Consider the following 122,325-nt stretch of genomic DNA (forward strand, 5'->3'; position numbering starts at 1 on the left):
CCTGCTGAGAGCTGTCTGTCCCCAGAATGCTGGGGGAAGAGGTCAGACTACAGGATCCAGGGGGGCTGAGGAATCAGACAGAGTATGTCTGGTTTCTTTTTAGAGGAAGTCTATCGAGGAATGGGAAAGAGAGAACCAGGGTGTGGCCTGAGGGCAGGGCAGGGCAGGATCAGGTAAAGGGCTTCTTAAAAAGGGGGCATCCTTCAGGTTTGTAGGTATGAAACAGACAGAAGGGGAGAAAGAAAGACCTGGTGGAGTCTCCTGGAGCAGGAGGGTTGGGCTTGAAAGTGCAGGGACATCTCATCCTCTGAGATGAGCTTAGACTCATTCTGCCTGACCCAGGGCAGAAGCTGGGGAATAAGATAGTCAATAGAATGTAGGTCAAAGGAAACTGAGGACTGAGGTTTCCAGCTGCCAAGCCAGAGGAAGAGGAGCAGGCTTGGTGAGGGAAGAGCTCTGAGCTGGATTCCAGACTCCTCCTTGTGAGATGTCCAGGGGACCTGAAGGCCTGGCCTGGGAACCCTGGGGAACTCACAGCTCAGAGGCAGTGGCGGGAGTGAGGGAGTTTACCCAAGGGGCTTGTGAGTGGCGGGGGAGGGGACTGAGGAAAAGTTTCCAGGAAGACAGCCCTGAACAGAAGAGTAGGTTAGCAATGCCCAAAAAGTGGCCTTCAAGGAAGAACATCCATTCAAGTGACTGGTTTCATTTGATGACTCTATTAATAATACATTAAAAGATTTTATGGATACGCAGAGGGGAATGCAAAGAGGGGTATCTCCAAGTTTGCCCATGCATTTTGCAGGCTCTGAAATGCCAAGGTGACAGGGAGGAACTGCAGAAGGATCCCGCAAGTAAGCAGAAAAGGGGCAGATGAACTGTGCGGTGGGCGGGAGTGAGGTAACACCTGCAATGACTTGATCTAGAAGACTGGCAAGAAGGGTCAGCCCCAAGCCCCCAGTCACAACTTCAGGACCGCAGCCAGGAATCAGCATAGAGGCATGAATCAGTCTGTCTAGATTAAGGATCTTTAACCTGGGGTCTAGGGACTACCTCCTGGGGTTTCAAGGCCCCACCCCCGAAATCAATGTATCTCCAAGTGAAGGAGCATGAGAAGAGTGTGGGAGGAGACTGGAGATCCTCAGAGGGTCTGGGAACCTAGTTCTAGAGCTGTGCGCATCAGGTAACCTGATGTGGAACCTCCCCAGGGAGGGTGTGGCTGAGGTTTCCCCCCACTCCCAGGTTCCCAACTCGCTAAAGAAACTTTCCCTTGACATGCAAATGATGGAAACACACGGTGACTGGGGCACTTTGGTTTGTGGTTTTTACCATCAGATGTCTTTGCGGCTGAGCAAGCTGATCTGTCTCCGCAGAGCTAGGAGACGGCAAGCCCTCAAGAGAAGGGGGGGGGTATTCCCTGGAGTCTGGGCCCAGATGGGAAGTGGGCCTCTAAGGCCCGCTTGTCTCAGAGGAGGGTGCAGACCCGGAACTGTACCTCTTCAGAGCTCCCAGGGAGGGCCTCTTCAGTGCAGGCCGCTGGGCTGTCCCCACCTGCCCCACCCTTCCTACCCTCAAATTGGGAGTCTGAAAGCAAACCACGTGGAAAAAGAATAAAGTTGATTTCCCATTTATTGAACAAGTTTTTCTGTGGAAAATCTCGGGGCTCAGGAGCCCCCGAAGTAACCGGGGATGCCAGGAGGAGCTTGGGACATAGCAGGAGGGATCTGATGGTGTGTGATGGGTAACACCTTCGGTCTCCTGATCCCCTCCTCACCATCTCCTCTGACCTCCGCGTTGGGTTTCCTTTCCGGAACCCTGACTCCCAGGGGCTGCCCCTCCCCCACACCCCAGCCGTCCTGGGCCCAAAGGTGCGACTGCACTTCGCACCGGGGGGGGGGGGGGGGGGGGGGGGGGGGAGCGGCCCAGCTCTTAGGTTCCTCTCCGAGTCGAGGGCTCGGGTCCCCGCTCCCCATCTCCGGGGTCGCCTTCCCGGCGCCGGTCCCCAAGCAAGGAGGGAGGGAGAGGCAGGACGCCCCGCAATCCGCCCTGTGCGGGGAGACCGAGGCTCCTCTCTCACTCGCTCCGGCCCGCCAGCGGGGACTCACGGCGGCCGGCGCGGAGGGGAACACGGTGAGGGGGGAACCTTTCTAACTCTCCCCTGGTGTGCCCCCCCCGCCCCGGGCCCGCTTCCTCCGGCTTCCTCCACCCCATTCCCGCTCCCCTCCTCTCTCGGAGGGGGTCGGGCCTCGGAGCGGGTCTGGGGGCGCCGCGGCCCGGCCCGCGCCCCGCCCGCGGCCCCGCTCCTCCCCGCGCGGCCCCACTTGTGGCCCCGCCGGCGGCCGCGCAGGGACAGCTGCATTTCTCGCCGCCCGCCGCTAGGAAGCTGGCCTCGCCTCGCATTCTCCGCCTCCCGCGCCCCAGCCGCGCCGCCGCGCCGGGCCCGCCGCCGCCACCGCCGCCACCACCGCCGGATCGCGGCCCCTCCCCCGCCCGCCGGCCCCTCGAGCCCGCGGGGAGCGGACGCGCGTGGCGGCTACTCGGTAAGACCCTCCCTTCGCTCCCCAGCGCGAGCCGCCTCCGGCCCGGCCCGGCCCGGCGGCCCCACCTTCTCGGGAGCAGATCGCCGCGGCGCCGCCGGGAGGGCCGGGCGGGCGCGAGTTTGATTCCCGGCGCTGCCGCCGCGGCTCCCACGGAGCCCGCACCGCCCCGGGCGCACCCGCGGCGGGGTCCCGGCCCTCGCCCCCTCCCCTCGACTCCCACCCTCTTCGCCCAGGCCGTGGGTGCGCGAGCCGGGCGGGCACGGGGGGTGGGGTGGGGAGCCCGGCTCGGAGGTAGGGGGGTGGTCGCAGGCCGGCGGGCGGCGCGGGGAAGGGTAGCAAGGCCTCCCCCGGCCGGCGCCGCCCTGAGCCCCCGCCCCGGCCGCTCCCCCTTTTGTGTGGGCGCCCCTCGCAGCGCTGCTCCGGCCTGGGGGCGCTGGCTGGTGGGGGGCGCCTGCCGGGGGCAGAGCTCCTTCTAGGAGGAGGGGAGGCTGGCTTCCTGTCCCCGCCGGTGTCACAGGTTGGTTCAGCCCTTTCTGGTCCCACCCGGTCCCCTGGGAGCTGCATCTCCCGGTGGCTCGCTAGGGAAAGTTCAGAACGCGCTGTCCCCGCCCCTGTTCCCCCGCCCCTCCGGCTCGGTGTGCCCGGGGCTCTAAGCTCCAGGGGGCTGGTGATGGCGTTTATTCATTCGTTCCTCTTCAGTTTCTCCTTGCATTGTTGCCTTACACCCAGCCCAGTCTTGGCCATTTCTTTTCCCCTTAAAAGAAGTTTGGGCTGCAGGAAATTTATATGGAAAATAAATTCCCGGAGAGGAATTTGTTTTAGGGGGAAGGAGGTTTTAGAGTTTCCCTTAATATTGATTGATTGATTGATTGATTGGGTGAGAGTGGAGGGTGAGGGGAATGACTGGGAGTTTAGAAATAAGATGTCACAGAGGTGGCACTGGATGCAAGGAGACTACCTCACTCCCCACCTGGCCCCTGAGCAGGAGTGCCACTGAGCGTGGGAAATCACCCTTCCTGTTGGTTATCCTGCAGCACCCTGAGCCACCTGGTCCAGGAGAAAGGATTCAGGGAGATGTTCTGGCCTCTCATCCCTTTTCTTTGGCAGGCATTCTCATCTTTACAGCCTGGGTCGGGCTGGCCACCTGAAGGAGGTGAGGGACACAGGCTTCTCTCATAGAGGAGTCCTCTTACCATAAGATTTGGTCCCCTCGTGGGATCAAGTGGGACCTCTATTCTGAACAGAGGGTGGCCTCTCTGGAAGAGAGAGAGAAACCTGGCTCAGGTCACCCGGAGGCTGAAGGGTGTGTGCAGGACGGTTGGGTCAGAGACACTCGTGTCCCCTTTCTGCACCTGGAAGGAGCAGAGGACAAGGGAACAGGAGTGGTGCCTCAGGCCTGGGCACATCCTTAAACAGGAGAGAGACCTTGGCCAGCTAGGATGGCCTAGGAGCGATGCTATGACAAGGTGGGACCTTGGGGCTACAGGCTGGGGTCGTGGGCCCCTTTGAGAATCTGGTGAAAGCGCCAACTGCTCCTGCCTCAAGCACACATGCGTGCAGGGACACATTCTGTAGGCACTCTCAGAATGTTACCGTACCCTGTGGAACTGGAACCCCTTTCAAGACCCCGATCCACAGTCTGGTCCGGCATAGGCCGTTCAGAACAGTTCCTTCCTTTGTGGCCGGTCAGTGAAGAACCCAGGGTGCGATGAGCAGACCTCCCAAGAGGTCTTTTCTCATGACCTTCTCATGCAACTTTGGGCGTGTGGCCATAGAGACCCGGGAACCTCTGGACCAGACCCCAGATCCCTACAGTTAGCCAGAGGATGGAGGCAGATGTGTGGGGTGGGGGGCTTTTCCAGGGGCTGATTTTGCTATGTGGTGGGAAGGGCCAGGGCTGGGGCCACAGTGCTACTGAATTAGAGGCAAATATGAGGATTAGGGTATGGGATGAATATTCTGGTGTTTCTACTGGGTGTAGGAGCCAGGCACTTTAAGAGCCCCGGCTTATCTTGGGGAAGTGGGGGTGAGGTGGGAGAAAGAGCTGCAGTAGGGAGTGTAAGTGTGAGAACACTCCTCCTCTTGCTGAGGTTTTGGGGCAGAGTTGTTCAAGGCCGGGAGCTGGTTACTGCAGCTTCCTTAGATCCGCTGGACTTTAATTTAAAAGGCAAGTGGGAGCAGAGAAGATGGTTGTCACCAATCCCAGTGCACCCCCAGGAAGTGTGGCCTGCCTTGTCTTTCTTAGCCGGAGCTCCTGAGTTTGGCTGCTCAGGTTTGTGGTGTCTGCATTTGCTGGGGACATGGGAGAGCCTTTGGTAAGATCTGCCATCTCTGACTTCTCTGCTTCAGTGTTGGGAAGCCCTTCCTAGGCTCAAGTACCCCCATACAGAAGTAGCTCATGGGAATTTTGCTTTGTTTAACTCTCCTGCATAGTATTCAGTATATAGTAGTGCTCACACTTGTGTCCTCCTTGAGAGCTTCCTCCCTTTACTCTGCCTTGATTGACAATCCCCCCGCCCGCCACCCTGCAGCAATAAGCGACAAAAGTCTTGGGGACAGGAAGCTGGGAGTCAGACAGGGATCACCCCTCACTATACAAGATGGCCTGGAGGAGGAGAGGCCTCCGTTTTTGTTGGCTTCTAGGCCTACTGGAAGTAAGAGCCATAGAGGGCCTTGGAGAGGCAGTGGTCCAAGTCCCTGAACTTGGGACTTGGAGGTTGTCTTGGTGAGATGTAAGGGCCCTGTGGCAGCAACTAAAAATTCACATTCCTCCGTGGCCAGGACTTGCCTGTCCGCTGCTGCAATGGACAGCACCTGTTGGTGAAGTTGGGATTCTGGCTGTGGTGGCTGACTCCGTGCCTCTCTGATAGCTCTGCTTGCAGCCTCCCGGGGAGCACCTCCCGTGTGTCAGAGCAGAATAACGCACTCCTAATCATGCGGTGAGGACTCTTATTTTTAAAACCAGTCATAAATGATAAATGCTAGAACAGGGCCTGCAAACATAAACTCCCTTGTAAAATATGACCTTTTCATTTCTGTGACGGTGGCACCCAGTGTCTTTGAGGAATGATGGGTGGGAGAAAAAAGTTCCAGCTCCCTCTAACCTCCTCCCCCAGGAGGCCATTGGGGCTCCTTTGAGCCCTTCCCCATTGAAGCCCAGTAGTTTAGAGTGTAGGATCTACAGTGAAAGTCCCAGCCCTTCATCTTCCATTCTGATTTTGTAAATGCTTCAGTCTCTCAGCTTTAGAAAGTGTGGAAGGAGATCTAACCTGTATACCAAAGAGTGTAGTGTACGTCCTTAGTGCAGAAGCGATTATTAATTATTAATATTCCAGCACATGGGTGCTAATGTTCTGAAACTTCTTATTGTTAAGGAAAATCTTTGGTAAAGACTGTAGAGGCGGAGGCTGGCTTTAGAAGGGGTCGATGGAGTGGGGTGAGGGTTTTGAATTATGAGCAAAGGGGACTGCGTGATGGGGAGACGGGGAGCCTGAAATGTCAAGGGTGACAAGAAAGCAGCACAGCTGGGTGCAGAATGACTCAGCATCATCTGTAACCCTGCTGTGGAACCAACTCTTCTCCCTTCTCTTTGGAGACTTTGCCCTGTAAACTGGTGGGGGTTGGGGGTGGGGGAGAGGCTCGTAACAAGTTAGAAGAGTTGCACAGCTTTTATGTTGATGCTAACGTTGAGCATCAACGTTCTGGAGGAATAGGGGAAAGTGGGCCTGGAGGAAGGGAGTCTAATGGGGTTGGGGACAGGCCCAAGATGCAGTCAGGAGTGGAAGCTGCAGTGCGGAGGAGGGTTCCGGAAGGAAGGAATTGGGGAAATGGTCATTTTAACACTCACCGAGCACTGACTATGGGTCAGCCCCTGTTTCAAGTGCTTCTCATGGATCAGCTAATTTCATTCTCACAAGACTCTATGAGATGTGATATCTATTTTTGCAGTCAAGAAACAGATGTAAAGAGGTGAAATGACTTGCCCAAGATCACATGGCTAGAAGGTGGGAGAGCCAGGATTTGAATCCAAGAGGCCTGGCTGCAGAGCTTCCATCCTTAGAGAAATTATTAGAGGGACTGCTCCTGGGCTAGGGGTGGAGAGAGGTGAGAAGGATAGAGGGGTGGGGATGGGAGGGAGGTTGAAGGGGTTCATGCTATGCTTGAAGAGCTGCCCATGCAACGTTCAGACATCATTGGAACATGCTTGGAATGTTTAGTCTGCTGAGAACCACTGGTCAAGGGCCAGGCACTCTATTGGGGCCTGACCCCGAGTACAGAGGTCATGAAGACACAGCCCCTGCCCGCAGGATGCCTGTGGTCTAGTAGGGGACACAGATATGTTAGCCTAGAACTCCAGTTGCCATGACAAGTACTGTAGTGAGACGAAGCTCTGCAGAGGGGACGCTCTGCCAGCCAGAAGATTTGGGGAAGGGAAGGTTTCTGCAAGAGGGGGCACTGGAAATGAGTGAGGACAAGATGGCTCCTGTCTCCAGGGCTTTTGATCTGGCCATGGAGGACATCACTTTACGAACTCTGATTAGAACCGAAGGCCGAATGTTCTGGATCCAGCTACATGCTGGCCAGGATGAGTCAGGAACCGGGAAATGCAGTTGGCTTCTTCCATGTCTTGTGGTTTTTAAGAGTCACCCCTTATAATGTGTGCAGTGATGTTGCTGAAGAAGAAATAAAAATCTCCTAAGAGTTACTGCTCAGTACGCCTGGCTGGCTCGGTCCGTAGAGCCTGCAACGCTTGAGCTCAGTGTAGTAAGTTCGAGCCCCAGGTTGGGTGTAGAGATTACTTAAAAAACATTTTCAAAAAAGTTACTGCTCAGAGCTCTGTGATTCACTCTTGTCTCTCCGAACCGAGAAGCAGAACCAGAGGCAAATGTATGCAAGCAGCAGAAGGACCCAAGTAAGGTATGAGGAAAATGTTCCTTGCCGATCGGACGTGAGATGTGAGAACAAGTGACTCAGAGGAGCGGAGGGGAATGGCCTCCCCCAAAGGTCTTTAGAAATGGGAACAAGTTTCATTTATCTTGGTGGTTTAAGATGTTTCATCTGGAGACAGGAAGATGAAGTAGAGGCCCCTGGAGGTCTGTGTCAGCTCAGCAATAGGAGGGAAAGAGGAGCTGGAATTTTTGAACTAGAAGATTGCTCAAGTGTGGCCTAACTCCTTATTTTACCAAGGAAGTGACTGAAGAATGCCCCGTAACACGGAGTGGCTTATCCATTAGCTGGTGAGCCAAGCCCAGCAGCTTGGGTCTTGCCCTGCACTGATCCGGGTCAAAGGGGCTGCTTCCTGGGCGGGCCGCAGAGTGGGGGCCAAGCCTTGTGAGGAGGGCTGCTGGAAACCCGCAAGTGGTTGACCTTTGGGCTGTTGGTGCTGGAGAGCGCCAGCTTCGCTCAGATGTTTCTGAGAATGATGTTCCTGATGGAGCTAATGGGTTGTCTTCGTCACCCTGCTGGTCTGGCCCCTAGAAGGGCTTTGGGGACGCATCTGGGGCCCTCGGGAAACTTTGCCGAATGAAAAGTAAATTGCAGACAATCCAAAAGTTACTACTCTTTCACCATACGCTTGCTGGGCCAGTGCCCTTGTCCCTCCAGTTGTGTGTTTTGCTTAAGCCAGCAGCAGAATCATCTAATGCCCCCAGCCACAGAGAAGGGGGTCCCAAAGCGTGCGGGGGCAACAGGGCGAATGAATATAACACAGTTTAAGACCCTCCTCAAAACGTACAATTCTGGGGCACCTGGGTGGCTCAGTGGGTTAAGCCTCTGCCTTCGGCTTGGGTCATGGTCTCGGGGTCCTGGGATCAAGCCCCGTGTCAGGCTCTCTGCTCAGTGGAGAGCCTGCTTCCCCCTCTTTCTCTGCCTGCCTCTCTGCCTGCTTGTGGTCTCTCTCTCCCTGTCAAATAAATTAAAAAAACAAACAAACAAACAAAAAAAAACCGTACAATTCTTTGAAAGATCGTCAAGGGCTGACGTTATGTTCATTTATAATGTTCCTTTTTAATGTTTGAGGTTTGTTGTTGTGGTTCCTAGCACTAAAGTAAAGGCTGTGTTTTTCAGATTTAGGGAAAGCGTATGATAGAGTGATCTAAACTGCCTTCGGCTAGAGGGCTACAGAGATCTCTGAAGAGAACAAGGCTGGCTCTCCGAAGAGAACCTGATTAAGAAAGAGCCAAGCATGAACTCTTGTTGAACATTGAACATACCGGGTGGTGGGCTTTGCTTGCTGGGGTCAATTTAAGTGGACTCGTGCCAATGAAAGCAAAGCAGAGGGAGAAAACACTCCGCTTCCTCCTCTGACTCCCTTGTCCCTTGTTTGTTAAGGAAGCACTAGGTTCTAGGGGGACCTGACAGAGCTCTGGTTTGGCGCTCTGTCGGGGAGAAGATTCTCTGTGGTCATGTAGGGCGATCACGCATAGGAAATGATTTCATTTTGTTCAGGTCTGAGATTAGTTTCGGTTTCAGGCTGTGCCAGGAGCCGAGGGAGCCCGAGCTAAGACCCGTGTTGCGGGGAGGGGTGGGGGTTGGTTGGTTGGAGGGGTGGCGAGCTGGGCCAGAGTCTCCCCATCGGGCCGTGGGGGCTAGTGGCCAGGTGGCCGGGCAGGGAACTCCTGTGAGGAGCAGGGAAGCAAAGAGGATGAATCAGAGGAGTGGGGCAAGGAAGCTGTGGAGTGTCTGTGGGCCTGGAAACTGGGATGGGTGATGAGGGAGGGAGTGTGTGAAGGTATCAGCGAGTGTGCGTAGGACACAAGCGAGCACAGTTATTTGCTGAGCCACAGGGCTGGGAGGTCAAGGGGAAGTTGGAGAACATACATTACCTGCATGAGGTGGGTTCTCTGTGAGCGGGTGTAGACCTGAGAGGAAGGCAAGGTGTAAGGATGCCACAGGGCCCGCATACACTGGACTGGTGTCCTTCAAGCCAGCCTGCACTGTGCACGTTTCCTTGCAACTGACTTTCCTTGAAAAAAAAAAAAAAAAAAAAGAAGAAGAAGTCGCATTAAATTCTGCGAGCTGACAGTTGAGAACTTGCAGACTCTTGCAAGTTGGGGCATCCTGTAAGAACTTTAAGCTCATTTTTCCAGAGACGGTTTGTGGCCAGTCTGGTTATTCCCCGGGCATCGTGATCCTAGAAAACCAGTAGTTCTCCTCCCGCGACTGGATCTGGGGGAGGCGCACACAGAGGTTTCATCGCTCTTAGTGGTCCCAGCGCGTCACTGCATTTTATTCTCCAAGTCATAAATTCATTTTATCTCTAAAAGAGAGAACCACTGGGGTGCCCAGTTGGCTCAGTCAGTAGAGCATGTGACTCTTGATCTCGGAGTTGTGAGTTTGAGCCCCATGTTGGGTGTAGAGATTACTTTTTTGTTTTCTTTAAAGATTCTATTTATTTGACAGAGAGAGTGAGCAAGAGAGAGAACACAAGCAGGGAGAGTGGGAGAGGCAAAGGGAGAAGCAGGCTCTCTGCTGAGCAAGGACCCCGATGGGGGCTCCATCCCAGGACCTTGGGATCATGACCCAAGCTGAAGGCAGACGCTTAACTGACTGAGCCACCTAGGTGCTCCTAGAGATTACCTTAAAATATAAAATCTTAAATAAATAAATAAATAAATAAATAAATAAGGGGAGCCTGGGTGGCTCAGTCGGTTGAGCAACTGACTGTTGATTTTTGGCTCAGGCTGTGATCTCAGGGCCATGAGACTGAGCCCCAGGTGTGGAGCCTGCTTGGGATGCTCTCTCTCCCTTTCCCTTTGCTCCCCTCCTTTGCCTTTTCCCCCGCCCTCCTCTGCTCTCTTGAGTGCTCTCTCGCTCTAAAAAAAAATCTAAATAAATTTTAAAAAATGATAAATAAAAGAAAGAATCACTGAATTTTAAAGCCAGAAAGGATTTTGAAGCTCACCCAGCCTGCTCCTAGAGGAATTTGTAATCCTGGGTCATCCAGGCACCTCAAAAAGCCCCATGGTTTGTGGGTAAGCACCTGAGTTTGAATGCGGCCTTTGCTACTCGCTGTCGTGGTCTTGGGACAGTCACTCAGTCTCTCTGAGTCTTGGTTTCCTGACCCACACAGTGAGAGTATTGATATTCCCTAATGATGGCTAACGAGTATCAAATACTTACAAAGTCCTTAGCACAGTGCTTGGCGTATCTGTAAGTTCTCCATAAACGTTCGCCACCCGTTGCTGCTGCCATTTGTCGTTGTTTTCATGATGGGTTCGTGAAATCACGTGGTAGCCAGTGGTCAGGCCAGGGCTCCGATGCTGAACGCTCTTCCCTCCTCGCTTGCTCTCCAGCGTGGCCAGAAGGTGACTTCATCAGGCTAGATCTACGATGTGAAGAGCATTTGTGGAAGCATGTGTGTAGATGCCTTGTGATGAATGTTCACAGCAGAGCTGGAAGAGATGGGCTTAATCCATTTATTAGGTATAATTAGACTATGGGCAGGAGTGTATGTTTACCAAATAATTTGTTCCCACAAATATCATTTACTCATGCTTAGAGGTTCCCTAAATACCAGGTTGGTTACCTCTGCTGGAAAGGTTGGGGTGTTTCTCGATGTTTTTATGGAAGAGCTCTCCTCAAACTGGAAACACCCATTTTGATGAGTTGTGGTGGCAAACGGGCTTTTGTGTGTAATGGAAATGTTTCTGGAGCCTGGCTTCTGTTTATCAAGGGTGAAGACAGTGCACGTTTTAAAAAACTATAGGCTTGGCAGAAGTCCACATGGCCTAGGCCAGGCCTGCATAAATGTGCTCCAAGACGATTTGCACTGACCTTTTTTGCAAATTGCTGACAGCCTAGGAGCCTCCCAAGGGAGCCCTTTTAGTCTGAAACATTGTTGAGGCTGGGATAAGCCTCGGCCTTGAGCGGGGGTCTTTTGACACTTTTGGTGGGGTGGTACCTTCTGTGAGGTTGCTTTGGTGTGTTTCCTTAGACTACGAAAACAAGTGGAAATTAACTTTATGTGACATATCCTGCAATGGTCCCCTGAGATGATGCTGCTCTCTGGGGGTTACAGAGTTGAAATCTGTTTTTGATGCTGATCCATGGCACTTCTCAATTTCCCCGCTTAAGGGAGGGAGCGTGTGAAAGTGTGAAATTTGTGCGGGTGTGACCTGGAGTCCAAGATCAGAGATCGAGTCTCACCCCTGCCACGTACGGACTGTGTCATTCTGAGCAGATCACCTAACTGGAGCCCGGTGTGGAGCTTGAACTCACGACCCTGAGGTCAAGACCCAGGTGCCCCAGATCACCTAACTTTTTAAGGTATACTTTTCCTAACTTTGAGCTATTATATTTTACCCATAACAATAAATGGCTATAGAACACATCTGCCAAACAGAGCTGGTAATAATACCCGCTACCGCAGAGGATCGTTGCGATGGTCTAGTGATAATAGCAAACATTTATTACATGGCTTGTTGGTGCCAGGCACCTTCTTCTTCCTTTTTTTTTTTTTTTTAAAAGATTATTTATTTATTTATTTCAGAAAGAGAGAGAGTGCACAAGTGGGGGTGGGAGGGGTGTGGAGAAGCAGGCTTTCTGCTGAGCAGGGAGCCCAAGGCGGGGCTCGATCCCGAGAACCCGGGATCATAACCTGAGCGGAAGGCAGACGCTTAATCGACTGAGCCACCCAGGTGCCCCTGCCGGTCACCTTCTTAAGCACATTAATTTATTTGCTCAGCCCTATGTGGGTATAGTATTATCACCACTTTACTGAAGCACAGAGGGTTGAGTCCACTTGCCCAAGGTCACACAGCGAGTTGAGGAGCCGGGATCCCAACTCAGAAAGCCAGGTTGCTGAGTCTGTAGATGGTGTTTACAAGAGGGCTTTGTACCGTGGTAGTGTTGAGCTTCTGGTTCTTTGACTGCTCCTCTTCGTATTTGAGGAGCTGAGGGCTGGATAAGCTGAGCCTGGAGGTAGATTAAGTGTACAGATCACGGTGTTGGAAAGAATGAGGAGATGGAGCATATGAGAGCTTTTTTTGGAGTTACAGGGAAACAGCTGTTTCTAAGTTTGGGACAGAGCTGAGGAGAGCCGGCAGGGACAGAGAAGGACATTTTCTGGGTGGATTGTTACTATCTGCCATGAGGGAGAGCACCGTCTGTGGATTTAAGAGCCACGTGCTTCTTCCCTCTTCTTATCATATTTTATCTGGAAGCCTGTCTTTAAATCCCAGCTCGGCCCTCACGCTGTGACAGCTTTAGAAACTTAGAAAACTTGCCAAGGATAGTGAATTCTTGCGACGTGAAGGGAAAGGTGAAGAATGGGTTTCTTCGTGGAATTTCTTCCTTGTTACCTTATTTCTATGAAGTGCTTATGGGGATGCCCCACGGAGTGGCTTGAGTTCAGTGAAGAGAGGACTGGAAACTTGCGTGACTTTTTTTTTCTCATGAATTGACTTAATAAGAGAGTGAATCATCCTCTTAGCTAGCATCCTGGAAAAGAAGAAAGGAGAGAGCAAGAGAGTGGGATGGCATTTGACTGAAACCAGAAGCTTTCTGTGGCGGTCTCCCAGGGCAGGGGCCAGGCTGCCACTGAGGTCCCTCAGGGCCTCTCAGCTTCCCCCTCACGGCCACCCTCAGCCCTCACCATCCCTGTGAGGCTCTGGGGAATGAATAGGCCTTAATGGGAAATGAATAGGGGGTGTAAGTGTCCTTTTTAAATGACAGACCACTGGTGAAATTCACACGCAGCAGTGATAATTTTGAAGACATTCACATAAAAATTCATTACATAAAACTAGACAATTCAAAAATAGCTTTTGACCTTCAGGGATGTGAATGGCTACTTATACCCCCTTCCTGGGAAGGTGGCTGGGGCCCTCCCTGTGCCAATGCTTGATCCCTTGGGTCATCCTAGTCACCCTTCAGGGATCTCTTGTTCTCTTCTGGGACTCCAGATAGGAGTCTTGGTTGGGTGGGGTCGGGGGAACCACTCTCTGCCTGGCCAGCCCCACCTACAAGTTACCTGTTCTCTGAGTTTGCTCGGACGCTGGGGAACATCTCCTTTTCTGAGACATTCTTTGTGACCTTTCTGTGGACCTTAATTTAAAGTCTGAGCTGAGGCTGGGGTCCCCAGGGGAATGTGAAGGCTGACGGGGATCAGGAGGGGTTTGCAAGGAAACTCCTCACACCAGCCCCCTGGAATGTGAAAAGGCTGGTTGTGCTTTCAGACTCTCTCTGGCTTCATGGCATACATTTCCCAGAGCGTTGGCTTTTCTCAACAATGCCTCTCTGCCTCGTTTTCCTTCCTGCCCTGGCCATCGGCAGCCGCTACCATTAATAGCTCCCATTTGAAAGAGGACTTATTCTGTGTCAAGCATTTCACTTTAAGTAATCCAATTTAGTACCTATATCAACCCTATGAACCAGGGATTATTGTCTTTTTAGATGTGGGAACTGAGGCTGAGGGCTAAGGGGTAACATCACTTGTCCGAGTAACACAGCCATTTACCGGGAGAGATAGTTTTGGGTTTTATACTTTTATTGTGAAAATTTTCAAATATACACAGAAGTGGAGAGACCAGTGCATGCCCATGCACTCATATCAGGCTTCTTCACTCTATCTGGAAGTGCTGGCCCCAGGTTTTCTGTGGCTTCAGCATACAGCAGGATACCTGTGTGTGAATTTGGAGAAGGGACACTTTCTCCAAGCTACAGAGGTGGGTAAGCAGAGGGCAGGCTAGATTCCAGCCCCATTTGCCCCCTTGGACAGGAACCTTGCGAAGTGAACAGCTCACACAACTGTGTATGGCGACCCTGCCAGCTAACTTCTCATCTAGCTTTCAGCATGAAGAAAGGAGACTGTAGCCAGTCACCAGGCCCTGACAGTGATGATGTCTCTGGCTGGTCCTCAGCTATGCGGCGTCAGGGGAGAAGAGCTCAGTCGCTGGGGACGTCTTGGGCTAAAACAGATTAAGCTGGGGGTGGGGGTGGGGGTGGGGATTCCCAGAGGAGAGACTTCTGCTGCAGAGGAGGGTGAAGGCCGATGAGTCGTGTCTTTTGCTGCTCCTGTTTTCAGCCGGCCACCGCTGTCCTGATGACTCCTGCCTGGTGCCTTCTGTCCTGTGTTCTGTACCCAGGGCTTGGGAAGCACTTGTGTGTGGCCATGAGGCAGGCGGGAGGGGAGCTGGTTGCCCGCAGGGTGTGAAAACCTGGTGTGAATTCCCTCTTGGCTGCCACCCTCCTAGAGTCTCTGGGACAAGCTGCCTTTGCCTCCTGGAGGCACACCTTTCCTCAGCACTCAGTTCAGCCAGTGGCTGCCTGGGAGGGCCCGCTCTCCCACCTGCAGAACTATTCCTTTTAGTCCCAGAGCAGGCCCTGTGGGTCACCAGATGAGGAGCTTCTTGAGGAGAGGGACAGGGCCGTTTTTCCAATGGTGCTCTTGGTTCTCCCCACAGCAGCATCTGGCGCTGGTGCTCTGGAAATATTTCTTTTCTTTTCTTTCTTTCTTTTTTTTTTTTTTTAAGATTTTATTTATTTATTTGACAGAGATCACAAGTAGGCAGAGAGGGAAGCAGAAGGGGGTGGGGGAAGCAGGCTCCCTGCTGAGCAGAGAGCCAGATGTGGGGTTCGATCCCAGGACCCTCGGATCATGACCTGCGCCAAAGGCAGAGGCTTTAACCCACTGAGCCACCCAGGTGCCCCACTGGAAATATTTCTTAAACCACCAGAGGCAGCATCCAGCCGACTGGGAAACTGTGCTGAGGGGTTCAGGTTGATTAACTTGTGAGCCTCAGTCAGGAGGCTAGACTGTGCCGCAGTGATGATGGAACCCTGATCCCCCAGTGGCCTGACACAATCTAGGCTTAGTGGGTGCTTGAGGAAAGTCCAGTGCAGTTAGGCAGTCCTCCCCCATCTGTAGCCACACCTCTGGACTATGGGGTGTGACTTCAGAGTCACCACAGGAGCAGAAGACAGAGATAGAGGCACCCCCTGGCTTAGCTGCATTGCAAGGAACTGACACCCCTTACTTCCATTCACATTTCATTGGCCAGAACTAGTCCCATGGGTTCAACCTAACTGCTAGTCACACAGTCACAGTTGCTCACAGTCACACAGCCGGCTGGGACATAGGGAAATATAGGGGGTTGGGAAATATAGGGGAGCAAGGGGCTGCCTTCATGCTTTCAAAGATGAGTACTTTGTATTTCTTGTCCGTGGCTTTAGCCCATTGGAGTGCCTCTGGCCTAATCACTTGTCCTCAGTTGCCGTTTTCTTTTTACACTGACAGGAAGGGAACACCTGCCACTTCCTTTAATCCTTGAAGAGAAGGAGGCATGAGATGGCACTGAAGGAGACCCACAGCAGCGATTTTAACCTCTCCTTTTTTTTTTTTTTAAGATTTTATTTATTTATTTATTTGACAGGCAGAGATCACAAGCAGGCAGAGAGGCAGGCAGAGAGAGAGAGAGAGAGGGAAGCAGGTTCCCCGATGAGCAGAGAACCCGATGCGGGACTCGATCCCAGGACCCCGAGATCATGACCTGAGCCGAAGGCAGCGGCTTAACCCACTGAGTCACCCAGGCGCCCCCCCCCCCTTTTTTTAAAGATTTATTTTATTTAAGTAATCTCTATGCCCAAGGCAGGGCTGGAACTCAGCACCTGGAGATCCGGAGTCGCATGCTGCACTGACTGAGCCAGCCAGGCTCCCCTTAACCTCTCTTTTATTACACGTGGGCCCTGTAACTTTCATTGAGTCACCTCACCTCTGTGAGTCTGTGAGCCTCTTTCCTCATTTGTAAAAGGAGGATAATAACCCAGCCCATCTCTTAGTTCTGATTCTACTGATTGCAAGTAACAGAAACCAGCCTGAGCTGTTTGAAGTCTCAGGGGAATGGAAGAATTGAGGCTAGGAAATAAGGCTGGCCTCCCAAGTGTCTACAAGGGCAGGATACCATTGCTTCTGTGGATGTGTGCCAGATGTCATGTCCCCTCAGCTTCCACCTAGACCGGCTCTGGTTCCAGGAACCATCAGGCTGAAGGGTAGCTCAAAACCTTGATTCAAATTCCTGGGGAAAGAATCTGATTGGCCCATTTGTGTCAGCTGTCTCCCGTTGGTCCAACCAGCTATAGCTGGAAGCACAGGGTCTATAAGGTATTGACAAGGCTTGGGGGCTTTCCTCTATCCATGGGGGTGGGGACAGTCCTCAGAATGGGGCCTGTGCTTACCTGGTTCAATAACTGTGGAGTAGTAACATCTGGAAGAAAACTGTGAGAACTGTAAAGTGCTGCATTAATGGGAGCTGGCATGTTGGTGTGCGATTTCTCGTTAGGAATCTGGGAGATTGTACCGCCTTGCAGGGGGATGAGAGAGAGGCAATGCTGTGAGAGAGGAGCCTACTTTATTTTAAAAAGAGATTGTATTTACTTATTTGAGAGAGAGAGATTGAGAGAATGAGTGGAAGGAAGGGCAGAGGGAGTAGACTCTGCAGGGAGCAGAAACAGGAATTGATCCCAGGACCCTGGGATCATGACCTGAGCCCAAGGCAGCTGCTTAACTGACTGAGCCACCCAGGTGCCTGGAGGAGCCTGCTTTATAAAAAAAAAAAAATAAAAAAAAATATATATATATATATATATATATACACATATACACACACACACACACACACACTCACTCTCACTCTCTCCTAGAGGCAGAGGAGGTGTTTGTTAGAAGATCACACAGAGCCTGGACCAGAGGAAATGGACAAGACTAGCTTGGGGTGTTGTCGGGAGGTCAAGTTAAGTTTACAGGCTATTAGACCATAACGCTGTAAAAGAGAGAGTACTTCACATGTGCTCTCATCTGTGTAAGTATGGATGCTTCCGTAGTTAAAACTGTGATGTGGAAAGGATCTTAGCCCAAGCTATGGCAATTCGTTCCTTGTCTGATACTGTCCCAGCCGGCTGTGTGACTGTGAGCAAGTCACTTCACCTCTCTGGGCTTAGCTCTCTGAAGACTGTGGTGCAGTGTATGCATGTGTCTGTGTACCGTGGGGTTAAGACATAGAGTCTGGAATTAAGACAGCTGGGAGTGAACCCTTTTTTTCACTTTGCTAGCTATATGACCTGGGGAAATTTCTTCACCTCCTTGAGTCGGGGTTTCCTTGCTTGTGACATGGGGATATTTGTAGTATTTTCCTCATATGGTTATGGTGGGGATTACATGATATAGTATCAGCTAGTATTATTAATAGAAGCCAAAGCTGGCCAATTGCAGGGACAGGGACCCTATGACATGGTGATTCTGCATGCCCAGGCCCTTTGATTAGAAAGAACACAAGAGCTGTGTAGCCTCCTGGTGCAGGGGGTGCAAGAGGAACCCCGGGAAGCTAGGGAGCTGGAGGGAGCACGGGAAGACTGCTGGCAGAGGCAGGCAGGGCTAGCCCGCGGCTCTGGTCCTTCTATGAATTCAGTTCTGCCAGCACTGCCAGGTGCAAGGTGAAGCTTACAGCCCCAGGAGCGCGCGCCCGCCCACCTCTCCTCCCACACCCCATCTGCTTCCAGCAATTCGTTGAATTTGGGGTGGCTCCTTCTTTTCCGTCCTGGGCCCGGGGTGGAGAGGTGAGGCTGGGGAGGCTGTGGGTCCGACAGCCTGCCCAGGTTTGGGATCGCAGTGCTTCCCGCTGTGAAACTGCTGATCCCGGAGAGCTACGGAAGAGATGAAGGAACCCTTATGAGCAGAGCAGTTTGAGGGCTGAATTATTTGGAGGCTGCGCTCCCTCCGGCGGGTCCCGGCGAGGGGGCGGGGAGGGGGGGAGCGGGGGAGCGGGGAGGGAGGAATGTGGGACCGCGGACGGCCGCTGGGCAGCTAGGCAGCTCTCAGGGCCCGGCCTCCAGGCCCGGGCTGCGCCTTTGTCCTGGGGGCCGCGCCGCGGTGGCCTTCCTCAGACTGGGGCTCCAGTTGCTGCCCGGCCGCGGCCTCCGGGGCTGGTCCTCCTCGGCTCCCGGGGCGCGGCGATCATGAGTGGCAGAAAGAAGTCACCCCACTAGCTGCCGGAGTGCAGTGTCGCCCCGAGCGAGGGCGGGTCTGGAAGCCCCTGCGGGGGGCGGCCGCTGGGCTGCTGGGGGATGGGGGGAGCCCTAATCCTCTTTCGGTTCGTTCAGGATTATGTTTTGAGCCGAAGACTTATGGAAAATCAGCGCCTCCAGTAGCTGCGGGGCCCTGGAGAGGGTGCTTGGGGCCCGGCCGGTGTCCCGGCGCTGGGGCCTGCGGGGTCCTGCCAAGGTGGACCGTGGCCATGGCAACCCCTGCCCGGGACTGCGGTAAACACGCGCTTTCAAAGGGGGCCTTGTTCCCTGCGGGAGCCCTTCAGTTCCAGCCCACTGGGGCTTTTCAGTCCTGGGGAGGAAAGGGAGGGCAGTGGGGAGGGGCCGGCCTATTAGTGAGGAAGTGTCACTCAGGTCCCTGTCTCCCCGCCCCAGGCATGTTTCCTGGAGGCCCCAGTTTCCAAAGCTCCTGCTTCTGGGGAATGAAAAGAAGTGTAAGCATCAGGAATGCATTCAGTCTCCAGGCAACAGGGTGTGTGTGTAATTGAGGGGAGGGAAGGAAGCTTGGAAAAAAAAAAAAAATCACCATCCCGTGGGCCACCTCAGAGTGGAAGGCCTTGGTGCTCCAGACTGATTTCAGCAAGCTAGCGGGGGCCACGGGAAGCAGATCTTTAAGACTTACTCATCCTTTCTGGCCCTGAATAGCAAATGACTATAATCTCCCAGAAAACATTAAATCATTCATTTAATGTAATGTAATCTCATTGGCAATTTGTATTCTTATGTATGAGCCAGTGAATCTTTGTGAGAAGGCTGATCTTGGGAGCTTGATAGCCTTCGCTGTCTTGGGGGGAGCCTGGCCGCTGGATTCCCCTCCCATCATTTTGTGTTTCAGCTAACCCAAGTGTAAAAACCGGGAAGGATGCTTGGCTGCTCACTAAGCACCTACATCATTTATGAGGTCTCCTCTGTGTGTGTGTGTTACCAAATGAGTGAGTGATGAGTCCATTTCCATTTAGGGAAGGTTGGGGTTGTAACCAGATCTTTTCCCCTGACGCTGCTTTCCTCTCTGGCTTTGTCTGAAGAGGGGGCTGGCAGGGGCAGCCTCAGGTATAGGGAGAGGAGACAGAGGACGTAGATCTAGGTCTGTTAGCTGTGAATGATGGCCAGCCCTCTGTCTGTCAGCTCTCCCAATCCTCCTGGGATCCTTGAGGGATGTGTGAGGAAAGATCCTAGTCGTTCAGCCTCAGAACACAGCTGATTCTGGGCCTGCTGACATTATTTTCAAGTCCCTGTCAGTCCAAGGACCACAGCATCTGGTCTGGTGGACTAGAGAGTCCAGTACTGCTACTGACCTCCAGCGTCACCCCTTCATTCTGGCTGAGAGCGGTGGGAATCCACAAAGTTGAGAATACGGAGGCGGGCGTCCTGGCTGCTCAGCCAAGTTTCCTTATACCCAAGGGAGAGCAGGAAGGGTTCTCATTCACAGGTTGGACACTGGGAGCAAAATCTGGTGCCTAGATTTTCACACACCCTCATGCCTTCTGTCCCCTCTTCCTTCTGAAGTTTGAGAGGTTGTAAATTCTTCGTGTCATATGCCATTGAATTTGGGGGAGATGGCACTATTTGAAAGGTTTCTTCATCTGAAGGTGGAGCGGAGGGAGCTCAAGAACTTTCCAAATTTTTCTGATCAGCCCAGAATAGGGGGAATTTACTTTGAGCTTTGTGGAAGGAGGGAAAAAAGAAGATATCGCTCATGTGTCTAGAGAGATCCAGTTCTAATGGATGCACCAACCAGCACAGTACAAGAACATTAAGGGCTTGTAAAGTGACTGCCATTCTTGTCTCCTTGTGGAATCTGAAACCAGAACCAGGGTGTGTGCAGGGTGGGGCTCAGGCATGGGTGAGTTCTATAAGCTCCCCAGGGGTCCCTCCTGTACCACCAGGGTTATGGGCCATCCCTCCAGTTCAGTGTCCACAAAATGGTGATGATTTTGTGCCCCAGGAGACACTGGGTGTGTGCGGAGACATTTTTGGTTGGCACAACTGGGGGTGGGGGTGCTCCTGGCATTTGTGGCTAGAGGCCAGGGATGCCACTTAACATCTACCAATATACAGGACAGACCCGACCCCCCCCCCACCGACCCCGCAGTGGAGAATGATCTGGTCCCAAATGTCAGGAGTGCCCAAGGTTAAGGCGTCATGCTCTTGTGCCTGCACCAGACCTTCTGGAGATTTGTGCTGAGGCAGGATTCTGAGAGAAGGAAGGACGGGTGGCTGGGGGGGAAAGGAGCCAGGTGGAAGCATTGTGCAGGGAAACAGCACGTGGATGGAAGGGTCTGGAGGCAGGAGAATGTGATTCGGTTTTTGCAAAGGGGGAAAGAGCCTTGTGGTTTCGCAAGAGTCATCTGAGATGTAGAGGATGTTTTCAGTGTGATGACCCTGGAGGTGGGCTTGCATTTTGCCCAGCGACTTCTGGTTAGGACCTCAGGCCCTCTCTCTGGCTGCTGACTGTCAGTGTCAGTAACCCTTGGGCTTCTCTCTGCTCTGTGGGAGTGAAGGAGCCCCTCTCAGGTACCGTTGGCTTCAAATGCCCAGTCCCACTGTGGGGCTGGCTTTCCCGAAGCTTATGCATATCAGAAAGCTGCTCACTTTCCCTCCGGCGCCAAAGCAGGCAGTGCCCTTTGCTTTCGTTAACGGCTTGGTGCGTGGGGCCCATTCTTTCATGAGTTTCTGTTCCTTAGAGAAGGGGAGGGAAGACCCTAGTCTGCTGAGTCCACGCTGTATGCCCACTTTCTGATGGTCCTGACACATGGCAGTTGGTCTTTTTTTTTTTTTTTTTTTTTTTAAGATTTATCTATTTGAGTGGGGAGGGGCAGAGGGAGAGAATCTTCGAGCAGACTCCCCTCTGAGCACAGAGTCTGATGTGAGGCTCGATCCCATGACCCTGAGATCCCAACCTGCGCCAAAACCAAGAGTCAGATGGTTAATGGACTGAGCCAGCCAGGTGCCCTGGGCCATAATGTCTTTTGAATAAATGAGTAAATCCTTCAATGAATGGAAGATCTGGACCGCCTTCTGCAAATTGCCCCTTTCAGAAGCACATAGTCCTTTAGTCCTTGTGCCTTAAGTTGAATTAGGAGAGACTGAGATTGGCCATAAGGAGGAAGGTCTCTATTGTAAGAATTTTCAGGGAGTGGGACACATAATCTGAGGGTGACCTGAGGGAAGTGGAGACCATTCCTATTTGGAAGGGAGCTGCTTGTGGCCCTTTCTGGCTGCCACTGAGCGGACATTTTTGCCCTGCTGGGGTGACTCACATTACACTCCTTCCTCTGAGGCTTCCAGCTCTTAATTAGATTTCTTAGCTCTCACAGTAGACTTGAATATCCTTTGATAAGGAGTAAAAAGTGTGGTCGAACACAGGAGTGTAGTACTTCTCCCGGGGCCTGCCTGCTGGACGTCACTGGCCAGCTGTCTGGCCCACGCAGAGCGAGGCCGTGAGCAGTTTCCCCAGGATGCCTCCTCTCCTCGACATGCTCAGAGGGAGTAGTCCTCCGAATGTTTGCACATGCTTCTGAGCTGCTTTGTTCCACCTTCAGTCAAGCCCTTGGGACAGAAGGTCTTCTGTTTCTGCGACTCAGGAGAAAAGGGCCCCTGGATGTCCCAGGCTCAGGCTGGAGTGGAAAAAGGTGTGTTGCAAGAGCTGCATCTGAGCGAGCCCAGACCCACCAAGGCCTTCTGCCTCCCTCAGGCCAGGCCCCAGTGGTGAGCCTTTTCCTCAGCCCTTTGTTGGACTCTGGGCCTGGTCAGGCCAAATTTACGACCCTAGCCTCATCTCTCCAGGCGCTTGTGCCATTAGAACCTTGCTCCTCGAAGTCCAGACTCCAGACTGGGAGCCCTCACGTTACCTGCTCGAAATGGGGTCTCGGGCCCCACCCCCCAGACTTCTGGAGTTCGTCTGTATTTTACCAAGATCCCAGTGGTTTATGTGCACGGTCAGGTGTGAGAAGCACTGTGCTAGAGGACTTTGCTTGCTGAGGGGACAGTTGAGGGGATGGCTGGAGGCTCGTTTGAGTATGACCTATGGCCCTGTCTTTGCATAGTACCTTTAGAACAGGGCTCCTTTACTAGCCAAGGTGAGGGATGGGTTGTGTTGTTCACTCGTTCAGGGATGGGTGTGTGATCCCAATGAGTATGACTGGTCTGTGCAAGTCCGACGGTGTCCGAAGAGGCAAGCCCACAACTATGTGCTGGGAGACTGGGGCAATGTCACATTGCCCGGGGTGGGGACCAGAGAGAGAATCCCAAGCAGATCCCTGCTGAGCACGGAGCCCAACACTGCAGGATTCCATCCCACGACTCAGATCTTGACCTGAGCTGAAATCAAGAGTTGAACACTTAACTGACTGAGCCACCCAGGTGCCCCTAGAAATGTCTTTAAATCCTTACCTATTTTCTTTTCCTGTACGTATCCTGCCAGGGACCCATAACTAACAGTTTGTGGATAGTCTGTGAGCATGGTTTTAGTGGCCCTGGTCTAGAGCCCCGTGTTTAGGATCAGACCCTGGTGTGAACCCTGCCTCTGTCACTTATTTGCTGTGTGTTCTTTGGCTGCTTTTTAGCCTCTCTGAACCTCAGTTTTGTCATCTGTAAATCAGAGATGATAATGCCCCCACCTCATAGGATGGGAATGAGGAATCAATGAGATAAGCACGGGTAAGGCACAGAGCCTGGTGCGCAGAAGGCACCCTTGATAATACCGGCTAATCAAATGGCACCATCATCCTTGTTTAATGTCTTGGAACATCTGACATGAAGACAGTAGCCCTTGTAAAAGCATGCCCTTGTTTTTGGATAGACAGTGGTCTTTAAAACTAGCAAACTTGTTCGGAACAGAAACTTTTTTCCCCTGCTAATTTCTGATAGTTTAGGGCTACTGATCATGAACTTGTGTCTGTGTAGACCCAAACAAAATCCAGAATCAGAATTGGGACAATGTTGGAACTTGTTTTTAAGTGATGGAAAGAAGTAATAAACACTGTAGGAAATCCATGTCATCCCATACCGCCTTGCTGTTACCACTGTCCCCCACCTCCTGCGCAATGTATCTCGGGCTCACCCTCTCCCAGGCGGGCTGTGTGGAGTTTCCTTGCCAAGTTCCCTGATTCTGCATCCTCCCTTTCTGGAGAAATTTAGGCTACCCTCTTGGCTATTTCTTCAGAGCAAGGAGGTGAAGTGAAGTAGAGGACTCAAGTCAAAAGATCTGTGTTCTAGAGGCAAGTTAGCAAGGCATCACCTCATTGGCCCACAGTTCTTAGCTCTTTTTGTGTCCCAGATCCTTTCAATGATCTAAAGAGAACTTGGACCCTCCCTTCCACCCTGGAAAGTGAATGCACACACAAACCCATGAATAGTGTGTTTTTAATTTTGGGGGAGGTAAGGTTGGGGGGCAGTCCGTGGACTTTGTCAAACCCTCAAGAATTCTTTGCTGAGAATCTCCTACCAGGTTGTAAGCTCCACAAGGCTTGTTTCTCGTGGACTAGACTAAGTAACCTGCAGAATGGGACAAAGGGGCAAAAGCATGGGCTTGGGGCTCCGAGTTCTGGGGTCTGAATCATTCTTCTGCTACTTGGTAGCTTGTTGACCTTGGATGAGCTGCTTATCTCCTCCAAGCCTCAGTTTTCCCATCTATAAAGTGGGGATAAGACAGTACCTACCTCAGTAGGGTAGTTTTGAGATTGGACTAGGTAACATTGATCAGATGCTCCCGTCCCATTCTTGTGTAGTCTACAGAATGTCCTGTTGCTTCCTGGAGGAGTCCCACCTCAGTGGTAAGAACCCACACGAGCCCTGTTTTAGGGCATCCATATTTGGACTGAGAGTGTGAGGCTTTCCTTTGAGTGAGTGGGGAGCAGACCCCTTGCCGTACCTCTGGGAAATCTGAAGGGCTGGAGAGTTGTGGAGCCAAGCTCCTAGATGCTACCTGACCTAGCTGCCCCTGGTCAGTCGTTCCCCTGTGCTGTTGGACGAAGCTCTGCGTGTGGAGATCGCTGCCTCAGGAGCTTCCCTGAAACCCAGAAGGTTGGGGAGGAGCCGAAATGAAGAATGGAGCAGCAGACTCGTTTTTTCTCCCCTTAATTAACTCTGTCTCTTTTGCTCCCCAGGCTCTCTGCTGCCCCAGCAATTAGTGGGAGTGTTAACTGGGGTCAGGGCAGTGGTGGGGCTTCCGGGAGCTCCTGGGGACAGTGCTGAGGAAATGCCTCTCAGGCCGAGAATGAGGGCTTTGCCTCCTGCCGCCCAGGCCCACCTACCCCTTGCTGCCCCCTTTTAGCTGAGCTGCCCCAAAGCCAGGGCCGCCCCCGTGACAGCCGCCCCTCCCCCGCTCTGGCTCAGCTGTTGTGAGAGAATGGCGAGGAGTTAAAGGACTCCAAACATTGGCCCCCACTGGGCCCTTAATGACATTAGCTCACAAAGCCGCGGTGCGGGCGGCTGCTCCGGGTGCATCGCCTGGCCTGGCCCCGAACAATTGCCCTTCTGTTCTCATGGCCTGTTTTCCCCCAGCTGCGCCTCCTTTCATCTGGGCCTCTTTCCCAGGGGCTCCGGGCGGATTCCCAGGCGAGTGGAATCTCAGTGCTAACCTTCTTACTTCTTCCCTAGCTTCCTTGGTTTTGTTTCCTCCCTCGCCCCTCCTCCCCAGCCGTTCCTGCTGCTCCCGACCCCGCTCCCAGGCTGTGCACACGGGCCCGTGGGCTCCGGGGTTAGAGCATGTGGGTGAATGATCTGGGGGGAGACTCGTTAGTGTGCTCATCTGTGTTCGCAGCTGCTTTGCATGTTGTCGTGAAAGGGGAGTAAAATGCCCCCACTTTATCATGACACCCCACTAATCATAATGATAACCGTCATTTGTTTAGAATTTGACAATTTTTAGAAGTGCTGCCCCAAGGGAGCCTGGGGGGCTCAGTCCATTGAGCGTCTGCCTTTGGCTCAGGTCGTGATCTCAGGGTCTGGGGATAGAGCCCCACATGGGGCTCCCTGCTCAGTGGGGAGTCTCCTTGTCCCTCTCCCTCTGCCTCTCGCCCCTGCTCATGCTGTTTCTCTCGCAAAAATAAATAAATAAAATCTTAAAAAATAAAGGAAAAAAAGGAAGTGCGGGCCCATACATTTCTCACTGCCATGAGAACAGCTGTTTATGGTGGCCAGGCTGGGCATCCCTAACGCCTCATTCTGGGCAGTGCGGGGACTAGGGAGCTGCAGAGCAAGGGTGGGACTCAGGGCTGCTGCCCAGGCGCTCCCGCCTCCTTGGCTTCATCCTTTTTCAGCACCCCTCGCCTGTGTCTTCAGCAGAAATGCTGGCCATGGGCGGCCCTCCAGGAGGGGCACCATTTGTGATGCGTGACCTGTGCTTCTTGCCATGAGCTGCAAGTGAGGGACAGCTGAGAACTTGCCTTCCTCCTCGCTCTACTTGACTCTGCCCATTCCCCAGCTTCCAGGGATAAGGCCGTCACTTTGCTTTTTTTTTTTTTTTTTAATTTCCATTTTAGCATTGAGCTGTTCCAGATGCTTAGGTCTTTCAAATCTCCAGAGAAGGAAATTCTCTAGCCCTCTCCACATTCCAGTGTCACCCGGCCTTGACACTCAGCACCAGCCTCCTGACCCTGTGATGGGAACTTCCCAGGAAGTGGGACCTGCAGAACCTGCTTTTTGGCCCCAGGCAGGCCTGCCCAGTGCCCTAGCCAGATGCCGTCTCTGCCCTCCGCAGGCCAGCCACCAGGCAGTGGAGCTCAGGCGGCAGCGGGGTGACTGCACTGGGGGACCTCCCGGGAGGATCTCTGCCTGCAAAACCAGGCCTGGTTCCGGCAGCACAGCCCCTGTAATTAGTGTTCTTTAGGAGACAGCTGGTGCAGTTTTTTCGCTTTAAACCCCCTTCCTTCACATTTGCACACGGCTTAGGGACCTGCCATTCTCACTCCCACCGACATTCCCACGAGGCTCCTGAGCCCCATATGGTGAAGCTTGTCTCTTTTATATCCTTGCGCTGGGGCGGGGAGCAGGAATCCGTGTCTGCTGGGGGTCTCCGAGGGACCTGGGAGCCCTGCGGTGGCAGCTGTCTTCTGCCTTTCTGCCTCGGGCGGAGCGCCTGACGGGTCCTGACTGAGTCTCACCACAAGCCTGTAGAGCACTTTCAGGGCTAATGGGCTTTTTGTTCTGTTCCCTGGAGAATTTCAGCCCCTTGGGAACGTCCCCACCACCCCACTTGCTTGTGCAGGTGTCACCACGACAGCCCTGTGGACCTCTGGAGGCGCTGTGGCTGTCCCGTCTCATTGCTGGGGGCTGCCTTCGGTTTAGTTCCCCCTCCCCAGGCAGGGCTTCACCCCGACTCTCAGATGCCCGGATTGTGGTTAGAATGTGCTCCCCTTCTCCCTGCACAGTTTATGTGCTCACTAAAGAAAAACTGGAAAATGTTTTGTCTCTAACACAGGAATGATCATCCCGAACGTTTAAAAATTGCCACCGAGGGGGCGCCTGGGTGGCTCAGTGGGTTAAAGCCTCTGCCTTCAGCTCAGGTCATGATCTCAGGGTCCTGGGATCGAGCCCCGCATCGGGCTCTCTGCTCAGCAGGTTGCCTGTTGCCCCTCTCTCTCTCTGCCTAGCTCTCTGCCTACTTGTGATCTCTCTCTCTCTCTGTCAAAAAAATAAATAAAAATCTTAAAAAAAAAAATTGCCACCGATAAAATTCGGTTGTATTTCCTTCTGTTCTTTTTTTAATGTGCATTGATTAAAAAAAAAAAATCCTTGTCATCTTACTGATTACCAACTTTTGTATGTAGCTTTTTCATGTAACTGCACAAAGGAGGGTTTTTGAATGAAATGGCATGATTTCAAAACATTATTTCAAATGGCTGTGTAATATTTCATCACAAGGCCATAGTGCCGCTCCCTCGCACGTCCCCCTGTTGTTGACTTCCCCCTCCCCAACTTGTCTTTGTTTTAATCCTCAGAACTTTATGGAACATGCAGGCAGGAGCCGTTTGTTTGGGTTGTATTGGTGTAATATTAATCCAGAGCTGGGGCCTCTGCCAAGGCCTCTTCTTGCCAAGGCACAAGGAGGGGCCTGACCAGGGGGTAGGTCTGGAGGGGACAGAGGTTCCTAGCACCGTCTCTTCAGTGCTTGGCTTCCTAGTCCTTAAAGTGGGGCACTTGTTTGAGTGGCCTTTGGCGGCTTCAGGAAGCTTCTGCACCTTATGCAGGGGTAAGGCGAGGGGACACAAGTTCAGGTTGGCTCTCAGAGCCCATCAGGGAATTGGTTGAGTCTCATTTCCAGTCTTGGGCCCGACACGGTGGCCCAGGTGCCAGGAGCACGCTGCTGTGACCCAGCCCGGTCTCCTTCCTTGAGCTGTTTTGGACTCCTGCCCTGTTCCACAAGCGGAGCCTTCCCTCCGAGCCTCCAGGGTATTCCCCTGCAGTCATCAGGTGCTGCTCACCAACCCCATTCTCGAGGGACCAGGGATGGCAGCAGCCTGGACGCTATCTAGGGCCAGTGCCTTGTTCAGTCACTCCAAATGGGAGGGTAGACACCAGCCTTTTCTCCCAGTGCCTCTTAATGACACATCTGATGGTGGTAATGGTTAATAATAGCAGATGCAAAGACAGCAAGCATTCTCCTTTGTGCTTGAGACCCAAAGCTACTTCCAGTTCTCTTGATCTACACCCTTTCCCTTTCTTCCTGCCCCAGTGAAGGGATCAACTGAGGAGTTGAGAGATTTGAGTTTGGAACAGCAGTGTAAAGAGGCAGGGAGGATTAGCCAGGCTTAGGTTCCAATCCGGCTCTGACCTCTGCGTGTCCCGTTGTTGCTGACCCACTGAGCCCGTTGCCTCACCCATGCCGCCAATGAAGACAGTGACGTTGGACTTGCAAAGTTGACAGGAGGATCATATGAGAATGTTTTTGTCAAATTCCCTGTGACGCGGTAGGTGCCCAGTCAGTGTTGTTTTGTGGATGTTGGTCAGGGTCACAGAATGCACCTACCTCAAAGCCGGAGGGACCTGCCCGATCAGCTCCCTCCCTGCTCACGTTTTCCTGGCGTTTCTTCCATTGTGCGCATACGTAACCAGCCCTAGGCAGGAAGCATTCCTGTTTGGCTGATCAGAGAAGTATGGCAGACCAGAGCTGACATTGTTTTCAGCTCCTGGCTGGGACATCCTGCCAAGTCAGGCCCTCTTGTTCTCCTCCTCTCTCATCCCAGTGAAAGTAACAAGAGCCCTTTCCTTTTGGCTTTTCCTGTGGCGGGGCTGGAGAAGGCAACTCCATGTGAATGCAGGGTGTGGCGTCATGATTAATTTGCAAGTACGTCTTTGTGGCCACACTTGTCTGCAGGCTCTTGTTAGAACCTAAAAAAGCCAACAGGAAACCAAAGAGAGAGTCATCTGGGGACAGGCTTTGGTGCTGGGTCCTGGTGCCCCAGTCTAAGGTCACAGAGTTGACCACTTCCAGGAGGCAGTGAACTAGACAGGGCTAGCCCTTGAGACTGTCCAGAAAAGAATCTTACGAACTTTCCAGCCATCTTCCTAAGACCTTGAGTTTTGGGTGTTGTTCCTCCAGAGGCCATCACCTGGGAGCTAATTGGAAATGCAGAATCTCAGGGCTCAGATAAAACCTGTTGAGTCAGGAGCTGGATTTTAGCAAGATCCCCAGGAGGTTTGTGTGCCTGTTAAATGGCGCAGGTTTAGATCCGTTCTCAGCCAGGGGCGATGAGAATCGGCTATAAAATAAAAAAAAAAGTACCTATTTCCTAGGTCCCACCCCAGACCGTGAATCAGGATCACTGTAGGTAAGATCTGGGCGCTGGTATTAAAACAGGAAAAAATTCTAGGTGATTCTAACGTGCAGCTGGAGTAGAGAATTGACTTGGATCCCTGTCTTCGAGGTGAACGCCCCAAATGATGGTGATGATGATGGTAAGAGTTGCTGCTTCCTGAACTTCTAGTCTGCAGCAAGGTCACACCCTTCTCCAGAATCCTGCGTGAAGGTCTTTATGTTTGTCTAGAATCTCCGTTTAAGCCTGAAGGTGGTAGCCGTGTCACCATCTCGTATTTGAAAAGCACCGAGGCTCACACAAAGGTGAAGCAAGCCACTGAAGGCCACAGAAGTAGTAGGGCTCGACTGCCTGCCCAGAAGCCTCTTCAGCCATCGCTGGAACCGAAGCTCATAATGGTTTAGATGGCTCTCGTTCTCCTTAGAAAATCTGGCAGGGGACTTTTTTCTGGCATGGTTTCAAGGATGCTTTCAGACCGTGTGGTTTCAAGATCGTTTAGTTTGAGGAAAAGCACAGCGGCCTTGAATCCCGAGATTCATGTGTCCCCTAGAAAGAGGGGACAGAGGGGCAAGGTGAGTGAGGGACAGACAAGTTGCAAACGGCTGATAGAGAAACCTTAAGGAATTTTCAAAGGTCGGAGAGCCCCAGCCCAGCTCTGTTTGAAGCTAGACAGTGGGTTGGAGCCAGTCACTTTATCCCTCTGTGCCCAAACCCCATGCTCCCCCAGATGAGCAACGACAGAACTCCCGCTGCTCTCTCCAGTTATGCAAAATCTAAGATAACAGTGGGGAAACTGAGGCACTGACCAAAGGCAAGCCAAACCGCAGACCCCCAAGCCGTTTGCTTGGGGAGTAGCCTGGAGGCCATGGTGCCAGGGCTGGTTGCCACGGGGAGTCAGAGTAAGCCCGGGAGACGGGGAGGACTCAGAACCCGAAGCAGAACCTCCCCAGGACTTGGGAGCCTGCGAAGAAAGCAGGCGAGAAGTGCAAAGAAAACGGGCCAGACATTGAGAAATAGCCCTTTCTTCCGTGTTTTGAACCACGTCCAGACCCAACTTCTAAGTTCGAATAAGGATTTGAAAATCAGCCTGGGGCTCCCACGGAATCTAAATCCAGGTTACTGTGTGCGTCTCCCTTATAAAGTCATGGAATAGCTGCATTTAGGGAATGGGACAAGTGCGGGTGGATGTTTCACTGCTTTTTCTTTCATTGCTTTTCTTTTCAAGAAAACTCCCCACCCTGGCGTTCTGTGGCAGCCTGCAGTCCTCAGGGGCCTTTAGGCATGTCCCGGCTTGGCTGCGCCCTGCACCAGCGCTATGGGGCGAGGCGCGTAGGGGTGGGTGGGGAGGGGGACACTCATTATATCGCAGAGGATATGTAGGCCCACAGATGCTAAGTGGGAGCCTGGAGGTCCCCAAGCAAACTGGGGCCGGGCCTGGTCTTGAATCCAGATCCTCGGACTCCAAGCACAACTCTCCCTGTTTCCGTCCCATCAATGCTTCTGTGCGGATGCCCTCCTTGGCCCTTCCAGAGTGCGGTAGATGTAGCTCATAAAATACAGTCAATTTCAGTAATCTATGCTTGTGTTATTTATTTATTTATTTATTTATTTGGCTCCACGCCCAGCATAGAGCCCAATACAGGGCTTGATCTCACCACCGTGAGATGGAGACCTGAGCTGAGATCAAGAGTCAGATGTTTAACCAACTGAGCCACCCTGGTGCCCCGTGCTTATGTTTTCTTCTATTTTTTTCAAGATTTATTTATTTATTTTGAGAGAGAGAGAGAGAGCATGCACAGGCAGGAGGGGCAGAGGGAGAGGGAGAGAGACTCTCAAGCAGACTCCATGCTGAGAGCAGAGCCCAGTATGGGGCCTGATCTCAGGACCCTGAGGTCACAACCTGAGCCAAAATCAAGGTCTGACACTTAACCGACTGTGCCCCCCCAGGTCCCCCTCTGTGCTTGTGTTTTAAAACATGCTTTCCTCTTTAAAAAAAAAATGTTATAAAAGGGGCGCCTGGGTGGCTTAGTTGTTGAGCAGCTGCCTTCGGCTTGGGTCATGATCCCGGGGTCCTGGGATCGAGCCCCACATCAGGCTCCCTGCTTGGTGGGAAGCCTGCTTCTTCCTCTCCCGCTCCCCTGTTTGTGTTCCCCTCTCTCGCTGTGTCTCTTTCTGTCAAATAAAATCTTGAAAAAAAAAAAAAGTTGTAAAACAGCTTTCCTTTTAAACCAATACACAAACACATGATTTTTATTAAAAATCTCAAATAGTATTGGGGCGCCTGGGTGGCTCAGTGGGTGGAGGCCTCTGTCTTCGGCTCAGGTCGTGATCCCAGGGTCCTGGGATCGAGCCCTTCATCAGGCGTGGAGCCTGCTTCCTCGTCTCTCTCTGCCTCTCTCTCTCCCTGTCTCTCTGCCTACTTGTGATCTCTGTCTGTCAAATAAATAAATAAAAATCTTTAAAAATTTTTTTCAAATAATATAAGTCAAAATTCTCCCTTGACTACCTTCCCGGGCCCACTCTTCAGAGGTAACCGCCAATGACAGTTTGATGTGACTTTGCCTAGTCCTTTTCAAACAAGCATTTTGCATATGTTACTGATGGATTATTATAATCCCTAACCATCTTGCTTGCTTTAATTGCCAGCTGTGCATATGTGTGTAGAGAAAGCAAACATTCTATTATTACCTCCAGCAAGATAAAACCAGGATGGTACACCAGGATGAAAAAGGGTCTGGTGATTGAGAGCAGTGATTCTCCAACTTGGATGTGTGTATGAATCGCCCATAGATTTTTCTAAAATGCAGATTCTGGTTCAGTGGGTTTGGGGGAGGTGCTAGGATCCTGCCTTTCTAATAGGCCCCAGTGCATACAGATCCTGCTAGTTGTAGGCCACACTTTGAGCACGAAGGGTTTGGAGCACCCGCTCTGGAATCAAACACACCTGCTGGGCCTTTCACTGTGAGCTGACAGAGCCAGGCAAGGGTGTAAGCCTTCCGTGCTTGTAAATCAGGGATAAGAAGGATGCCTGATCCATAGGACTGTTGTGAAAACAAAATGATCTGGGGCCCGTGAAGCCCGGGACACGGTGAGCGCTCCATAAATATAAGTTATTCGTGTGATCTAGAGATGAATACCATCAAGTCATCTGAACCGAGCAGGAAACGCTGGCTGGTTGGCTGCTCTTCGGGGCTGCCTGTGCTGACGCACTTCTCCGCTGTTCGTTCAGTGCCATTGTCATAAGGATATTTAATATGCTTTATGTGCTTCATTTCCATTCGGTTATGAGGAAACAGGCTCAGGGTGTTTGCAGGACTTAATCAGATCCACGCAGCTGAGAAGTAGTAGAAGCAAACTTACAACCCGGGGTCCAGGTCTGGCACTTGCTGTATACACCATAGCTGACGTCTCTGGTGGGTGGTGCAGACGCTAGTGCATCTCAGCATGGTTCCAGGGAAGGAAAGCGACAGGCTTCACACTTTTTTTGCTCTCACATCTGTGAAAAGAATTTTGAAAAACTGTATCCTCTGACACATTTTAAAATTCACTTATGAAAACTTCTATCACGGGGCGCCTGGGAGGCTCAGTGGGTTAAGCCTCTGCCTTCGGCTCAGGTCATGATCTCAGGGTCCTGGGATCGAGCCCCGCATCGGGCTCTCTGCTCAGCGGGGAGCCTGTTTCCCTCTCTCTCTCTGCCTGCCTCTCTGCCTACTTGTGATCTCTGTCAAATAAATAAATAAAATCTTAAAAAAAAAAAAAAGAAAACTTCTATCACAATTTTGGAGCACCTGGGTGGCACAGTCTGTTGAGTGTCCAACTCTTGGTTTCTGCCTGGGTGGTGATCTTGGGGTTGTGAGATCGAGTCCAATGTCAGGCTCTGTGCTCAGCCTGGAACCTGCTGGAGATTTTCCCTCTGCCCCTCCCCCTGCTTGCATACACACACTCACTCTGTGTAGGATAAATAAACAAATCTTTAAAAAGAAAAAACTAACTTTTAACATAACTTTAAGTACAGTGAATTTCCAGGCTGATTGTATATCATATATTTCATTTCAAATATATTTTTGTCAAAGCCTTAAACCAGCAAACTCGGCCCATGCAATTACGGAAAATCTGTCATAATTCCTAATTGGCAAAGCTGGACCTCGTCGTTTGAGCCGTCAGCCAAATCATACTTTGTGTCAGAAAAAGTCAGACTCCGTGTTGCCATTTGAGTAAATGTGTCCAACAGGTGTCCCTGTGTCAGCATCCTTGTTCCCTGATTGTAACCTGAAAACAAAGATGAGGCCTCGGTAAAATAAAGCCAGCCCCGTTCTCTCTTTTTAAAAAGATTTTATTTATTTGTGAGAGAGAACGCACAAGCAGGGGGAATGGCAGAGGGCGAGGGAGAAGCAGAATCCCTGCTGAGCAGGGAGCCCAGTGCAGTACTCAATCCCAGGAGCCTGGGAGCATGACCTGAGCCGCAGGCCGATGATTAACAACTGAGCCACCCAGGCATCCTATGGCTAGCCCCTTCTCTGTGCCCCATTCTCCTGGGCCTCCCCCAGGAATGCTACATTCTCCAGCTGCCCCTTTGTCCGGGGGCGTTCACACCCCAAGGGAGAGCATCAGGGTACAGTTAGCATCTGGCCGGGGGTAGGCCTTTCTTTGGGGAAATGGTGAGGAGGGACCACTGTGTAAAAAGAACTGTAGACCCAGACAGCTGCCAGTCCAGCCATTTAAGAAAGGACTCCCCATGTGATGGAGGTTTGGGAAACTGATTCCCTGAAAGCCAGCCGGGTCCAAGCAGCCCCCTGGACATGCCCGCATTTCCCACACTTGTGCTGACAGGAAGAATACTGGACCAGGGGCCCACTGGAGATGCCTCCCGGGTTTTGCTTTATGAACATGACATTGCTCACTTTAGAGCTTGTGGGCCTTTGGGAATCTTTTGCTGGAGCTGGGACTGGGTCTGCCTCCCATGGGCTCCCCAGCCACACCTGGACGCACGTCCCATGTTTCTTCCCAGCTCGTCCTTTCCCAGTGAGTTGGCAGGAGCTCACACTATCAGGATGTCTCCTTGTTACAGTTAAACGGAGGCCCAGAACAAGAGAGTAACTTCACGGCCACAGGTCAGTCCACGTGCCCCACCAAGAAAGCCTCTGGCCTTCCCAGGGTAGGCATCACAAGGCAAAAAAGCCTTGAAGGAGTCAGAAGGGCTTGTCTTCAGACCCCATCCCCTGCCTCAGTGCAAGTCGATTAGACTCATGCTCAGCTTGTCTGTTAAATGGGCTGATGTGGCAGGCACTTAACCTAGTGTGCGCAGGCTTTGACGTGGGGGCAGACCTGACTTTGCTGTTTACTAGTTGCGTGACCTCGAGCCAGTTACTTGCCTCTCTGTGCCTGTCTCCCCATCAGTAAGCATGGATGAGGACAGTGTCTCCCTCTCAGGCTGGGTGAGAGGGTGAATGAAACAATGACTATATAGTGTCGGGCCCACACAGCATGCTCAGTAAATATTATTGTTGCTGTTATGCTTGTTTTTTGTTCTCTGTAGGAATTATAGTCCAGGAAAAGCTGAGTGGAGTGAAGTCCTGCCTGAGACGCTCCAAGAGCAGGGCTGGGCTGGTGTGTGGCATTGTGTCCTTCCCAGGATGGTAATGTGTTCTGAGGGGCGCTTAATACCTGTCACCCGATGAGTGACGAGAGCAAGCGCCCAGGCTTTTGTTACTGCCCTGAGCCCCGGCCATCTGCAGAGCCTACTGTCAGCATCTTCCTCTGGCCTTCACCCAGGAGCATTCTAGCTTCTGGCCTTCTTGTTGTCCTGGGGGAATGAGGACTGACCACTTACGCTCCCCACATCTCCCCTCAGCTAATGGCTTTGAGAGTGACCTGCTTTTGGGGTCCACCCCACCAGGCCCTGTCAGAGACCTCTTGTTGCCCAGCTTCTGCCACTGTAGGCTCCTGTGCTCTCCCATGGTGGACGGGCCACAGATCCCCAACTAACTCACCTTTCTGTTTTAAAGCTGTCCTGTCTCAATTTCGTGTGGGCCTCTCCCAGTAGATTTGATTTGATTATTTTATTTATTAAAGATTTTATTTATTTATTTGAGAGAGAGGGAGAGAACACGAGCAGGGGTGAGGGGCAGAGGGAGAGAGGGAAGCAGCCTCCCCGCCAGGCCCAACACAGGGCTCAATCCCAAGGACCCTGAGGTCATGACCTGAGCCAAAGGCAGATTCTTAACTGACTGAGCCACCCAGGCACCCCCTCAGCAGATTTTTTTTTTTTAAGATTTTATTTATTTATTTGACAGACGGAGATCACAGAGAAGCAGGCAGAGAGAGAGGAGGAAGCAGGCTCCCTGCTGAGCAGAGCCCGATGCAGGGCTCTATCCCAGGACCCTGGGATCATGACCCGAGCTGAAGGCAGAGGCTTTAACCCACTGAGCCACCCAGGCGCCCCTCCAACAGATATTTTTATGAAGAGTCTTGTCGCCACCCCTCCATCCCTTCCACTTGGGAATTTTGTCATCTTTTCTTGCAAACTTTCACCTGGAAACTAGTCCCTTGTCCTTGTCCTCAGTCTCAGAAACGTAAATAATGAAAGAAAACAGACACTCCAATCCACCATGGGATTTGCTGTTTCAAGGAATACCTTTGTCAAGCAGAGAATCCTTTTGTAAAGTGAATAATTGCTCACTTTGGATTTCTGTCCAGGATTTTTTCATTCAGGAGTTTTCTCAGGAGTGGGGCCAGGCTGGTCTGTAGGCCTGGGGACTGGGTAGGCTCCTGGCCTCCCACTCTACCAACTGAAAGGGCTCGGGCTATGGCTTCTAGATCTTCTGATTACCTTTAATCCTTCCGCTGTCTTCCTGTCAGGGCGCTGGCCCGCCCACATCCATCATTCCGCCCCGGAAGGTGGTGACTGGTTTGTGTTTCTCACTCTGTTTTGTTCCTTTGCTTCGCCAGTCGTGTTTCCATGGAAACAGGTGCAGCCTTTGTGTTGCCTTTGCTTTGGGCAAATCGATGCCTACTGGGGATTTTTCTTTGCTGTCTACGCCCCCCCCCCCAATTTGGCATCAAAGGGAGAGGGGGCAGCAGCGCAGGGATTGACAGGAGCCCTCTGGGGGCCTGGAGCACCTGGGGTAGGGGAGTCAACTGTGAGTCCTCTGGCCTGGGACTTCGAGGCGTGGGGCCTGGCCTGGCCTCCCCTTCGGGGTTGCGACACGTGCACTGTGAGGCAGTCAGATGGAGGGGAGCGCACAGTGGTCTATAGACACTCTGCCCTCCCGGGCCCTTTGTGTTCCCAGAGGCAGCTGCTGGCCCCTGGGGCCGGTGGGCCGGGTGGGTGAGCAGGCGTCTGTGCTGATCCTTTGGCAGGACCTTGAGGGAGAGGATTCTGACCTTTCTGGGCCCTGGTTTCTCCTGAGAGCATGGGGGGTTTTAAACCTCTTTGGTAATGTGACGCCTTTGACCTTCAGGAAACCCCACGTTTGGGTAAACTCGGCTAAGTTATTGTCACAAGCTTGTACACCCTGCATCCGATCCCAACCAGTGGGTTACCTGCTTTGAGATAAATCCTCAGATTGAGGATCCTCTCTTTGGACTGAGCATCTTACTCCTGTTCCGGGCGCCCCCACCCCCCCGCAGACGCCCCCTCCTCTGGTCTTGGGGAGCCTTCTGTTCCAGGCCAAAGCACAAGTGTTGGTCTGAGCAGCCTGGGGCAATAGCAGATGTTCTTGGTGGCCTGCAGCACTGCCAGAGACTAGTTCACTGGTGAGTGGGCGAGGGCGCCCCCAGGGACAGGGCTTCTGGGGGCGAAGCAGCAGCGTTTGAAAAATACAGTCACCTCGGTCACTGTTACTGCGGCTTTGACCATCTCCATTATCCAAGTGGCGATCCAGTAGGTTTCTAGCAATACTGCACTCCTGCTAATTTTAATGCAGTCACTTTAGCCTCGTTGATTAAATCAGCAAAGTCTAAACATCATTTTAATATCTGAACTCTCTCCCCATCTGCCTGTTAAATGCAGCCAAGTATGTCTTTAACCTCAGATTTGCATTATCTGGGAGCCTCCCTCGGGATAGGACCGGGGGCGACCAGTGGGTCAGGTGATACACTAATGGTGGCAAAAGGGGTCAAAGGTCAAGTTGTCCAGTCTCCTGCCTGCAGAATGGGTACCTGATGGGGCTGCAGCTTCTGGGGCTCTAGCCCGGGAAATGAACTCTCCCATGCTTCTTTATAGTCCACGAGTTCCTTCTGGAATCTAACTGAAATCCCATCTCATTTTGTCCTGACCTTAAGAAAGATAGAGAACAGAGAGCGAGTATCCTTAATGATTGCTCAAAGACCCTTCAGTCTTTGCTCGGCCTTGGCCAGACACACCCCATTTTTGAGGGTTGTCTTCTCGCTCTCCTTCAGCAGAACACTGCCCAAGTTTTCTGTTGGTAAGACAAGGGGAAAGGGGGCCGTCTCCCTGGCTTAGTGTGAAAATCAGATGAAGGCTCTGGGGACACACCTCACCACGTGCCTGTATGTGGCTCCCTTTCAGTCACCCCGGTTGACCCTGAATTCACTTTGTTCCCTGCGTTCTGTGCTGCCACTCAGAGTTCCTGCTTCTTCACAGCGTCTCTCCAGGAAAGCCCCGGGACCGGTGGACCATCCTCCTCATTGTCCCTGGGCCCAGACAGGCCAGGTGGGGTGGGTGCAGGCCCCCTCCCCCACCGCTGCTCCCGGCCAGTAGGCCAGGAGACAAGGGCGTGGGGGAGAAGGCCTTGGATGGCACTGTCCCTGTCACGTTTCTCAACGGCCCTCCGCCCCGCAGTGGGGACCTCTGACTCCTGGGCTCCCCCGGATGGCTGCAGCAGTGTCCACCGTATCTGACTGCGAGGGGCCTTCAGCAGGGACAAATGGCTGCTGCTCTGTGGACAGCAACCTGGACCTGGGCTTTGTCTGAAGTGTGATGCTTGGAGCCGTGGGGACCCCTAAACCACAGGGAGCGAGGGCTCCAAAGGGGGCTAATTGTTTATCTTTCTCCCTTTGCATGGACTACCTTACCTGTAGCCAACTGGCGGAGAACAAGGACTGGCACCCACTGCCTGGGTGCCTGTCTGTCTCTGCCTCTGTTGGTCTTGGGGTTCTCTGTGGCACACAGGAAGTGCCACAAAAAACAATTGCTCTAATGTCTCTAGAGTTTTGACAAAACTTGCCTAGTGGAGCTGTCTGATATAAAATTTCCTTTCCTCCCTTTCTCCTGGTTGGCATATATATCTATATTGCTTACTCGCTTTATGCTGGGCACTGACCTGGGTGCTGGGGTCGAAGAACTGAATGAGACCAAAACAATCCACTGCCCGAAGGGGCCACCAACTGCACATGGGTCATTGTGATGGGTGACTAGAGCTGCCACCTTGATGGTGCAGCAAGAATCTAACCGGCCAAGGCTGTGCGGGGGTGCGCCTTAGAATGCCTCTGGGAAGGCTTCTTGGAGGAGGAGGACTGTGATCTGAATCCTGAACTAAAGAGTCGCAGCTGATCAGTGTGAAGCTGCTGGGGCCAAGGCATGGAGAGCATGAGGAAATGTGCCGGGATCAGTGGTGGTCAGAGGGAGGAGCGGCCCAGGACTCAGACGTGCGTTGGCTAAAACAGCAGGTCCCTAGAGGACTGGCGGTCCTAAACTGGGAGGGAGGTATCCCTTCTCTAGAATCAGAGCTCTGTGGGGGGGCCAGAAACAAAGGGCACCTCAGTGTTGACATTCCTTCTCCTCTCCAGCTGGTCTCTAGGTCCCTTGATGTTTTCCCTGCGGCCACTGTCCCTCCCTCCTCCTCTCTCAGATAGTAATTTGCTTCTCACCTCTGGGGTGGTGTCTCAGGCCTAGAAGCCCCCGGAATACCTGAGGCTCTTTGACTTGCTGTGGGGGATGGAGAATGGGAATTGCATGTTCCTTGTACCTCAAGGGACTCTGATTCAGTAGGGGGCCCTGGACCTTTGTCTTTCAGAAGCTCTCCAGAGCTCCTGCTGCACCCCTCCACCCTGCTCCAGGGAGCCTGAATGCACGCAATGTTTCCCCACTGAGGCACTGAAGGATTTTCCCTGTTGGCTCTCCTTGCAGTTTCTTTCTTTTACTTTTACAGACGGTGTTATTGTTGCTCGTCTGTTTGTTTGCTTTGTTTTGTTTTTAAGTAGGTTCCACCCTGAGCACGGAGCCCAATGCAAAGTCTGAACTCATGACCCTGAGATCAAGACCTGAGTCCTTTTTTCCTTTTTTAAAAAAATTTTTAGGGGCGCCTGGGTGGCTCAGTGGGTTAAAGCCTCTGCCTTCAGCTCAGGTCATGATCCCGGGCTCCTGGGATCAAGCCCTGCATCGGGCTCTCTGCTTAGTGGGGAGCCTGCTTCCTCCTCGCTCTCTCTCTCTGCCTGCCTCTCTGCCTACTTGTGATCTCTGTCTGCCAAATAAATAAATAAAATCTTAAAAAAATTTATTTTTAGTTTATTTGAGAGAGAGAGCAAGCGAGAGCACAAGCAGAGGGAGCAGCAGGCAGAGGGAGAAGCAGGCTCCTTGCTGAGCAAGGATACCGATGCAGGACTTGATCCCAGGACCTTAGCATCATGACCTGTGCCAAAGGCAGGTGCTTAACAGACTGAGCCGTCCAGGCATCACAAGACCTGAGTCTTGGTCAAGAGTGGGACACTTGAGGCGCCTGGGTGGCTCAGTCGGTTAAGGGTCTGCCTTGGGCTCAGGTTGATCCTGGGGTTCTGGGATCTTAGGTCTCCCTGCTCAGTGGGAAGTCTGCTTCTCCCTCCCCCTCTGCTGCTCCCCCTGCTTTTGCTCTCTCTCCCCTTCCCCCATCAAATAAATAAATAAAATCTTAAAAAAAAAAAAAAAAAGTCAGACACTTAACAGACTGAGCCGCCCAGAACCCCTGCTACTTGTTTTTAAATCTCTCCCTTTATTCTTCCAATGGGAACCTCTATCATCTTGTTTTGGGCTTTCCTACCTTTTTAAAAGATATTGTTAGATAGTGCAATGGGGGCATGAAGAGGTAAAAGTTGCCCAAGGTCACAGAGAAGCCAACACCCCTGTGAAGAATCCATGGTGTCTTCATCCTGCTCAGAATATCTTGCTGGGGCAGAAGGCCCAAGTGTGCAGAGCCCCAGATGTTTGCAGAAATGGGACAAGGGTCAGCTCTTTAGACATCTGCTGCCTTTTTATTAGGAGATGGTGTCTTTTTGCCTCCCTCCAGTGGGTTCCAGGCCTGTACCATCACAGCTGGCATAGTCAGGCAGGTCTAAGGACCCAGAGGGGGCCCCACAGGACTAGCCAAGAGGGTCCTTGGCTTTGTGCAGGATAAAAAGCAAATGCAAGCCAGGAGGAAATGAAAGCAGAGTTTACTGAATAGCATAAGTGATAGAATACAGCAGACAAAGTGCCTGAAAGACTCAGAAAGGAAAGGAGGCTTTGTCTCATTGTCTCTGGAGTTAGGGGTTCACACAGGAAAAGGGTCCGAGGTGTCCCTCCAGGAATCCGGGGAGGGATCAATCAAAGGGAGTATCAGGTGAACAACAGGTGTTCTCCCATAAGTCACCGAAGGCAGGGGTATGGATGCCAGTATGGGCCGAGGTTTGTTCAAAGTTAATGTCCTGGAACACATTTGGGACCCGGTTCTTCTTAGATGTTATCAGGTGTTTTGGGATGAGGATGAAACTCAGAGAACACTAGGGTGCTTGGGTAGCTCAGGAGTTAAGCAACTGCCTTTAGCTGACTAAGTTCATGATCCCAGGGTCCTGGGATTGAGCCCTGCGTTGGGGTCCCTGCTGGGCGGGAAGCCTGCTTCTCCCTCTCCCACTCCCCATTTGTGTTCCCTCCCTCCTTGTCTCTCTCACTGTCAAATAAATAAATAAAATCTTGAAACGAAGGAAGGGAGGAAGGAAGGAAAGAAGGAAGGAAAGAACTCAGAACTGTTCAGTTCCTTGCTTCCCCCTGGGAATGGGAAAGTAGCTTCTTTGGTTTACCCATATGCAAGGTGAACTATAGTGCATGAAGGGCACCTGGATAGGTCATTCAGCTAAGCGTCGAACTCTTGATTTCAGCTCAGGTCATGATCTCAGGGTCCTGGGATGGAGCCCCATGTTGGCTCCGAGCTCAGCGGGGTGTCTGCTTCTCTCTCTCTCTCTCTGTCCCTCCCCCAGCTTGTGCTCTCTTTCCAATAAATAATTAAAATCTTAAAAAAAAAAAAAGAAATATAGAGTGTGAGTAAATGGGGCCTTTCTGAAAACGGAGTCCCCTTCAGCTTCCCTGTCTCACAAGCATTATCCGCATTTGCTCAACCCGCTTACTTGGACATCTGTTCTCCTAACAGTATCTGTCCATAAATCTTGCCTCGGAGTCCTGGGTGGCTTAGCCGAGGACAAATGAAGCCTGCAATCCACGACCAGACCTTCACTGTGGCTACACGTGGGCGTGACCACAGCTGGGCGTGACCATAGCTGCGAGTGCTCGCTGGCGGGCACCAGCACCTGCCTCTCAGGCCGAGGCTGCGTGTGTGTAGTGGTCCCCGGGGCTGCAGGGCTGGGCTGTTGGGCTGCCTTTGGAAGGATCCCCTTCTGCAGGCTTCTGTGGTAGCTTAATGCTACTGTAATTCTTGGTTTCTGTGAAGAAAAGAAATTTTCGTTTTGTGCATCCAGACGTACAGTAGGTGCTCACTGAGTATTTTTTTGAGTGGCAGTGAATGCACACAGAATAATTAGAAGTTTGTGTGGGAAGGAAAAGATTCCATTTCCCTGGGACTTTTAGAAGACCTCCTGGATAACGTGGGGCCACCGAAGGAGTGCTCCTCCCAGGCTCTGCCCAGAAGAGCCGCTACTAGGGGGAGGGGGGGTACCTTGTCCCATTGCCCACCCTCACAGCCCCTCAGCGCTCCCTCCCCTTTCCCAGATGAGCAGAACACCTTCAGTGCTGGGGGTGGCCTGGAAGAACAGAGGGAGACCAGTCCTGGGTGTTGGAGGAGCCTGCCTCATGGACAGGGGAGCTCGAACTAGCTCTTGAAGGCTGGACAGGGCTTGCTTAGGAGGACAGTGGTGAGGATTCTAGAGTGCAGTCTTGGAACCAGTGGCATCACCATTGCCCGAGGGCTCATTAGGCACACAACTTCTTGGTCCTGAGGGACCTAGGGAGCAGGAGCTCTGGGGCTGGGGACTAGCAGCGTGTGTTCAGCCCACACTGGGGGTGAACGTGGGGAGTGCTAATGCAGACAAGGGAAGGGGTCTGAGCCTCCTAAGAGTGACAGGGAGCCGGGAAGCCAACTTCCATTGTTTTAGATGAGTTCTTCTGTTGGTGGCACAAACAGAAGACAGGACAGGGACAGGAAGGGCAGCTGGGAGGCATCAGAGGAGCAGATGCGGCGTGAGCTTGAGGTTTGCGGATCTCAGCCGCACTGTTGGTGGCCTTGGGGACAGACAGCAAAGCCAAATGGCCCTGTGACGGGATAGTGGACAGGCCTGGTGGCACATTTGGTCTCGTGCACCCTTTTCTTTAAAATGTTTAAAATGACGTGTGTCCTGTCGTATTGCTATAGGCTGGTCATGGAAAAAGGTAAGAAAGAAGCAAAGGAAGAGAAACAAATATACCATCCAAGACAAGCATTGATAGAAGGCGTGTTTCCTGCTGTCCCTTTTTCCCATGCACGTTTCCTTGGTGGATCTGAAAGCATAGCATTCTGTATTCATTTGCATCCTGCATTCTTTGCTTGACAAAATAGCATAAGCATTTCCTGATGTGCTTTCAGGCTATCTCTTCTTATGGTCACAGGAGCTCCCGTAAGTTGGCCAGGGCGGTGCTGGTAAGGGAGGAGTAAGCGAGGCCCTGAGAGAAAAGGAAACTTGGTCCATGACCTTCAGACAGTAGAGAAGGCAATAGTCACACAGTCTGGGTGTGTCAGCTCACAAATTACAAGGAAAAAAAGGAGATGATGGGGCGAGCCATAGATTAAGATAGACTTAAAGGACAAATGACATTCATGACTAATCATATCGCAGTGTCCAGGGATGTACATTTGGAGAGTAAAGGAATGCAAGGAAGTGATGACTACAGAAGTCAGCGTGTGACATGGGGAGGGGTCAGGCAGTGTCTGGCAACGTCTCCTTTCTTGACAGGGATATTTACAAGGTGTTGTCTTATGATAATTCATTAAGCTTACATTTGGTTAGGGCGGTTTTCTTTGTTCTTTTTATTATTATTATTATTATTATTATTATTATTATTTTAGGATTTATTTATTTGAGAAAGAGAGAACACCAGTCAGGGGAGGGGTGGAGGGAGATGGAAAAGCAGGCTCCCTGCTTGAACAGGGAGTCTGATGTGAGGCTCGATCCCAGGACCCTGGAATCATGACCTGAGCTGAAGGCGGATGCCCAACCAACTGAGCCACCCCAACAACTGCAGATTTATGGGTTCCGTTTTGGTTGACTTTGAGGGCCAGCTGAGATGTGCTGTGGGGACGACGGTGATGGATGCCCCTTGCCTGAAATGGGGAAGCTCTGAAGGAGATTGGTCAGGTCAGGAGTGCACGTGTGTCAGCCATGAAATGTGTGTGGCGTGTGCAGAGCTGCAGGGTGCCCTGACCAGTCTTGCTCTCTGTGGTTGGTTCAAAGACACAGACCCAGGGGTGCCTGGATGGCTCAGTGGGTTAAGCCTCTGTCTTTGGCTCAGGTCATGATCCCAGGGTCCTGGGATCTAGCCCCGCATCAGGCTCTTTGCTCTGCAGGGAGCCTGCTTCCCCCTCTCTCTCTGCCTGCTTGTGATCTCTGTCTGTCAAATAAATAAATAAATAAATACTCTTAAAAAAAAAAAAAAAAAAGACACAGACCCAAACACTCAACATTACTCACTTCTCAGAATCCCCTTCCTTAGCCTGGTCCATCTGTTTCTGTAAAGTACTGGTTCTTTTCTTTCTAAGCCCTTAGCCTCCCCACCCACTCCCACACATGGCCCCTCTTTCCTCCGACTCCTTCCCATTGCTCTAGACAAGCCCAGGGAGGTGGTGCCAGGGCCATCATGGGGTGTACCTAGGAAAGGGGACAGTGGAGGAGCCCTGTGACCTAAGCACACCCTTTCTCCAGGCAGACATACTAGAGGGCTTTTTCTGACCCTGGACTTCCGAGGCCCAGAAGTGTGGTTTGGAACTGGGACTTGGGTTTCTAGCTGGTCTCTGCCTCTCTCTGCCTGGACTGGCAGGTTTCTTAGAAGCAGGCCAAGACTCTGAGCTTGGCAGAGGCTGAGGACATCAGTGAGGAGAGACTAGTGCTCACCCCTGCTCAGGAAAAAGGGGTCTTTGCCCTTACCCACCCTTCCCAGAAGGGTGTGGAGGGACTCCTCTTTTGGGGATCAGTGGCCCGCAGTCCTTGGTCTCCCCCAGACAGTTGTCACAAAGGGCTCCAGGGCTTCATACTGCCAAGGAGGAGGGGCTCCCCTTTAGGTTCCAGAATAGCACTGTCTGATAGTCCTTCCAGCAGTGTTGGTAACGTTCCAAAACATCCTGCTCAACGTGATGACCATTAGCCTGGATGGCCAGTAAACAACTGAAATGTGGTGGTAATGACGGAGGAACTGAATGTTAAATCCCATTTCATTTCAGTCAATTACAATTGAAACTTAGACTGGCCCAGGTGATGAGTGGCTCCTTATTGGACAGCACAGTTCTAGAAGGAGTGGGTCTCTGAGAAAGACACAATGGCTAAGTCGAGATGTTTCAGAACCGCCTGCCACCCTCTTTCCTCCGCGCCCACACGTACACACATTACACATTTCAGGAAGGCCCTGGATACAATGTCCTTTTTTAAGAAAGTACACTGTTTAAATGTTCTTATCTTGAGCGAGGCAGAGCTGCTGCTGACCTCAAATGCGCCCCCACGCATGGCTTCTCTTTGTCCTTGTGCCATCGGAGCTGAGCGGGGTAGGACCTCCGGAAACGCTGCACCTGGGCAGTCCGAGTCCAGCAGTCACAGGCCTCAAAGCCCGGGGTCCCGCCCTGGCATGCCTTTGCGGCTCCCGGCTTCTCCCCTCCAGCAGGAAAGAATCTGGTCCCTGTGGATGCCTGGTAGCTGACCAGTGGGCGCACTGGCCGTGACTGCGGTGCAGTTACCGGGCTAACCAGCCCACACGGGCGGTTTTGATCTTACTTCCTAGTTGAACAGCTTGGCCTCAAGTAAGAAACATTTTTACTTTCCAGAAAAAGGTGGAGGCCTAGGGGTAGTTTTGGGTTTCTTGGCTTTATATAGGTATATATTTTTGAGCAAGGTGGGCGGTGGTGCTGAAGGGGCACTAGGTATTCATCAGATGAGATGGTTCCCTTACCCCCTTGCCCTGGCCTCCGTTTCCCCAGCACCCAGGGCCTGGAAACGCCCTGTGATGTTTGCTGGATGAATGAAGGAGTCACTTCTGCCGGCAGAGCACCCCCTTCTTCTACTCTGTCTCTAGTCTCCTTCTGTTCACTCCTCCTCTCTCCCTGCAGGCCTTGCAAGCCCTTTCTCCTCTCTGCTCTCTTTCTAGCCCAAGCTCTCAGAGGCCTGCTTCATTTTCCAGCACGCTAACCGTTCCCTAGTGTGTCATGACCCACCACTTCCAAACATTCCAGAAAGTACCCCTGCACTGCTGTCTCCCTGTGGCCCCATGGCCTGTGGGACTCTCTGCAGGTCACATGAACAGTCCTCATCAACAGTCCTCATTGTCTCCTGGCCTGCTCCATGCGGATCTGGACAGAGGCCCTCTGTGCCGGCAGGATTTCCTGTGTGCTGGTTGCCCTCTGTGTGGCGAGCCCGAGGAGCGCCCCCTTCTGTCTGGTGACTCTGGTGATTCTACCCCTCAGCGCCTCCTCCTGCCTGACTTTAAGTCTTCAGTTCTTTTTCTTTCTCTCTCTCTGTCTCTCTTTCCTTTTTTTCCTTCCTTCCTTCTTTCCTTCCTTCCTTCATAGAGAGAGAGAGAGAGTCCCTTGCAGGCTCCATGCCCAGCTCGGAGCCCGACACAGCCTGCAAGGTTCTATTTCCCAACCCTGAGATCACGACCTGAGCCAAAATCAAGTCTGATGCTTAACTGACTGAGCCACCCAGGAGCCCCTTTAGTTCTTTTTCTTGTGCTTCTGCCTCTGCCTGCTACTCCCCCTGCTTGTGCTCTCTCTCTCTCTCTGACAAATAAATAAAACACACACACACACACACACACACACACACACACGTATCATGAAATTTACCATTTTAACCATTTTTAGGGGGCGATTCAGTGGCATTAAGTCTGTTCACTGTATAGACATCCATCACCACCATCCATTTCCAGAACTTGTTTGTCATCCCCAACAGAAACTATTCATCGAACAAAGACTTCCTTCCCCCATTCCCTCAGCCTTTGGTAGCCTCTATTCTAGTTTCTGTCTCTAGGAATCTGTCAGTTCTAGGTAACTCATCGAAGTGGAATCATACAGCTTTTGTCCTCTTGTGTCTGGCTTTTAGCCTGTTTTCGAGCATCTGTCAGAACTTCATTCCCTTTTATGGCTGAGGAATACTCCCCTTTTTCCCTTATGTGTACACTGCATTTTGCTTATCCGTTCATCTGTGGATGGACACTGGGTGGTTTCTGCCTTTGGGACAGTGTGAATAATGTTCTTCTGAACATGGTTGTGTCTACACGTATCCGTTTGACTCGCTGCTTCCAGGTCTTCTGGGTTTACGCCTTAGGAGTGTAATCGCTAGCTCATAGGGTAATTTTGTGTTCACCTTTGTAAGGAGCTACCAAACTGTTTTCGCCCATGAGTGCCCATCCACCTGGCAGTGCACCTTATTATTTTTTAAATTCTTAATTTCAAACTACATAGATAATGCCTGTTTGTGGAAAAACTTCAAAGGACGCAGAGCCGCGGGAAGTACACAGAAGCGAACCCCTCCCGCAGCCCCACCTCTAAGATAACCGCTACTTAGGGTCTGCTGTGCGCGCCTGTCGCGAGACACAAGTACACACCAGACGCCTCCACAAAACCAGCGCAGTGGGCACAAGGCCCACTCATTTGGCTTTTTCGTGTCATTCTGTGTTGGCCTCCGAAGGTCTCGGCCGCATGCTTTTCCATTTTGGGCATGTGTCTCATGTTATTTATTGGTTAGTGTGTCCTGAGAGACGAGTGGGGGTGCTCCCCCTTGTCCCCTTGTCGCTCTTGCCAACTGCTCTGTGCCTGCTGCCTTGCCCAGCTTGCCCACATGGGCCACCGTCTCACGGGATCACAGCCTGTTTGGGGGAAAATGAGAGCTGAGCTTGGTACTGGGGAGGCCCTGCTGTCCAGAACCCCCTTCCCCACCGGGCTCAGGTATTCCCAACTCACTCTCTACTCCCGGGGTGGCCACGCTAGGCTAAGCTGAGCTGAGCTGTGAGCGGCTTTGGAAGGGAGGGCCACCCACCTTCTGGAAGGGGCCGCTTTGGCCAGGCACGCCCTCCCCTCTGGGAATTCCGGGGAGTCAAGTAACTTAGAGCTGGGTGGAGAGGTGAGCAGTGGGCTGGTGAGAGAGAGAGAGAGAGAGTCTGGGCTCTGGTGGTGTATGGCACTGAGAAGGTGTTTGTGGGGACGGGCAAGACATCCAGTGCCCACCTCCCCCCATTAGGAAAGACCCAGTTTAGACCTGGCAGAAGTCCACCTTTCAAGCCAAGGACCGGCCTGTCTTTTGCCAGCACCTTTTTCTGCAGAGCCCCAGGCAGCTGGTGGGAGAGTACAAAGCGGCCTGGAAAATCCATAAACTGCATAATCAGCCCCTGCATCTTGGCCGCTTGACTCTGTTTATTGCTTCCTGTCCCTGAAAGCCCTTTACAAACAGAGCGGCTTTGAGGGGGGTGAGCTGGACCTGGTGGGTGGCCTGCCCCTGCCAGCGGGCCCTGAACCCGCGCATTCTCTTAACTCCTCGCCGCCCCAGCAGAGCTCAGGGAGGGTGGGAGCCCCCGGTCGCCCGAGAGTGGGAGAGGACCCCTCCTGGCCAAGGAGGGCAAACCCCCAGAGAGCTGTTTACTTTGTAGCTGACAAAGGACAAGGATCCCATTTCTACCAGTTTCCTTGAGGGTCTGGAGGTGAAGCTGTGAGGAGGCGCAGGAGGGGAGAAGGTGAAAACCTTCGCCTCTGAACTGTGCAAGGTGGGGAGGGGAACGGGACCATTCCCGTGGATCTCAGGACAGCCCTTTTTCCAAGGGCTATGGGACTTGCTCAAAACCTGGTTTATTCTTGTATTACTTTTTAAAAAGCTTTTCCTTTGACTGACTTTTCTCCCATCCCTCCCACCACCGCCTCCTGGAGGAGGGAGCAAGAGGTGACTCTTTGAGGGAAGAGCTGCCCCCAGACAAAGTTGCTCTAGGCACTGCTGTGGGCTGTTTGCTGTCCCTCCCCTTCCCTAGGGGAGGGCCGGGGCCATAAGGCACCTGCGTGGCACCTGTGTGGTTAGGGGGGATGCTGTGCTCTTGAAAGGGCAGGAGGCATAGGTAGGCGGTTTTCCCAGTGCTGGGGCTGCCCCTCCCAGGCAGATGTGGCCAAGTGGTCCCTCGCTCAGACCCAAGGCTCCCCCCGCACACCCTCTGCCCGGGGTGGTTGGAGGCCTCAGTTCTCATCCTGCCTCTGCTACCTTACTCTTCCTTCTTTTATTTGGCTTGCTGAGATGACTGACCACAAGGCCTTGATTAAAAAAGCAGGGGGACATGGGTACTTGGGTGGCTCGGTCCTTAAGCATCTGTCTTCGGCTCAGACCATGACCCTGGAGTCCTGGGAGCCAGCCCCACATCAGGCTCCCTGCTCAGCGGGAAGCCTGCTTCTCCCTCTCCCACGACCCCTGCTTGTGTTCCCTCTCTCACTGTCTCTCTTTCTGTCAAATAAATAAATAAAATCTTTTTACAAATATTTAAAAAATAAATAAAAAGCAGGAGAATGGCTTGGCCTGTGTCCGGTCTCTGTGCAGACCTGCCATGGGGGAGAGGCCGTGGGTCTGCTAGTACTTTCCCGCTTGTCTAAGCAGACTTCCACAGTGGACCCGTGTGTGTCTGAGCCTGTCTTGGTTGTGCAATGCTGAGCGGCCCCACCCTCCCGGCCCCTTCCTGAAAGTGAAATGTGACTGCCCTTGCTCAAGAACAAAAGCCCCAAGTTCAGCCCCGCATGGCAATGATTTTCAAGTGTGGCCACTTCCTCCTGTGGGGCCCGCCGCTGAGTGTTGAGGACAGACCAGGCCCCGGACAGGGAGGTCCTGCTGGGGGTGGGAGAGGGAGCCTGGTGCTGGTCCCTCTGGGCCTGGGGCGGCTGTGGCAGAGGAGGCCTGTGGCGGGACGACTCAGTCTTCCCACCTCCGCTCTGCTTCCCTGCTCTGGGGCCACCTCCACACAGTGCTTCTGCTCTTGCTCCAGGATACCCAGGGGCAGGGGGAGGGGGGACCATTGGAGCCTGTTTCTCCCCTTGCCCACGCAGAATCAGAGGCCCACCAGTGTAAGTTCAGTGTCAGTGCGGTAAGTGGTTGGCAGTGTGGGCTTTGGGGAAGAATCCTTACTCGCCACTTCCTGACTGTGAGACCGCAGGCGAGTTAATTCCTCTGTGTCTGTCTCAGTCTCTTCATCTACCAGATAATCTGCTTCCTACCCTGCGGGGTTGTTCCGAGGATCCCATGTAGGTGAAGTGCCTCACACAGGGCCAGAGTGGGTCCCTGCCACATGGGATGTGCCCAGCCTGGAGCCTGGCAGAATGGGAAAGGGCTGGTGGACTCCTCCTCCCTGCGGCTCGCCCCCCTCACCCCCCCCAGCCCCCTGTACTGTAGTGCAAACTGTACTGTACTGTAACTGTGCTGTAAACTGTAAAGTACGGTGCACACTTAAAGCACCACCATTTGGGTCAGTTGGCGTGCTCAGAGTGAGAAAATAATCCATTTCAGTATCCTTAAATGAGGAGGGTCAGCAGACCGTAGCTGGAACTCCCGGCTGTGTCCCACTGTAGAAGCTGGGCTTCCGTTCTCTCCTTGCCTGCTCATCCTTCCCCCTTGGTTAATTTGGCGGGAGCACACATAGCTTCACTGTCTGCAAAGGTGGCAGGAATCTGAATTCACCCTGTGTCTGTGGGCCTGATAATCCCCACAGCTCCACTGTTATGTATACATAGCCCTTGAAGGACGAAATCAAGCCTATGTTTACTGCCAGGAGGCAATGCTTGAGCACTTGCTAGATACATTGTGAGTTAAGGGGTGACCAACAAGGAACCCAGGGACTAAGGAACAGCCAGCTGCTTTTCCAGCGTCCCAGAGATTGCTGGCTGCTTCCCAGACTGTTGCCTCACAGCTCTTAAGTCTGGATAAACCTTGCAATCCACCATAGGCTGGGGCTGTTCTGGCCATGCCTTTTGTCCGAGCCAGCCCCTCATGCCCACTCTGTGATGGAGGAAGGGCATGCAGGGTCCGCACATCCCAGGCTGGGTTCTTCCCCTTGAGAGACAGAGCGGGTGCGAGTCTGGGCTTGTGGGGTGATTTGACAGAGCCTTTGTTTGCTGACTGTTGACTAAGCCCAGGTGTGCAGACCCAGTGTTTATAGAATCCTGGTTGTCTCCGGCTGGAATGAAGCAAGTAGGTGCTCAGGAGAGGGGGAGGTGTCATGGACAATCCAAAAGTCATTTGTTTAGGGCCTGGTGCCAGAGAGAAGGTATTTTTGCAGATCTCCCTAAATCAGTCTGACTGGAACTCTCTTTAATGCGTGCCTACAGTATACGGGCCATAAAATTCAGTCCAGACACCTGGGAACCATCTGGGGACTTAGGGCACACACAGAGGCTGTCAGTGGGGAGAGGGGCCTGGAGATCATCTCAGTCCTCCTTGCCCATTTTTCAGATGGGAAGCCGGAGGCCCCAGAGGTAAAGTGATCTGCCCAAGGTCAGCCGGCTGGTTTGTCATGGCGCTAAAACTAGAATCCAGAGCTTTATATTGCATCACCCTGTGAGCCGGGGGTCCTCACACTTTACTGGGCATCAGAATGATCCGAAGAGCTTGTTAAAAAGCAGATTCCCAGCACCCCCTCCCCCGAGATTCCGATTTAATAGTGGGGTGGAGAATATGTGTTTTTAGAAAACACCTCAGGGGAGTCTGATGAAGTCTCACCCCCCTCTGAGATACAGGGCTTTAATGCAAAGAGTGTTTGCTTCTGAGACTGATAGAAAAGCACATTAACATTTCCCAAGAGCAGGCTGGAAGCAGGAGGGGAAATAGGCAGAGCTGCAAACAGCTCAGGAGACAAGAGCGCGGGGGCTGAACCCCAGGCTTTAAAACCCTGGAGAGGAACCAGTATGTCGGAAGATTTGACAGGCATGCTGGCTCTGCCATGTAAGGCCACACGAGCTGGATGTGGCCCAGCCCTGGACAACCTCTGGGTCACACATAACTCAGTAAAATGGCTCTGACACTGGTAGAAGGCCGTGATGGACAGTGCTAGATGCTCGTGGACGATTAACCCGCACTCTGTAAATGACAGGTTCTCTGATTATGTGTAACATCTGGGGGAGGGGAGGGGCTGAGAGACTTAGTGTCCTTATAGAACAGACTTTTGCTGAGGGTCTCATGTGAGGAAAGGGGTGGGAAGGGGTTCTGGTTCTATAGCTAAGAAAGGGTACAAGTCCTTCCAGCCCTGGGGGACTGGAATACAGCCACTTCCTTCTGCAGACCTCGTGGTTTGTACCTAGTACAGTGGTACCTTTCTCTGGCCCTAATCCACCCCCAACCCCTCCATGTCCTTGCATCCCTGGGAGGTTTCAGTGGTGGGAGAGGTGAGACTCATTAGGGGCTCTTCCTGTTTTCTAGAGGTGGAGACTGAGACCCCTGGAGGCAAAGAGAGCTGGTTATGGGGCCCCCAAGTGTTCCCACCCCCTTCCTCTGACTGTCCGATTTGAGGGCCAGGGCTGGCAAGCCCCACTGGCCCGATGCCCTTCCCCGGGCTACATTCCAGGGGCTGATCCTGCCAGCGACTGGGAAGGCGGTGCCTCTGGTTCTGGCCCGCACTGGGGTGGGTCAGGTCAACCTGAACTCACCTTTGCTGCCCCAGACACTGTAAAAGCCACTCTGGGCACAGGTGGCCGCCTCCCGCCGCCCTGCCATCAGCCTAGTGAAGGGAGTGGCTCGCACAGGGGCCCTTAGGGTGATGGAGGAGAGTGTGGCTGTAATTTTAATTCGGAGTCGGGTGAAGAGAGGAATGACTGAGCACCTGGGGGCAGAGGGGAGTGTTCAGGAAAAACCTAATGAAGGTTGTCGCTGTCCCGTGGCCTCGTGAGCGAAGGGGTCTGCGGGAGCTGGTGTATGCCGCATGCGAGCTACTTTGGCGTCCGTGCACCACACAGACAGGGAGCACTGGCCCAGGAGTCTGGGTTCAAATCCCAGCTGGGATCAAATCGCAGGCCCAGGAGCTCTGCCACCTTTGGCAACAGGTGCCCTCTGGGAGTGAGAACATGCGATTTCTTCCCACTGTCCTCTCCAGGCCTCTCCCGAGGGCACGGGTGGGCATGTGTCTGTGTGGAGGTGAGGCGGTGTGGACAAGGGAGGGCCTCAGGTCTGGAGTGGATGCCCAGCGGCTGGCTTCTGTGCGCCGCAGGCCTTGGGAAGGGAGCTCGGCTGCTGTGCAGACTGAGAAGGAGCTGCGGCGAGGAGGGGGAGCAGCCCGTGGTCGGGGAAAGTAGCTGGCCTGGTAAGTGGCTCTAAGCAATCCCATCTGCTGTCTGGGCCGGCCCTTCTTGCTGGGGTGGAATTTCTGATGGTGTCTTGGCTGCCAGAGGGGGAGGGCCGAGGCCCTCCCAGCCACAGCTGCTGCCTGTTCCTTTGAAGCTCAGAGCCAACCACCTCCTCCCCAAGGCTCTGCTCCCCAGCCCTGGGCCTGCATTCCTCAACTGCCAGAGGCTCTTCTGAGAAGGCCAGTCAGCTTGTGTGCCTGCGTTCCTTCACCCCTGGGGATGGCCTGGAGCCCCTCCCCTAGAGGGCAGGCCCCCAGGAGTACTGGGAGGTCTGGGCCACCCAGGCCCCAGTATATTCCAGTCCCTTCTCCCCTAGGATGCATAGCAGAGTATGGGCAGGAATGGGGCTGTTGGCTAGCTCCGTGCTCCACTCAGGGGCCCCAGAGCCCCCCAAGTTGAGGTCCTGGAGGCCCCTGCTGGGAGACCTTTGTGCTGCATACTGTCCCCCCTCCATAACCCCAGCCAGGCCTGACTCCTGCACCAGGCTCTAGACTCAGCCCCAGAGAAGTGTGTGGCCTTGGGGACTTACTAACAGCTTCTCCAGGCTGAGAGCATCTGTGTGGAGCCTGTGTGTGCCCATCGCAAGAATCCCCCTGGAGGGGAACCCGTCCTCAGAGGAACAGGTGTCCCGTTCTACAGATGAGGAAACTCAGTCAGAGAAGCTCCACTCACCCAAGCAGTGGTGATCAGAATGAAAGCTGAGGTTGGCCCAGAGCTAAAGCTCCTCTGTGACGCCATGCTCTGCACTCTGCAGCCTCTTACCCCAGACTCCGCAGTGTTCACAACCAACATGCGGCTTCCCCTCTGCAGGGAGCTGCCTGGCCAGACCTGGCCCTGCCCTGCCCCGGAGGACCCCCTCACGCTGTGGTGTGACCTCTGGAACAGCGGTGGCATCGGCCACCGCCTTACCCACCGCCCTTCATTCTCCCCTGCGAGGCCACCAGGAGGTGGACGGGCCCCTGAGCAGGAGGGAGCCCTGGGGGGAGGAGTGGTGCCCAGCTTCCACTGAGGCAGGACTGGCGAAGGCCTGCTGGGCAAGTGGAGGCAGGAAGGATGGAGTTGGGACTCAAAGGATTACAAAAGTTCTAAAGTCCTACAGGCTTTGTGGTTTGCTTTTTCTTAAGATTTTTTTTCTTGTCATCATTCAGTTTTTGTTTTGTTTTGTTTTAATTAGAGAGACAGTGTAAGGAGGAGGTTAAGAAGAGCATGGACTCTGGAGCTCTGCCGTTTGGATTCAAATTCTGGCTCCGTCACTGACTGTGTGATCCCACGTAAGTGATATCAACTCTCTGGGCCTTAGTTTCCTTATCTGTTAAGTGGGTCTTATAATTCCTTTACTTGGAGGCTTAGAAAGTATATGGCACATGGTTAGCCCTCATAGACATTTGCTGTAATGATTTTTAAAAACTGAATCATGTCTGTTGTAGATAATATACATAGGCAAAAAGATGAAAAAATCACTGGCATTGCTGTCCTCTTGCTCTTCTTTACAGGTGATCTGCTTATTTTATTTTTAAATCAATGAATGAACATGAATCAAAATGTAAAAGATATACAAAGATTTACAGAGAAAAGTTTCCCCAATCTGTCCCTTATGACCTAATTCCTCCCAGCAGAAACCTATAGGATCAGTTTCTTGTGAATGTCCTCTCCATACATACGCATATTATAATATACTGTAGTCCAGTACTGCCTTGCCTTGTTCCCCTTAGCCATGGGTCTTGGGCAGGGACACGTATAGAGATGCCTCATTTTTTGTTCACTGTTGTAAACAAAAAATGTATCCTTCCATGATACATAGTATATGAATTCCATAGAATTGGGATTCATGGATCAGTGGGTGAGTGCACAGTGTGTATTAGTGTGGGGGCAAGGGGGCAGGAGTCGGACTTCTGTTCCCAGGATGCTCCCCTGCTCACCCTGAGCACCCCTCCCTAATCTTGGTTCCTTGGCCTGGATTCCCTGGGCACTCTCAGATACTCAGTTGTGTGGCATCCTTGCCTGACCACCTGTCCCAGGGGCTCAGAGACATCTGGGACTGTTCAGACTTGAGAGCTCAGCCCCAGACTATGCAGGCCCTGCTCCTGGAGGGACCTGCAGCCCAACTGCCGGAAGGAGAGGCCCAGGGAGGGGCCACTGGCCCCTCTTTCCCAAGAAGATGGACCTGGGCCAGCATGAGCTCATGCCTGGAACTAGCCCAGCTTCTCTGGCCTGCACCTGAGCTGCCAGTGGCTCCCTTCTCTGAGTCTGGGCTACTGACCTGGTCCCAGGTGCACAGACATTGCTGTCAACCCAGAGGGGTTCCTCCGGGGTGCGGCCCCTGAGTAGGGCAGTGGGGAGCAGCACCCCTTCTGTTCATGGATGTTTGATCTCCTCGCAGCCTCCTGGGTTGAGTGTCTTGGCTAAGCTGATAGAATTTGTTGATGGAGAGAGGGATTGTTGTGGAAATAGTTTTTAAGAAGCTCAGGTCGAAGTGGAAAACAGTTGGTCTTCTCGGCAACTAAACAACCTTGGTGGAGTGCGAAAAGGTTTTTGTAAGGAAACGGTCCTTCCTTCAGGATAAGGCTTTGCCTGCAAACTGCAAACTTCTCCTTTCTCTTCCCTTGCTCTCCCAACACGGGCCCTAGGCACCCCCAGCCTCCCCCAGGGCAGCTTTGCTGCCCCGTTGAGGACTCAGTTCTGGTTTACTTGAGTTCTTGCCACATGCCTGGCTCTGTGCTCAACTCTAGGAATACGGGACGGTGGGGGGGCGGGGGTGGTGGATGGATTTACAGCGTGATTCTGGAGCCAGACCTCCCAGACTCAAATGTCGTCTTGGCCACTTAGCTGTGTGACCTGAACAAGTCCCTGGACCTTTCTGTGCTTCATTTTTCTGTCCATAAAGTAGAAATCACAGGGATAGTATGCACCTTGCAGAGCTGCAGAGAGAGGATGGTAAGAGTGAACATGCAGAAGACACCTGGAATAGGGTTGGCTTGGAAGGAAGCCAGCAATAGTGTTAGAGTATCATTCCTACTATGACCATTATCCGACCAAGATGAGTCAAACACCACGTTACTCATGCCTGAGGAGCTTCATCTTGGACTTTTCAGCTGGAATGCAGAAGGGGCTTCTTGATGGTGCCTTTTATGGCAGCCTAGCTCTGTACTGGGGCCTCAGGAGCCCCAGGGAGGGACGAAGGTGTCCTTGGGATTGAGGCTTCAGGACCAGTCCTTCCCTAGGGGAGGACCTTATTAATTTCCTTTGAAACCTCTTGCCCTAGGCCCTACCTTAGCTCCCCTTGCCTATACACCTACACAAATGGAAATTGAGACAAGAGAGAGAAAAATTAGGAAAGCAACTGTGTTTCTTTTCCTTCTTTTTTCTTCTATGGATTTTTAAAAGATTTTTTTCTGGAAAGGGGGACTTTTGTTCTGCCCCAGGCTTAGATTGGACTAAATGATAGGGCATGGCCCAGAGAGGTTAAGTGGGCAACCCAAGGTCACAAAGCAGGGTGAGGTATTGCTGAGTCTGTCTCTCCTCCTCTTCCTCTTGCTCCTCTCAGGTCCAACCAGGCCTCCTTTCCCCTCGCACTGTGCTCATTGTGCCCCCAGAGGTGGGCACAGGTGTGGCTGCCCCACGGCCCGGTCCCCTCAGAATGAGACTGGCTTTGTCGCCGTCACCCCAGCAGCTGTGGCCGGTTGCGTTTTCCATTAAGCCTTTACCACGCCTTGGGCAGGAGCAGGAGGCTCGGCATTTAAAGGTCACCCGGCTTTTGAAGCTGCAGCGACATTAATAGCTTGGGAAGAAAACAAGCCTGTGCAGGGGCAGGAGGACAAGGCGCCTCTGTCAGCACCACCCCTCCCCCTGCCGGCGCGGGCTCGAGTGCGCGCGCGCGCGCACACACACACACACACACACACACACACACAATGACACCCTCGAGCGCCCGCACTCACACGCAGACCCTAAGAGCCTCTCTTCGTCTCTCGGGCCCCCACCTTCCTTTCTGCCCCCTTTGGGGGCCTCTCCAGCTCAGAAGCCCAGATGCTGAGCTGTCTTCCCTGTGCCCTGCCCCCATGGCGACTGGGGTGACAATTGGACAAGGAGGCAGCTGCCCTTCGGCTGCCCGGCAGCCTCTCCATTAGCGCTGCCATTACCCACTTGAGGTTTCCCCGGGGCTTAACCATGGTTACACAAGCGTCCCAGGGGTCATATGACCTCATTCTGGCCCCGCTGGCTTTTGCAGCCCGGATTCCTGATGAGACAAAGTAAGCCGGGACCTTGTCTTCTCGTCCGGGAAAGAAAGGGCTGGCAAGCAGGGTGCATCTCGCTTGCCAATTCTAATCACTTGATGAAGGGCTCTGTGGGCTCCACAGGACAATAGCAATACCTGGATAGATTCGTGATGTCTGCCAAGGACGGGGGCGCGAAATTGGTGGCATGTGTGTGCCTCGTGTTTCCCACTTGGAGAATAAACTATCCTGAAGCTCTTCCAGTGTTGGGTTCTGAGACCCTGGGGCTTGTTGGGTTCCTCTCTTTTTTAGTCCGAGGTGGGGGTGGGGCAGATTTTTGGGTTCTGGGAGAGAAGCTGCTCTGTCTGCCCTTTCCCCGGGAGCAGCTGGAGCCTGGGCCCTGGGACACCACCTAGTGGCCTGGCATGGCGGTGCCACTGGGCTGGGCCCAGACCTGAGGCGAGTCCGGCCAGTGAGTTCCCTTCTGCAGGGCGGGATCACAGCAATTACAGATGGATCACAAGATCTGGTGTGTCCCTTGTCCCTGGGGGATTTTCAGAGGAGGGAACCAGAAGTGTGCGGAGACAGAGCTGGCCCCTGGCAGTCCCTCCTCCTTGGAGGAGACAGGGTGGGGGTGGGGGAAGGAAAGTACTGGCAATTGGGAGCTCTGGCCTCCTAATCCCACATCTCTTCCTGAGGCCTCCTGTTCTCCCCCTACCTTTCAGGGCTGGGTCCTCCCCAGGGGCAATGGAATGTTAAGTCAGATCTTGAGGGGGTTGACTTCCTGTCCCCAGGAGCTGACACTGGCTTGGCAAAGGGACCATCCTGTCATCAGCCTCCTGTGCCTTGTAAGGGAAGAGGCCCTCAGGTCAGGCAGTAGGAGGCTTCTGGGACCTTAACCATGGTACTGACTGCCTTGGCCTCAGTTGTTTCATCTGTGAAGTGGGATAATAATCCATACACACACACACCCCCCCCATAGAAATGATAGCTTTTTCATGAGGACTAAATGAGAACATAGAGGAGAAAGGGGTTGGGAAACTAAGAAGTCCTCCGAGTGGCGGAGATGCTCATTGATAAGGAAATATATAATCTCTCAGGTGGTCTGTCGCATGAGGAGAACAAAGCAGGGCAAACAGTGAGGGAACGTGGCAGATAGGGCTGGTGCTTGGTACAATGATGCTTGAATAGGGTCCCGAAGGAAGGGAAGGAGGGAGCATGTTGATATCTGTGAGGAGATGGAGGCCCCTGGAACACGTGGCTTGCAGGTGGCTGTGGGAAGGCAGTGGGGAACACCGATAGGCACGGTGGTAGCAGCAGAGGTGGTGAGCTGCAGCCGGGTCCTGGGATGGTCTTGAAGATAGGAAAGATGGGGTTTGCTGCCACCGGGTGTGGGGTGGAAGAGAATTCGAGCACTTAAGGAGTCGCCTGAGCTTTGTGCCTGAGTCACATGGAGCTGCCGTTCAGAGATGAGGAAGGTGGGAGGGGCAGGTCAGGTCTGGAAGGAACCTTGAAGTCGGACGACCCATTATGTCAGCTGCTGTGGGACATCCAAGTGGGGGCAGCAGGTCAGCTGTGCGGTGTTGAGTTGAAGGGCGTGTTCCCAGGAGGCCTCCGGGCAAGAGAAATTTGGGAGCCTGTATTCAGCCTGTAGGTGGTATTTAAAGCCACGGGACTGGATAAGATTGTTCAGTCTGTGAGTGTAGTCAAGGGCCACGGTCTGTGCCTGAGGCCATGCCAACTTGTCTCCTTGGGTGCTTACTAGCTCCGGACCCCCACAGAAGTTCCATCACAACATTCCTTCCAGGTGGTATTTACACCTGTTCTTACAAATGAGGACACTGGAGGTCGAAGAAGTGAAGTCATTTCTCCAAGTCACACAGCTCTACTGACCCCAGTCAGAGTGGGAGCCCAGGACTCTGGCTCCCGGGCTCTCACAGGTCCATGTGGACCCTACCTGGTCCTCCAGGAGACTGGCTGGACTGACCTTGGGCAAGGTCAGGAGAACAGCACTTGGGCAGCTGGCCCACCTCCCTGGGCCAGGCCAGGAGTGACTCAGGCCTTGGCTGTCTCCTCCCACTTGGAGTGAGGATTGGCAGGCTGCTATCCCCCTCCTCCTGGGCCCGGATTCCTTCATGGGGAAGTGGAAGGCCTGGCTCCCTGGGACCTGGGGGAGGACAGGTGTGGGATTTCTGCTTCCCAGTCCCCGGTCACTCAGAGCCCTGAGTTTAGGAGAGCTGAGGAGTTGGCCTCCAAGACCAAGACATCTAACAGGCTCAACGGGTTTCATTCACTTCCACTTTTCAGAAGTGGGTCAGGGGTTATCTCCCTCTGTTGTCCTGCTAGCACCTGGCAGCTGGGGTTCAGAGAGGTGGAGCAGTTTCCCCAAGGTCACAGAGCGAGCTCTGGGGCCAGGCCAACAGACACCCCACCCCCAGTGCTGTCTAGGTCACATCTCCTCTGCTGGAATGTCAGCCAGGCCGTGCCCAGTCTTCTGAGCCTGAGCCACACGTGGCTGCATTTCTGAGGTTCCTTGGCTCCTAGCCCTCTAAGCCTGACTGGGCACTTTTGGCCCCTAGGAGGTGGGTTTCTAATTCTGGCCTCTCTCTGTACTGGCTGTGTGACTTTGTGCAGGTTGCCTGACTTCTCTGAACTGGTTTCCACAGCTGTGGAATGGGGACTATTATGTCTATCTCTGAAGTTATAATAAAGATGAAATGTGAAAGCGCCTGGCACAGGCCTGTAAACCAAAGTCGCCTGCCTTAATTCTTCCATGTGTTTTAAATTGCTTTTCATTTGAGCCATGCTGGTTGCAAAAGAGAGCCAGGCCTGGATGAGACTGACCCCGATGACAGCCCTTCTCCCCACTCCCAGCCATGCTAGCCTACCTCAGCCCTGGCTTCACACTCTGCACTTGAGCTCAGTGAGGGAGGGCCCTCACAGGGTGAGGGGGCTGGCATCGCCCCACCTGGTGGTAATTATAGGCAGCTTGGCTTTGGGGTTTGTGCATTCTGGCAGAGCCCTGTGGAGATGGTATTTCTGAACAACGAATCCCGTTTCCACACACTTCCCGTTAGCGTTTCTGAGCCACTTTCTCATCTGCAGGACGACCTGTGATGGGAAAGTCTAGGTTTTGCCACTACCGGCCACATGGCTTTGAGCCACTCTGACAAGTCTTGGGGGTCAGGGTCTTCATCTGACATGTGGAGCAGGCTGTGGGGCTGGCCCAGGGTTGTCAGCCATGCCATATCATGGCGCACACAGGAAGGGCTGCTTTTCCAGGCTTCGAACCCGGGGTAAATGGAAGAGGAGGTGGCTTGACCTTTGGTGTCTCCAGCTGCCTAGGCCAGCCAGCCTTCCCTGGGGCTTCGAGGAGCAGTACTTCTAAGGCCTGAAGGACTTGCCCACCCCATCCACTCTGGGGAAGAGTTTGGCCGGTGTCCCGACTGCTCCTGGCTCTTTGCCAGGCTTCTGGGGCAGTGGCAACACCAGTCAGGAAGCTCGCTCTGTTCCAGGCACTACTTGGGTGATGATCTTGTTTCATTCTCATCGACGTCCCATAAGTACAGGTGAAGGCCCTGGGCATAGAGAGGAGAGGACACTCTGAGGTCCCACAGCAGGGGAGTGGCAGAGGAGGGATGGCAGCCTGACTCTGAACCACTGTGCTTCCTGTAAACGGCAGGGGCGTGGGAATGCCTCTCGGGATCTTCCTGAGGATCACAGCCCAAGGGGCCGATCCAGGGGGCTGCTCATGGGGGAAGTGTGGCCCCCATCATCTTCCTTCCTCTTCCACCAGGGCTGGGTCAGGTCCTGACTTCTTTCTCCACGGGTTTGCCCTTGGCCAAGTGAGAGTCAAGTCCCTCTATCTCTTAATAAATTACTTGCAGGGCAGCGAGAAGGTGGCTTTACTCCAGAGAGGGTGTTAACACAAGGCACTGACCTGTATGTGTGATGGCGTCAGCATAGCAGATGGCAGGCCGAGGTCTTTTTTTTTTTTAAGATTTTTATTTATTTATTTGACAGATCACAAGTAGGCAGAGAGGCAGGCAGAGAGAGAAGAGGAAGCAGGCACCCACTGAGCAGAGAGCCCGATGTGGGGCTGGATCCCAGGACTCTGGGATCATGACCTGAGCTGAAGGCAGAGGCTTTAACCCTCTGAGCCACCCAGGTACCCCTTCCCGAGGTCTTTGTTAGAGGCCTCAGTGCAGGTTTCCAGAGCCCAGGACAAAGGTGGTGGCTCTAGGGTAGCATTCTGGAAGAGTCAGAACAGCATCCTCTGACCTTCTGATGTGGCAGAGGTGGTGGAGACATGTGGACATGGGGGTAGACATGTAGTATCTAAAGCTGGCTGTGGGACGCCATGTCATACTTGGCTACCTTCCTGTGCTCATTTTCATCCCAGTTCTCAGACTGACCATTTGAGGTCACCCCTCTGTGTTTCCTTCTAAAATAGCTTTGGCCTCTCTGGGCTCCGAGTTGCTCGTTTGGGAAGACAAGCCGGTGAAAGAAGTTGGGTAATAAATCATGCTTCACCCCGTGAACAGAATACTATTCGGGCATTAAAAATGATGCAGGAGATCTATACGCTCTGACATGAGAAGATGGCTACATAAATTATTAAGTGGAAAAAGAAGTTGTGTAGAATTTATGGTTTGATCACGTTTCCATAAAATAAATGCATACATACGGTAGTGGAGGCATAGAGAAAGTCTCTGGATGTAGATACACCAGAGTGTTAGAATAGGTGTTTTCCAGAAGCTGGGAGGGATTATAGTTCCGTGACATCAGTGTCCAGAGGCTGTGTGGGGCCCAAGTGCTTCTAGTTTTCCATAATTTTTTAAACTATTTTATCTATTTATTTATTTGAGAGAGAGAGCAAGCTGGGGGAGGGGCACTCCCCTGTGGAGCCGAGGACATGACCCAGCTTGGCACAGAGTCTGCTTCTCCCTGCCCAGAGCCCAGTAGAGCTCAATCACAGGACCCTGAGATCATGACCTGAGCCACCCAGGTGCCCCTAGTTTTCCATTCTTCAATACAGCCCACCTCTCTGGGACGGGGCAGATACACACCCAACAAGCCCCAGAACAAGAGCCCTGGACAATTTCCACATTCCTCTAAGGAGTCAGAGGTTTGAAGGAGATTAGCATGTCAGCATGGTGCCCCTGGGGAACAATATGCAGTCTCATTCAACCTACGCATGGGGCAGACCCAAAGGGACAGAAGGAATCAATGGTAGCGCTAGATCTTCTGACCTTGGGGTGAGTGAGAGCCCATCTCCTACACCTTCCACACTCCTCTGTTCTGGTCCTTCTTACCACCCACCAGCTGTTTGACAGCTGAGATCATGGCAGGCAAGAGCATCATGTTGATTTGGTCACACGAATGTTTCTATGTCAGCTGTTAAGATGATGACCCCAACTCCTAGAAAAGGAAATCTAGCTTTGCACCTGTTGTGTCAAACTTAAGAAATATTCTTTGATGGAACAGTCCCTTAAGGCTGCCACTTTTCTACAATTAACAAAATGACTATAAATCCTGGTATAAGCATGAGAAAGTCAGAATTTGAGGGTTTTAGATATATTCAACTCTCGGCTGATTGCACTAACAAAAATGTGACCTTGGCAGTGATGTACGTGCCTGGTTGTGAGGGGGGCTGGACAGTTTTCTGATGCAGATTTGATGGCACTCTCCACAATTTGGAGGCCGTGATGGTGGGATCATCAAGTTGGGACCATGATGTGGGAAGCAGAGACTGGGTGGGCTGGAGACCAGAGGGCAGGATGGGGCCCGTACAGATCCCCTCCTGCCTGGGATCCTCAGGGCTACTCCGCAGTAGGAGTAGTGGTTGAGACCAGTGGCCATGGTCCTGGGTTCAAATCCTAATTCCTCCACTTCCTCAGCATTTGTGCCTAATTTTCCTATCTGCGAAATGGGGGATACTAGCACCTACCTCGTTCGAGTGTCAGGAGTCAGCCCACCCAGAACATTTAGGATGGTGTCCGGCCCAGAGTTAGCCCTTGCTAAGAGGTAGCAGTCCTGTGGTAGAACCCTGGCTGTTTTGACTGTTGCCGCTGGAGAGAAAGCACAAAGAAGCTGTTCTCCAGTGGGAAAGGCACATGTTTTCCGGTGCGAAAGGGATCATGGCCTCTGACTCTGCCTCCCTCTGTTTCAGGTGGGACCCTCGGCTTCAGGATGCCCCGGGGGTGTGGATGACCAGCGGCCCCGGCCCGGATGCCGCCGCCCCGCGAGGGCCGCTCCCCGAGGGCCGCCGGTGGCCCTGCGCCCTAGCCTCCCCACCCGAGGACCCCGCGCGCCCCGCCCCCGCCTGGCCGCCCAGGGTAGCGGGAGCCGCGGGAGGGAGCCCCCCGAGCGCACCGAGCGAGCGGCCACGGCGCAGGGATCCGGGGGCAGGGGCTCGGCGCCGGCCGCAAACATTTTCCCCCCGCGGCTCGGCAAAATGACCAGCCTGTTCCGCCGGAGCAGCAGCGGCGGCGGCGGCGGCGGCGGGGGCGGCTCGGCGGGGGCGCGCGGGGCCGGGGCCGGGGCCGGAGCAGCTGCCTCGCAGGAGCTCAACAACAGCCGGCCGGCCCGTCAGGTGCGCCGCCTCGAGTTCAACCAGGCCATGGACGACTTCAAAACCATGTTCCCCAACATGGATTACGACATCATCGAGTGCGTGCTGCGCGCCAACAGCGGCGCAGTGGACGCCACCATCGACCAGCTCCTTCAGATGAACCTGGAGGGCGGTGGCGGCAGCGTCTACGAGGACAGCTCCGACTCGGAGGACAGCATTCCCCCGGAGGTAGGGGCGTGGCCCTGATCATTCACCGCGAGGCCTGAGGCTGTCCGAACCTCTTAGTGGACGTGGGTTGTTAGCCCTGAGTTGTAACGCGCGAGTAGCAGCTTTCTCGCAGGAACCCCGTACCCGAGCCGGTCAGTGGCCTTTTATGGTCAGATAGCACGCAGTCAACAAACATGGCACACCTAGTCGGTGGTGTGCCAGGCACAGTACCAGACCCCACTAACGGGTCATCAGAATTGAGGAGCTTGTTAAAAAAGCAGACTCTCGGGCCCTACCCCACCATACTGAAGTCCAATTCCAGGCTGGGGCCGTCTAGCCTGTATTTTCCAAGAAAGGCTCTTTTTTGCCCTTCTGGGTGTCCACCTTGGCCAAGGCAGACTGAGTTTCTGCCGGCACCGAGCTCGCAAGACTTGGGCCATAGTAGCTGGGAGCAGCCAGTGCTTTTGGTGGGAGAAGTGAGAGCAGGAGAGGAGGATGGCTTCCCAGAGGAAAGGATAACCAAGCTGAGGCCCAAAGAAAGAGTTGGGAGTGAGGGACAGGGTGTGCAAGGCAGAGGGAAGTACTTGTGCAAAGGCTCAGAGGTGAAACAGAGCGAGAGTCACGAGGGATCTGGCAGCAGGACCATCTGTCAGGACCTCTGGAGCCCGCAGAGACCCGGAACTTGAGAAGTCCAGGCAGTGGAGAAAGAGCCTAGGGAACAACCAAAGAGGAGTGACCTCAGACGTACTAGTTAAATTCCTCTGAGCAAGGCATGATGGCGGTGGCAGTGGGCAGTTTCTGAGCAGTTCCTTCCTTTATCAGCGAAGTCGCCGGGGGAGAGGGGACCATCTTGGTGCCTCAGGGTCCACCCGGCCCCATTGAGTCCCGTAAATGTGACCCCCTGGTCTCTGGAGGGCCTGCTGTGCTGGGTGCAGAAGGGGCACACAGAGCCTTCCCGTGATCGGGTCGCTGCCTGCGGGGGCATCTGGGACACGCGGCCCTGGACAAGATGGAAGGGCCCAGCAGATGGCATTTAACTCTGCTCTTTGCTGAGTCCCAGCTGGTACCGGGCACCATCCCACAGGCTTTAGATGTCTCTGTCCTTGCAGTCCTCTTACACTTTGTGAGGCGGTGTTAGTATTATTATCCTCGTTGACAGAGAAAACCTAGACTCAGATATGGCTTCAGATTCCTGGTCAACACAGCCCCGCAGGCATCCAGGACTCTCTTGTCAGCCAGAGCCCTCCTGCAGGCCGAGGCCACTGGCCCTTGTTCCCTTAGTTGGTGCGGCCTGGGATTTCTCCCTCCAGGTGGAGGAGAAGCACTGTGGGCAATGACATTTGCTTCATTCCCGTGTCACCTACAGCATCCAGGACGGTCCTGGCAGATAACAGGCACCCAGGGAATGCCTGTTGAGTGAATAAATGTTGCTCCTGTCTTTGCACAGGTTTCTTTAGTCTCTTTCCTTGGGAGACCACTCCTTTGAACTGCCTGGATTAGCCAGTGGAAGCAGTCTCAGAAAACCCAGATCCTCTTTGTGGAAAGGAGGGGTGAGTGTGTGTGTGTTTGCAAATACATCCTTTAAGTGTGAGCTGGAAGGAGAGTATTCTGCATCCTCTGACCCTTTCCGCAGTCTCATTGATTCTGCGGTCGGCAGGTAGGGTAGCATAATCTTTCCTCCTTTGTCCATGGCCCCCAAGAGCCTGTGAATCTCCAGCGGTCTTCACCATCCCCTCGGTAGGCCTGCACTGTGTGTGCTTCTGTTTTTCTAAGACTCTTGCTTTCCAAATTGAGCCCCTTCTCAGCACCCCTCCTTGGCTGTTGCCCCAAACCCCCACCTTTGGAGCTCCGCCCGGCCCATCGGCAGGCAGTGCCCCAGCTAGCGGAAAGTGCTTCAGAAAATTTATGAGCAGCAGCTGGAATGACACTAACTGCTGACTGGAAAAAGGCCCCTCGCTGGGGGCTGATGGATGGTTGGCTGGCCCGGGGGGGTATCCTTGCCACAGAGAAATATCTCCTGTCAGATCAATGGCCCAGACCCTAGCCCCCAGAGCACCTGGCAGGCATCCATCACCCACACTGAGTGAAGCCAAGGGGCCCCAGAGCTGAAAACTTCAGCACCTTTAGAGCCAGAAGAACAACCTCACTGTAGCTGGTGGGGTGGTGGGGAGAGAGGCTGAGGGAGGCCAGGAACATGGCTGGGGTTACTCTCTCCAGAGACTCGGGATCAGCCTTTCTGGAGCGTGCCTGGCCTGCCGCTTGCCTCCTTGGCGGTTCCTCATTCTGTTCCAGGAGCCTCTGATGAGCGTCTGGTCTTGCAGCCCCCAGAGGCTGCTCTGAGGAACAGGCGCGGCTGTAAGGGGAGGGGGCCTCCTGGGGCCCCTGCGGAGGCCTGATCTCCCTGAGTCTGGAGGCGGGCTGCTACAGGCCTTGGTCTAGGAAGCCCCAAGCAGCTTCCTTCAGGAAACAGCTCTCCCCTCCTCACGTCTCCCTCAAACCAGCCTCAGTGGGGCCAGCCTGGCCGGCCACTGAGGAAGTTAGCCTCAAGGCTCTGGTCTGGATCCCTGTCCTCTCCCCAAGCAGTAGGGTCCGACGGGCAGGGAGTGAGGGATGGGGACAGAAGCAACACTGTTCTCTGGGTGCGCTGGCTAGGTGCTGAGCCACTGTCCTATGCCAGGCCCCTGAGGTTCCCCCGTGAACTGGACTGGAGCTTGCAGTGTTCTCTATCTTTCTCTTTCTCTTTCTCTGTCTCCTTCTCTCTCTCTCTCTCTCTTTCTTCTGGTGGAAATTTGGGGCTAAGGAGAGCAGTGGCCCACAAAACAGCTACATTCTTCTTTTTCAGCAAAAGCATCTGTTTAAATACTTTCCGCCTGAAAAGAAAGAACGTTAGTGCATTCCAGGGCGGGAGGCCTCCTTGGGTCAGGCTGGCCGTGTCTGCACAGTGTGGCGCAGTGTGTGAGAGCGTGTGCTCACTTGTGCGTGTGCCCGCCCACCAGCCCACCGGCCAGGGTGTCCCTGCAAGACTCTGTCTTCCCCGGGCAGGAGTGGGCTCAGGGCGGGCAGGTGCCCTTGCAGCCCGGCCCCACCCAGGCTTTTAGAAGCAGTTCAGCATGATTTCTGCAAGCTCACTCGGAATTAAAATGCAGGGCCTCTGAGCCAACTGACAGCCTCTGAGCCCTTCTCATATTCTTTGGAGGAGATGAGAACGAAAGTGGGGAGCAGAGGACAGGGAGCTGGAAGCTAAGGTGTAGGCCAGCTGGGGTGTATCTGATCTGGGGTCTCCTGGTGGAACGTTGCTTCCTGCTTTCTGCTTCCTGCCCCAAACTCCTCTGTGGATCTCTGGGGAAGGATCCAGGTCAATCCATGGAACAGGAACGCTGGGCCTTGCTGCACCCTTTGCTTTTCCCTGCCCCTCTATCTATCCAGGAGGGAGAGGCATCCTGGGTATTCCCCTTCCTACCCTCTGCCCTAAGAATCCAACCAGGGCGTGTGGGGATTGTGCTTGAAGGATGGATCCTTGCTCTGGAGACCGTGTCCAAGTTGAAGACTCACCTCTGAAAAGAGCATATGGCTTTGCCATGTCACTTAGCCTGGGTCTCAGTTTCCTTATGTATAAAATGGGGTAACTATCCCTATCCTACCTTGCCAAGTTGTTTGAGGTTCAAGCGAGATAACCGATGTCGAGTTACTCTGAGAGCATGTACAAATGATGTTAATGTTATTTATCAGAAGTAACCCATGTACCGGAAAGTACAGGAACCATACGTGTGCGGCTCGATGAAGTTGCCCCAGACCCAGGTCAGGAAACATCCACAGAGCCTGGAATCCTTCTGGTGTCCCTCCCAGCCTGCTGCACCCCCACAGAGGTCCTACTGCTCCGACTTCTGGCCCTGTGATTTGTTTGGCCTGTTTTTAAACCTTGCTTGGATGGATAATGCCGCTCTGAACATTCTTCTGGGGACGTGTGCTTTCATGCCCATGGAGTAGGTTGGAATTGTAGGGTCAGAGTTAGCCATGCATTCAGCTTTATAGAAAACGAAGCAGTTTGGCAAAGCAGTGGTCCTATCTGTTTACCCTCCCCCAGCGGCATGGAGCTCCCTTAGATACATCCTTGGCCGCCCTGGGTTTTGTCTGAATGTTATTCAAATTCAGAGAACAGTCGGTCGTTAACATGTCTTTTTGTTGTTGTTTCCGATCTAGATCTTGGAAAGGACTTTGGAGCCTGACAGTTCTGATGAAGAGCCCCCGCCTGTCTACTCCCCGCCAGCCTATCACATGCACATGTTCGACAGGCCTTACCCTCTGGCGCCCCCCACACCACCTCCCCGGTGAGAACCCAACTCCCCTTGGAGCCCAGGGCGGTGGGGAAAGGGATCAGTCGCTGGGGTTGAGTAACAAACGCCATGGGAAACTAGGGTGGACCCCTCGGGGTATTATTCCACCAAGAACAGGCTTCCACTGCAGCAAGAGACACTGCAGTTAGATACCAAGGAGAACTTCCACACGGGAAGGAGCGCAAGCACAAACATTCACTGAATGGCTACTCTAGGCTAGGTGCTACGCTGAACATGAAATGGGACAGAGTTACATGGGGCTTGGCGCTGCCTTCCGGAATCTCACAGTCAAGGCCCCTGCAAGTGGGAGAAGCAAACACAGGGAATGTGTATGGACACTTGCCCCACCGAGATCATGGCCCACTTCGCTAATTGACCACTGGGCTCTCTCCCGCTCAGTGGAGACAGAATGTCAGAATCCCCTTCCACACAGCACCTCCCAGGCAGTCGGCGGTAACTGATGGGATGGATACCTATTTGGATCCCTGGTCCAGGGATGTCGTGGGGATTTTTAGGCAGTGGGACCAAGTGAGTCTTTTTTCCTGGAATAGTTTGGTAAGGGGAGGCAGAGGAATAGTAGACTGCTGGGTCCTGGAAGACTTCTTCCAGGTGAGGGGCTCAGTAACCTGGAGGGTTAACATGAAGCCAGTAGCCCATGACCTCTGAGGAGCTTGTTTTCTGTGCCATGTATCGGTAGCAGAGCTGCTGGAGTCTGGCTGCCTCTTTGTCCTAGAACTGCAGTTCCTTTGAAGGGCTCAGCGCTGGGGTGCTGAGGAGCTGGGGGGATACGATGGGACAGGGGACCAGTCCCAGTGGATCTTTCCTTCTGGGGATCTTGGGCACCTCAGGACATGGTCATGGAGACCTTTGCTGTGCAGGGAGGGGTCATGATGACAGCCACCAGCTCCCAAGTGCTGGGAACCAGCAAGGACCTCTGTATACACTGTCACGTTCTAATCCTCGAAAGACTTATGAGCACTCTGTTAGTGTCCCCCTTTCACAGATGAGGAAACTAAGCCAAAGAGAGTTTTCATGACTTTCCCAAGACCACAGAGCTGAGCTGTGAACTCAGGCCATTCTGATTCCAAAACCAATGTCATCGTTGCTGTGTCTGTCGCCTCCCTGATGAGAAAAGTCTCTGCACTTGCAGTTCAGGGAGCTGATGGAGGCCTGGAAGGTCACAGGACAGAGGGAACAATGTTTTGCATTGGGGACAGGAGCAGAGCTGGGGTCTTCCCTTTACTGCAAGTGGCACCAGGAGGCTCCAGTGGGCTGGAAGGCAGGGAGTGCATGGATTGGTCTGGGTGAGGCCTTGGCAGGACTTGTGGCCTGGCATGGGTCACGGAGCCCGGTGCTAAGTGATTTCCCTTTGACATATTATTAATTTTTCAAAATATCCCGAGATGCTTTTGCAAAACATCGAGCTTCTACTAGGCAAAGTGGTTCTGCCTGTTTGTCAGAAGGGAAAACCAAGGCCATAAGAGGCAGAATCCCACGGTGAACCTGATGTGCATACCCGGGCCCCATCCAGCTGGGCATGCAGCTGCTGTGAGGACCGGGGTGGTGCCACTCAGGATGGAAGCCACTGTTGGGGGCAAGGGGACCTCAGCACTAACTCAAGGCTTAAGAGGACTGAGATTCAGGGCCCTGACCTGGAAACAAAGGCTTCACTGGGCCTGGGGAGGATACAGGGCAGAGAACTTGAGTCAGGAAAGAAAAAAAAAGGGGGCTCTCCTACCCCCTTCTTTCAGCTGCCCAGCTTCTGAGGCTTTAGGTGCTTCGGCTGTGTGGCTTCTGGCTCACTACTTAACCTCTCTGAGCTTCGCTCCCCTCACCTGTGGATGGGAATACTAATCCCCAGCTCAGCACTGCTGCGAGGATAGAAAGATACTGCACGTGGAGCACTTAGCACAGTCCCAGGCAGGGATCAGACCTGTCACCTCTGCTTGACTGCTCCTTCCCACCCGGGCTGCCCAGCTGGCCTCTGAGCTCCAAATGGAATATTGAGACTGGTGGTGAGGCTTCCCGCAGAGGCCAATGTTCAGAAGAAACAGGGCCAGTCTCTGCCCCAGGATGGCCCTGCTCAGCCAGGTCCACTGGCAGGCTGTTTCCAGGGTCTCGTTCAGTCTCTCTCTCCCAAACATTCATTCCAGCCTTTACTGAGTCTTGCACAGTATGCAGGTGCTGAACCATCTGTGTGATACTGAGATGAATACAGTACTGCCTTGCCCCCCTGAGGAGATTAGAGATTGGGGGAGGCAAAGACTGGGGGTGGGGAGGCAAGAAAGTCTGTCTAGAGGAATTCATGTCCACACTGTGTCCTGATGAAGCAGAGGACAGGAGGGTGTTTCAGGCAAGGGAAATAGCATGTGCAAAGGCCAGGAGGCAGGAGAGGGGGAACCATCCGGGAGCTTTGGGGAACTCCAGGAAATGGAATGGCCATGAGGCTGGAGAGGTGCGCTGATCATGGGGGCTCTGTGGGTCCTCTGAAGAGTTTGGCCTTATCCTACAGCTAGCAGGCTTGAGTTGGAGAGTGACGGGATATGGTTAGTGTTTTAGAATCTCTGGCTGCTGGGGTTGGAGGTAGGAGGCATAGCAGGAGGCCCCTTTGGCGCCTCCAGTCACCTGAGGGGCTTCAGGTGGGGCAGGGTTTGGGAACTTGCCCTGCTGAGACAACAGAGAGGCAGGGTGACCCCAGTGATGAGTGCCTGCAAAGTGAGGACCCCTGGGCCCAGGTTTTACCTACACGGTCTGTGTGTCCCTGGACAGGGCCTGACTCTCTCTGGTCCTCAGTGTCCGTTCTTTTTTTTTTTTTGTCTATTTCGAGAGAGAGAGCTAGAGTACAAGCAGACAGAACAGCAGGCAGAGGGAGAAGCAGGCTCCCTGCTGAGCCAGGAACCCAATGTGGACTTGACCCAAGATGCTGGGATCATGACCCAGGCTGAAGGCAGCTGCTTAACCCACGGAGCCCCCCAGGCGTCCCTCAGTGTCCACTCTACCAAGAATCCTGCCTGGAAGGTTCATATCTGAAATCCTTCTAGGGTCTGATGGTCCATGGGTAAACCTGGGGGTCTGATGGGAAAATTTTAGTTTTGGGGTCCTGGGACAGAGGCTCTGGGCCAGGAGAGCCTCGCAGCCTTCTCTCTCCTTCCCCTCCTCCAGCCTGCCCTTGCCGCTATCTCCGGAATGAGGAATGAAGGTCTCTGAGACCCAGAGCTACCCCTCCGCACAGGCCACCTGCCGTTTTCCCGTTGAAATTACAGCCTTGGAAGTTTTTTATTTGCCTCTCAGCTCATTTCTGACATTCCTTTCCGACCACAATGGATTTGACTGGGCCGCCTGGCCTCAGGGCCCCCCTGGCTCTTGCAGCTGCGGCTGACCTCATCTTTGCCTTTGCCAGGGCCCATGGCCCCAGACAGGCTGGGCCCGACCTTTCTCGGGACCACGGGCCCAGCAGCCAGGGAAACTGGGCTGAGGAGGGTCTCCTGCTCCTTGTCCCCGTCCCCTCTTGGGCTCAGTAACAAAGGGCTAGAGGGGTCTCAGTGCACCATTGGGGTTCTCCCTCCTCACTTTCCTGGGTGGCTCGGATATGGTTGAGTTGGAGTGGGTACCCGTGACCTAGGGGAAGACCCTGGAGAGGAATTCTCTGTGCTGAGGCCAACCACAGGTGGTCCGCACGTCCCTGGGAGAGGGGGCATCCTTTCCCCTGCCTCAGGCCCTTGGGAGAAGTGAAGCCTCCAACAGGGACAGAAGGCGGCAGAGTGATACGGGGAGAGATCTGCCTCGGACTCAGAGTCCTGGGTTGGGTTACAACGCAGGCTCTTCTGGGGCCTTCCCTCACCTGTGCGGTGGCGAGAGGGTGGATGAGGCGGGCGGGCGGGTTCCCTTGGCTCCCACAGCGCACTTAGCAGCTTGTTATCCCCGTCTGCCGCCGCCCCCTTCGCCCTGCCAGGCCACCCGCCCAAAATAGAAAAGGAAAGGAAGTTATTTCCACAGTCAGCGGCAGCCCGGAAAAGCTCTCCTCCAGTGAGGGGGCGGGCGGGATTCCTGGAGCTGGAGACAAATCAAAGCCAGGCGAGAGTGGCCGGCCCCACCGCCCCCGGCCCGCTGCCTTCTGTGTGTGTCATTTCCCTGATTCAGCAGAACACGTGTCCTGCGGTTGCCACGCTGCAGGCTGCTGAGGAGGGGTGGGGAGCTCCTGGCCTGGCCCCGGGCTGCCCTCAGGCTCTGAGGGCAGTGCGGTTGGGGGGGCCTGGTGGTCAGGGAGGGCCCTGCCACTGCTTTTCTTCCTGTCCCCACCGCACCCCCCTTGCTGATGGCCTCTGCCATGGCACACGGACCTCTGGCAGGGCACCTTGCTTATGAAGAGCTACCCCTGGGCACCCCTTGCAGCAGGACCCCTTCCATCCCCGCCTTCAGTGTGCCTCTTCCCAACACTGCCCAAGACACAGCCTCACGAGGGGCTCCTGCCCACCTCGGCAGGGAGACAGGTTTTTCCATGAGGAAGCTCAGCCCAGAGGGGAGCAGGGTCTTGCCCAGGACCACCCTGCTGACTGTGACTGAGCCAGAACTTGAGCCCGCCATCCCCATGTCCCCCACCCCAGCCAAACAGCATTGGGGCAGCTGGGCTGGCTTCTGGGTCTGGTCACTGGGAGCACACCTGTTCCTCAGCGGCCGTGAGCTCGCACTGTGCTGTGTGCTCGGGCCATGCCTGCCATCTTTAGAGGACATTCGTAAACATCTGCATATAAACCCATGACACCCAGCTTGAGTGCCAAGAACACTGAGGACTCCAGGCCTAGGGACCTTGAGTGCACAGAGTGGCTGGAAAACGGGGACTATCTTGCACGGGCCAGGGCCTGAGATGGAGGTTAGCAGAGGCCTGATTGGAAAGATGAGATAGAGCACTGGGCCTTTGTCCTGGAGGCCGTGGGAAGCTTCAGAGCAGAAATGCCATTCTGAGCAGGATCGCTGGTGTGATGGGCCGGGACTCCTGTGTTTGGGCCTGACTTTTCCTTCTTGTTGTTACCTCTCATCCTCCAGCATCGATGTGCTGGGCTCCGGACCTGCATCGAGCCATAGGCGCTACCGTAACTGGAACCCACCCCTGCTGGGCAACCTCCCAGATGACTTTCTCCGCATCCTGCCCCAGCAGCTGGACAGCATACAGGTAATGGGGGGGGGGCAGGGGCAGTGGCCTTGCAGCATCTCCCCTTGCCCCTGGTTTGTGCCAACCCATTTCACTTCCTGATGTTTAAGCCCGGGCTGAGCTATTTCTGTTGGCCTCGGTTCACAGGGAAAGAATGCTGAACCAAAAGCCTCGTTTCCTGTCTGGGCCTGGAGGTTTCCTGTTCCACCCAGGGAAGGTGACAGCCCGGAGGAGTCTGTGGCTACAGCCATTACCCCAGGCTGGAGGGAGGTGGGCATGGGAGCAGCCAATGGCAGAGGGTCCAGGCACCTCCCCGCCCTGATCTGGGATAGGGCCAGGGGCAGCATTTCCTCCTGATGTGGGCACAGCCTCAGGGGCCCTTGCAGGAAGGGGGCCTCACCCTGAGGCAGCCAGGACAGGGAGAGTTTTGAGCCTGGGCCTCCATGGGGAGCTAGCCAAGCTATCGCGTGGCTTGCAGATCACTTTTCAGGACTGTTCAGATTGTAGATGAGGGCTGGGGTGGCTCAAGGGGGAGGAAACATCGTTTTTAAGTCCTTGCTGCTTCCGCAGCAGAGTTTCTGGCCTGCTAAGTTGGGTTTCGGCTGACCACTAGGGTCTGATAGCAGGTGCAGGCCCCAGGACGCGGCTGGAGGAAGCTGGGAAAGGACACGTGTGCCCCCAGATACACATGGATGTTTCTGCAGCACGTGTCCTGGTGAGCAGCCATTCAAAGCCCTTACTCCCCTCCTCAGGGTAACCCCAGCGGCTCTAAGCCCAGGAACAGCGAGGGAGGCCTACCCTCTGTGGCTGGGCCCGGGGCACGGGACCAGGAGAACCGCTGGAAGCAGTACCTGGAGGACGAGAGGATTGCGCTTTTCCTGCAGAATGAGGAGTTCATGAAGGAGCTGCAGCGCAACCGGGACTTCCTGCTGGCCCTGGAGAGAGGTGGTGCCCCGGAGCCGGGGGTGGGGCACTGCAGCCACTGCTTTGTGGCTGGGGAGGGGAGCTGGAGCGGCTTCAGCCTTGGGGCTCAGAGGCGGCACTGAGCTGGAGGCCGAGGTGGTCTTGGGCCTGTTGATATATGGCCCTCACCTTATGAGAACCCCAGAATTCTGCCAACAGGGACACAAGTCCCCAGCCAACTCTTCTCCCTTCCCGGGACTCAGGAAGACAGGTGTGCCTTTGTAGGCCCTCTTCTTTCCCCGGCACATCACTGGGTGCCAGGCACTGGCCTTGGTACCACGTGTCTGGAGTGGGGTCTGGGGGTGCCTCCCTGAACAGAGGCTGGCAGAGCAGGAGCTCTCAAATTTTCTGGCAGTTTGGGTTGTCTTTGGCTGGAGACCTTACTCTGCAACCTGGCAGCCTTTCCCCTGCAGGGTGGGAGTGTGTTTTGAGTGGGGTATAGTGAGGGGCCTGTGGGGGGCCTGTCTTATGAGGGTCCCAGAGGGAGTGTGTACATGTGTGTATGTGATGGGTAGTTGGGAAGAATCAGGTGTGCAGGGAGAAGGCGCCCCAGCTCTGCAGTACAGGTGCTGGGGGGCGTCAGGGCCTGGTCTCGCCTGCCTTTAATTTAACTAACTATTTGAGAGAGAGAGAGAGCAGGAGAAGGGGGTGCGGCAGAGGGACAGGGAGAAGCAGGCTCCCCGCTGAGCAGGAAGCTCCACTTGGAGCTCGATCCCGGAACCCTGAGATCATGACCTGAGCTGAAGGCAGACGCTCAACTGACCAAGCCACCCAGGCACCCCTTATTTTACTTTTTTAAAAGATTTATCTATTTATTTGAGAGATAGAGCACATGCAGGGGCAGGAACAAAGGGAAAGGGAGAAAGAATACCAAGCAGACTCCCCACCGAGCATGGAGCCCAGATGGACGTGGGGCTTGATCCCACAACCCTGAGATCCTGAGCCAAGTGGAAAAAGTCAGACAACCCACTGAGCCACCCGGCCGCCCCAGGGCCTTTCCTTATCAGCAACGAGTCAGACTGTGTGATGTCTCAGGGTCCACCTAAGTGTGGTCTCCTGCCATTCCAGGTGCTTGTGAGGGCCGGAGTTTCCGTGGCACAGCTGGTTCTTGGAGAGCCGGAAAACATGTGTGCACATATTTTGTGTGTGTCCTGTGAGATCTGAGGGCTCGGTCTCCAGCAGCCTTCTTGTACCTCGGCCTAGGGTGCCGCTGGGAGAGAGATCACTGTCCTGACAGCAATGTGGTCCTTTTCCAGATCGTTTGAAATATGAGTCCCAGAAATCCAAATCCAGCAGCAGCTTGGCTGTGGGAAACGACTTTGGCTTTCCGTCTTCTGCCCCAGGTAACCTTGGCTTCCTGGGAGAGAGGTCTAAAGGGCAGAGAGGCTCAACTCCCCGGTTTCGGTTGCACTTTGCAGATTTGGAGTTTGGGGGTAGGGTGGGGAAAGAGGCTGGAGGGGCAGGTTCTGAGCCCACCACCGAGCCCACCAGCACACTCACCCAGAGTGACGTGGCCCCTCTACTTGGCAGACCTGGACTCTTGCCAACCCAGTGGCTGCTGGAGCCCCCCTGGGATTGGCTCACGTCCGGCTGAACTGCTCAGAAGGTTCGTGGAGCATGGGCAAGAAGGGACACACCACAGCATAGCTGTCCCATGGTGGGTGGGCTCAGGAAGGACACAGAGACTTCCAACACTTCATCTCTGCCCTGGGGGAGCTTATGGTCTCATGAGGAATGCAAGAGAAACATCCAAGAGAGGGCTGAAGCCAGCAGAGCTGAGGACACACTGCTAAGAGCAACTGCTCATGGTGAGGAGGGCATGGTTTTTTCCTTCACGGGCCGAGGCTATATCGGCCCTGGCCGGGCCCCACCCTCATGCTGGAGGAAGAGAATCTTGAGCTTCATGTACAAGATGGTGAGAGGGAAGAATTGCTTCAGTGGAGGGCCAGGCCCCTCTGGGAGCCCTAGCCCACTGAAGGAGGGCCCGGATTGGACAGCAGGCTATTGGGATGCACGAACAGGAGTCAGGCTGGAGCTGGGAACATGGGCAGAGAGGGCCAGAAGGTCTGGGTTCCATACTGGACACCTGGACCCCACCCACGTGTCCCTGTGTGGTGCCTCGCGGCCCTTAGCCACACATAGGCTGCCCCCCGCAGAGAGAGCAGCAGCAGCTTCTGCCTGAGGCAGACCTTACATCGCACCGAGGAGTGGGGTGGAGGGGCAGAGGGATGGGGAGCTCTGCTGATCCCGGCTCAAAAAGAGAAAATCCCGTGGAACCGATTCATAAGCAACAGGCTCGGAGCTTAGGCCCCACCAGATGTGCATCTGGGAGTTTTAACGACAGTCTCTCGTCCTTGATCCTGAATGAGCTCGACACACGAGGGCTGCTGAGATGGATCAGAATGACTCACAGGGGACTTAGCAGGCAAGGTGACTTGGGATTAGCTGAGCTGCAGGGTGGAGAGCAGGAGCTTTAGAAGGGCAGCGAGAGACGCACGTGGGTGCTGGGTGAGCGGGGAGGCTCTAGGTGGCAGCTGGGTTTATCTTCATTCCTATGTCTAATGAGTCCAGAACTTCATGTCTGGAGGGGCCAACCCCGGGCAGGGAGGAGAAGGGAATCATCGCAGCCAAAGGCCTGCTTTGTGCCCGCCCCTCCCTTCCATTCCCGTAGTAGCTCTCACACCCGGTAGGGATGCAGGCCAGCGGCAGCCGCTGCGCATTGGTGACTATCTTCCAGCCAGTTCAGGGTGCAGGGGAAACCCCAGTGCTTAGCGTCGGGTGACTCCCGTGATGTAAATACTCCCACCAACTTACCAGCGTGACTTCACGGAACGCGGAGTTGGTCAGAGAAGCTGGGAGCTGGAAGGCTGTGGGAGCGGCTCTCCACGCATACAGCGGACCATACCATGGTCCATGGTCCTGCTTTGTTGTTGTTTTTTTTTAAACAACATTTTAATTTTTTTATTTATTTTTTTAAGATTTTATTTATTTATTTGACAGACAGATCAAAAGTAGGCAGAGAGGCAGGTAGGGGGGGCGGCGGGGGGAGTGAGGAAGCAGGCTCCCCACTGAGCAGAGAGCCCAATGCGGGGCTGGATCCCGGGACCCTGGGATCATGACCTGAGCTGAACGCAGAGGCTTTAACCCACTGAGCCACCCAGGCACCCCAGCCATGGTCCTGCTTTGTACACAAAGAAGCCAAGCAAGGAAGGCTCTGTGGAGAAAGAAGTGTTCCTCAGATCCCTAGTGTCTTTAGGGAAGAAGCCTGATCTTTTGCCCCTTTCCTCAGATGGAAGGGTTGGGCCGAACCCCTGACTTGTGGGGCCGGCCCTGACCCACTCCCCCCTGACCCGGGGGCGTTGGGCAGCTCCTGTCCCTCTCCAGCCAGCCCTCAGAGATGCCTTCCCCTTTCAGGAACCAGTGACGCCAATCCTGCTGTGTCTGAAGATGCCTTATTCAGGGACAAGTTGAAACACATGGGAAAATGTGAGTCCGGCCTCTACCTCCTCCCCATCTCTTCGAAGACAAGCCCTGTGGCCTCACAGGAGGGAGGGAGCCAGCTGGAGTTTTGAAGTGGACTCTTGGTGAACCAAAGTGACATTTTAATCGCAGGCTGGTTCCTGCCTCACTTCCCTCTGCAGCTGAGTCTGGATACAAATTAAGTTTTAAATCCTCTTGAGCCAGCTGTCTGTAGAAAAATAATAATATGTGGCCCTCCCCACCCCCGACTCCCACCCCAGTTTTAGAGTTCATGTCCTCTGTGGCTTGAGGGGACTTGGCCAGGCCTGATGAGTGGGGAGTCCCGTGCTAAGCCCACTTTCTGTGGGCGGGAGGCCCCAGGGTTTGTGACCTCTTCCCACAAAGTCCTGCCAGCCAGGATGCACCTAGCCTTCCTCCTCCCCTCCCCACCACACAAGCATGTGTGAATGAGGCTGCCATCCTTCCAGGCTCCATTTCGGGGGAAAATCTCGGATTAGTCATGGAAATCCCAGAACCAACTCTGGAGGTGGCAAAGGCGGCGGGGGAGGCGGCGGGAAAGACAGCCAAGAGTGTTGCTGACTGCTGCAGCTGGGGCAGGAATGCCTGGATCTCGGGCTGCCTGCCCGCGGCCCCGCTCTTGGTGGCCTGTGCTGCCCCTGCAGGCCTGCCGGGGGTGGCAGCCTCCCTGCTGGGGAAGGAGGGGGCGCCCCCCCCATTCCTATCGCCCCGCTGCCTGCCCCCACCCCAGGGCTGGCCCTGCGGCTGTGGCTCACAGGTTTCTCTGTCCCAGCCACCCGGAGGAAGCTGTTCGAGCTGGCCAGGGCCTTCTCCGAGAAGACCAGGATGAGGAAGTCAAAGAGGAAACACTTGTCCAAGCACCAGTCGTATCCTTTCCGGCCTGGCGCAGGGTGGGGGCATAGACGCTGAGGGAGCTGACCCCCTTGCTGTGCCCTCTCCAGGGACTGGGACCTGATCTGTGGTCACCCCCTGCGCCATGCGCTGTGAGGCCAGCCCACCGCCGGGTCTGGAGCCCCACTACCGGGCTGGGGAGTAGGCCAGCATATCCCACTTCTCTGGGGTCCTGAGTTATCTCATGACATCTTCACTTTCTGGCTGGGCTCATCTACTCTTGGGAGAAAATGTGGTTCTTCCACTGAAATCAGCACACTTCTCCCTAATTTCATGAGTTGAATTGACCCATAGATCTTGCCGCCTCCCCATTTCAAGCACGTTGGGCCCTGCCTTCTTGCTTTCAGTTTCTTGAGTAAAAATAAGGTTCTCCACGTTTTAACCCAGACTCCCACCCATGCTTGTTACATGGGCCCAGGATATTAGAAGCTGAGCAGCCAAAGGGGAACAGGGGGGAACTCCCTTCTCCATCCCCAGAGATGGGAGCTGGGTGAGAAAGTTGGGCCCTGGCTGTTACCCTGATCCTGGGGAAAGGAGGCTTTGGGGAGTGTTGGGGGATAATGTTGGTGTGGTAGACGTCCCTGAGCTGGGAGTGGGTGGTAGAGGCCAGAGACAGGGACTGGTAGAACTGGGAAGATGATGCCAGTGCCCACCCATCGTTGAGACCGTTTTCCTGAATGGCCCGGCAGGCTGGGAGCTGCGGTGTCAACAGCTAACCTCCTAGACGACGTGGAGGGCCACACTTGCGGTGAGGCGAGGCGGGAGGGGAAGCTTCATGCTAAGTTCCTTGTCATCGGTGACCCTCTAAGAGGAGGTCCTGGTGTTTCATGGGTGGACCCAACCTGGGGGACACATCTTGATAGGTGGGCAGGTGACCCAAAGAAATGGGTCCTCCCTCTTGGTTCACATGGCCTCTCCCTTCCTTCCACTCCCCCAAAGGGGGCCCCAGCAGCACCTCCACCTAGGTCTCTACCTGGAGCACAAAGTGTCAGGTGCTGTTTCCGGGGTCTCTTCTCTGGGGTGGGAGGGGGTAGGCACACCAACCCACGTGGAGGCGCCTCACTTGGAGAACCAAGCGCTGTGCAGTTTCAGTCTCTGGGCCCAGAGACCTTTCAGTATTCATCTAGTCCCTCCCAAAGGCCATGTAGGCCAGAAGACACTGCCTTAGACCCTGGCAGACCCGCAGCTGAATCTGATCCTCATGCCTCAGAGCAGAGGGGCCCTTGAGGGGTCAGGAGACACCTGGAAACAAGGGCTAGGAGGGTGCTAGAGGTTGTAGGGAGGGTACCACTTCCCCACGCATTCTACAGATGAGGAAGCTGAGGGAAGAAATTGTCCAAGCTCAGTGATGGAGCCAGGCCAGCAGCCAGGTGTCCTAACCCCACACTGTGCCCTGGTGCCTCTTAGCACCCATACATTCCCCACCCCGCCCACCCCAGGATCAGCATGTGCCCCAGCAAACAAAAGGGATGGAGAACGTTGGGTCAGCTCTCTTGCCCGGCCCGGGAGACATGCCTGATGAGGCCCTGCATGGTGCAGCAGGAGGCAAATTTCCTCTCCTTTTCAGATGAAGACTTCCGGGGACGGCGACAGGAGGTACCCAAGGTGGAGGAAGCCCTAAGGGAAGGACAATAAGAGGTAAGGCCTGGAGCCACAGTGGCCCAGGGACTGCCCAAGGGGGGGCCTGCATATGCCCATACCCCAGGGGTTTTCCCAGGGATCCAGGGGCATTGGGCTCAGGCAACTGGATGGCACAGATCCTGGTTTTCTTCCCCTATCATTATGGCAGGGGACATGGTCTCTGGATGGAAACCGATCTTTTGAGTTTCCTTTTTTTCTCTTTTTTTGGTTATTTATTCATTTAGCAGAGTAGTCACACCTGCCTGTGCCAGATCCTGGGAACAAGGGGGAAAAGTCAGTTTTGACCTTGATGGTTGACAGCCCATTTGAAAGACAGTTCAGGACACATACTGCACAGTCAGGGGACGACTTAGGAAAATGTGATGTGGCCTCCCCACAGCCATGCACACACAGAGCTGTCCCACTGCCTGCTTGGGTTGGGTGCTCTGCAATCTGCCACAACCACAGGAAGAACCAGTTTCCCTCCAGGCAGTGCTGTTGCTGGCCTCGGGCCCTCGGGCTGCTTCTCCTGCTCTTGTGCCTCCCTGACTCCCAGTGAACCAGGGAATGTCAGTGCCCCCTCTGGGGCTCAGTAGAACCTGTTCCCTGTTCTGGGCCCTCCCCATCAGGAGGCGGCCCACCCACCCTGCCCCAGGCTGCTGTCCTGGTCCTGGTGGCCAGCGTTTCCAGGGCTTCCCCCAGCCGTGGACAGGCTGGCAGGTGTGGCCCTCACTCCGTGATGACATGGCTCGCTGCCCTCGGGATGGTCGTGGTGGCGGTGGATCAACCAGCCTGGGCGGCTGGCCTTCACACCACTTCCAGCTGACTGCCTCCCTCTCCGCTGCTGCAATTCCCCCCCCCCCACGCCACCACCACCCAGAAAAACATGTCTGCTCCAGAGCGCCACCCCCCCACATCAGGACCTTGCCATCATCATTTCTCTCCCGAGTTGTCCAGCTTTTCCCTTTCCAGCTCCTTCCTCAAGCCTACACCCTCCTCCTCCTTCCCGGCTTAAGAACCAAGAGTTTTCATTATTTTCCTTCATTGCCCAGCTTATGAAAAAGTGGCAGCCTCTTTCACCCATTGCAGGCGGCAGCCCTCCCACCACCCCCGGACTGATGCAGGAAGGTCACCCCAGGTCCAGGTCCTTCCGTTCTGTACCCTCTGGTGCTCCCTTCTGCAGGCCATGCCTGCAGTCTTTCTTGAAACTGTTCCCCGCCTACCCCTGTGGCCCAGGAATCCTGGGCCTTCTTCCTATCTGCTGTTTATTCTCCCGTGCTGCTCCTGGGGGCTCCTCCCAGTCCCATAGTCCCGCTCTTCTGGGAGCTCTGCCCTTGACTCTCTCGATCCCACTCTCTGGCAGTCACTGCCCTTCTTCACAGCAACAGCAAGACCTCTGTACAGTGGGCCCCTAACTCTGACCCTCCCTCTCAGTCAGTCTTCCACGTCCACTCTGCATACCAGCTGTGCCCATGACCATCTTTCCAGCCCTGGGTCTGAAGTCACTGGGAGCCAGACAGCTTCTTCTCCGGTCTTCCCTATTTCATTTCTCCTCTTCCTTCCACCTTGTGCTGGTGGACTCCCATCACCGGGTTCATGGCTGCTAGGGTCTTCACTGCCCGACTCTGTCCCCCCGGCACCAGAACACCACTCTTCTGCCCTTTATCCCTTGATGTTGGAGTGAGCGCTCTGAGTAGAGGTTTATGAACTCCTCGGCCTGGTGTGTGGGGCCCACCAAATTCTGACCCCAATCTATTTTCTGCCCCTACAGGTCCTCTTGGTGTAGCTCCCTGAGCTACCGCTGCATTCCCAGAATGGGCTAGCTACTTCCCCACCTCTGAGCCCTTCCTGTACGCTTCTGCCCCCTGGAATTCCAGCCCCCACTCCATCTCTAGCTGCCAGAGGCCCTGCTCTTGCTGTTCTAGGAGCTTGGATTTGGAGGGTGGGACATGGCCTCGGGCAGAGTTCCAGCGCGGGCATAGAGTCCCTGGAAGGAGAGGGCGCCTGTCTTTGGGACCTTCTGCCTAAAATCATCTCTGCAGGGATTGCTCTGCAGGGACAAGGACAGACCACTGGGCTCCAGGGGTCCTTCCAGTGGGCTCCAGAAGCTCCAGACTTCTTCCATCTCTTTTCCCTACCAGATGCCAGCAGTTCCTCCTTGCCGGAGATGTCTGACTCGGTGGAGGTGGCCGGAGAGCCAAACCGGCCCCCAGCTGAAGGGCCCAGCTGCCACCAGACAGATGGCGCCGAGGACTGAGGCCTGGTGATTCTCCAGCCACGGTCCAGCCCCACCACTGCCACCGTCACTGCCACTTTCCATGGGACTTAGAACTTTGGAGTTTTGTGCTGTGATTGGAGGAAGGACCTGGGGCCCTAGGGGCAGCAGCCCATCCTAGCCCCTCTTGTAGCCAGGCTGTTCTGTGGGCCATGAGTGGAAATGCAGGAACCACCACCACGTACCCCCACCCCACCGCCCTGCCGCTTACTTTAAAAAAATCCCAGAAAAAAGGCAAAGGTTGGAGTACCCGAAAGGGCAGGATGGTGAAGCCCCTGAATGGGGAGCCCCTGCCCCCCTCCTTTCCCCATCTCTCCTTCTGGGCCCCAGATACTGCCTGACCCTCTATCCCCATCCCCAGCTCCCATCTGGGCACCTTGCGTCCTTTATTCCCATGGCTTCCTGCATCTTGGCCTTTCCCCCAGGCCTGCCGTTCGTGCAACCCCTGGCCAGAGCCATGGGTGGGAGAGCGCTGGGCAGTCACTCAGGCCCCTCTGAGGAGTGACGGGCCACTATAGAGAGTGAGTTACTGGCCACCCTGCCAGGGCCCCACCAACTGCCTCTGTTAGGGGTTGGCATGGGCCCCTGCCAGGGATGGGGAAGGTGGCCACCCTGGAGCTGGGGGACTCTTGGCTAGGCAGGAGTGTTCTGGACTGTGGCAGAAGACAAAAGCGGGTTCTGGATGGGACCCTGCAGTCACTTAACAGTGGGGGCTCATGGGGGCTCTGAGTAGAAGTCCTGCTGTCACTAAGGGTGGGCAGCAGCAGGTTCTGAGGTGACCCTTGAGAAAGTGCAGGACTGAGAAGCAAGGGGAAGAGGTGGCCAGCTCTGTGGGGGTGCCTGGGGCAGAAGGGCTTCCTGGTACCTCTCGCCAAGAACAAGACAGTGAATGGTTTGCGAAGGCACACTCCGGTTCCACAAGCCTTATCGGGCACCAACCACTGCCAGTGGGAGGGCGGCTGGCCCAGTCTCTCCGGCCAGCCTCCAAGATGGGAACGCGCTGACCTCTCTGGAGAGCCAGGGAGCCTGGGCAGGCACGAGGGGTTCCCCCTCCTTCCCTGCAGTGGGGAACCTGCCCAGCCCAACATTGCTAGGTGGGGAGTGGGAGCCCGGCCTTGGCCGGACCTGGTGGCCACACGTCACCCCGAGATAATGAGGGCGTGGCGGGCACAGTCGCACCTCGTTCCACTGAGGCCCCGGTCCACTGGGAGGCTCAGCTTACCCCGCGCACTCCGGAGAGGCGGCCCCCTGGGCTGGGGGGACGGACACGCCTCCGCCTGACCAAGTTTGGCGGCTGCACAAGGCCTGGGGCGCTGGCACGGGGACCTCCTGCCCTCCGCTGCTCCCTGCGACCCGGCCAGAGCTCCCCCGACCGCCGCAAGCCCCCAGGCCGCCAGGCCAAGCTCCAGATGGTCTGGCCCCTGGGGCAGAGGAGAGGCCCCCCGGGCTGTGGCCCTGACCCCTCCCAGCGCATGGTGAGGGAAGCCTCAGCCCTGAGTCTGTGTGTGTTGCTTTGTTAGTTGTGTTTTCTCCTATGTGTGGGTTTTTTTCTTGGAGCTGTTTCATAGGAATTCCTGTAATAAAGACTTGGTGTTCTCTTGGTGCTCTGATGTGGCCCGCGGTGTGGGCTGGACCCTTCTCTTTTCTCTTCTTGCCCTGGGCAGGATTTGGCCTCCTGGAGCCCCTGTCACTCCCGAGGGCCACCTGCCTCGCCACCCTCCACCCTCTCCCCCAAACTCCCCTGTTAACCAGTTAACCCACAGCGTGTATAAGGTCCCAAGGGCTTAGCTCTCCCGTGGCAGTGCACTCAGGAGGTGACACCTGCTACCCGCACAACAAGCTCACCAACCTGCTGGCTTTGCTAAGCTCAGGCACTCTCCTGTTTGCCCTGGGAAAGTAAACCACTTAGCTGATAGGCAAAGGAAAACACCAAGGGGAAAAGCCAGTCTGCCAGGAAAGCTCCAGCCCATCATTTCCCCAAATAAACAGAAAGCTTCTGGAGTAGCTGAGGGGAGGCTGCTGGGATATGCAATGCCAGACTTCAAAGACCCGCAGACATCTTCCCGTGCAAGCACCTCTACCTCTCACCCCCCCCACCCCCGCAGCTCAGCCAGACCACCTCCCAGGCCAGGGAAGGCACCGCCAAAAGAGGAAGCTGCTGCCGTTTCCAGATGGCCGTTCTCAAGGTTAAAAATGTCTTTCTTGTGTTGAGCCCAAAGCACTCGTGGCTTCCACCCACGCATCTTGTTTCTGGGCTCCCAGTCACCCAGGCCAAGGCCACTGCCGTTCCCGCATGCCACATTTGAGCTCAGCGTCTGAAGGAACAATGAGGGTTCCTCCCGCCCTCCTTAGAAAGAGGTTCTCCCTCAGCCCCAGCCAGACCCAGGGACAGCTGGTGATGCTTTCCATGTGTACTGTTTGCAGGAGGGCAAACCAAACTTAATCTTTAACCTAACCCTACTCTTTTAAAAGATTTTAAGTAATCTCTGTACCCAGCTTGGGACTTGAATTTACAACCCAGAGATCCAGCATCTAGTGGTCTACTGACTGAGCCAGCCAGGCGCCCTGGCCTTGTGCATTTTTTACTGATAGGTGTGTAATCCCCAGAGCATAGTACTGACACCTAAGGACTTGTTAGGAATGCCAGTTCTCCACCCTAGCCTAGACATACTGAGTCAGAGACTCAGGGAATGTAGCCCAGCAATCTGATTCTGGTGTCTGGAGCCACAGCGCCAGGCCACTACCTAGTACTGGCTGCCCAGAATTACCTGAATGCTTAAAATAAAATCCTGATGCCCGGTACCCCAGACAAATTAAATCAACAACCATGGAGTGATTTATTTTAAAGCTCCTCAAGTAATTTAAATTTGCAATCAAGTTTGAGGACCAGCACACTGGGAAGTCTGGTAGGTGTTTCATATTAGCTCAATTAATCTTACCCAATAATGGCCACTTGATAGATGATGAAATGACAATTCAGAAAGGTTAAGTAACTGGCAAGATTACAGAGCTAGTAAGGTGTGAAGCCAGAAACAGGCCCTCAGGCTGCCTGATTCCAAAACCTCTGTTCTACGCTCCCCAGCCCTGCTGCTCCAAGTGGGCTCCTGGTGCCTGCCCAGCGTCGCCTGGGGCCCTACTCCAGACCCACGGACTCTGCAACTGTGAGTATTTTAACAAGCCCTCTGGATGATTGTGGTACATGCCAAGTTTGAGAAGCACAGTTCTACAACCTTGCTACTCAAAATCTGTGCTAGGTACCAGCAGCATTTGTATCATCTGGAGCTTGATAGAAACACAGAATTTCAGGGTCTACCCTAGGCCTACTGGACTAGAATTTTTTTTTTTTTTTTTTTTTTTAAAGATTTTATTTATTTATTTGCCAGAGAGAGAGAGGGAGAGTGAGCACAGGCAGACAGAATGGCAGGCAGAGGCAGAGGGAGAAGCAGGCTCCCCGCCGAGCAAGGAGCCCGATGCGGGACTCGATCCCAGGACGCTGGGATCATGACCTGAGCCGAAGGCAGCTGCTCAACCAACTGAGCCACCCAGGCGTCCCTGGACTAGAATTTTTTTTCTTAAGATTTTATTTATTCATTTGACAGAGATCACAAGCAGGCAGGGAGGCAGGCAGAGAGAGGGGAGGAAGCAGGCTCCCTCCTGAGCAGAGAGCCCGATGTGGGGCTCGATCCCAGGACCTTGGGATCATGACCTGAGCTGAAGGCAGAGGCTTTAATCCACTGAGCCACCCAGGCACCCCTGGACTAGAATTTTAATAAACTCTTCTGGTGACTTGGATGCACACTTAAGCAGGAGAAACACCACTCGAGAACACCGGGTCTCAAACTTGCTGTACGTGGGAATTATTTTTCCTTTCTTTCTTCTCTCTTTCTTTCATTCTCTCTCTCTCTCTCTCTCCACCCAACATGGAGCTCAAACCCATGACTCTGAGATTTGCATGCTCCTTCGACTCACCCAGCCAGTGCCTCATATTGGAATTATTTCTGAAATTTTGGGTCTCATTCTCAAAAGATTCTGATTTCATTGGTTCGGGATTTAGGTTGTACATCTGGGAACTGGACTGCAAAGGCTCCTCAGGTGGTTCTAACATGCAACGGAGTTTGAGAACCAGTCACCTTTTTGCCTTTAGGTGTAGCTGACTGAAGCTGACTGTAGCCAGAGAGGGGATGTGGGGAGAAAAGGCAAAGAGAGGGGCCCCTGGGTGGCTCAGTGGGTTAAAGCCTCCTGCCTTCATCTCAGGTCATGATCCCAGGGTCCTGGGATCGAGCCCCACATCTGGCTCTCTGCTCGGCGGGGAGATGTCTTCCCCCTCTCTCTCTGCCTGCCTCTCTGCCTACTTGTGATCTCTGTCAAATAAATAAATAAAATCTTTTAAAAAAAGAAAGAAAAGGCAAAGAGAGCTCCCCAGATCCAACAGCAGATGAAGCCTCTGCTCCACGATGAGTCCCTCTGTGTTGAACGGTGTCTTCCTAGGACTTAGGAAGGAGTCGGGCTGGGCCGGACAACCCCCTTATCCATCTGCCCTCACATGCCAGGCTTATCTGCCAATATTGGGCTCCTGGTATCCACGAGGTGATACATGGGAGATCTGCCTCCTGCAAAAGTGCTGAGCTAGGCTCTCTGGAGTTCTGGCCCAGCCCGTGCCCCTCCCGCTTTGTGTGCTTTGGTGTATCCAGGCTCAGCCCAGCTTCTGAGGAGATCATGGGTCTGGAGAATGGTGTCCCCAGAACTGGCCTGGTTATTACCATGCTGGGGACTCAAACCTCCCTCTGTTCTCTTGAGGCACCTGGTAGGGGGTGGAGGTTGGAGGAAAGATGGAGAATTTTGTTTGCAGAAGGCAGAAGGCAGGCGAGGCATGGGATGATGAAGATGATAGTTGCCTATTAAGTGCTTACTGTATGCAACTTTTCTGGGGTGCTTTATATACATTATTTTACCGAATCCCCACAACTACTATATGAAATCAGTAGTATCACTCCCATTTCTCAGATGAGGAAACTGAGGTACAGAGATGTTAAGGTCCTTACTCAACATGACCCTTGGTTATTGGTAGTACTTACTACCCAGGGAGCTGAACTCCCAAGTTGGTACCTAAACACTAAGCTATAAAATGGGGTGAGGGAACAGGTGATAAGACCCAGAACCTCTCCATAGATGCAATCTGTTGAGCACAAAAAGGTCTCCCTGATTAAAAACATCTCCATAGTGATGTGTGATCCAACAGTGTGCCGGGAACTCACGTATTAGCATTCTTTATTTGGTTTAAAAAAGTTTCTTAGCATTTCCATCAACTGAAAAATATGCTGTTTAGAGAGAAGCACATGAACTCCTTTGCCCATTATCACAGCACAGATTAATTTGTTGGATTAGCTGGCTAGGTCAGCTGGAGGAAGATTTAGAAATTTCTGGAGATGGGCGGGGGCCTGGCTCGGGTTGAGGAGGGCTGTGTAAATCTACTGCCACCTGGTGGTCTCTCTCAGAATTGGCCATTGAGAGGCTAACCTCATTCTCCCACAAGTGAGCACCTGTTAAGCCAGAGGCCAAACAGAAGGGAATTTATTCTATTTGCATGGTTATATGTTTTGCAAATTTTGCAAAACAAGGATATTTTTGTACTTGTTTTTCCTTAAAAGAGCCTCTAAGATTACATAAGCTTTACACCCCACCAAACCAGCAGCTACCCTAATTTCTAGAGATTAAAGAGTCACAAGTCTTTATCAGGTCAAGAGGATTATTCCAGGGACTCCGGAGTGAGGGGCTGCAAAACTCAGCACAAACTCAGCTGGCTACATCCGTGCTACTCAAAGTGTGCTCTGTGGACCCAGTGACCGAATGTCCTGGTTTCCAGGTCCAGGTGTTTCTCAGATGTGTGAATCTCAGTGCTAAAACTGGGAGAGTCCTGGGAAAACTTGGGCCAGTCGGTTGCCCTGCCTACAGATTAGCAATATCGGCATCAGCTTGGGCGATTGTTTGAAATTCAGAGTTTGGGTCCTCACCCCAGATCTCCCGAGTCAGGACCTGCATTTTCCAAGATCTTGGGAGGTTTGAATGCATGTTAAGGATGTAGTTGCTTTGCCTTCCGCAAGAAAAGAGGGGCCCATATCAGCCTGAAACATCTGCCTTCAAGGGTTGCATCTTCTGCTGGGAAAGCTCCAGAGTGATTCCAATTGCCTTTTAATTCTAATAATAAGAAGCCAGATTGTTGCTTCAGGCCCAGCTGGCTCCTGTTTCCTTGGCTACAAAAGGAGCCACGGTGATACAGGGGTGGGTAGAGGCATAAAGTGTTTCTCTTTCCTCTCCTTGAACTGGATTCTTGTTGGGGGCAAGACTGTTTGCTGAAGAAATGAATGGGCAGCTTTGTGAACATGCTTTGCAAATTGTTAGGTGTGATTTAATAAATTGTGATCCATTGCTTTTAAATGAGGAATGCTCAGAAGCCATCATCATCACTCTTATTTATTGGGCCTATACACTAGGCACTGTTTTTTTTTTTTTTTAAGATTTATTTATTTATTTATTTGGCAGAGAGAGATCACAAGTAGGCAGAGAGGCAGGCAGAGAGAGAGAGAGAGAGAGAGAGGGAAGCAGGCTCCCTGCTGAGCAGAGAGCCCGATGCGGGACTCGATCCCAGGACCCCGAGATCATGACCTGAGCCGAAGGCAGCGGCTTAACCCACTGAGCCACCCAGGTGCCCACTAGGCACTGTTTTAATAACTCTGAAGGTACTGACCCACTGACTCGTCACAACAAGGCTATATGGTGGGTGCTACGATTATGCCCATTTTGCAGACAACAAAGCTGAGGCCCAGAGGTTTGTAAAAATGGATCTGTCAGTGAGGCACACAGGATAGCCAGAACTAGAGATGACCAGGTTCGTGGTGGGGTGGAGGATTATTTCCATTCGATCACAGCTTTTGCCCATACACCTAGGGTGTATTTGAATTTGAGGAAGGTCTCCAGGAAGGAGGGCTGGATGGTGCCATCCTCATTTGTCCTAACTTGGCTTTAGGCATCCATGTTGTTTTTTAGGAAACTCTGAGAGTCAGCTCTGGGCCAAGCCCAGGCTGGGTATGGGGAGGCAGAGATAGGAAAGACCCTGTTCCTGCCCTCAGAGAGGCCCTGATAGAGACACAGACAAGTAAGTAGACTCACACCACCACATTTTGAGAGGGATAAGGTTAGGGAGAGAGGGAGCAGAGTCTGGCAGAGGGTGTGCTGGGGGCTCAAGTGCTCTCCTGATGGACTCCAAAGGAAGGGGAGGTATGGGCCTCTGAGGAGCATGCTGGACCAGGAGAGGGAGCACACAACAGCCTGGGGAGAGGGGAGATGGCACTCTAGCCTTCTCCTTGTCTTTCATCCTCCTGGTCCATATACTATTGTTTTCCTCCTTTTCGAAGGCAAGCAGCTAATTTCTCCCTGACCCTGGCTTTCTGCCAAAGGTGAGTAGCAGGGGCACCTGAGTGGCTCAGTAGTTGAGTGATCCTGGATCTAGTCCTTCATGGGGCTCCCTGCTCAGCAAGGAGTCTGCTTCTCCCCCTGACCCTCCCCCTTCTCATGCTCTTTCTCTCTAATAAATAAAACCTTAAAAAATAAGTGAAGTAGTAGTATTAATTATTTCATCAGTATGCTGGGACTTTTACTTACCAAGGCTGTCCTGCTATTGGGGTGATTTTTCTCTTTTTGTCTGACACACTCCCAGGCACTGTATAAATAAGGGCACTCTTCATAAAGATGTGGGCAGAGTGTAGGGAAGCCACAAAGGATGGCCTAAAGCATTTGGCTAGTGACAGAGGGACACGGTTTGCTGAGTCTAGGTCTGAAGGGGCAAAGGAGGAAATAGGGACTAGAACCTGGGAAGAGAGCTCTGTGAGAAGAGGCCGCCCTGTGAGAATTCCCCTGGATTGTTGGTGGGAATGCAAGCTGGTGCAGCCACTCCGGAAAACAGTATGGAGGGTCCTCAAGAAGATGAAGATAGAGCTACCCTATGACCCAGCAACTGCACTACTGAGTATTTACCCTAAAGATACAAAAATGCTGATTCAAAGGGGCATATGCACCCCAATGTTTATAGCGGCACTACGGACAATAGCCAAATTATGGAAAGAACCCAAATGTCCATCGACTGGTGGTGAATAGATAAAGAAGATGTGGTGGCACCTGGGTGGCTCAGAGGGTTAAGCCTCTGCCTTCGGTTCAGGTCATGATCTCAGGGTCCTGGGATTGAGCCTCCTATGGGGCTCCCTTCTCAGCAGGGAGTCTGCTTCTCCTTCTCCCTCTGCCCCTCCCCCTGCTCGTGCTCTCTCTCTTTCAAATAAATAAAATCTTTTAAAAAAGATGTGGTGTAAACACACACACACGGAATATTACTCAGTCATCAGAAAGAATGAAATCTTGCCATTTGCAACAACACAGATGGAACTAGAGTGGGATGAGGTCCATAGAAGTCAGCCTCATGAGGAACAGAGCAGGGTTAAGTCGGTGTGGATCTGGCTGGGCAGACGGGAGCTCTTCAGAGTAAGTACTTACCAATGTAATGGGGCTGGACAGCGTCCCTCCAAAATTCCGACGTTGAAATCCCAACCCCCAGTATCTCAGAATGTGACCGCGTTTGGAGATCATTTTTAAAGAGGTACTGAAGTTAAAATGAGGCCATTAGGTCTGGCCCAGATCCAATATGACTGGTGTCACAAGAAGAAGACACACGACAGAGGGAAGACCACGTGAGGATTCAGGGCAGCCGTCCGCAAGCCAAGGAGAGAGGCCTCAGCAGCAACCAGCCTTGCCAAGCTGATCTCGGACTTCTGGCCTCCAGAACTGTGAGAAAATACCTTTCTGGTATTGAGGCCACCCAGTCTGTGATCCCTTGTTACGGCTGCCCTAGCTGACTACTACAGTATGAAAATGCTTCAGTCCTAGGGGGCAGTCGGCGGGTGACAGGTCACAAGAGCAGCAGTGATGCTGTAACTGCCATCAGACTTGTTATGTACCAGCACTAAGTACCCGCTGCTATGATTCAGGCTGCCCTGAATCATAGCAGCCCACAAACGGCGGCTTCTACTCCTGCTGCAAGGCACTCAGACAGTTAAGACTGTTTAGGGGGCACATCTACAGGGGTCCCGCAGTGCAGTAGAAGGAATATGGCCTTTTGGAGAGTTTACAAATTCTCTTTCCTTCTGTGTAAGATTGCCGGGACACTACCTATGGCATCAGAGAGTCGGACAGTTTAACAAGATGATCCAGATTTCTGGTGCAGCATGTGGCATGAGTACAACAGCCCCTTGCAGCCTTGAGAGGTCCTGGTGAGAAGACAGAAGCCTCTAACGTCCAGTTTGCCTGCCCTGAGCTGCCTGACAGCTTCTTCCCTTTCACGAATGAACACTCCCTAGGGTGCACACTTCCTGCTGCAGGCTGGGGGTTCCCCATTCATCTTGCTCCCACATCCCCACGGTCCTCCTACCTACCCACCAGCATTCCCCTGTCTCAGGCACAGAGGCATTAAATAGGATGCTGGAGGGGAAACTTTCAAGGCTCAGACGAGGAAGGAACTTTCCTAAGAAGATCTAGAGGAAAAATTCCCACCTTGCAATTCCTCCCCTGTTGAGGGTTTGCATTCTTGGCTCTCCTCCCTTATCGTGGAATAAACCCTTCTACTTCTTTACCAGCGGTCACTGCAATGGCCTAGGGAGCCAGGCCTGAGTGGGAGAGGGGAAGCGTGTCTGTGCCCCCCCCCCCCACCCCAGCAGCTAGCTCTGACTTGGGACAGAATTAGAAACTTGTTATGAGGCTGGGAAGACTATATTTAGCTGGGAGCATGTTTGTTCTCTCCAGACCTTCCTAGGACCGGGAGATTGGATCTCTACACTTGGCCCAGCAGCCAGAACTGGGTTCTTTCTTCCCTTTGTCACAGGGCCCTGTGGCAACAGTGAAACCGCCCTCTTAGTGTAGCCCTGGGTCTCAGATCACCCTGGCCCTTGCCCCTGGGGCCAGCTTTGTCCTGTCTTCGTAGGTTTACCCATCTCCAGCTTGAGGCATAGCTAAGGAGGATTGTGGGTTCTAGAGAGGGCCCAGGCTGTGCTGGAAGCCTGGCTCTGTCACTCAGGTATCTGACAAGTTACTTCACCCACTGTGGCCTCACTTTCTCATCTATAATAAGGCTAATAATAGCTACCTTCTGAGTAGGTGTGTGGATTCCAAGATAACACAAACAAGCAGTAACTGCTTCTCAAACATTACATCCCTCCTCCCTCCTTACCAGCCTCCCATAGAGTGGGAGGGCTCTGGGATGACTTGCTGCTCTTTCTGGCTTACAAAGATGATAATGGGTTCCCAGAAGCTATTTTGTGTGTCTGTGATTCAAAACATTTCATTGGATTAAAAAGCTCAAATATGAATAAAAACTCTTTACAGGTCAAACTCTGAGGGATACATAAAGAAAAAATATTCTTTTCTTGCAGTCTCACTGGAGATAACCAATCTTCACAGTCCTGTGTGCCTTCCACATGGTTTCTATCTCCATACAAACACAAACACATATAAAGGTGTTTTCTTTATTCTTTGAACAGGTTAGGATCCCACTAAAATGTTTCTCTGCAACGTCCTTTTTCATTTTAGAAGTCATGGACGCGCATCTAGGTGAATGCATAGGGACATAACTTGTTCATTGTAATAGCTGCATAGGATTGCATAGGATATATAAATCATAACTTTCCATTTGATTTTCTTCCCCGCTACAATACTGCAATGACCATTCTTGCACCATTACCCTCAGGACATTGCGCTTTGAGTTCTCTGGGGTACTCTACCCTTAGTATGATTATTGGACCAAAAGGTCACCCTGAGAGGTTACTGTCCCCAGATTTTTGAGTCTCCGTATAGGAATTTTGTCCTGTTCACTTTCGCTTTTCCAGCTCCAAGAGGAGCGAGCCCGCGACGCCTCCCGCGGAGAAAACACTAGTTGCCCCGCAGCATCCCGAGGGCAGCGGATGCTGGAGGCACTCCGGGGTCAACGGACTCCCGGGGCGCTCCGCATAGCAGGACGCGGAGGACGGAGGCTCGGGCCCTAGTGTGACCTTGGGCCAGTGCCTTCCCGTCCCCGGCCTCGGTTTCCTTCTGCGGAGTCTGTGGCTCCAAACAAGGTAAGGCGCAGTCCGGGCCTTGCCCCGGTGTGACCTCTCATCTCTGTCTTTACATGCGTCCTGGCCTAGCTGGCTCCCCGAACGTAGGCTGCGCCTCCCTCCTTCCTCCCCATCATGTTCCCTCCGCGCCGCCCCACCTTCTTGACTGGAGTAGGCTCCGCAAGGCCAGAGAGGGCAAAGCAACCTTCTGCGTGATTCCCTCCGCTAGATAGGTCATTTATTGCTTCTGCCCGGCTCTGGCCCGCTCCCTCCCTTTCGGCTCGGCTATCGAGTGCTCCAGTCTGAACCTGGCCGGGGCCAACAGCCGCGCCAGTTCGGCCCATCCTTTGCTTCTGCCTGGCTCGGCTCTCCGGCTGCGGCGGCGGAGAGAGCGCCGCGATCCTCGTCTCGGCCAGCAGCCTCCGCCCATTTCGCCTGCCGCTGGCGCTTCCGCTTCCGGTAGCCCCCGGCCGTAAGTGTCCGAGGTACCAGCCATGGCGAGGAGCCGGCTGGAGACCGTGGGGAGTGTTTTCTCGCGGTGCGTGCTCGGACCCGGTGTGGGCTGAGGGTGCCTCCTCAGGAAGGGGGCTGTCGACCGCTCACGCTCTTTCTGGATGGGTCAGAACCGGGCGAAGCATTCTCCAGAGTGCAGGAGTCTGAGCCGGGGGAGGCCCTCTCGTGCTCCCTCCTGTCTCTGAATAGGTGTGCTTGACGACCCGCTCTCTGACCGCATCTTTCCCTTTCAAGATTGCACCTCTCCCCTGTCCGAGTGGAGTTCCCTAGGAGGAGGAAGGGAGGAAGATGATGATGGGCCCGTGTGGGCCACCTTTGTATTTTCTTCGACGCGGCTTGGATGGGACGGTGGGGGGGGGGGGTGGGACGCACCTGAGAAAAAATAAAACTTAAAACTTAACCCCTGAGCTTTGTTAGTTTGGTTTGGAATATGGAAATATGTTAACTGTAGGTGGGGAACACCCCGCTCTGGCCTCCTTCCAGTTCTGTCTTGTGGACTCGGTGATCCCACTGATGTCCCAGGCCGTGACTAGACTGACTCAGGAGTTTAGACTGTTGTAACCGACTGACCTTCGTTATTTTTCCTTTCTTAAGGACTCGGGACCTGATTCGGTCTGGGGTGTTGAACGAGAAGCCCCTGTGGTTTGACGTATATAATGCCTTTCCCCCACTGAGAGAGCCGGTCTTCCGGAGGCCCCGCTTGCGATATGGCAAAGCCAAAGCTGCCATCCAGGACATCTTGTACCCCGAGGATCGGATTAGAGCGTGAGTGCCAAGCCACATGGTGGACAGGAGGCAGCAAAACTTCAGGAGGAGAGATTTAGTTAGCAGTCTGGTGACTTTTTTAGGAGTCGAACCAGGGCTTGCCCTGTGAAGAAGGTCTTGTGTATCTCCCAAGTTAGGGAATTTGAAACAAGTTCTGGGAAATAAGATCTGGAGCCCAACAGTGGACTGGTAACTGCAGTTATAGCTACCCGTTTCTGTGTGTCTGTTAGCACTATGCTAAGCCCTTAAAAAACATTCTCTAACTTGGGCCTTACTCTAACCCTACAAGATCAGTGTATTGTCTTCATTTTATTCATAAAGACTATGAGGCTCAAGGAGGTCAACTCACTGGGAATTTAGTGGCCGAGCTCTTTCCCCCAAATAGTGATGTCAGTTTTTAGTACCTAGAATTTGTATGATTCTTTTTTTTTCTTTTAAGATTTTATTTATTTGACAGACAGAGATCACAAGTAGGCAGAGAGGCAGGCAGAGAGAGAGAGGAGGAAGCAGGCTCCCTGCTGAGCAGAGAGCCCGATGCGGGGCTCGATCCCAGGACCCTGGGATCATGACCTGAGCCCAAGGCAGAGGCTTTAACCCACTGAGCCACCCAGGTGCCCCGTGCTTCTTTTTTCTTAAATATTAAGATCAGAGGTGGTACCTTGTTCAGGGTAATACATATTTCTTTCTTTCTTTTTTTTTAATTTTAGAGAGAGTGGGTGTGCATACACACAAGAGCAGAGGGGAAGGGCAGAGGGAGAAGCAGACTCTGTGCTAAGCATGGAGCTCCAGGCAAATCTCGATCTCACAACTCTGAGCCCGACCTGAGCCAAATCCAGGAGTCAGATGCTCAGCTGACTGTGCCACCCAGGTTCCCCTGTCCTCTTATTCTTTTCTCTATTTCTGGATGTAAGAAAAGAATTGATGAGGTCATTATATTCTCATTTGAGGTCTAGACCCCTTTCATATCAGGAATCTCCTCCCCTGTCCCCCAACACTCCTTGAGGTGGGGGAACAAGTATGTTCTTGCTCTACTTGGAATTTTTCAGGGTAGTTCCTGAAGTACGAGATCTTTGGGGGCATTAATTTCTTTGTCAGTGCTTTTCTGGGTAGGCTCAGTACATGCACTTGGTCAGGATTTATGTATTAAAATCATTTGTGGGTGTGCCTAGGAGTCTTAATCAGGTCAGCATTCGACTCTTGATTTTGGCTCAGGTCATGATCTCAGGGTCCTGGGATTGAACCCTCCATAAGGCTTTACCATAGGGAGTCTGCTTGGGATTCTCTCTTTCTCCCTCTCCCCCTCTTCCTGCTCGTGCTTTCTATCCCTCTCTAAAAATAAAAAAAAAATTTAAAAAAAAATCATTTGTGTTTCTGCTGTATGGTTAGCAGGAGCTAGGTGATAGTTCATTGGAGAATGTGGAATATTTTACTGGTCCCTTTTTTATTACTGTTAATGTCAAAATAATAATACCTTGCATTTAAATAATTTTTTGAACCTTTATTTTTGTGGCTTCCTTTCAGTGTTTTTAATATTTTAAAGAACTTATAAAAACAAAATAAGTTCCAGACATATCAAAACCTAAATGTAAAAAATCAAAGCATAAAAGTACTAGAAGAAAACGTGGGAAAATTTTAAGAATAATCTGAGTGATAAAGACCTTTGTCAGTATAACATAAAACCCAGAAGCCATATTAAAATTTTCTGCCCCCTAAAAAAGTGCCACAAGATGAATCAAAAGCCAGCCAACATATTGGGAAAAAAATTTGGTAACAAGTATGACAAAGGGCTAATTATATTGCTATAAAGTTTGCTTATAAATCAGTAGAAAAAAACCACCAAATGGAAGAGTACAGAAAAGGAAATTCAGTTTGTTTTTAAACATATGAAAAGATGTCCAGTTTATTTCATAAGAAAAGGCAAAAGTAAAACGAGTTACAATTTTTCATCTGTCAAATTGACAAAGAACAAAAAGTAGGAAGAGAGAATTTGGCCGGGCTATGGGGAAATAGACACTCTCCTACGTTACTGCTGTGAGTGTAAATTGGCACAGCCACTTCAGGAAGCGTCTGGCAGTTTGGAAGGCCGTATTACAAATGCACATACCTTGAGCTAGTAAAACTATTTTTATGAATTTATTCCAGACTCCTTTGCACAGTGTACTAAGAGATACTGATAAAGTTAATCACTGTCTACAGGAGCAAAAGGTTTGGAAAAGGAACAAAGGACTGGAAACAATCTAAGTTCAATGATTTGAAATGATCTCTAAGAACTATTAAGTAGAAGAGGCAAGATGTACAATAGTGTTTTCTGTCCTTGGAGTTAAACTATGCAGCTGGCGGGGGGATGATAGATGCATGTATGCTTGTATATTAGAATATTCTTGGATGGATACACAAGAAAATGGTTAGTGTTGCTTCCTGGGAGGGAGCTGGGGGTTTGGGGTGGAGGTGAGCAGGAATGTTAACTTTTCATTGGATACCTTTTTGTAATATTTGGTGTATTTGCCATGTGCATGCACTACTTACTTAAAAAAAAAAAAAAAAGCTTATGTTTGACTTAGTAATTTTTCTTTATTCTTGGCCATGATCTATAAGTGGAGATTTATACTGTGTTGTTTATATTTTCTAGGAAATTTTATTCAGCCTATGGATCTGGTCAGAGAGCTTTTGATCTGTTCAATCCAAACTTCAAGTCTACCTGTCAACAGTAAGCCATTTTAACATGTCCTGGGTTAATTTTTTTGTTTTTTTAAGGAATTTAATGATCAATTTGAGTAGTTTTGTTGAATTCCCCAGGAGGAAAAAGCTACTCCGGTAGGAAGATGTGTTAAGGGAAGGCTTTATACTGTGTAACAGCATGTTGATGACTCTCAATATGCAGACCTCAGATGTGACTGCTTGGAATTCCAGGTTTGTTGAGAAGTACATTGAGCTACAGAAACTTGGAGAAACTGATGAAGAGAAGTTATTTGTGGAAACAGGGAAGGCTTTATTAGCAGCAGGTGTCATTCTGAGAAGAGTAGGAGAAGCAAGGACTGTGAGTATTTTTTAATTAAAATTATTTTAAGGATTAGTTGTCTCTTTGTTAGAAGTTAGAGGAAGCCTTGGTTTTTCTTCTCCAACCTTGGCCTGTGTCCCTGAACACCAGGTCAAATGCTGGTAGATGAAATATACTGAAATAAAAAAAAAGGTTGTGTATATATACATATACTAAAATTTTGTGATAGTGACTGCTACTTGGAACAAGTGAGTTAGCATTAGGGCTTTTGAAATTACGGTTTTCTAGAGATTTTTATCTTGTGTGTTGCTTGTTATAATAGAATTTGACCTGGGATATTAATGTTAATGTTTTGATTCCATGATAGAATGTGCTTAGTCATACAGCTTCAGCCAGTCAGTGGAGTGAAAATGACATATGTGTGATGTATTTATGTCTGGTCTTTTAAGCAAAAGGAAGGTAGTCACATTTCCTGGGAATCTGAATCCACGGGTGTCAAACCTCAAACAATATTGGAAAAAAACCAGCCTCTTCAAGAAGTTCCCCAGGATCAGCGTTTGGAGACATCTGAAGAACAGCCAAAAGGTCTCTCACCTCCCTGAAGAACTTGTATTCCATGTATACTGACATCCAGACTGTATTCACTAGATGAATGTTGAACTGTTTTTAACAGTTGAACTGTGTAAATGTTTCCCAGTCTCTAAGGCATTATGTTTGCCTTCTTTTAGTTCCTATTTCTAGGTTGTCATAAGCTCAGTTTCATGGTTTGAATGAACTTTTATGTTAGGATGGTATTAAATAAAGAATTCCCTGACTGCTTATAAAGTAAATTTACCTTAAAATTGTAAATAGCATGAGGAAACCTTTATAAGTATGGTTTGAATGGGACACGTTCTGAGTAGGTCTGCTTGGATTTCTGTGTTAACATGTGGGTTGGCTATATCTGATTCTCGGGTATCTTTTCTCTTTTCTGGCTCCGTCAGGCTTTTACTTGTGCATATGGTATGTCCCCTGGGCCAACTGTTTCTGTCTGTAGATAATCTTTACATTTTGCTATAGAACTATTGCTCTTCAACTTGAGAGGTCATGCTGACTTGTGCTTTGTGGTAAAAGTGAGAACCTATCATTGATGATAGACAAAGGTCGAAACTATAGCTTTAATCTCATAGATGAGGTTGAGAGTGCTGGAGGCAATTAGCATAGGCCCGAACCTAGTCTGCTTAGTAAAGATTTGAATGAACAAGTGATTACATTCAGCCGAAGACTGAATTCAGAGGATATCTGTAGATAACTGGATTGCCAGGAGGGGGCCAGCTCATTTAGATACTGTTTTCCCCTGGTATCCACCTGCCTCCTGGTGTGGAGATGTGCTCATGAGACCTTACCAACTGTTCTGCTTTCTTCATTTTCATATCTTCTCCTTAATAAATGACATCTTCTTCTAAGTGTGTAGCTTTTGTATTTCTGATCAGACGAGTGGTTTTCAGGTAGTAGAAAGAAGCTGCTTCAGAAATTCTCTGATTTTAGAACTCCTGTAGCTTTTCTGTTCTTTGTGTGCAGTCTCTTCTGTGTCCTGATAGACCAAGGGCAGAGCCCACACCTCAGCCTGGGTACGGCCTTGCACACGGTGCTCTGGGAGTGGAAGGTGAATAGTACATGAGGCAAAAGCAGTTCTCGGCCATGCTGCATCTCCCTGCCACCCCTGTCACCGTTTTGCAATTCTTCTTGTTTGTGGAATGTTTTACTTTTAGATGGGAAAGTAAATTCATCCATTCAACAACCATAGACAGCCAGTGAGTGCCAAGCTTGGGGAGGAGGACTTAAGCAGGTGGAAGAGACAGTTCTTTTCTCAGAGGAACAGTTGTGGGGGGGTCACTCATTAACTTTTCTAGACCTTCTGTTTCTGGGGTTTAAAAGGCAGGTTTTTTTTGCCATAATGATAATGATGACATTTTTAGAAAGTTGTTTGACACATACTTTGTATTTTTTAAATTTGTATTTATTTATTTATTTATTTTTAAAAGATTTTATTTATTTATTTGACAGAGAGCAAGAGAGCACAGGCTGGGGGAGCAGGGGAGGCAGTCCCGCTGAGCAGGGAGCCCAACACAGGACTCAGTCCCAGGACTCTGGGATCATGACCTGAGCGGAAGGCAGACACTTAACCAATAGAGCCACCCAGGTGCCTCTACTTGTTGGTTTTTTTTTTTCGAAGATTGATTTATTTATTTTAGAGAGAGAGCATGAGCCGGAGGGGCAGAGAGAGAGGGAGAGAGAACCTGAAGCAAGCTCTGTGCTGAGCGCGGAGCCAGATGTAGGGCTTGATCCCATGATCCTGAGATCATGACCCAAGCTGAAGCCAAGATTCAGATGCTTAACCAACTGTGCCACTGAGGTGTCCCTGATGCATAATTTTTTTTTGAAACTGTACAGGTACACGGTTCAGAATTTAAAGGTAAAAGGCCAGTCTCCTTTCTAAAACCCATCTCCAGCCACCTAGTTCTCTCCCCCGAGGCCATTTCCTTTCCGGGAATATTTTGGGCATATGCACGACGACACTGTGCTTACTGTCCTGTACCTCGTTTTTCTACTTAATATTATTGTCTCAGATCCTTTGTGTGGATGCCTAGTGATATGATCAGTGCCTGAGTGAGAAAAGTGGCTGTATGTGTTCTTGGGCTGCAAACAAGCCAGTGCTGCTGTGGGTGTACCCATCACTGTGGTACTGCTGGAGTTGCGTGTCTTTGATTCTGATGTTGTCCTCCACAGAAGCTGCTCTTCTACACTCCTGCCAGCAACATGCGGGGATGCCTGTATCCCTGCACCCTCACCAGTACATTTCCAGCTTGGGGTTTTTTTTTTTTTTTAAGATTTTGTTTATTAGAGAGCATGCACATGGGCAGGAGTAGGGAGAGGGGTAGAGGGAGAGGAGGTGGGAGAAGCAGACACCTGCTGGGCGTGGAGCCCGGGTCAGGGCTCAGTTCCAGGACCCTGAGATCATGACCAGAGCCAAAGTCAGACACTTAACCGATTGAGCCACCCAGGCGCCCCCATTTCCATCTCGTTAAACCAGACAGACTCTTTCCTGAGGAGAGTCTAAGCCTGGTAGAAGGGAGAGAGACTAGACCTTACAGCAGACTTCTTCATGTTGAATCTCCGTGGTCAAAACAGTGAAATTGAAGTTCTTTGGGGAGTTCAGAGCCCTTCACACAGTTGGTGTAGGCAAAAGCCATCGACAGCATAGAGATGCTTGGGGAGAATGGAAGTATGAGCTCATTCTTGCATTAAGGAGCTTAAAATCTAACTGGGAAGATGAGTGACCTTGGAAACAATAAGATGAACAAAAATTCTTTTAAGTTATGATATGAAATAATGGTAGCGTTGGGTAGGAGCCAGATCTAGACTAATCCAGGAATACTGCACGGAGAGCCTTGAAAGGTGGGGGCAGTTGAAGTAGGCGCGCTGTTTCCCCTGCCTGGAGCACCCTCCCTGCCACCACTGTCTTGAGAAACTGTTTTTACTGCCCCTCCAAGTGGGGCCTGCTCAGGGGCGGCTGGCTGGCTCAGTCAGTAGAGCATGTGGCTTTTGATCTCAGGGTCCTGAGTTCAATCCACATGTTGGACATAAAACTCAGTTACAGAAAAAAGAAAAAGGAAAGAGAAATGGTACATGCTTGGAAATGTTACCTGATACGCAAATCAGATCTCCAGTCCCTTGCGGAGCCTCTTTGGGCTGCACTCATGCACGTCATTTAGTTGGCACACCTGGTCTGCTGTTGGCGCTCCTGCCTCACCCCTGGTCGTCTGTTCTGGAGGGGACTACCTTCTTTCTATTCAGAGTGTCAACAGGTGCAGAAATTCTTAGTTGTACCTACTGACACATTAAACCGAGCCTTTTCTGGAGTGGGCCCTCCGTGTGGGTTTACTAAACTGAAGCAAGGAAGGCATGTGTCCAGGTTACAGTGCAGTTTGCAAAGACAAGTTTGAAGATCTGAGGCTGGTTCTGGTTACTCCGGTTTTCGCTCGTGTGCCCTTGTGCCTGTGATGGTGCCAGACTACAAAATAGGAATAATGGTTGCCTCTTTGGCTTCCAGTTATGTGAAAGTTGATACTGAATGCAAAGCTCACTTGTAATATGTGTGACAGGTGCTTCTATTACTCTGAGTAGTGGAAAACAGGTTTGAACAGGTGTATGGCGTCAGATCATGGTGGCCTCAGTAACTATCCAGAGTTGTTCAGTTGGGTATAAGGAAGTCTGAGCAGGGAAGTAACATAGTGAAAGTAGTGTTGTGTGGAAGGAAGATTCACCCAGATGTGATGCAAAGAATGGGGTTGGAGCGGGCAGAGAGGGAGGTAGGGCAGGAAGAGGAGACCTGTCAGAGCTTTGGTCTCTGCAGCCATGCCAAGGTTACAAAGCTTAGTGACCAGAAGAATGCCTACATCACTAACAGCAAGGTTGGGAGGAGGGCTTCAGTTCTCAACATACTGAGAGGTAATGGTGCATCGTCCAAGTGGCAGACAGAGGGATGAGTTAGATATCTGGGAGACCGGGAGGAGGTCGCTAGCACAGGGCTAAGGGTTGGAGCCAGGAGAATGAATGAGCTCTCCAGGGGGAGTATAGAGAGATACTGGATGGTCGGGGACTGAGGCAGATGAATGCTCTTAGTTAAGAGACAGAAGGAAAAAGAAAGCCAACAAAGGAAACAGGTCACTCATCTCCCATCACCTATATAGCAAGGCTTTTTTTTTTTTTTGAATTTCTATTTATTTGAGCGAGAGCAGAAGTGCTCAACCGAGCGCAGGGGGTGTGGGGAGAGGGAGAAGCAGGCTCCCCATTGAACAGGGAGCCCGACGCAATGTAGGGCTCCATCCCATGACCCTGGGATCACGATGTGAGCTGAAGGCAGACACTTAACCGACTGAGCCACCCGGGTGCCCTTATGGCAAGGCTCTTTTAAGTGGTACTGGATTTACAAGGTTAATTTTTAGAGTTCTTCCTTCGCTTTTGTTTAGTAGGCCTTATTCTTGATCATGTGTCCTTAAAAGGCAAACCCAAGTCCTTTTGTAATTTTGTCTAATACTTAATGTCATGTTCTGTGATCATGAAAGCAGTATTATAGAAAAATCGGTGCTCTTAGAGGATTCCTGATTTTTTTTTTAATTTTATTTTTTCAGTGTTCCAAGATTCATTGTTTATGCACCACACCCAGTGCTCCATGCAAAAGTGCCCTCATTAGTACCACTACCAGGTTCACCCAGACCCCGCCACCCTCCTCCCCGCCAAAACCCTCAGTTTGTTTCTCAGACTCCACAGTCGTTCTTGGTTCGTCTTTTCCTCCAATTTCCGCCAATTCACTTTTCCTTTCCTTCTCCTAATGTGATTTTTTTTTTTTTTTTAAGATTTTATTTACTTGACAGATCACAAGTAGGCAGAGAGGCAGGCAGAGAGAGAGGAGGAAGCAGGGAGCCTGATGCGGGGCTCGATCCCAGGACCCTGGGATCATGACCTGAGCCAAAGGCAGAGGCTTTAACCCACTGAGCCACCCAGGTGCCCCTGATTCTTTTTTTTTTTTAAATGATACTGTATTCTCTGTAAATAAAGGATGGCTTGCCATTTAAAAGCATTGCACACATTCTGTCTTTAAAGAAAGTCATTTAAGTGGAATAAGATTTTCTCTGAGCCCCGCACTGGTGCCTGCTTCCACTCTTGGGAATCCAGACAGGCACGCAGGATCTGTGGGGCCTCTTCCATCCTTCTAGGCTCTGCGCTCTGAGCAGGTCTATTTCAGAACCGGGCCACCAGTTCTCCTGACTTCATGGGCACTAGGGCCCGTGACATGATGTGGGTCTGGGAGCGCCTGTGCTGGCATTGCCTCAGGAATGTGGGTCAAGGGACGAGGAACCATGAGAATGTGTGTTGGGGGTGGGGGGTGTGAGATTATCACTTCGCTCAGGGTCTCTCTATTCCTGAGCTCTTCCAGTCTACCAGAACAGCCAGAAGGTGGAGGCGTGATTGGTGAGATTCGTCATGTGTTTTGAGCCTTCGTTGGTGCTCAGGGAGATGGATGCCTGAGCAGGTTCCGTGAGCCACATGGTTGAGGTCACTTTATCTGGGGGAGGAAGGGCATCTCCTGTGGGGAAGACAGGAAGTGGCTTCCCTGTCACTCCTAAGGTAGCGCTCAGTGCGGCCTGTGGGTGTGTGACTGGGTGAGCCTGGTGCTGGAGCAGTTTCTGTGGAGATGTGAACCAGACAGTTGCTTGTTTTTGCTGTGGCCCTCAAATGAAGAGGTCGCTGGGGGAAAGCAAAAGAGGCAGGAAGTTGAGTGCTATGCCCCCTCCATCCATATGTATTCCAGGCAGACGATTTTTGTTAGTTACAATGGTAGTTGACAATGAAATTACATTTGGGGTAGAGTTTTACCCTCGAATGATGCTTGTCTTGGACCGGAACTCAAATGTCAGTCACCTGATCTAGTTGGTCTGTTCTTTTAATTAAAAGATGGTTCTGAGCAACATCCAGTACTGGTCTATTTATTATTTATCAAGCATTTTCCTTCCAGCAGTTAGTGAAAGGTCAGTGGCTTCAACGGATGCTTTGTTTTTTGGTGAGTCACTTAGATGAAAAAGATGTACAATCAATCTCTGCTCCCTCCTGTTTGCTCATGGGCAGGACACTGTTTAATAGTCATTGTGGCATTTAGGATCGCAGGCCTCTGAAACATGCAGAAAAGTGCATGTGCATCCCTTGCCGCTGAACATTTCTCCAAAAGTAAACATCAGGTTGTGATTATGGTTAATAATGAGATATTGATTGTTTGAAAATGTCACCACCAGGGACCGTTTGGCCGCAGCACCGCTAGGTGGCGCTGCACTCTCGTGCTGCTCAACCACATTAATTTATTTCCTTGCCTTGGGGTACCTTGCCTTTCAAGGTTGGCGAGTGTCCTTGTAAAATAATGTTCTGGCTGAGGTTTAGGAAGCCAAGGTCCTGAGGTGCCTGGAATATAGTAGAGATGGGAGCTGATAGGCTACAGGACCAATGACAGAGGCCTGTGGGGGAAACCGACTGTGTTTGCACCATAGTGGGAGTAGGAGAGGAAGGAGCTAACTGTGCTGAGTCCCTAGAGACTTCCCAGGGCAGTGGTTCCTAACCTTCTCCAGTCAATGACAAAACCTGCAAATTTGCTGCGGAGGATGGAGCAGGGAAGCGGTGTGGGCAGAGAGGCAATGTGGAGTAGTGGAAGAACCCCCAACAGGCCTGGGACTGAAGCCCTGATCAATTGCCTTGTCTTGTGACATTAGGGGAGTTGGTGAATAACTTGACCCTCAGTTCCCTTACCTGTAAAGCAGAGGTCCTGACATCTCCCTCATCAAGGTGCTATACGGGTTAAAGAAGAGCAGGAACAAAGTTCTTGGCACGGAGTCGGTCTTTGATCTCAGTGTTTGGAAGGCTCTCAGCAACTGTTGCTTCCCACCGGATGAAGGCAAATGCACCTTAGAATAAAATGGAGAAGGGGGCGCCTGGGAGACTCAGTCAGTTAAGCGTCTGCCTTCGACTGGGGTCGTGATCTTGGTGTCCTGGGATTGGGCCCTTGGTTGGGCTCCCTGCTCAGCGGGGAGTCTGCTTCTCCATCTCCCTCTGCCCTCCCACCCCTCACCCACTCACGTGCACGCTTTCTCTCTCACTCTCTCTCTCAAATAAATAAAATCTTAAAAAAAAAAAAAGGAGAAGAAACAAAAAACTAGGATTGTGTCCCTTTTTACCATCTACTTGTCTAATCGCTTCTCTCTTCTCAACAACCCCCCAGCAGTTGTGATCTCTTTTATCTTCTTCCAACCTACTAGCACCAAACCAATCAATCAGCTAATCAATCAAACAAAAAAACAAAAAGACAAAGGAGAAAGCTAAAGAACAGCCTGGGAACTCGTCTATTATTGGAGCTTACCCAGTGCTGGTAGGTTACGCCAGAAAACTTGCTTTTGTTTGTGTGTGTGTGTGTGTGTGTGTGTGTGTGTGTGTGTGTGTGTAAAGCAGTGTCTTAATGGCATTCCTTCTGTTTCTTCTTTCCTTCCTTATTGTTGCTCCCCTTGCCCTCCTTGTGGTAAACTTTGCTCTTTTCTTTCTCCCTTCTGCCCCCTGAGTATGGAGGGAAGCCAGAGGGTTACTACCTAGAGCAGAAAGAAGAAAATGGCTCTAACCCCAGAAACACTGTTTCTGGGTGCCAGGGCTGCACAACCCTTGGGGCAGGAGTTTCTGGAACTCCCTCTGGTTCTCCTCCCAGTGAAGGGCAGTGTTGATGCCAGGGTTGGAGTGGTACGCGGGATAGGAGTGAGGTCTGGAGAGCCAGAAAGGTCTATTTATGTCCTGGGGCACCTGGGCGGCTCAGTTGGTTAAACATCTGTCTTCAGCTCAGGTCATGATCTCAGGGTCCTGGGATCAAGACCCATGTCAGGCTCCCTACTCAGTAGGGAGTCTACTTCTCCCTCTTGCTCTGCCCCTCCTCCCCACTTGTGCACGCTCTCTCTCTCTCAAATAAATAAACGCTCTAAAAAAAAAAAAGGAAAGATCTGATTATGTTTTTCCCACTTTCACTCCATTTGACCTTGGTCGGTCTGCAGTGGGATGCACCTGCCATTGGTTACCTGGGGTGCTAGGCTAGAGGATACAAGGCTGAGGGTGCCACTGGGGAACATTACAGAGGAAGAACTCTGGCCTCTGGTGTCAGTCAAAGAACTGGGTTCCAGTGCCGGTGCTGCTGCTCCCTGTGTGACTGTGGCTTTGGGCAGGTCATTAACCCTTCTGAGGAGCATTCAGTTCCATCACAGGGTCTGGAGCCCAAGAGATCCTTGAAAGTGGACTTGTTGAGTGAATGAATGAACAAATGAATGGTTTCCTTATCTAAACATAGGGATAATAATACTGTACCAAGTATGTTTTGGGCTGCAGAACCCAAAGAAGATGCTGGTTGTGGCCGAACTTTGGAAACTCTGAAGCCGTCTACAGTTCCATAAATTAAAGATGCCAGTCAGAAGCAAATGCCCCAATCTTAAAAAAAAAAAAGAAGAAGAAGAAGAAGAAGAAGCAAATGCCCTTGGAGCTGCTGCTGCTGGGCCTGCCTGGGAAGGAGAGCAGAGCCCAGCACTGTGTGCTCAGGAGAGGAATGGCAGCAGGCGAGCACGGCTGGTCTAGTCTCTGCGAGCTGAGGAATTCTGCAGGAGATGGCAGGTTCTTCAGACCTCCTCGTGGGTGCTTGCTTTAAATCCTGAGTGTGCTCAGCATTATCTCTTGAATATTAAGCACAAAGAGAGTTGGATCCTGGGCTTTATCGCCAGCTTCCCTTGGCCCCTGGCAGGGGAGGTGAAATGGCCCTGCTCCGTCTCAGCAGTGAGGGTCATGGCCTCCCTGCCCCCCTGGAGTTCATCTCCTTCCTCCGGCCTGGCTCCCTGCTGGAACCATTTTCCCCTGCCCTGGCATGAATGTCACTCTGGCTCCTCAAGGCTTCCAGCCCCTTAAATGTATAATTCAAGGGACGATGGGCTTGTGTTACCATTGCTGCCAGCAGCCTTGAGCTGACTCCGTAGCACAAGCAGGGTTTCCTTTTCCAGGTTGGGGAAAGGGTGATCAGTGCCTGGGTCACCTCAGTGAGTGTGCCCAAGCCTTGGCTCCTGGTTGCCCCGGTCCAGCCACACTCATAAGGCCCCTGAGGTTAGAACAAGAGAAAGCCAGCTTAATCCCAGAAAGTTTCCAATTTAAATCCTAAGAAGGCAAAGCTTGTCTTTGGCGCCCCTACACCATCCCTAACTTTCCTACTTTTATTTGTGAGAGAAGACAAAAGGGCCATGGGAGACAGGCCAGATGAGATGGAGGGGTCATCTGAACTACAGGCAGGTAGAGGGCACCAGAATGTTCCACAGTCCTGCAGCATTCCTGCCATGTCTTTCCTGGCCTTCTGGGCAATCTGACCTCCAGTGCCGCACGTTCTCAAGATTGAAACTGTTTATTCCTTCCCTTTTGATTATTGACAGATGCACCTAGCATGGCTTCTTAACCATTTCAAATACCTGTAAAGCCAAGAAGCTCAAATTTAGGAAAATCTCACCAGCAGGACTTAGTTCCTGTGTCTATTGACTCACAATTAATAACTATATTATAGTATTACTATTACATAATTGATTATAATTGCTATTATATAATAATACTAATGAAATTCACATTATAATTAATGCTAATGAAAGGTAGATGACATGCTTATTGCTCAACTGACATGCACGTTGCCAAACCCCCAAAGGGGTTCCTTTAAGATCTAAAGGACCTGACTGTACTTTACTGTCATGTTGAAGAGAATAAAGCTTTTAGGTATAATCAAGATTTCTTACATATGAGAACTCAGTGACCCATAGGCAATGTCTGCCGTTAAAAAAAAAGGAAGAACCGAGTGTACCTCCATTGTTTACTGGCATTTAAAAATAGCTCCTTTAGCCCACAACTGGGACCGAAGATGGCATGGAGAGCAGCGGGGCACTAGATGAGGCTCTTGGAGATCCCAGTCCAGCCCCGACTCATGTACTCGTTGGCTGTGTGACTTTAGAGAGACAGTCAACCTTTTTAGCCATTTGTAAAGTAAGAGGGTTGAAACACAAGACCTCAGAAACCCTATTCTCTGGGTCTTTGGTCCAAGAAGAGCTGCAAAAATGGGGAAAATAAGCACATTCCAAGACTTACTAAATACTTAAAACCTCACTTTAGAAAAAGAGATTTTATTTATTTGAGAAAGATTGAGTGGGGAGAGGAGCAGAGGGACTAGCAGACTCCCTGCTGAGCAGGGAGCCCAATGCGGGGCTCTATCACAGGACCCTGAAGTTGTGACCTGAGCCGAAGGCAGATGCTTAACCGACTGAGTCACCCAAGTGCATGAAAACCTTCTCACTTTTAAATTTGGATTATGGATGGGAATGCAAACTGTTATAGTAACTCTGGAGAATAATATAGAGGTTCCTCAAAAAGTTGAAAATAGAACTACCCTATGACCCAGCAATTGCACTAGGTATTTATCCCAAAGGAACAAATGTGATCCGAAGGGGCATGTGCACCCAAATGCTTATAGCAGCCATGTCCACAATAGTCAAACTATGGAAAGAGCCCAGATGTCCATCAACAGATGAATGGATGAAGAAAATGTGGTATATATCTACAATGGAATATTAGGCACCCATCAAAAAAAGAAATCTTGCCATTTGCAACAACGTGGATGAAACTAGAAGATATTATATTAAGTGAAATAAGTCAGTCAGAGAAAGACAATTATCATATGATCTCACTGATATGTGTAATTTAAGAAACAAGGCAGAGGATCATAGGGGAAGAAAGGAAAAAATGAAACAAGACAACACAAGAGGACAAAAACCATAAGAGACTCTTAATCAGGAAACAAGCTGAGGGTTGCTGGAGGGGAGGGGAGTCGGGGATGGGGTAACTGGGTGATGGACATTGGGGAGGGTATATGTTGTAATGAGCACTAGGTATTATATAAAACTGATAAATCACAGACCTATACCCCTGAAACAAATAATATATTACATGTTGATTAACTGAATTTAAATTAAAATAAATTTTGATTATGGAAACCCTCGTAAGGATAGAGAGAATGGTACGATCCTCCATATGTTCATCATGTAGGTTTAACCATTACTAATATTTTGTTCTATTTGCTCATGTAGATCTTTTCTGAAGATTTTGCTTATCTATATATTTTTCTGTATCTTAAAGCATGTCCAGACATGACTTCTTTCACCCAAGGCTTCAGCCTGCTTCTCTGAAAAGTAAGACCTTTCCTTATATCAACACCATTACCATTGTTAAGCCTAACAACATGGCAATTAACTAATTTTATAATATTACCTGATAACCAGTCCATACTCAAATTTCCCCACACTCCCCAGAATAGGCTGTCTGCCTCCCGCTTCGTCAGCCCATCGCTGGGGCCAACCATTGTCAGCTCTTGCTGTGTTTGGTGCTTCTGGTGAGTAGCTTTGCACATGGCTTCATACCCCCAGCTGCTGTCATCGCCTCCTGGCTTTCTGCTAGGACAGATGATGGCTCGGTAACTTCCATTCTTTCTTCTTCCACAGCAGCATTTACCCCCTTAGTTCCTCTGTGTAGTAACACTTACTAAGGTTCTGTTTGGGATCGAACTGTGTACTCTTTCCCAACCCCCAAAAGAGGTATGTCAAAGTCCTAGTTGCTGGTGCCTGTGAATGTGACCTTATTAGGCAATAGGGTCTTTGCAGATGTGATCAGGTGAAGACAAGGTCATGCTGGAGTAGAGCCGGCCCTAAACCCAATGACTGGCGTCCTTAGAGGGAGAGAGGGATTTGGAAATAGACACACACACACAGAGGAAAGACAGCCATGTGGAGACGGAGGCAGAGCTTGGCGAGGTGCAGCCACCAGCCAAGGAGCGCAGAGGTTTGCTAGCAGCCACCAGAGGCTGCAAGAAGCAAGGCAGAAATCTCTCCAGGGCCTTCAGAGGGAGCACAGCCCTGCCCACACCTTGATTTCAGACTTCTGGCCTCCAGACTGTGAGGATACATTACCGTTGTTTGAAGTCACTCCATTTGTGACAATTTGTTATGGCCACCCAAGAAACTGGTACGGTTCCTCTACCTTTGGAGCATCACTAAAAGGGAAACTTGGTTTTCCTCCTTTCTATGCAGGGAACAACCCTGTTCTTCTCTACTGCGTTTCTCCCCAGGACTTTCCTTTACTACTCACGTAAAACCCTTGACTTCTGGTCACCAAAAGGGGCAGGGGGTGGGGGTTCCCCACAACAAGCAATTGTCTGCTACACCAGCTTGCTGTCCTACAGTTTAATTCTGGCACTATCTACCCAGACATAGTATCAGATCCCACAGGTTAAGGGCTCAGTCCCACAAGACTGCTCCTCAACATACACACACACACACTCTTCAGATGCCTGTGGAAAGGACAGATTATCACCTATACTTGTAACCAACCAGCTGTAGACTGCAAGTTCCAACAACCCTGTTCTCAGGTTCAGCTGATTTGCTAGAGCAGCTCACAGAAACCAGGGAAACTCATTTACCAGTTTATTAAAGGCTATGATAATGAATACAGCAGAACATCCAGAGGGAAGAGATGCATGGGACAAGGGCACCTGTGCCCTCTCTGGGTCCGCCACTTTCCCGGCAACTCCTTCCACGTGTTCGCCACCCTGGAAGCTCTCAGAACCCTGTACTTTTGGGATTTTATGGAGGCTTCATCACATGGGCACAATTGATCATTGACTCTACTTGCACCCCTTCTTCCTTCTCAAGAGAATGAGGGATGGGGCCGAAAATTCCAAGTTCCTAATTATGGTTTGGATTTTCTAGTGATTAGCCCTCATGCAGGAGCCGTCCAGGAACCCACCCAGAGTCACCTTTTTAGAGTAAAAGATACTTCTTTCACTCCTATCAGAAATTACAAAGGTTTCAGGAGCTCTGTTTTAGGAGCTGGGAGCAGAGACCAATATGTATTTCTTATTATGAATTGCAGTATTACAATCACATAAAATTATACCTCTATTTTTAAAAAAGATTTTATTTATTTGACAAAGCACGTGAGAGTGCACAAGCAGGGGGAGTGGCAGGGAGAGGGAGAAGCAGGCTCTCTGCAGAGCAGGGGGAGCCCAAGGTGGGACTCGATCCAAGGACCATGACCTGAACTGAAGGCAAACGCTTAACCAACTGAGCCACTCACACACCCTATACCTCCGTTTCTTGTTCCATCCACTACATCTTGAAACCTTGCTTTGTATGATGAAGATAAGAACCAAAGTTTTAAACACAGCTGGTAGGACCCAGGATGTGAGCAGTCCAAGTGATGGAGGGCAGCGTTAGGCAGAGGGTGGATGCCTTCTGATCCCCGGGTGGCCGCTGCTCCATCTTCTTGGTCTACAGAGACACTGGCTGCCTGGACACTGTGTCCACAGCTCTTTGTCCCAGAGCCAGGAGCAGACGTGTGAGGGAGAGTCTTGCCCAGAGTCGAGGTTGTTTCATTCCCCTCCAGGGTCTGCCTGCTTTCCTCCCACGTCACACAGGCCTGTTTCTCTGGGAAGGTCCCAGACACTGGTCATAGACATGTGCCCCTCATGTGGTCTTGGCCAATTTGGTACCTTATCTTCCCTCTTTGCTTTGGCTGTGAGTAAATCCAGAGTTAAAGTTACAGCCACAGACAGCCGATAGAGGAACTTATAATGGCACTTATGGAACTTATAATGTTTTGAAAATTATGAAGTATTTTAGGCATACAAAAATTACAGAGAATATATAACAAATGTCCTGTCACCCAGCTTCAGACATAAAACTTAGCAAAGACTGGGGTGCCTGGGTGGCTCAGTGAGTTAAAGCCTCTGCCTTCGGTTCATGTCATGATCCCAGGGTCCTGGGATCGGGCCCCACGTCGGGCTCTCTGCTAGGCAGGGAGCCTGCTTCCTCCTCTCTCTCTGCCTGCCTCTCTGCCTACTTGTGATCTCTGTCTGTCAAATAAAATCTTAAAAAAAAAAAACAAAACCCACAAAACTTAGCAAAGACTGAAGTCCTCTGAGCCCTAGGTCCCATTCTCCCACCTCCAGCCCCCGTGGGACCTCTCTTCCTGCACTTGCTTTATCCCTTCCTATTTAAAAAAATAATGAATTTCCCTAAACGTATGCCCCTGTAACAAACATATGGTATCATTTTGCATATTTAAAAACATTCTGTAAGTGGCTTTTTACTATATATATCACTCTGTACTTTGTTCTTTTTTTTTTTTTTTTAAGATTGTATTTATTTATTTGACAGACAGAGATCACAAGTAGGCAGAGAGGCAGGCAGAGAGAGAGGAGGAAGCAGGCTCCCTGCCGAGCAGAGAGCCCGACGCGGGGCTCCATCCCAGGACCCAGGGGTCATGACCTGAACCGAAGGCAGAGGCTTTAACCCACTGAGCCACCATGTGCCCCTGTAGTTTGTTCTTTTTACTCAAGGATTTTACTTTGAAACTTCCCTGTGTTGATGCTTGAAGCTCTAGTTAATTCATTTTCACTGCTGTGTAGTATTCCACTAGAAGACTAGACAAATGATTATGCAGTGTTTCAAAGCATGGCCCTGTGGCCAGAACACTGGGGTTCAAATCCCAGCTCTGCTACTTATTAGTTCTGCAACCTTGGGCAAGTCAACCTCTCTGTGCCTCAGTTTCCTTAGCCATAAGATGGGGCAAATGATAGCACCTACCTCAGTTGACGTGAAAATGAAATGATGTAACAGCTGTGAAGCATTGAAAATAAGCCTGGGGCACAATGCACCCTATTCAAGAGCTGGCTAGCACCGTTGCACGTTTATTTTCCAATTGGTGGACGTTTCCAGTTTTTCCCCGTCCCCGGGATGTTGCAGGGAACATTATTCTATCTGTTTCTTTGTGCACGTGTGCCAGAGAGTTCCTGCGGGCTAGGGCACACATGTGGGAGTGGATTGCTGGGCCATAGGGTGTGCCCTTCTTTCCTTTTCTGGGCAATGCGAATGTGCTCTCCAGCCCGAGGTGCTGATCCTCACTTTCACCTGGGGGCGGGGCCTCATGTGTTGTGTTGGTGCACCGCTTTTGCTTAAACTTGGCTAAATCTTCCTTTCCCTTTACCCGAATGTCTCCTTCTCCTTATCTTTATCCTAGTGCGGACTTTCGTGAGCCTTCTCTTCTTCATGCTCCCTCCTTTTTCTTTGGAGTGACACAGGATGTAGATACAAAAAGATGACACAGGATCCCGCGGAATGAAAGACACAATCCTCAGGGGCTGCCTGCTACCCAGCCTGGACCTCCAGGCTTCCTGCTCTCAGGACTCATTAGGGTTGCTATCATTCGTGCTCACATGGAGGGCTCACTGTGTCATAGGTGCTCTGTGTACACCATCCTGTTCTGTCTCATAACAACGCCATGAATAGGACCATTAGTCCCGCAACCTTGACTCTGGTGAGGCAGTCTGATGCCAGAATCTGTGCTCCTACGTAGGGCCTCCTATGGAGTTGTGGTGTGAGGTGGTTCAGGCTGCATGTTGCACAACTCGCGGGGGCACCATTTGCCCAGATGGCAATGTGAATGGTGCCCCCTGGAGTTGTGGAGTGCAGTGGCCCCAGCCTTCTAAGTAAGAGCTTAAAGCAAATGCTTCCTACTTGCTTGACAGGCTTAGAAGGGCAGCCCCCACTCCCTACTGAGGGGCTGTGCTGCTCAGGATTTATAGGACTTTCTTAAGGTCATGGTTCTTCATGTTTTAGAAGCCTATTGGCACGAGAGCCCTCCCACCTATATAAACATTGTTTAGGAAGGGGGAGCCCAGCATGGGCCCTGTGTGCTGACACCAACCATGTAAGGGCACGCACTCGGCCGCTGTCTGTGGCTTTCCCCCTTGGCCACCGCAGACTTATTGAGCAATATATTATGAGTGTGGCTCACTCCGATGATGTGTTATGGATAAATCATTAAGGAGGCAGCTCACCGCGGTGATGTATTGGTGTAATAGATCATCAGAGTGAAGTCTTCTGCCGACATACGGGCTGGCTCAAAGGGTGGTGTCATTCAGGGAAGAATTAGCCCAGCAGCAGATCTGGCTTAATTACAGGATAAAAGGTTTGTGAATGATAGGCTGAAGTCTGCAGCACTAGCATTTTGATTCTTGATGTAAAAATATAATTGGGCTTCCTGAGAGAATTTTTGATGATTTCTAAACAGCCTTCCGCTCCATCACAACAGCACAACCGGCCATGTGGTGGCAGGGGTACCTGCCATCAGGGGGCTCTCCAGGCCCTTCCCACATTTGAATTACTGTCGTCCTTTCCATTTGTAGGTCACAGAATGAGTTAAAGGAGATAAAATCCAGGAGGCCTGCCTTTAAGGCCGTCAGAATGATGTCCTTAGCAACAGACCACTGAAATTGAGTGATTTATTCTAATCATCATTAACTAAGGCAGTGGTTCTTGACTAGGCCTGTGTGCATGTGTGGGGAAGATGGCGGGGGTGGGGGTCTGCTGAGTGTGTGTATGTGTATGTGTGTGTCTGAGGACATCAGCATCTTAGGGACAATAGTAATAATCATGTTTATTAGACATTTCACAATGTGCTACAGTCTTTGCGTGTATTAGTTAATCTCATTAGGTTCATATGACAACATTGTCAGACAGGCATTCTTTTTCTTCTTCCTCCTCCACCTTCTCCTCCTCCTCCTCTTCCTCTTTATCCTTTTCCTCTTCCTCCAGCTCACCATGTACATTTTGTAATTGTGGGCGAATTGCTTAGCTTCTCAGAGCTCCAGTTTGCTTATCTGCAAAATGGGAATAATAATAGCACTGCACCTGATTCAAAGTGTTGAGGGAGCCAAGAAAGATCCAGGGTGGAAAGAGGTTTACGTTCTGCTGACACACGAAACGGGTCATTGTGACTTTAGCTTCTTGGAACAGCGTTTCCAATGGCATTTGCATTTTGCTTGTGTTTAAATCCAGGAAGGATTTATGTAAGGAGATTGATTCCCTAAGTGTTATGAGTCAGAAAAACTATTTTACCATGAAAAGGTGAGGAGATTTGGCTCCTGGGGGCCAGCTCAGGCTTGGCCATTTACAGTAAACCCTTTGATAAAGAAGCCACTTATTTCTGGCCTCTAAAATCAAGGGCATCTCCTGGTGAAGGTAGAAATCCAGGTAAGATAAGATTGATAATCCTACATTACAGACTTTATTAAAGATGTCCAGATTAAAAATTGGGTTGTCTGTCAATCAATCAGCCTGTTTTCTACGTTTTTCTCTGTCATACTAAAAATATTCCTGTATAACACTGAACCCCCTGTGGACATCATAAATGTTAATCTCTCTTCCCTTCTTTTCAGAAGGACAAGCTTGGTTGTGCTCCCTCGCAGATGTCCCTGGGTTTGTCCTTGTCTTGCTAAAAGCTTTACTATTATATAAAGTTTTCTTGAGTCATGTGATTTGAAGTGAGGAAAAAGGGCACATGAATGGAATTCATCAATGAAGTGTGGCTTAGGTTCAATTTCCTTGAACCCAGTGAGAGGAGACAGGTTGGAAACAACCAACCTGAAGATTGAGCTAATGCTTAACTGTTGATCGGTAGGTCACTGTGTTGGGGTCCCTTGTGTCAAGGAACTAAATCAGCATCATTGGAGTGTCCTAATATCTTGGCTTGAGTTCGCTGATGTCTTAGGTTGGGTTCCCTGGAAGCAGACTCTGAGATGGAGAGTTGCATGTAAAACCTTCGTTAGGGACATTCTCTGGAGATACACCTGTAAGGGAGCAAGGCAGTCAGGACCCGGCAGAGGGGGAAGATGTCCCCTGTTGCAGTTGCCATGGAGATATCTGCTAATTGTACAGGGACTCTGCAAGTAGAATGGCCCTTCAAAGTAGTCACCAGCTAATTGGGCTGGGCCTTTGCTTCTCTTCCATCAGCTAGTGATCGCTAGGGCCATCCCTGGGAGAGGATGCATCTTGGGTAAAGCAATTTCCAGGGAGGGATGAAGCTCTGAGCCATCAGCAGCCCATATTCCAGCATCTGGGTGATGGGTCGGTGGCCCCAAAGAAGAAGATCTCAACTGACAGAACCCCTAGCGGTCTGTCCTTTGAGCTGCTCAGATTCACTTGCTTAGCACAGTAAGTTTGCTCCGTCTCTGTGGACATGTCCAAAGTGTGGACCTCCGTACGTCCAGAACTTGATGAGGCCTACCAGGCATTGTGCTTCTTGACTGGTGGTGGGAGCTGAGACTCTAGCACTCTGGAGCTGGGATGCCTCTTCAGAGCTCTTCCAAAGGAGAAGAGGAGGCCGAGCATTTGCATGCCCATCTTAGTCAGTCCTTGGCTATAGGCTGCCCCCTGGAAGCGGTGTAATTTTTGGCAAGGCCATTGCCTGGTGCTAGAGTGATCCCCAGTGAGGGATGTGGCCCCAAGTCATCATCAGCTAATAGTCTCAGCAGCTAGAATGGGTGCAGAGGGGGCCTGGGCAGGAACCACAATATCCACTCATCCAAACTCCAGAGCTGGGGCCAGAGTAAGGCCCAAATTTAAGGAGTCACTCATCCTTAAGATTGTACAAATGCAGATTTGGCACTTGCCTCACTCTAGCCCTGACCCTGTCTGACGTTCATGGAAATCTAATATCAGAAATGGTAGACATTTTATGTTGCTTGGGATAAACTTCCCAGTTACCATGAAGGCAGCCTCTTTCTGAAACTTGTAGATTCTTGGACAACATCGTCCTAGAATATTTCCTTTCCACTTCTCTTCAGGGAATGGAAAGGTAGACACTGGGGAAAGGTATTGGTTGTTACTACTGCCAAAAAAAATTTCAAAATGCCTTTCCTAACCAGCCAGTTATTCTATAACTTTGTCTAAGCCCCTGGTCATTTCCCTGTGATCTTTGTGTTATGGAAATAAAGTCAGAGGAGAGAGTTTGAACTAGAAGATTCTTCAGTTCCCTTTTGTTACCCATGGCATTGAGGATATTATCCAGTCCTGAACCTGCTGGCCAGCTTTGGTGGGTGGGACCACTCCCCTGCATTGAGGGAGCATATTCCAGAGTGGTCAAGAGAGAAGACCAGCCATGCTGTGCTAGAAGAATGGGAGGTGGTTGAAAGGCCAGAGAAACACATAACTCATAGGCAGGTAGGAATCAGAGTTGGAACCCAAAAGGAAGAAAAAGCAGGAATTGATTATAGAGCAGCCTGCGCAAAGGGTGACATGGTGTGTGGGGCAGCATCATTCCAGAATTGATCCTGACTATGCTGGATCCTGGCTATGGCATCCTGGGTATGTGAGAAATCCATGCATAATTTTTGTCTTGCCCTTTCACACAAAGAGTCTTGGACCATCCTTCCCAACTTAATATATATAGTCAAGGGAATTCTAATCAGATCCCATGGCAGTTTTTATTTTTAACTTCACAACATGATAATAAAGTTCATCTGGAAGGATGAATGCATGAGAATGGCTGATAAAATTTTGAAATATCAGGATGTAGTATTACCTACTCACTATCAGAGGTATTACAAAGCAACAGTAATTAAAGCAGCATGGTACAGGTATAGGATTAGGCAGTTGAATCAGGGGAGTACAACAGAGTCTAGAAAAAATTGGCATATATATGGGCATTAAGTATATGACAAAGATAGCATTTGACATCAGTGAGAACAGGATAGATTATTAAATAGTATTGGGAATGGGTTGTGAATTTCAAGGAAGTTTAAATTTAATTCTCTATCTGACACCATGCCCCATATAAATCTCAAGTGAACTAAAGATCTAAAAATAAAAAGTAAAACTATGAAAGTACTAGAAGAAAATATAGGGACTCTTTGAGCATGACACAAAACCCAGAAGACAGCAGGGAAAGAATGATAGTTCTGACTATATGAACAAACCAACAACAACTTCTGTATGAGGAAAAATACCACAGACAAAAAATTAAAGAACGGAAGAAAATGTTTTAAACATACATAATAGACAAAAGGTTAACATCGATAATATATAAAGAGCTGCTACACATCAGTAAGAAAGAGAAATAAGGTGGACAAACAAGGGCAATGAATAGACAATGTGCTGAGGAAGAAATACGTGGCAGAGAAAGCATGAACAGATGCGCAACCTCAGCAACAATCAGAACAACACACGTCAACAGAAAATGAGATATAGTCTCCCTTTTGAAATTGGCAAAGATTAACCAGATTGCTAGAACTCAGTGTTTGGGAAGATGCAGATGAAAAGGGGTACATAGTTGGAGCTGAAACTTGCAATAACGTTTTTGAAGAATAATTTGGCAATATCAGTTAAACTTGAAACATATTTGCCCTTTGACCCAGAAATTATACCTCTTGGAATTGATCATACAGAAAGCTGCCTTTGAGAGGGACGAGACGTATGCCCAAGCAGGTTTACTTGGCATTATTTGTGATGGCACAACAGCAAGAATAATCCATCAGGGGAAGAGAGGTTGGGTAAATGATGGGATATCCATAAAGAGAAAGGCATTAGAAAGGATAGGGCTGATCTGTGTTGTACAGATTTGGAACAAGGTCCACAAGAAGCTGTTAGTTCAAGAAAAAAGTTGAATATTACATAAAGCATGAGTCCATTTTCTAAGCAGTTAAAAAACAGCGTTTAAGTTCTTATTGTAGAAATTGTCACTTTCGTAAAAAGTGAAGAGCAGGCAATAGTGCAATGAACCCCTATAGTCCCATCACCTTGTTGCAACAATGTCAACTCTTGGTCATTTTTTTTCCATCCCATTCACCTTCTTCTTCCACCTGTGGATTATCTGAAGCAGATCCCAAATATCCTATCATTGTACACTCAGGTCCACTTCCACATTCAAAGGATGATGCAAGCGGGGGAGCAAGGCTCAAGGAATACACATGAAGTTGATGTCAGTGGTCATTGTCGGAGAATGGGGCAGATGAGGGTGGATTTTCATTATAAACATTTTGGTATTATATGATTTGTTTTTGCATTATTTATTTTTTAAAAACCTCAGTAAAGATTTTAAGAGAAAGAGGGAGGGGCACCTGGGTGGCTCAGTGGGTTAAAGCCTCTGCCTTCAGTTCAGGTCATGATCCCAGGGTCCTGGGATCGAGCCCCGCATCCGGCTCTCTGCTCCGCAGGGAGCCTGCTTCCTTCCCTCTCTCTCTCTCTCTGCCTGCCTCTCTGCCTACTTGTGATCTCTCTCTGTCAAATAAATAAAATATTTAAAAAAAAAGAAAGAGAGAGAAAGAGGAAAAGGAGGAGCACCTGGATGGCTCAGTGGGTTAAGCCTCTGCCTTTGGCTCAGGTCATGATCTCGGGGTCCTGGGATCGAGCCCCACATCGGGCTCTCTGTTTGGCAGGGAGCCTACTTCCTCCTCTCTCTCTGCCTGCCTCTCTGCCTACTTGTGATTTCTCTCTGTCCAATGAATAAATAAAATCTTAAAAAAAGAAAAAAAAAAGAGAGAGAGAAAGGAAACCTCAACCATCCCTTTTACCTCTACAGAAACTCCTAAATTTTAAAAAAGCAAACAAGTGATTTTTACTTGATTTTTTTTTTTTTTTTAACATAAGCTCTAGGTCAATGCAGGACTTTAACCCATGACCCTGAGATCAAGCACACTCTACTAACAGAGACAGCCAGGCACCCTGTTACTTGATTTTTTAAAAAACCACTTCAAATCTTTTATGGAATGGCTTGGCATCAATAAAGATATGAAAACTTGAGGGCATAATATTTATTATTATTAGAATATCCAGTTTGGGTCAAGTTTTTGATAGTTAAGTTATAGCCCTTTTTGTGTTGTTGCATGTATAGTATGTATATATAGTATGTACAGAAAAGCTCTCCTTTTTTTAAAAAGTAGACTCAGTGCAGGACTTGAACTCATGACCCTGAGATCAAGGCCTGAGCTGAGATCAAGAGTCCGTTGCTTAACCGACTGAGCCACTCAGGCACCCCCCCAAGAGAAGCTCCTTTAAAATCAATGTTGTTATGGACTGAAAGTTTGTACCCCCCCCACCCCCCACTTGTCTATTGAAATCCTAATCCCCAGTCCCCGGTGTTCTGGTATTTGGAAGTGGGGGCCTCTGGGAACTGATTAGATCATGAGGGTGGAGCCCTTGTGAGTGGGATTAATGCCCTCATAAAAGAGACCCACAGTGAGAACACAACTGTCTATGAACCGGGAAGTGATTCTCGTCAGACACTGCATCTAGAGGCACCTTGATCTCGGACTTCCCAGACCTCAGATCTGTGAGAAGTAAATTTCTGTTGTTTAGGAAGGGCCCAGTCTATGGTGTTCTGTTATAGCAGCTCAAACAGACCGAGACAGATGAGTATATTCGTTACCATTTTATGGAACCGCAGTGGCTCAATTGCTAAGTTCCCAGAGGGACACTGGTTGGCCCTCACTGGGTCGGCTGCTCTCTACGCTGGGAGCTGGGAGGGTGACGTATTTGAAGACAGGTGGTGAGACCTGGGCAAACATTTCACCTCCACTGGGCCTGCTTCTGTGCTTCTCTCTGCTGTTTCTTTCCCTCATGTTTATTGACATAACTGCCCCATCTAGCCAGGAAGAACATCCTGGAAACAGGGAAAGTGGCTTCAAAGACAGAGGATCTGGGTTTGAATTTACTGTGACTTTGAGTAGGTCCCTCATCTCCGAGGCTGGTTCCTCACTCGAGTTAAGGGATGTGAGGAGAAAGTGCCTTATGGATGAAGAATGCTGAAACCTGCCTGGCACAAAGTAGGACTTCAGTACACTTTTTTTTTTTTTTTTTTTTTTAAGACTCTATCTATTCACTTGACAGAGAGATCACAAGTAGGCAGAGAGGCAGGCAGAGAGAGAGGAGGAAGCAGGCTCCCCGCCGGGCAGAGAGCCCGATGCGGGGCTCGATCCCAGGACCCCGGGATCACGACCCGAGCCGAAGGCAGAGGATCAACCCACTGAGCCACCCAGGCGCCCCTTCAGTGCACTTTTGTCATGAAGTGTGCACTGGGGCTTCTTATTCAAGGATGTGCCTGCTTCTGGAACATTCCGGTGTGGAGGCCTCGGAGCTGCCACAGCACAGCCACTGTTACTGCAGAAGCTGTCAGCAAAGGCCTCCTCCTCTCCTTCCCCAGCTGGGCCGACAGGACCAGGCACATCCACAACCCGTGAAGCACTGTCTTCACCTCAAGTGGCTCCTTGGCTCTTCCGCCTGACCTTGGAGTTCAGCCCCTGGGGGCATTTCCTCATAGACCTAGTCTTCCCACTCAGGCCCATCTCCCTCACCACAGGCCTCTCCACAAGCCCACTTGGATATGCACTAATGCCATTATCTTTCCGAAATTAAAATCAAGCCTCAACCTATAATGCTTCACGGAGAGGGAATTGGGGTTATATATTCCTGCGTCGAGCGGTATTCTATTTCAGTCATAGCATTTAATTATGATTGGTATGTTAGTGCCCACCGGAGCATAACAAATTGTCATTATGTTATTCTGCTGAGTCTAATTTAATTGGCAAGTTGTCACAAAAGCAATTATCCATCATTTATTTTGTTGCCATAACCACATCTAGAAGAGCACCTGCTGTCTGTGAAGAGAAATGCGCC

The 122,325-nt window shown here is 51.8% G+C and overlaps 2 protein-coding genes across 3 annotated transcripts; both read left to right on the forward strand.

The window, feature by feature from the left end:
* Positions 1–2,444: 2,444 nt before the first annotated feature.
* On the forward strand, positions 2,445–84,396 carry CUEDC1 (CUE domain containing 1). 2 transcript variants are annotated; one of them, XM_032871982.1, is made up of 13 exons: positions 2,445–2,537; positions 17,178–17,335; positions 54,236–54,332; positions 63,448–64,077; positions 68,257–68,384; positions 73,434–73,560; positions 74,292–74,484; positions 75,759–75,845; positions 77,917–77,988; positions 78,773–78,866; positions 79,581–79,639; positions 80,459–80,529; positions 82,653–84,396. In XM_032871982.1, the coding sequence occupies exons 4-12, from the start codon at positions 63,733–63,735 to the stop codon at positions 80,524–80,526; spliced, it is 1,173 nt and encodes a 390-aa protein (XP_032727873.1). In that variant the 5' UTR covers positions 2,445–2,537; positions 17,178–17,335; positions 54,236–54,332; positions 63,448–63,732; the 3' UTR covers positions 80,527–80,529; positions 82,653–84,396. The 2 variants fall into 2 exon arrangements, with proteins under 2 accessions (XP_032727873.1, XP_032727874.1); XM_032871983.1 differs by lacking the exon at positions 17,178–17,335.
* Positions 84,397–94,321: 9,925 nt separating this feature from the next.
* Positions 94,322–99,012, forward strand: MRPS23 (mitochondrial ribosomal protein S23). The gene is made up of 5 exons (XM_032871984.1): positions 94,322–94,453; positions 95,023–95,193; positions 97,823–97,900; positions 98,104–98,230; positions 98,641–99,012. The coding sequence occupies exons 1-5, from the start codon at positions 94,410–94,412 to the stop codon at positions 98,791–98,793; spliced, it is 573 nt and encodes a 190-aa protein (XP_032727875.1). The 5' UTR covers positions 94,322–94,409; the 3' UTR covers positions 98,794–99,012.
* Positions 99,013–122,325: the final 23,313 nt, after the last annotated feature.

The sequence above is a fragment of the Lontra canadensis genome, unplaced genomic scaffold (assembly GCF_010015895.1).
Source record: "Lontra canadensis isolate GAN:19392208 unplaced genomic scaffold, GSC_riverotter_1.0 scaffold43, whole genome shotgun sequence".
Taxonomy (NCBI): Eukaryota; Metazoa; Chordata; class Mammalia; order Carnivora; family Mustelidae; genus Lontra; species Lontra canadensis.

What these genes read in the sequence shown, in the direction of transcription:
- CUEDC1 (XM_032871982.1), top strand. Translation starts at nt 63,733, where the DNA reads ATGACCAGCCTGTTCCGCCGGAGCAGCAGCGGCGGCGGCGGCGGCGGC. An exon ending in GTTGAAACACATGGGAAAAT is followed by an intron (nt 77,989 to 78,772) that starts GTGAGTCCGGCC and finishes TCTCTGTCCCAG; the next exon opens with CCACCCGGAGGAAGCTGTTC. An exon ending in CACTTGTCCAAGCACCAGTC is followed by an intron (nt 78,867 to 79,580) that starts GTATCCTTTCCG and finishes ATGGCCCGGCAG; the next exon opens with GCTGGGAGCTGCGGTGTCAA.
- MRPS23 (XM_032871984.1), top strand. Translation starts at nt 94,410, where the DNA reads ATGGCGAGGAGCCGGCTGGAGACCGTGGGGAGTGTTTTCTCGCG. An exon ending in CCCGAGGATCGGATTAGAGC is followed by an intron (nt 95,194 to 97,822) that starts GTGAGTGCCAAG and finishes TATATTTTCTAG; the next exon opens with GAAATTTTATTCAGCCTATG. An exon ending in GAGTAGGAGAAGCAAGGACT is followed by an intron (nt 98,231 to 98,640) that starts GTGAGTATTTTT and finishes TGGTCTTTTAAG; the next exon opens with CAAAAGGAAGGTAGTCACAT.